At 34.0% G+C, this 144,179-nt stretch overlaps 4 protein-coding genes and 1 non-coding gene across 5 annotated transcripts in view; all 5 read left to right on the top strand.

Annotated features, from left to right (window-relative positions):
- The first annotated feature begins 51,040 nt into the window (after window positions 1-51,040).
- Window positions 51,041-59,500, top strand: LCR5 (low-molecular-weight cysteine-rich 5). The gene is made up of 2 exons (XM_016341071.3): window positions 51,041-51,162; window positions 59,047-59,500. The coding sequence occupies exons 1-2, from the start codon at window positions 51,111-51,113 to the stop codon at window positions 59,388-59,390; spliced, it is 396 nt and encodes a 131-aa protein (XP_016196557.1). The 5' UTR covers window positions 51,041-51,110; the 3' UTR covers window positions 59,391-59,500.
- Window positions 59,501-76,296: 16,796 nt separating this feature from the next.
- On the top strand, window positions 76,297-77,019 carry LOC148566995 (uncharacterized). The gene has a single exon (XM_088484506.1). It carries the CDS (start codon window positions 76,297-76,299, stop codon window positions 77,017-77,019), a length of 723 nt encoding a protein of 240 aa, XP_088340632.1.
- A 579-nt stretch (window positions 77,020-77,598) lies between these two features.
- On the top strand, window positions 77,599-78,645 carry LOC148566994 (uncharacterized). The gene is made up of 2 exons (XM_088484505.1): window positions 77,599-78,061; window positions 78,530-78,645. Exons 1-2 carry the CDS (start codon window positions 77,599-77,601, stop codon window positions 78,643-78,645), a joined length of 579 nt encoding a protein of 192 aa, XP_088340631.1.
- Window positions 78,646-92,070: 13,425 nt separating this feature from the next.
- Window positions 92,071-92,178, top strand: LOC148566993 (small nucleolar RNA R71). The gene has a single exon (XR_015883094.1). It is a non-coding gene; the product is annotated as a small nucleolar RNA R71 (small nucleolar RNA).
- Window positions 92,179-131,413: 39,235 nt separating this feature from the next.
- Window positions 131,414-144,179, top strand: part of LOC107639195 (villin-4) — a 12,822-nt gene continuing 56 nt past the window's right edge. The window contains exons 1-24 of the mRNA XM_088483093.1: window positions 131,414-131,950; window positions 133,546-133,657; window positions 133,828-133,927; window positions 134,777-134,845; window positions 135,777-136,013; window positions 136,135-136,312; window positions 136,392-136,524; window positions 137,306-137,468; window positions 137,568-137,715; window positions 137,846-137,946; window positions 138,573-138,728; window positions 139,267-139,335; window positions 139,435-139,503; window positions 139,612-139,749; window positions 139,884-140,012; window positions 140,400-140,547; window positions 140,666-140,676; window positions 141,084-141,224; window positions 141,473-141,598; window positions 141,684-141,749; window positions 142,769-143,102; window positions 143,221-143,435; window positions 143,547-143,710; window positions 143,823-144,179. The exon at window positions 143,823-144,179 is cut by the window's right edge and continues 56 nt beyond it. Of these exons, the coding sequence (XP_088339219.1) occupies window positions 133,602-133,657; window positions 133,828-133,927; window positions 134,777-134,845; window positions 135,777-136,013; window positions 136,135-136,312; window positions 136,392-136,524; window positions 137,306-137,468; window positions 137,568-137,715; window positions 137,846-137,946; window positions 138,573-138,728; window positions 139,267-139,335; window positions 139,435-139,503; window positions 139,612-139,749; window positions 139,884-140,012; window positions 140,400-140,547; window positions 140,666-140,676; window positions 141,084-141,224; window positions 141,473-141,598; window positions 141,684-141,749; window positions 142,769-143,102; window positions 143,221-143,435; window positions 143,547-143,660 (2,901 nt within the window). The 5' untranslated portion in view covers window positions 131,414-131,950; window positions 133,546-133,601 and the 3' untranslated portion in view covers window positions 143,661-143,710; window positions 143,823-144,179. The remainder of the gene's footprint in view (window positions 131,951-133,545; window positions 133,658-133,827; window positions 133,928-134,776; window positions 134,846-135,776; window positions 136,014-136,134; window positions 136,313-136,391; window positions 136,525-137,305; window positions 137,469-137,567; window positions 137,716-137,845; window positions 137,947-138,572; window positions 138,729-139,266; window positions 139,336-139,434; window positions 139,504-139,611; window positions 139,750-139,883; window positions 140,013-140,399; window positions 140,548-140,665; window positions 140,677-141,083; window positions 141,225-141,472; window positions 141,599-141,683; window positions 141,750-142,768; window positions 143,103-143,220; window positions 143,436-143,546; window positions 143,711-143,822) is intronic.

Below are 144,179 nucleotides of genomic sequence, written 5' to 3'. Positions count from 1 at the left end.
TTATAAAATATGATTAGCCTTCAAAATATCTAATATACAAATTAAAACACTAAAATAGTACTTTAAATAATAATATATAATTTAAAATTCTATTCTTTTAGGTTTTATATTTTTAAAAAATTAAATAATTTTTCTCTTAATACTACCATCAAACTTTTTCTCTTTCCATATATATTACTAAATAATTATTTAAAAATTTACTTCCCAAAACAATTAGAAGCCGACTCTTATTGATATTCATAGTTAAAAAAGTTCTTTCAATTAATATAGTTGTTACGCAAAAATTAAAGCTAATTTAAAAAGAAGATAAATAATATTCTATTGAGTTGATTTTTAAAAAAGAACACTAATTTTGTTTAAATCTGAGAATTGATCATTCTAACGAATATCTAATATAAAATTTTTAAATTGACAATTAAGTACCAAAAGTTGAGTAAAAAATTATTATGGGGTCAAATTTAATAATCTAATGAGGGCAAATAAATATTATTATCATATACTACTCAAAAAAAATTCTAAATTGTAGAGGGGGCGCTTGCCCCCGCACCAATATACTTGGAACCGTCCTTGGTTCTCATGGATAGTAAAGTAAGTTGATTATTTTTCATGATTCTTTTCAGTGATATTAGGTCCATTTTATAAATGTTTTTTGTTCATATATTTTAATATTTTTAATAACAGATAACATAGAGTTTAATAAAATATAATTCATATATTTTTTTTTTTATGTATATGTATATAATTTTTTATGTATATGTATATATATTAAGAAAAACTACCGTAATATATATATATATATATATATATATATATATATATATATATATATATATATTTAACAAAATTAATATATAAGGTTATGGAAAGTCTCATCCAAATTTGATAAGAACAAGACGACTTACATAGAAATGGTTCTCATGGATGATAAGGTAAGTTGATTATTTTCCATTATTCTTTCAGGTGATGCTAAGTCCAATTTATAAATATTTTTTGTTCGTATTTTAAGTTTATTTGATAAGTAAATCCTTGCACGCGAACAAAGACAGTGCGATTTTATAGATTTATAAGTGCTAATAGTCTTTATATTTAATTTGTTTTATAGTGTGATAATAACTAATATATTTATTAGTGGATTTAACTATTACTATATTATTTATGATCACATATTCAGTATATATGTCTGATTTATTAAAAAAAGTAGATTATTAAAACTGACTAATAACTATTTTAGAGTTAATCCAATTAATACTAAATTAAAAAAAATACATACTATGTTACTTTTTTATTAATCAAATTATTATAATTCAAATTAATTTTAAAAAAATAATTTAAAATTATAATTTCAATCTTATCACGTAGATGGCACATGTAATTATACTTGTTTTTTAATAAAATCGAATCGATCCGTTCATTTTGTACACATGTTGATTAGGCAAGAAAAGCTAGTAATACAGAATAATTAGTCAAGAGTAGTGATAGAGAGTATACTCCCTTTCTTTCATATATAAATATAATAAGTTAGACTATGTAAGTTTACTCAATTCATTGCAATCAATATAATTCACTACCAATGTATTGACTATGTTAAATTTGATAGACTATTTGACTACTTAATTATTTATTCGGTTAAAATTTGTACAGTACTACAGTAGTACCAATAGTTTTCTTTTCCTATTTCAATTATATTGTCAAAAGTTATTAACATTTGTTTCTGAATTTTTTAGAAAAGCTTTCGGTAATTATCATTCTTTCCTTCTCAAATTCATTATTACTTTCAGTTGTATGTATTTCTTAACTTAAATACTAAATTTTAATTAATAAATAACGATTTGAAAAAGAAAAGAAAAGAAAAAAGTACTCTTTATTAATTTCAACATATTTTCTTTGTCTGAAGTTATAATCTCTACTAAATTCTTTTTAGATAAATAATTACAAAGTATAAATTAATTAATAAATTATTAAAATTTAAAAATAATAATTAATTTGATATAAAAATAAATTAAAAAAATATACTAGTTATTTGGTTTGACCTGGTCGGTCAAATCGAAACTCATTCACTCAATATTTAAACTAATTAAGTAATTAATCTGACTAAACTTGATTAAATCAGATAAAAATTGAACAGATCAACTTAGTCAAATCCGATCAAATTAGACTAAATTATTATCGGGTATAAATGATGTTTTTATTAAATATATTACATAAAGAAAATGTAATAATATGATTATGATTATGATTTTTATTTTTATTTTTATAAATATTTAAAAATTTAAGAGAAAAGGAGAAATAGGTCCTTGACTTTTTGTCCCGTAGACATTTTCGTCCTTAACCATTGAAAAATACTTTTAAGTCCCTGACCTTCATAAAATTTGGACGGATCAGTCCCTGACAAAGGCATTTGGATGGATCAGTCCTTGACGGAGGCATTTGGACGGAGGGACTGATCCGTCCAAATTTTGTGAAGGTCAGGGACTTAAAAGTATTTTTTAATGGTCAGAGACAAAAATGTTCGCAGGACAAAAGATTAGGGACCTATTTGTCCTTTTCTCAAAAATTTAATTTTAATTCATTGTCATTATAATAAAATGATTTTACATGTATATCTAATTATCTAATGTCAAATAAAAAAATTATCTTTTATATTGACCACATACTTAATAATTAATTTTAAAAAATAGATAAATTAAACAAAATTTAATTTAATATTTAAAGAATATAATAAATATAAGCTAATTAATGAATTATTAAAAACTAAAAATAATAATAATTAATTTAATACAAAATAAAACCAAAAAACTAATTATCAAAATACAACAATTATATAATTATTTATTTATAATCGGATCAGCTAATTCAATCTGTATGAGTGTATATGTAACCTACTAGTTGAATTAGAAATCCAGCAATCCAATATTTTAACAAATTTGAAATTTGATTACGAGTTGAATTGTGATTACTAGCTATTTATGTATAATAATTCATTAATATATAATTAATGCTATAAATTCTATTTCTCTTTCATATATAAATGTAAAAGAGTCAAATATATATAAAATATTTAATAACAAAAAATAATTATAATTTATCTTATTTAATATTTATTAATTATTATTAGAATTAGGATCCGTTTGATAAGTTTTAAAAACAATTTTTTTTAGACTTTTGACTTGTGAAAAATCACATGTTGTTTAGTACAATTTTTAAAATATGTTTTTAACTTTTCAAAAAAGTTTTTTGAGAATTTTTGAAAAAGTCAGTCAAAAAATAATTTCTTTCTTTTTTAAAAGTTATTTTTTCACTCCTATTTATTAAAATACATTAAAACAAGTATTTTTATGATAAAAATCCAAAAATAAAATAATTTATTTATTATATGTTACTTTTAATATAAAATAAATTTTATAAAAAAATTATAATAAAAAATATGTTAAAAGTATAATAAAAAATTTTAAATTTTTAATATATTTAATACGTTAAAAATGTAAAAACAATAAATTGTCAAACTTTTTTTTTATGATGTTTTTAAAACATACTCTTATAGTATAGGATAACAAAATTCTTGAAATATTTTGACACAAAATTTAATAAATAATTTTTTTAATGTGGGAGCAAATATAATTTTTCATAAGAATATATATATATATAACGTTAGTGCGGCACTTTCCCTATAAATTAATAAGTAGATCCGTTCCTTATTTGAAGGATATAATAAATATAACCTAATTGATGAATAAAATCTAAAAATAATAATTAATTTAATACAAAATAAAATTAAAAAATACTAATTATGAAATAAAAAAAATTTTAAAAGTATAATAAAAAAATTTTAAATTTTTAATATATTTAATACGTTAAAAATGTAAAAACAATAAATTTTGTCAAACTTTTTTTTATGATGTTTTTAAAAGATACTCTTATAGTATAGGATAACAAAATTCTTGAAATATTTTGACACAAAATTTAATAAATAATTTTTTTAATGTGGGAGTAAATATAATTTTTCATAAGAATATATATATATATATATATATATTTTTTTTTTTTTTTATAATGTTAGTGCGGCACTTGCCCTATAAATTAATAAGTAGATCCGTTCCTTATTTGAAGGATATAATAAATATAACCTAATTAATGAATAAAATCTAAAAATAATAATTAATTTAATACAAAATAAAATTAAAAAATACAAATTATGAAATAAAAAATAAAAATTTTATATAATTATCTCAGTTAATTCAATTTACAACCCACCATATTAGTCAGTAATCTAGTAATCCATTAGTTTGACAAATTTAATTATTGATTAGATTTTAATAATTATATTTGTTAAAAGATCTTTAATAAAATATTTTTAGAATATTACTTTTGATACTTTCAAGAAGTGAATTAATTTAGCATGGAAATCTATATTGGAATTGATTTTTGAAATAAAACTAACATCACTTTAGAGAGACGATATCACCTTGATAGAGCACTAATAAAATTTTATCACTCATATAATTATATTAATAAAATAATTAAATAATATAAAATTTTAATAAACTAAGACTAAACATTAAAAGAACAAATTTTACTTTTAATTTTAAATTATTATTTATAATATATAATCTCTCAAATATTTTTATAAAATCTAAAATAAAATTAAAATTAAAACTAACATTAAAAATACTCTTAATTTTGTATAATAAATCATTCAACGTATAATTAGTGCTGTAAATTATCTTTCTCTTTCATATATAAATGTGAAAGGGTCAATATAGAATTAATTAGAATAATATTTTTTTAAGAACATTAAAATGCATTTATAACTATTAAATTGATTTAAATAACTTAGATTAAATTATACTACTTTTTAAATTCAAATTATGTGACCATTTTTTAAGTAATTTGTTGTGCTAATCACCCGTAAATTCTATATTCTAATTCCTTATTACCAATTCATCATGATGTGATTTGAATTTAAAAAACGGTTTAATTCTAATCAATTAAATCAATTCAATAAATATAAATACGTTCTCGTGAACTCAAATAAAAAACCTATCCTCTTGGGATATATATATATATATATGATAAAATATATTTTTTATTCATAAATTTAGTAAAAACTTTAAAAATATTTTTAAATTTTATTTTATTTTATTTTTGTTCTAGAAATTTTTGATTTACATCAAATATATTTCTAATAGTTAAATTTTCAAAAATTTATGATCAATCCATAATAATGCAAGACAATTATGTCTGATTTTACTTGTGTTAAAAGTTATTTTTATAAAATTATTATTACATTGGTTCAAAAGTTTTTGAAAAACAATTATTCTCCGCATACAAGTAATTTTTTTATATAAGTCTTTACAAATCTTTTAACCCAAATTCACCTCACGCGCCAACTAATGTAACCAATTTTTCAATCAACACGCAAATTTATAACTGCCTTTTTCGAACATATTTTCCTTTCCTTTTTTGAATTTGTTCACTTTTTTCGATCTTCTATCTATGCATTTTTCTTTCTTTGTTCAATCAACACACGAATATATAACTGTCTTTTTCTGAATCAGATTTTTATTATTTTTTATAATGAGCTTCGGTGTATGCTAACTTTTAATATGGTGTATTGCAGACTATTTTTGGTGTTTTTGCAGTTTCTGTGTGATGTTGATGAGCAGCTTATTCCAAAAATTGGGATGACTTTTAACACGCTTGAAGATGCTTGTAGATTTTTCTACAAGAATTCGGACGGAGTACAAACAAGATGGGAAATGAAATTAAGAACCAATTGATTACATGTAGCGTTGAGGGGAAATGGAAATCAAAAATATCTCCAACCGAGAAGATGTAACAGCCTACCACACAGAGCTTTACTCTTAAGCCGTAAAACAGAGGTGGCGTAGTATTACAACCTCTAAAAATAATATATATTGAAAAGAATGCAGTATACAAGGAGCCTTGAAAAACGGGTAAAGAAAAAACACGAAATAAAAAGCGCAACGCTCTGGAACAAGATTACTTGCGTGCGAAGAAAACTAAAGTTCATAAGCATAATTAAACAGAATGTAGGAATAGAGAGTCAAGAGTACAAAATAACAAGCTCCTAACTCAGCCTGCGAAACTAAGGCTGATCGGAGAATATTTACATACAAAATATACAACCCTTAGCCCAAAATACATGTTTAAAACCCTAGTTCTCCATAAAACTCTAGGGGGCACAACAGTAAAGTATATATATACATGAGGAGAGTCTATACATATATAGCAAAAGACCAAAAGTAAAATTCCAAAATAAATCCACTTTGCTGCAGAAACTCCAGACGCTTAGCGAGGTGCCTCTCGACCTGCATCTAAAAAATAACAATATCGCATGGAATGAGAACCGAGGGTTCTCAGCATGGTAATGATGTCATGCACATAAGATATAAGGTCCCGAAAAGTCAGAGGCAATCCTAGAACGCCGACACTCAAATAATAAATCTTAAAGGGCTAAAAAAAATAGCAACCATAAACGGGTGGTCTTCTAAGGATTTCTAAGCCTAACTAAAACTTAACTTGAACACTAAATCTTTCCACCTTTCCTCCGTACCTTCATCTTCGGTGAATTTGCACAGACAGACAAGCAGACAGGCAAACACATGTAGAAATACAAGTAATACAGATAGCGAGTATAACAATTTACATATTATAATCAATTAGACATTCCCAATTAATGCACAAGCAAGCAATGCAAACAATATTCACATGATGTATGCCTGTCCTATGGTTGATGAGTCTCATCTGTCGGTTATCAAGTCAACCCAACAAGTTTGGTTGTTGAACCCTGGACTGTCTCCCGCTGCGCATCCTATGAGTCTATGCATAACTTTTTCTCTTCTCATTCATATATATATAACTTTACTCAATGGGGGTTAACCTTCCCGAGAATTTATAAGTGGCCGGTCACTCTTACGACGTAGGGTCAACAGAGTATCGAGTCTCAACTTGAAACACGTGGTGGCAAGCCACGGTACCTTACCCAAGAAAATTCCTATTTTAGATAATAGAGTGCATAAACCAATAACATTCATAATCATTTTGTAATCATTGCATAATAATATTATTAAAGCTATGGCACCATATACACTCCAAGTATTCACATTTCCATATATAATTCATCAATTTTTCAACCTTGCTTCACCTCCAATTTACCACCATTTCTTAACTCCATCTTGTTACTAGGCTTATTCATAAAATCTACGGTTAAAGAATGAAAATAGAGGTTTAGAAGTTTAAAATTTGGTTTTAAAACACAAAACTTAAGTTTTGCCATGCTTGCATATGCAAGCACCTTGCTCGCGTACGCGAGATGCCCAACCCGAAAGAGTTGGTCGCGTCGCGTGCAGGAGGTCGCATACGTAACCCTCAAAATTCCGTGCTCGCGTATGCAAACACCCTGCCCATGTACGCAAGATGCCAAACCCAAAGAGTTTGGTCGCGTCGCGTGCAGTGGTCCCGTATGCAAGCTATGCAGAACAGCTAAAATGCTTAATGCTACAGAATTTTCAGGTTGCCCTCCGAACTTCCAACGCGCATAACTTTTTCGTTTTAAAATGTTTTTCATTCATTCTTCAAATGGAGTAAACTTCATAGATCCAATTTTCATATGTAATAAATTTGAAACAATTTATGAGTTTGGAAGCCAAATTATGGCTTGTCGAAGTTCGGCCAAAAATCAGTTTTACACAAAAACTTCAAAACTCAATTTTCATTAGAAACCAAACTCAAATCCAAAATTCTATACCTATATTCATCTCTGCAACATATCATAGCACACCAACATAGCACTAAATTCCTCACATCATACCACATTCAATCATACTTCAATATTACATAATTTCAAACCTAAATTTCTCATTTTACATCAACAAGATTATCATCTGCCTACTCAATATATATTCATATCATCATGTCATTCACCACCAACTCATCACTTAAGATCCTATTATCATCATAAACAACAATCATCCAACAAATATTCAATTCATATCATAATCATCATCAAGGGTGCTAAGCATTAAACATTTTCATGCATTCCAACCTATCCTATGGTCATCTAGCCTAAGTTTTCACATGACATTATATATTAAATACGAGAAACTTAAACCATACCTTGGCTGATTTTTACGTATAACCCGAGATACCACCAAGGCACCAAATACAGCCCCAAAGGTCCAAAATCTCCAAAGCAATGACACTCAAACTCCACCAAGCCTCCAATGTATTCAATCAAGCTCCAATTTATATATACACAAACCTAATTCACATATATCACATATTCAATTTGTAAGGTTTTGAGAGTCCTCACCTTATATGTGTCTTAATTGAACAAGGACCCACAAATGTTTCAAGCTAATTTGAGCCTAAACATCAAGACATCGAATTTTAATAACCAAACCCTAAAATTTTAAAAATCAAAGGAATGAGAGGCTGAGTTGAGAATCAAGATTTCTTACCAAAATTGGTTATCAAAATTTGTAGAGCTCGTCGCGTTGGACGCGTGGCCACAAACGGTGCGGCGATCGGAGCTCGGAGTGAGAAGTTATGGAGGATTGAATCAAGGCCTAGGGTTGGAACCCTTCTCTTTTCTCCCCTTGTGTTTGCTTCAGCATTCTTGGCTGAATAGGGAAGAAGATGATTCTCCCCTTTAAGTTATTGGGCCAATGGGTTGGGACTTGGGCCCATTTTGGGCCTAGTTCAATCGGTTCGATCCAATTTTGTGCCAATTTTTTTTTAAAATTAGTGTCAAAATTCTTATTTTAATTAGCTTTATCACATTTTACTATAAATTTTTTATTTCTAATTTTTTTACTAAAAATTTAATTTATTGGTTAATTATTTGCTAATTTTATAGGGTTTACATCCTACCCACCTAATAAAGAATTTTGCCCTCAAAATTCAGATTTAGTTACCTAAAAAGAGGTGTTGATGAACTACTATTTTATGACTTATTTTGGATCGAATCGAGTGAAATTTAACAACTTTACTATTTAACTACTATTGCTAATGATTTATTCCAGCTGCGTATGAAAACTAGAAGTCACTTCTAAAATTAAAGTCAAAGTGTAAAAAGAATTACAGACTAAGATAGAATTTTCTGTTTTTCTATTCAGATATTGTTCCTATTCAGACATACAAAGGACATTTGTTTTCATAAAAATAAATCTAGTTAAGCTATAATATAATTAAATTAATATTTATAATTTCAACGGCAAAGACCAAGACATAATTTTATTTTACCTATTCACATCTTGTTCCTATTCAGACATACAAAGGGCATTTGTCTTCATAAAAATAAATCTAGATAAGCTATAATATAATCAAATAAATATTTATAATTTTAAGAAAAAAGACCAAGACAGAATTTTATTTTATTTGATCTTATTTCAGTGACAGATTTATCACTTGATAGAATATAAAAAACTACTAAAAAAAATACAACCTGCACCAATAATGGGCATAGCACATTCAAACTAATCGTAACTTGACTCCTCTCATCCTTGTCTCTATTTACAATGCAAAGTCAACCAACAGATAATTTTACAGCAGTCAATTTAAAGAGAAATGATGTCATAAAATATTTTTAAAGAAACCAAAAATTTACCTTTCAAAGTATTGTCTATGTCCTCAGCCTCAGTTAGATTAATATAATCCTTGTCCTGCTCCTATATATTATCTCCTTCATTCTCATCCAATTGCTCTTCACCATCAGGTTCATTGTTAAGTTTAAGAAATGTATCAATCAGCATTGAAGTAAATTGATATGTTTTTCTCTTCTTAGTTGGCATTTCTTACAAGCTGCCATACTCTTTAATTAACATCATCTATAATTATGGTCTCTTTTCTCTTGAAATATTGACTTATTCTAGAATCTACTTCTCTAATATTCTTGTGAGTCATAGCAATAGATTTAGAAGGAAGTTCTTTTTGACACTCGTTACCACGTAACCAAAACTCATTACCACGTAACCAAAATACTTCAAATTATATAAATAACTAATTACAATAAAAATATACAAGAATATTAATTAATTTAAACTCAAAGTATGTATAAAATCAATTTAATCATTCTTAATAGATTATTTTCTAAAAATAAGAAACTCGAATTAGATAATAAATTATTCATAATAGAAGTTACTAAGTTAAATTATACAATTCTTTCTTACTTTTCAATTATCGAAATTATAATTTTAATTATACAAAAATTTAATTGTAATAAAAATTATATAAAAATTCTAATTAATGTAAACTCCAATTATTATAAAAATTATATAATTTTTAATTATTTTTAAATTTAAAGTATCATAAAATTTTATTTAACTACTTTTAGTGAAATAATTTTCTTAAAATAAAATTATCAACAAATATAATAAATCATAGATAAATCATTATTTAATTTTCTAAAAACTTGGGTTGTTACAAGTTTGGCATTGTTCGATGATGGCTCTAATGATGAGTGGTGTGGGTTATGGAGCGCTAGGGCTAGTAGAGGGAGGAAAAATTGACAACTCTCTATGTTTTGTTTTGAAGAGAGGTTGTTGAAAATTTTTTTGAAGTGTTAAAAAAATATTATCTTAAATTTTAGAGCGGGAATGAAACCAAAAATATATAATTGTTATAAATTTATTTTAAATTTATTTCTTCTATAAATAATATTTGTAATATATTTATAACAATAATTTTGAGTGTTTTACAAATTTAATATTTATAGAGAAAATTATTTAAATTTGTATAATTATTTAAATAATATTAAAAAATTATTGTTTGATAAAAAATTATTGTAATGGTTATAAACCGGTTCTTTAAAATAGTCAAAGATAACGGTTTTATTTTGTTGCTATAACGTAATGAAAAATTGAACTTCAACAGCAACACTGTAAAAACTGTTGTCTAAGACCATATAATAGAACGGTTTTAAAGTGTAGCATTTTGACAACGATTTTTATACGTTTCTTTTGTACAATTATTTAAACAACAATAAAAAATCATTGCTTAAAACTAAATTATGGTAACAAAGAAAACGGTTTTAGTTTGTTGCTATAAAATAATGAAAAATTAAATTCAACAGTAACACTATAAAAAATTGTTGTCTAAAATTATTTAAGAGAACAATTTTAAAGTGTTGCTAAAGCCTATGTTTATTGTAGTGAGTTAAAAAATTTAGAAAAAGTTTAGAATTTTTTTAATTTATTAAAAGTTACAATTACAGTATAAATGTTGTTTTTTATAACTATATCTTTAAAATTGTAATGCTAATTTTATTTTGTTCGAATTTGGATTTTATATATATTAGTTTCTTACTTGCTTTACTTCATTCTCTTAATACATATTTTAATTCATTACCATAAATCAAAACTATTGCATCTAGGAAACCTTAATTAAATTCTCATACATTGAACACTTGCATTTGCATCGACTGCGTAAGTTTTTTAATTTTAATATTTTAATTATTTGACATCCATATTAATCATAACACTAATTTTTAAAGGATGTGTTTACTAATGAAGTGTTTTCTAAATCAAAGGTAAGAAAGGTTATCTATTATTCAATAATGCATTTCGAATTATATTCTTTTGGCTCGAGACTTATTTAATAGAATTTTAACTAATAATATTATTATTTTCAATTAAAAAAATATAAATTGATAATGTTAGAAGTTTCAATAAAAAAATATTACATTTGTAAAAATCAAAGAATTGTTCCAGTTAAATGATAAGTCACTAAAAAAATAGTGTAAAATATCATATCTTCCAAAAAATTTGGTATCGAGCTTAGAAAATAGACTTATAACAAAAGAGTTGAATTTTAATGTTAATTCTCTTGCGAATGAACTAAGTGGGTACTACAAAAGGGTAGGGCTAGCTATCGGATGCGCTATGTGCTAAGACTACTTATTGCACTATCCCTCATTATTGATTTACCAAACTGCCATCTTATCTTGCATCCAAAAAAAGTGACAGCCTGCCTGATATGCCATGTTGATATTGCCAGAAGAGAAGAAGGCCTATCTTAGATATGCCTATTTGAACTATGCCTAGATATCGAGGGGGAGGTAGCCTATAGACTCAAGACATACTACTATGACTATTCCATGATTTTGCTATTAGTTGGAATAAGTGTACTCAACCGTGCTAACCTTTGCCTTGTGGCTCGATCAAGGCGCTATTGCATTATCTGAAAAAGCGACTATCCCGTGCCATCTGTAGCTCTTGCCCTGTTTATTATGAGAATAAAGAAGTCCCCTACTCACGTACTTCACGCACTATCCTCGATCCCATTATGTATTGCTGTTAGCTCATACCATGTGTCTTTGAACTGCTATTGCTCTGTGTCCAGATTTACTATGTTATGGCTAACTGAACTAGGACCATTGGAAAGAGAGAAGATATTGCCTGTCCAGAAGTAGTTTATATCATGTCATGCTACGAATGAAAGAGGTCCTTACCCTCAGTTCACCTTACCAGGCTTGATTTGTGAAAGTCAGCTCCGACTTTTAGCACTGGTTACGAGAACAGTAAGAGTTCATTCTATCCCACTTGGCTCAATAGCCAGAGAAAAAATAGCAGCTTATAATGATTCCATTTCAAATGCTATTATTCCTCCATTAGTAGATAGGCAAAGAAAGCAGTTCCTATCCTCACTTATTAGTCTTATTCTCCATTTTTTTAATGTGGTTGTTCGGCATCTCTGAATTTTCTTTTTGTGGGGCCTTAAACAGGATAGGAAAGGACAAACCAATTCACTTATAAATGATAGTATAGGCAAACCCCCATATCAAAATGCTCCTTCAGTAAGAGAAGGGATTGTGGCAAATATTAAATCTTGAGCCCTCGGCCTTGGAGGAGCATACAGAAAAGCTTATTATTACAACTTTACAAGAGAGAAAGGCACTCTCAGAGATGGGCAAGAAGTCTCCAAAGTGCACAAGGCTCTTGAAATGGATTTTTAGATCGAAACGATAGCTGATGAGTTAACATTAATTAAAAAAAATGGCCATAAGAACGACCATAATAAAGAGGCTAAAAATTCCATTTTCAATGAGATCCGAGACTATGAAACAAAGATGGAGATGGAAGATAAGCATGAAAGAAATTCTGCCAAAAGGGGAAAGTTCAATGAATCACAATGAATATCAAAATTATTCTTCAAGGATAGGAATCAGAGACCCTCTAGGGAAATCACTGGGGGCAAGTTCCGTATATTACACCAAGAATTAATTGACAAGGCCTACTTTACAAACAAAGGGAAGGTCGTTTCTCGAGAACCTAAAAGTTAACTGATGAGCAAAAATTTGTTTATGATTAAATAATGGGTGTTGTTAATGGTAATATGGGTGGATTTTTTTTCTTATACAGTCAAGGTGGTTGTGAAAAAATATTCTTATGATCAACTATATCATGCTCAATTCAGTCTAAAGGAGGTATAGTCTTAAATGTTGCTTCAAGTGGGATTGTTGCTCTTTTGTTGTCTAATGGAAGAACTACACATTCAAAGTTTAAAATTTCTCTGAATATAAATGAAGATTCTTTGTGCGACATTAAATAGGAAACTCCTCTTGCAAAGTTAATAACCAAAGCCAAATTAATCATGTGGAATGAAGCTCCAATGATAAGTAAGTATTTGGTCGATAACTCGGGATTCCAGACGGGTCGGGGTTGATTCCTGCGTGTTGATGGGGGTAGGCTTGGATCTGGGTCTGGCGTGAGTGGTGTGCGAGCGAACGACCTCCCAAACTCTTCGTGAAATATTGGGGGGGGGGGGGGAGTCACCTGCAATGACACTCTGACGCCTAATTCAGGAAGTATGCAGGTAGCAGTGAGTAAAGGTGTAATGACGTACCCCGGGGGAGGGGTAGGACCCTCCCCATATATACCCTGTCAGAGGTGGGCCCTTCAATGACAGACCCACCTTCCTCGAAGTTTCCCCTCTCCAGTTGTCGCCAGGTGAGCTGGCTAAAAAGAGGAGAGATATCCTGGCCAGTGTCCGGGCGTGTGGTGCCCCACAGACCGGCCGCCTGGGTCCGATGATCTCGTATGCTGGGCTAGGTCGGCCACGAGGCCAGCCGGGCTGGGCCGTAACAGTATTGTTACGAAACTTTAGACAAATGCCTCAGAGACATCTTGAGGTTCTCATATTCATATAATGTTTATTTGTTATTTAGAGGTAAAGTTGTTATCCTAGGAGAGAATTTTAGACAAATTTTACCCGTGATTCCAAAAGGCTCAAGGCAGGATATAATTCAGTCTTCTATTAATTTTTCATATTTATGGCATAACTGTAGGGTTCTAAAACTTACAAAAAATATGACATTATTACTAGGTAGAAATAACAACATACAAGAACTCAGAGATTTTACAGAGTGACTATCCAAAATTGGAGATGGTTTGGCTGGTGATACAACAGATGGTGAATAGATTGTTTAGATACCACCTGGTATTTTGGTAAAGAACTCTGATAAAGCTTTAGATCACCTCATTGATTTTGTGTATCCAGATATGCTATCCAATTTATCCACTGAAAATTATTTTAAGGATAGAGCAATTTTTGCACCAACTCTGAATTGTGTCACTAATATCAACAACAAGATGATTGCAAGACTACCTGAAGAAAAAAGAGTTTACTTAAGTTCTAACTCTGTGTGTGTTGAGGAGAGAAATATGGAATTTAAGTTAGATGCCTTCTTACTAGAGATTCTAAATAGAATAAATTGTTTAGGTTTACCACCACATAAATTGATTGTGAATGAGAGCGCCCTTGTCATGTTGCTGCAGAATATAGATCAAACTAATAGTTTGTACAAAGGAACAAGAATACAAGTCAGAAGAATGGAAAACTATGTGATAGAATGTAAGACTTTAACTGGTAACAAAGCTGGAAGTATTATTCTTATCCCAATACTAAATCTAATTCCAAATAATGAAATATTACCGGTCAGATTTTAAAAAAGACAGTTTTCAATTATTATTTCATTTGCAATGACAATAAACAAGTCTCAGGAACAAACTCTATCAAAAGTTAGAATATGCCTTTCAAGACCAGTTTTTACCTATGGTCAACTGTATGTTGTATTTTCAAGAGTAAAGAATAAAAATAGTTTGCGAGTGCTGCTGCAAGATTACGGACACTTGAAAGATAACTGGACAATGAATGTGGTATGTAGAGGGGTTTTTGAGAATTTATAATGAAAAGGTAATTTTTTAATCTCTTAGTTAAATTTATTAAAATTTATTAATGTAAAGAAAAAATTGACAAATCCTAGATACTAATTGATAATACATTCTTATTCCATATTTTGCTACAAGAAAAACATTGAGTACCATCAGATTTATTGTCAGAATTAGCATCGACCAGCACTGTCCGCTTTACCATCAAATTTCCCAACAGACAGGAGAAGAAATTCATCGCAATAAAAGGTTACTGTCGGAACGGATTTTCCGTTATTGGCGTGAAAAGGAAAGTGACGCGTGCCAATGTTACCATCGAATTTAGTGACGGGATGTTCCGATGGTTTCAAGGTTCAATGAAACGCATCGTTTAGGTCATTTACCGTTGGTAAATCTGACGGTAAAATTGGGGGCTGAATTCAAACGCGAAACCCTTCCTCCTCACTTGTGTCACGTCGTTCTCTCTCTACGCTCTCTCTCTCTTGTCTGTTCTCACCACCGCCAGGCAGTGGTCACCGTGGTCACCGCCGGGGCTTGCTGTCAACGTCACAACCACACCTGGAGCACCCGCTGTCGCTGCCACTCCACGTGCTCATCGAATCTGTTGTTGCTGCTATCCCATTGTTGATTCTGCCGCGGTTGCTATTCATGTTGCCGACACTGGTCGCGGCCTCTGTCACCACGAAATTAAAGAAAGACTACAACCACTATTATCGAATTAGTTTATTGGTATGGTTATTATATTCTTCATATTATTTTGTGAGTTCAACATTTTATTAGGGTTGTTGTTAATTTAGTGGTTAAATTTATTTAATGAAGTTCGTTATTAGGAGTTGTTGTGCTAATTTAATGTAAGTAGAAATCAAATTTGTGATGCCTCTTGTTATTTGGTTGAATTAAGAATTTGGTTTTAATTAATTGGAATAATGTGTTATATGTATTCTTTCAAAGTAGTTTTCGAATTAGTTTCAGCTTGTGAATTTAAGAAGGAATCCTTTTTATTAGGACGATGATATTTTCTCTGAGCTCAATTGGAGTTTTCTTCTTTTATTATTTGTGCAGTAATATTCCAGATTGGTTTTCTATCTATGGATATAATGAATTATTTAAATTTTATGTTAGACTTACTTTTCCTATGATAGAGTTTTAGGAGGAAAGTAGAAGAAGGTCGCGTAGTGGTGTCTTCTCGCAACCCTTATTTGCTAAAAAATTATGGAGATAGAAGGGGCTACGTAGTAGAACGGTTAGGAGTTAATGTTTTATTGAATGCATGTTATTGATTTATGCCTGCATTTGTTCCTATATGAAAATTGTTGTATTGTTTTAATGGATGTCACTAAATTAAGGAGAAGTTATGCTGAATTATCGTTTAAATTGTTTAAAACGTGTTTGGTTTATCAGAAAATGATAATTGTATTCAGTGGGAGATTCTAATTATAGGGGACACTCTGCTAAAATTTCTAAAAAGTTTAATAATTTATGTTGTTCGTAAGATGTGTGTTTCAATATAATTCCAAATCATCATCTATGGATGTATGAGAAGGATAACGATGGCCGAGGGTTTAAAACCCGAATTCTTTGAGGGGGTCGATATGTTTGTCGCACATGTCTTCAGCATGGAACTGTTTATGTCTGAAGAGGTATCTAGGTATCTGTGTCAAAAGTATTAGCTGAATAAGTGGTTAGAACCTGCGAAAATAATGCTTCACCTCTACCGTATTGGGTTCAAGGATAGGTATTGGATATAGATGAAACACGGAGAAGTGGATGAGCAGGAAATTAACCAGTCTGTCTCTAATTTGAATAGGTCTGGTTGTCAATCAACAAGGGTTTGGGTGGTGTGAGATGTAAACAGGGATGAAATGACTTGGGAAAATAATCAAGATAGATACAATGAGATGGTTTGTGATGCAACAAGTGTTCACGGATTGGAAGAGACTAAAGAAGAGCCTAACCCAGAAGCAAAAAGATTTTATCATCTGTTAGAATCTATTGTGATACCTTTGTACGAGGGGTGCGTTCATTCGGAGTTGTCTGCGTGTGTTAGAATTGATGAGTATTAAGTCAGAGTCAAATCATACCCAAGAGTCATTTGATAAGACTGCTATCCTTTACAACGAACTACTACCTGTAGGGTCAAATGGCATCCTCCAAAATCATTACGGAGTAAAGAAGCTAGTTTCGAAATTGGGTCTAAATGTAGTGAAAATTGATTGTTGTTTAAATAGTTGTATGGTGTACTACAAGATGGATACAAACCTTAATGAATGCAGATTCTATAGATTACCAAGGTTCCAAGTCAAGAGAAAACAAATTGGTAAATATCAGTTAAAGAGAATTCCAGTGAAACGGATGCACTATTTGTCCTTAATCTCTAAGTTGAAAAGATTGTATGTGTCGATGAGTTCGGTCCCTCAATGATGGAGTCATGATGCATCTGTCACACAGACAAGCTTGGAAGCATTCTGATCCGGTCATCCTACATTTGCGAGCGAACCCAGGAATGTTAGACTAACTCTATGCTCTGGTGGGTTCGCACTGAATTCCAATTTCGGTAACGCGTACTCTTATTGGCCCGTAGTCATGACACCTTATAACCTAAGTCCCGAAATATGCATGAAAGACCCATACATGTTCCTAACTTGCATCATACCTGGTCCCAACAATCCAAAGACTAAAATAGATGTCTTCTTGCAGTCCTTGGTGGACGAGTTATAGGAGTTATGGATCCATGGTGTACAAATGTTTGATATTTTGATGAAGACAAACTTCCAACTGTGGGCGGCATTGATATGGACCATCAATGACTTTCCTGCATACAGCATGTTGTCAGGTTGGTTCACTCAGGATAAAATGACATTTTCCAATTGTATGGAGGATACAAAGGCATTTTGGTTTTCGAATGGTAGTAAGAATTCATGGTTTGATTGCCATCAAAGATTTTTTGACATGAATCATCCTTTTCAATGCAATAAGGACTCCTTAAAAAAGAATAAAACTAAACACGTAGAGGCACCTGTGAGATTGAGTGGTAGGCAAGTTTGGCAGCAGGTTAGAAGAATCCCACGGATCATTGATAAGGGGGTAGGTCTGAGACCCCCAAAATATGGTAGCGGACATAATTGGACTAAATAGAGTATATTTTGGGAGTTGTCTTATTGGAAAGATAATTTGGTTTGACATGGTCTTGATGTGATGCACATTGAAAAAAATGTATCTGATAACATCATGCACACAGTAATGAACAATGAGCGAACAAAGGACAACGATAAGGCTAAGTTAGACTTAATGGACATTTGCAGGCGGCCGTATCCGAACTTAAAAGGACTTGATAACAGGTGATGGACTAAACCAAAAGCGGTGTTCACTCGCAATGTTGGCTCTAACGAAGGAGTAGAGGCAAAATATTTGTAAATGGATTAGAGGATTGAAGTTTTCTGATGGTTATACCTTTAACTTGGACAGGTGTACAAACGTGTCACAGGATAGACTTGATAGTTTAAAGAGTAATGATTATCACGTCTTGATGGAGTCGTTGCTTCTGGTCACATTCAAAGAACTTCCAACCAACATCTGAAAATACCTAACAGAAATAAGTGAGTTTTTCAGGAAGTTATGTGCAACCAAACTTAGTATTAATGACCTCATAGTCATTGACAAAAACATTCTCATCATACTTTGTAAGCTAGAGAGGATATTCTCTCTATCCTTCTTTGATGTTATGGAACACTTAATAGTCCGCCTATCGTACGAGGCAATACTATGTGGTCCGATCTAATTTAGGTGGATGTACCCATTTAAGAGGATGATTGGATCATTCAAGCATACTGTAAAGAACAGATTTTGGATTGAAGGCAGCATCTTCGAAGCATTCCTAGCTAAGAAAACTTTTGCATTTTACTCATTCTATTTTCAATCTCATGTTGAGTCACGTAGAACAAGAGTTATAAGGAACGATGTGAGGGGAGAATCCTTGTCACATGGAACAACATACCCAATCTTTTTGCCGAAAGGAGCTGCAATGGATGGGGGCAGTGACTAATGGTTAGAGAAGAAGAAAATTGACGCCGCACATCTGCATGTGTTGCTTAACTGTGACCAAATTTTACCTACCTCATATGAGTTCTTAATCTAATTAAAACTTTGTTATTCTATTCTATCATATAGGTTATTCCAAGAGGCAAATCTTGAGACCTTATCAAACAATTTTTTACGTTGGTTCAGAAAATATGTCAGCGCGTAGCTAACTAACACAACAGATTCAAAATTAGTTGCATTTAGTTGGGGCCCAATAAATAAGGCAACTAACTACCCAATGTACATTGTTAATGGATATCGATTCCATACCTTACCATGGTCGATTAGAAAGAAAACAAATATCACGGGAGTTTGGGTTTGTGGAGATTCAAGCGGGAGTCATTCTGATTAGTTTGGTGTGTTGCACAATATAATTGAATTACAGTATTTCTGTCCCACTATGTACAAGGTATGCATGTTTAAATGTGAATTGTATAATCCAAGTTCGTGACAAGGAACACATAAGCACAAGGAGTACGATATCACTGAAGTTAATGTAACCAGGAATTATAGGAACTACAATCCTTTTATTCTACCGTAAAATGCACAATAGGTATACCATTTGTCTTATCTAGGTTCATGCAAGTCTAGTTGGGTGGTGGTGATTAAGACTAAGTCAAGAGACCACATCGAGTCTGATGATAGGATAGAGGGTCAGGAACCTTACCAGATTGAGGATCCAACTCCTTTGAGAACAGTGGTTGATACCGGTGAGCCAATCACTCTTAGGTCTCCTGTTATGAATGATAACATCATTGACCTTGGACTAGATGTCGATGCACTTCCACCAGAGGACGATGATTTTCAAGAAGAAGACGGGGTCGATGGTGACAAAGAAGAAGAAGACAAGTTTGATGATAATCAGAAAATTACTTCGGAAGAGGAGGATGGTGAACCAGAAGAAAAAGAGGAAGAAGATGATGAATCTAATTTGGGGTAATATAAACATAGTTCTGTGATATGTATTTCTTTAAGATACTGTTGTAATATAGTTAAAATTATTTCAGATATTTCACTTACTATCTGTCCGTATTTGTAATTTATATTTTCTTATTGGAGATTCAGGTTTAAAAGACTATTTTAATTGTTAATTATCAGGGTACATTAAAGATTGATGGCAAAAGATAACTAAAAAAATAAAAAAGATGCTTCTATCGGAATTACCGTCAAAATATTTCAACGGTAACAGCCAAGTCAAATTTTTAAGAAATTTTTTTATAAACCTTTCTGTCGGTATTACCGTTGGCATATTCCGCCGATAATATGGCGAGGAGCCGGATGTCTTGGCACCAATATTACCGTAAAAAAAAATTCTGACGGTAACGCTTAGCATATTCCATTTTTATGCCAACTAAATTTCGTCACTAATTTCGACGGTAATTATCGTCAAACAAAAAAAATCCAACAGTACACACTTACCTACGAGGTTTATACCATCTGATTTTTACTGACGGTAACTTGATTACCGTCAGGTTTTTTTTCATTTTTTCACCGGTAAATCCGGCAGCACTCGGCGTTTTTCTTGTAGTATTTATTGTTTGAGAATATTAAAATTATCATAAAAATCTATATTATTTTATTTTCTTGATTAACTATTCTAAAATTAAGTTAATTACAGAATTTTGTATACTAATATTGAGATATTGTTGTTTCAAGTATATATTTTGCAGACATCAAAGGAGATGTTGAGTTTTTTTTAGTAATTTTAAATTATTTGCTGTTTATTAAAAAATTTTGTACTTTATAAATCTCCAATAATTTATTCTTATTTATTTTGAGCTGACTTTGATACGTTCTTATTTTACAGTAAAATAACATACAAATATTTGTTGGTGGGTTTAAGTGTTACTCGCCTATTTCATTTAACTTGGAGTATATATGTCTAGCTTATTGAACAAAGTAAATCAGCAAAAATGATTAATAATTACATTTGAGTTAATACACTTAACGCCATATTAAGAAAAAATGAACAACGTACATCATGTTACCTTTTTATTAATATTAATCATTCAGATTAATTTTAATAAAACAACTTCAAATTATAATTTCAATCTTATCACATGCATGATACGGGTTATTATACTTGTATAAACTAATTAATGAGTTTTTAAAATCTAAAAATAATAGTTACTTTAATATAAGATAAAGGGTTTGTTTGGATAAATTTAAAAAAAAAAGGATATTTTTGAGTTATCTGTTTTTAAAAAATCTTTTAAAAAAAGCAATTTTATATTTGGATATCTTATACAAAAATATCTTTTTATTTATCAATTATATTTGAGTACAATAATATAAAAATATTTTTTATTTATTTATTACATAAAAAAATATCTTTTTTTATTTATTTTTAAAAAAATATAAATTGTAGTTTTTTTTTTTAAATATTTTTTATTTTTTTAATATTTTTACTTTTACAATTATAAATTTTTTAAACACGTTAAAAAATAAAAAAGAACTCTTTTCATTAAAAAATATATTTTTTATCAACTTAGTGATAATCAAATAAATACAAAACTAAAAAACATACAAACTATAAAAATAAAAAAATAATATTTTATATAATTATTTAATTATAACCGAATCAATTTAACATATAACTCATTGATTGAATCAGTAACCTAATAATTTAATAAATTGACTGGATTCTAATAAGATATTATACTTTCTAGTTATATATAATAATTAATTTAGTATGCAATTAATACTATAAATTCTCTTTCTCTTTCATATATAAATGTAAAAGAGACAGCTAAATATATATTATGTTCCAATGGAATATTTATACAATGTGTACAATGGAAGTTTAGAGAGTATTAGAGATATAATCATTAATGTTACCTTTTTCCATCAGTTGAAGCTTTTGGGATGAGTGGTATCATGCATGGTATTAGAGCGCTAGATCCGAAAGGTCAAGAGTTTGAGTCTTGGTGAACCCCAAAATTAGTTTAAATTTTTGGGAAGATGTTTATTATCGCTAGTACTCGGATGGTTATTCTAGATAGTATGGGAGATGTTCATTTTATAACTCAATAGCCCATTGTACATATTGTACAAATAGTCCATTGTATAATGAATTCTAAAATTGACCTAATAAAATAAAAAAAAAACACTCTATTCTCAAATTATTCTTTAAATCTTAACATTGGGATAATCATCCGCATACCTAATGAATTGAACATCACACATTATTAACTGTGCATGAATAAACCGAATCAAAAGGAATAACCATCTAATTAAAATTAATGAACATAATCATTTGCATACCTATTAAATTGAACATCCGACATATCTATTATTCACATTGTTTAGTATTTTTATTGTTTACCTATACTTTTCTTATATATTATATATAAATGTAAAAGGAATTACACACTTGCATGAACCCACATTTTCATAAAGAGTGATCCTGAATTTGTGTGGAAGCATGGTGAACCACTTCTCCCAATACACCGTTCTCCTTCTCTTCACTACATCAAGTAAGTTAACTCTGATCCTTCTTATGCATGGTAGCACAACTCATATTTGCAGTATTCGGCCCACCTCGTGGGTAACTATCCGATTCAGTTTGGAGTGAATTTTTATCAAGATGATTTTTGAGTGAGATGGGTTAAATTTTAGTTTATTCACTTTAGGATGTGTGTATATAATTTGTTATAATGTCGCAACTTTTTTATTATTATGTTAAATTTGTTCCGTGACTAGATATTACTTTTTTCTTTTTTTCTTTTTTTAATATTGTTTGATATTACATGACCCTTGTTTTTAATTTGATATATGTTTAGATAGTGTTCATAATTTTATGAAGTTTAAAATTTTATTTTATCTGCTAGATTTTAAAAGTTACAAGAGTGGATAGAAATTATAGGAACGAGTTAGGGTGTAAATTTTTATTAGAGCGAGTTCTATATAAGATAAAGTAAGGTGAGTCGTGGTTGAGATTGTCAACCCTAATCCTTTTCGTTTTTTTTTTTTTTTTTTTGGTATAATCGTATGTATTACTGTATTCTTTTATAGAAGACAATTCTATTTGAACTTTAGAAATTTATAGATGGCATTATACTGAATTTGAATTTGAATTTGACTTAAAATTAGTAGTAAAAAAATATTTATTATTTTAACTAATTATGTGTTAGTGTTTGTACTTTATTATTGTTAAATAGATTAATTTATTTTTTAATTTTTATATAATTAAAAAATGATTTTTTTAAAATCATTTGAGTTTATTGTGAAAACTTATTTTGGACTTATTTTATTTTTTATTAATTAATTAATTAATTTATTTGAGTGATAATTTTTTAAAACGGTCAAACATTCAATATAAATTTAACATGAGCTAGTATCTATGACAGTAAAAATAGAAACATAATTTAAAAATGTTTGTGTTTGGCTGAAAGAAAATAATTAACAACATATGTAATATAATTTATATAATTAATTTCATTATCTACAAGATTGAGTTATACTTTTAAGGATTATTGAATAATTTAATTATTCAATTTAAGATTAAAAATAGCAAAAGGGTACTACATGGACAAGTTAAGAATTAACAGAAATAGTAAAAGCTTCACTAAAACAAACATATTTTTTTGTCTCTAGAGAGATGTAAGAGTTCATCCCATTAACTTAGTTTTTTCTCGTATATATTTGTTGTGATGTATATGTTCACTAACCACAATATATATCTAGCTAGCTATACCAATGAATATGAACAAGCATCTAATACTAAAGTTCCAAATTTTGAAGCATATGAATAATAATCTTGTCACATATATATAGTTGCTCTTGTGATGGTCACGGTGGCAAGTAGTGAAGCGTGCAAGAAGGATGATGGTGTTGGGGATAATTATTGCTCATCGTTGCAGCAATTGAATAGATGTGAAGAAAAGATTTATTATATGGGAGGAAAAAGCTGTAATCAAGAATGGTGTTTCCATGATTGTAAGCTAAAGCACGTTGGTAAGGAAGCTATGGGAATATGCCGTGTTAGCTTCTTAAGGCGTCCAAGTCCATACCCTATGACAGTTCTACGATTCTGCAGTTGCGTCTACAACTGTTAATGTAATATGAACTACTATCTAATGTATGAGTTTGATCCTTAGTTATAAAAGCTGCACCGATAATCAATCCCGTGAGTGTATTGGATTAATGGGTTATTAATTCAACTGTTTAATAGTTGATTAAACCGTTTCATCCGTGATAATTGAATAATAATATAAAATTTTATTTTTTTATTCATAATAAATAATTTTATTTTATTTTTATATTTATTTGACTGTTATTTTTAAATTTAAGTAATTTATTAATCAATATATACTCATATTTTGTAATTTTTTATTAAAAAATAATAATAATAAATATCATATAACTATAAATAAAGAAAATATTTTATAATTAAAAAAAGTATTTTTGTTTTTTAATAATCATATATAATTAAAAAAATAATTAATTTACAAAAGAATTTGTATAAAAGAAAAACTAAAATTAAATAAATATGATATCAATTCCTGATTTAAGGGTATATATATAATCATTAGCATCCAAAATAGTAAAGAATCCATTGGCCCCAGATAATGTGTATATATGCGGGTGTAGGTTCCAACTGTGAAAACGAGTTAGTCCAGTCCATTTAGGTCTGATCCATTAAATTTATGGGTTAAATAGGATAGATCGTTTAAGTTCGTTTTATTTGTGGGCCATAATTTTTCAATTTAGACCGTTTATGGTCAGCCCGATTGATTAAACGGGTTAATCCGTTTATTCTTTTATTTTATTTTTTAAAAAATATTTTGACAAAAAATATTACTTTTAGATAAAAAACCTATAAAAAATATTTTTATTTGATGGGTCAGATTTTCAGATCGGATCAAAAGAAATATCGACTAAAAGTACTACTTTTTTTTTAAAAAATGTAAAAAAAATAAACGAGCTAGCCCGTTTAACTCGTCATTTTTTTCGGGTTAATCGGGCTTAGCCCGTTTAGTCCAAAATTTAAACGGGCTTAATTTTAGAGGTAAAGCCCGCTCATTTAAATGGGTAAACGAGCTGACCCGATGGATTTGACCCATTTTGACGGCCCTATTCGAACCTTCCAAGTGTTATTCAGGGACGGCAAAAACTCCCGGCGCAGCGGGTATCCGCAGGGATTTACCTACCGGGGGCAGATATGGGGGTGTTTTTTAACCCGCGGGGATGGGGAGCGGGGACCCGTTTATTATATAGGGCGGGGATAGAGTACCCGCCCCGTGGGGATCCGTTTAATCCCATTTATGTGAAAATACTAAAATGCCCTTGTTATATATATAAAAGATATGAGAGTAGTTGGAGCAAATCCTAGCCGTCACTCATGTTACGCTCCTCTCTTCTGTCCTCTCCTCTCCTCTCTTCAACTCTATCACTCTCAAACCATTTCCTCTCACGGATTCATCACTACCGACTGCCGAACGCCAATCGCCGACCGCCACCTCCTACCCCTCAGTCCCTTACCGACAACGTTAAGATCCTCTCCTCTCAGTCTCGACGTCACAACTACAGTGAGTCATCGCTCGAAGCGTCCGAGCCTCTGCGCCGCTTCTCAGTCTTTGTCGTCTTCACTGTTGGAGTTTCCGAGCCTCTACGCCGCTTCTCAATCTTCGCCGTCTTTGTTGCCGGAGCGTCCAAGCCTCTGCGCCGCTTCTCAGCCGTCGCCGATCTTCACCGATCTCCAAGCCTCTGCTCTTTCTTCCAGTAAGTAGCATCTGTGAATTCTGAATTTTTTTTACTTTGATTTGAAGCATTTGTGATTCTGATTTTAATTTGAAGCATCATAAATTTTTAGTTTGTGATTCTGATATTGATTTTTAGTTTATGGTTCAAACCATAAGAAATTTTACTTTTCTTTTTTTTTTTTTTACTTTGATTTGAGTTAGGTTAATTATAATTTATATTTTTTATTCTGATTCTGATTTTTATGATTTATGTGATGCTTTGTTAATTCTGTTATTTATGTAATTTTATTTATTTATGTTATAATTTCTTATTTTGATTCTGATTTATATAATTTATGTGATTGTGTTATAATTTTTTTGAGTTAGGTTAATTACGATTTATATTTTTTATTCTAATTCTAATTTACATTACTTATGTTTGTGATTTCTGTAATTTATGTTTGTAGGAATCAAGTCAATTGGAATCTACCATCATTACCATCACAACTATTACAGGATGAAGAAGGCTAGAAAATTATTGAGAATTCTATTTCTATGATGTGATGAATTATGTTTGATTGTTTATGAATTATGGATATGATATTATGTTTAGTTGTTTTTTAACGTAATTTGGGATTATCTTGGTTTTTTTTAATTTTCTCTATTTTTTCATTTTATTTTTATTATTTTTTACAAAAATTCATGGATATCCGCGGAGACTCTGGTCTCTCGCGGATACGGAGTCCCCGTTACCTGTAACGGAGACGGGGCAGGGACGGGGACAGATTTTGGAGGCGGGGAATGGGGCGGGGAGCATATCTCCGCCCCCATGGGGACCCTTTGCCATCCCTAATGTTATTCTGCTATTAATTTTAAACTCTCCTACAGTAGACCCGTGCGGTTCTTGCAAGGGATTCAAAGAAAACCGACCGATTTCAAACGGATTTTACCATCGTTGACGAATTTGATTATAAGTTTGATCTTAATGTTAAATCAAACCGGTTAGACTTCACCAATTTTTCATTCCTATTTTGATAACTATGGTTTGATCACTTTTAAATTTAGCTAAACAAATTGAAGTTTGATCCAAGGTTGCGAAAACTAAACCGATAAAATGATTGGTTTAATAGTTTAAAGATTTAACCAAGATTCAATCGGTTTAATTACATATAAAATAAAAATATTGAAAATTTAATACATAATTTAAATACCTCAATCATTCCAACATAAACAACATATTTTCTCAAATTCAGCAACCTAGAATCAACAAAGTACCATCAATAAACTAAAATCCAGCAACCAGAATCAACAAAGTAGAAAAATTAGCATAAACAACTTGGAATAAAAATCATAGCATAACTTAAAATTAGAAAAATTCTAGCATAAATAATAAATAATGTAGTAAAGCATTGCCTATAGCACCATCAACGACTGAATAAGAAAAATCAAAATCATAGCATAACTTAGAATAAAAAAAATTCTAGCATAAACAATAAACAATGTAGTGAAGCACTACCCATAGCACCATTAACAACTAAATTAGAAAAATCAGCAACCAGCAACTCATAAATCAAAATAAACAAAATTAATAAAATAACCGAAACAAGGTGACAATGCGGCTAATACTCCGTAGCCTGGCAGAGAGAGACATCGCCTTGAGAGAGAGACAGAGAGAAAGGACGTTGAGCTCCGACCCTCGGACAAAGAGAGAAAACTCGAAAAGAGAGACAGACACCAACAAATCGAGCAGAGATGACGACGGTGCAGTCCTTCGCGGTGCGATGCCAACAGCTCAGACTTGACGTCGAGAAAAAGTAACGGTAACAGATGTTGATCTCAAAGAGAGATCCGAAGAGACAATGACTGACTAATGGCGACGAGAAGAGTAACGATCCGAAGAGACGACGACCGACTGATGGCGATAAGGAGAAGAACGATGAGAACAGTGCGACGGTGGGATGTGGAGGGGTGGGTGGGTATCTGTTGGGTTGGGTTTATATATATATATATATATATAAACCGACAATCCTAAAAAAACCCGGCCAATTTCAATGGTTCACCAATTAACTGTCAGTTCGACCGGTTCTTAGTCCGATTTTTTACAGAATAGTTTTATACTTCAACAGAACCGACCAAATGATTGGTTTTCAGTTAATCTGGTCAAACTGACCGATTCAGTTCAGCTTTCAGAATATTAGTTTGATCACTTTTATTATATTAGATTTTGCCAATCATTTGCTAATTGAGATTATAAATTCGTTATCCATAAAAATAAATCATAAAAAATAATTAATAATTAATCTATTAGATAATAAGATAAATAAAAATAGATAAATTCTAATGAATTAACTTACTAGGTTTGTTCGAAATTTATTGTTTAAAGAACAATATAGTTGTCACAAACGGTATATTGTGAAATTCCACTTTGAGAATTGTGTTCTCAGTTTTTCAGGTGTAAAAATAAATAAAAAAGATGTTAGTCATTATTGGACTAGTTTAAAGAAAGGTCACATACTTAAAAAAAAAATAAAAACTATTTTTAGGAGTATGATTTTTTATTGTTATGAAAGTATTTTTTGTTTAATTTTGTCCTTTTTTTCTAAATTATAATATATACTTTTTATTTATTCAAACAAAATTACTGTTCACTTCAGTTTCATCGTTGTTGATGTACTTATTAATTTCTTTATTAAAAATATGAAGTGCAAACTTAGCTTTTTTATGCATGTGAAACTAAATGGCCAAGAAAATCCAGTTTGGAAGAAAGATAACAAATGACGAAGAAGTTGTGATATTTTAAAAAACAAAAGAGAATTGTCGTGTTTTAAGAATAAAATAAAAGATATTGTCAAATTGTATACAATAATCTTTTTATGTAAAACAGTACAGATTCTAAATAAAAAAAAAGTTGAATAAAATTAACTTCAACATATGTTATGTTTAATATATTAATAAATTAATTAATTATGTTTTGTTGTAAAATATAACACTAAAAATAATAAAGTAGAAAAAAGAAAAATAGATAAATAAATTAAGATAATTTTGTTATAAATCTTTTTAATGGTATATTATATAGAACTCATAAAACAACTATCTATAATCAATTGGAGATATATGAACTAAATTAAATCAAAGATCAAATCAAATATTCATAACCAATTTATAATGCATCATTCTATTTATCATGATATGTGGTGCGTGGAATTACACTTCGCACAACTGAACCAGCAAGTAATATCTGAGTGAGTCAGGGTCCCACGAGGATTGTAATTTGAAGCAAGCTATGGTTATCTTGTAGATCTTAATCAGGCGGATAGAAAAATTATTTGTTTGTTTAAAGTGCATAAAAGTAAAATAAACAAAATGTTACTCAGTTGATGGTAAAACCAATGATAAGAAGATGGTTAAGGCTTGGAGATGCTTTGTTCTTCAAGATCAATTCGGTTTCACTGTCTATGCCAACTGTGAATGATTTCTTTTATGGTAGGCTGTATGTGATCAACGCTTTTCTTAAGAGGTCGCCAATGCTCCTCCAGATCTGAATCCCAGAGTTAGTGCGGATCCATTCTGATTGAGGGTGAAGCTCCTGCAGTCCATTCCCCTTAGTGATCCTACTCAAAACGCCACAGATAAGGTCAAATCTTCCGAATCAGAGAATGCTGCGCCTTTGGTTCTAACCTCTACCACAAAGACTCTAATCTCCCCATACCTCGGAAGAACTGGTGTCTCGAGAAGTCCCCAACAAAGTCGTGGATTAGCCGTCTAAGAGATGTATAATCAAACTAGTGGTTCATCATTGTCCAATGAAATACTCACTCTGAACCCATGTAGAATGAGATAACCTTGTGCCGGTTCAACACATTCATAATGATGAAGAATGAAGATACATCTTAGAATAGAGAATCAAACACGAATTGAGATAGAACAATAATACTTTATTAATCCATAAAACTCAACAGAGCTCCTCCCCTCAACCTAAGAGGTTTAAAAACTCATACTAATAGAAAATACAATGTAAACGTGTAAAAAATTCTAGAGGTGAAAGAAGATCCTAAACATGGGTGATCTTCTCCTATATATAGTAACCTAATGACTAAGGATTACAGAAATATGATAGGCTTAGGCTTGTAGTGCAAAAATCCACTTCTGGGGCCCATTTGGTGAGTGTTTGGGCTGAGCTTGAGTGGTCTCCACATGCTAGGATGCTCCTTGGGCGTTAAATGCTAGCTGGGGACACCTTTATGGGCGTTGGATGCTGGCCATTGCTCTCTCGGCGTAGAAGGCTGGCGTTGAACGCCAGTTTTAGGCCTTTAATTCTGAAGCAAAGTATGAAATATTATATATTTCTGGAAAGCCCTGGATGTTAGATTTTCATAGCCATTGAGAACACTCTATTTGGACTTCTATAGCTCCAGAAAAGCTTTTTTGAATGCAAGAAGGTCAGATCCTGACAGCATCTGCAGCACTTTCTCTGTCTCTGAATCAAACTTTTGCTCCAGCTCCTAAATTTCAGCCAGAAAATACCTGAAATTGCATAAAAATACACAAACTCAAAGTAAAATCCAAAAATGTGAATTTTGAACTAAAACCTATGAAAACTTAAACAAAACATACTAAAAACTATATGAAAATGATGCCAAAAAGCGTATAAAATATCCGCTCATCAGAACACCAAAATTAAACGGTTTCTTGTCCCCAAGCAACTAAAAATAATGTAGGATAAAATAGAAGAGTTAAGATACAATAAATCTCAGAGTTTTCAATGAAGTTCAATTTCAATTAGATGAGCGGGACTTAGTAGCTTTTTGCTTCTGAATAGTTTTGGCATCTCACTATCCATTGAAACTCAGAAGTGTTGGTCTCTTTAGGAACTTAGAATCCAGATGATATTATTGAATCTCCTAGTTCAGTTCTTTTTTATTCTTGAACACAGCTTTTAGAGTCTTGGCCGTGGCCCTAAGCACTTTGTTTTCCAGCATTACCACCGGATACATAAATGCCACAGACACTTAACTGGGTGAACCCTTTCGGATTGTGACTCAACTTTGCTAGAATCCCCAGAAAGAGGTGTCCAGAGTTCTTAAGCACACTTTTTTGCTTTGGATCACGACTTTAACTACTCAATCTCAAGCTTTTTACTTGACACCTTCACACCATAAGCATATAGTTAGGGACATTTTCATTTGAAGTGCTTAGGCCGAGATTTTACTCCTTTTAGGCCTCCTAACCATTGATGCTCAAAACCTTAGATCCTTTTACCCTTGCCTTTTGGTTTAAAGGGTTATTGGCTTTTTGCTCTTGCCTTTTGGTTTAAAGAGCTATTGGCTTTTTCTGCTTTTTATTTCTTTTGCATTTTTTTTCGCATGCAATTGTTTTTTTCTTTTTATTGCATCTTGCTTTTTGCTGCTTTTTCTTGCTTCAAAAATCAATTTTTGAATTTTTCAGATTACCAATAATACTTCACTTTTATCCTCATTCTTTCAAGATCCAACATTCTTAATTCCAACTTCAAATATACACTATTCATTCATACATTCAGAAAACAAAAGCAATGCCACCGCATCAAGATAATCGAACTATTCTTAAGATAAACTCAAAATTTATGCAACTTAATCTCTTTTCAAATAAAATTTTCTTTTAAGTAAGGTTAGAGATATATGGAACATTTTATAACTTTAAGACATAGATAGAAATGATCATGCAACAAGAATAAGAGAACAGACAATAAAGCATAACATAAAACAAAAAAAATAACATAAGGGAAGGGGATTAAGAGAACGAATCCACCTTTAGTGATAGCGGCTACTACTCCTCCTTGAGGATCCAATGAGTGCTTGATCTCTTCAATGTCACACCCTTGTCTCTGTTGTTCTTCCCTCATATCCTTTTGATCTTCTCTTACTTCATTGAGGATGGTGGAGTGCTCTTGATACTCTTTGCTCCATATTAGTGTTCAATTCTCCAAGAGAATTATGCAATTGGTCCCAATAGCCTTGAGGAGGAAATTGCATCCCTTGAGGTATCCCAGGAATTTCTTGCTGAGGCGGTTGCACAAGCTCATGTGCATGCTCTCTAGTTTGCTCCATCCTTGTTTTAGTGATAGGCTTGTCCTCCTCTATTGGAGTGTCACCTTCTATGTCAATTCCAACTGAATTGCATAGGTGACAGATAAGATGAGGGAAAGCTAACCTTGCTTGGGTGGAGGGCTTGCCCGCCACTTTTTACAACTCTTGAGGTATCACCTCATGTACTTTCACCTCCTCTCCGAGCATGATGCAATGGATCATGATGGCTCGGTCTATGGTCACTTAGGACCGGTTGCTAGTAGGGATGATAGAGCGTTGGATGAATTCCAACCATCTTCTAGCTATGGGCTTAAGGTCAGGCCTTCTTAGTTGGATAGGCTTGCCTTGAGAATTCCTTTTCCACTGTGTTCCTTCCACACTTCTAGCTTTTGATCAAAATTGACTCTTCTAGTGTAAGGATGTGGGTCTCCTTGCATCAAAGGCAAGTTAAATGCCAACCTCATACTTTCTGGGCTAAAGTCTAAGATTCTTTCTCCGACCATGGTGCTCCAATTCTTAGGATGAGAGTTCACACTAATGTCATGATTTTTCGTGACCTATGCATTGGCATAAAACTCTTGCACCATTAAGATACCAACCTCTTGAATAGGATTGGTTAGGACTTCCCAACCTCTTCTCCGGATCTCTCTTCAGATTTTCGGATACTGATTCTTCTTAAGCCTAAAAGGGACCCCAGAGATCACCTTCTTCTCTGCCACTACTTCATAGAAGTGGTCATGGTGGGATTTGGTGATGAATCTCTCCATCTCCCAAGATTTAGAGGTGGCGGCTACGGCCTTTCCTTTCCTCTTTCTAGAGAGTTCTCCAACCTTGGGTGCCATAAGTGGTAATGGAAAGTAAAAAGCAACGCTTTTTCCTCACCAAACTTAAAAGCTTTGCTCGTCCTCGAGCAAAAATAAATAAAAGAGAATAATGGAGTAGAATAAGAAGAAAATAGATGGAGATGGGGGGAGAGAAGGAATTCGGCCAAGGGGGCTTTGATGTGTATGAAAGGTGTGTGCATGAAGGGTTAGAATGAGGGGTATTTATAGGAGTGGGCTAGGGTTGTGTTCGGTCATGGGTGGGATAAATGGGAGGGAAATTTGATTTTGAAGTGGGGGGTTGGTGGTAGTTATGATGGTTTTGGAGAAGTGATATGGATATAATTGGGCTAGGGTTTATAGGGAAGAGTGTATGGGGAAGTGTAAAAAAGAAGAGGGAAGAAGTGGGGTAGGTAAAGATGCTGTGGGACCCACTGGTCCTGAGAGGCTAGGGAACTCAGATTCCCTGCCCTTCTTCATGGGCATTGAACGCCCAACACTATGCTCTTGGCTGGAGTTGAACGCCAGCTATGCTGCCAACTGGGGCGTTGAACGCCCTGGCTCTGCCTCTGGCTAGCGTTCAACGCCAGCTAGACATTCCATCATGGGTGTTCTGTTTTTATTGCTGAACCTTTTTGTCTCTATTCTGACTGCTGCACATGATCATGAACCTAAAGAAATAACTAAAAAAACAAATTTAAGGAATTAAAAGAAATAGAAATAACTAAATAGGGTTGGGTTGCCTCCCAACAAGCGCTTCTTTAACGTCACTAGCTTGACGGTTAGCTCCTTACAGAGAGTGATATAGGCTCAAAATTTTGCCCCTTACAGTGAATTTTCTTCCTGTCTTCTCATGAATGAGCTCCACATGCTCTAGAGACAGGACACGACTCACCGTATGTGGTATGACTGGTCTCTTGGTGAAGACAACTCTCATGTCCCTCCAGCTTTTAGGTATTTTCTTCTTAGTACCTTTGATCTCAGTGCTTGTTAATGGCTGCCCAACACCAAACTTAGAATTGATGTTTGGGGGCTTAGTAAAGCTCTGCACTAAAAGAGATGGTTGGAACACTAAGTGTTTCATATTTATCTCTCTTTTTTCAGAGGGAGAGTTGGGATGAGGCATCTTGAGCAAGATGTGATCCTCCCCTAGTTGTAAAATCAGTTCTCCCTTATCTACATCAATGATAGCATTGACAGTGGCTAGGAAAGGTCTTCCATGGATGATGGATTCATCCTCATCTTCCCCAGTATCTAAGATTATGAAATTTGTAGGGATGTAAAGGTCTTCAACCTTCACCAAGACATCCTCTACTAAGCCATATGCTTTCTTCATTGATTTGTCTGCCATCTCTAGTGAGATGTTTGTAGTTTATACCTCAAAGATTCTCAGCTTCTCTATTACGAAGAGTGGCATGATGAGGTTTATATATGACCCTAGGTCATACAGAGCCTTCTCAAATCTCATGGTGCTTATGGTGCAAGGAATTAGGAAGCGTTCGAGATCCGGAAGCTTTTGAAGTAGCTTCTACTGTACCAAAGTATTGAGTTCTTTGGTAAGCACTGGAGGTTCTTCCTCCAAAGGTTTTATGCCAAACAGCTTGGCATTTAGCTTCATAAGAGCACCTAGGTACCGAGCAACTTGCTCTTCCCTAGTGTCCTCATCCTCATCAGAGGATGAGTATTCATCAGAACTCATGCACTGCATGAGTGCATGCAAGGGAACCTCTATGGTCTCTATATGAGCCTCGGCTTCCTTTAATTCTTGGATATGAACTTCCTTGGTGGGTGCTGAGCACTCAGTAGGTATGCCATTACTGGTGTTCAACTCCTGCTGTCCTACCAATTTGGGCGTTGAACGCCCTATGGAAACAGCTTCACTGGCGTTCAACGCCATCTTCTCTGCCAATTTGGGCGTTGAACGCCCAGGAGGGACCTCCTTCCTGGCGTTCAACACCAGCTCTTGTGCCAGGCCTCATTGGGCGTTCAATGCCATCTGAGTTTCTCCAGGTTCGGCCTCATCCTCAGTGGTGATGGCCTTGCACTCTTCTCTTGGGTTTACTTCAGTGTTACACTAGGAAGAGTGTCAGGAGGAGTTTCAGAGATTCTCTTGCTCAGTTGACCAACTTGTACCTCCAAATTTCTAATGGAGGACCTTGTTTTAGTTATAAAACTATGAATTGTCTTAGAGAAGTTGGAGACTATAGTTAGTAAGTCAGAAAGGCTCTGCTTAGGAGTCTCCATATTCTCTTTAGAATATGGGAATGATGGCCTGTTGTTGAACCTATTCTGGGTTCTTCTACCTTGATTATTATTGAAGCCTTGCTGATGCTTCTGTTGATCCTTCCATGAAAGGTTAAGATGGTTCCTCCATGAGGGATTATAAGTGTTTCCATAGGATTCTCCCACGTAATTCACCTCTTCCATGGTGGGTTGGTCAAGATCATAAGCTTCTACTTCAGAGGAAGCTTCTTGAGTGCTGCCAACTGCAGCTTGCATTGCAGTCAAATGCTGAGAGATCATATTGACCTGCTGGGTCAAGATCTTGTTCTAAGCCAATATGGCATTCAGAGTGTCAACTTCAAGAACTCTTTTCTTCTGAGGGGCCCTATTATTCACAGGATTTCTCTCAGAAGTGTACATGAATTGGTTGTTTGCAACCATCTCAATGAGTTTTCTTGCTTTTGCAGGCGTTTTCTTCAAGTGGAGTGATCCATCTGCAGAGCTGTCCAATGATATCTTGGATATCTCAGACAAACCATTATAGAAGATGCCTAGGATAGACCATTCTGAGAGCATGTCAGAAGGACGTCTCCTAATCAGTTGCTTGTATCTTTCCCAAGCTTCATAGAGGGATTCACCTTCTTTTTGTCTGAAGGTTTAAACTTCCACTCTAATTTTGCTCATCTTCTGAGGAGGAAAGAATTTGGCCAAGAAAGCATTGACCAACTTCTCCCAAGAGTCTAAGCTCTCTTTAGGTTGAGAATCCAATCATATTTTAGCTCTGTCTCTTACAGCAAAGGGAAAGAACATAAGTCTGTAGACCTCAGGATCTACTCTATTGGTCTTAACAGTGTCACAGATTTGCAAGAATTTCCACAGGAATTGGTGTGGATCTTCCAGTGGAAGTCCATGGAACTTGCAATTTTGTTGCAGAAGAGAGACTAATTGAGGCTTAAGCTCAAAGTTGTTAGCTCTAATGGAAGGTATGGAGATACTTCTTCAATAAAAGTCAGAAGTTGGTATGGTGTAGTCACCAAGAACCTTTCTTGCATCTCCTCCATTATTAGCATTATTTGCCATGTCTTCAGCTTCTTTTTTGAAATTTTCTAAGAGATTTCTTCCAAAGTGTTGCACTTTAGCTTATTGTGAACGCCTCCTTAGAGTTTTCTCAGGTTCAGGATCAAGTTTAAAGAGAGGGCTCTTTACCTCTATTATTAGTCATAAATAAGAAAGAAGAAGAATGAGAGCTCTATGTTCAAGAACAGAGGACTCCCTGTGAGATGTAAAGAAGAAAGAAGAATGATGATAGAAAGAAGAGAGGAAGAATTCGGCTATGAGGAGAGAAGAATTTAGAAGTAAAAAGAGAAAATATTTTTGTTTTTATTTTATTTATTAATTAAATTCGAAAATTAAAGCTAATTGACTAAAAAGGTTTGAAAATTAATTAATGAATTTTTAAAAGGTTTAATTACTCTGTTGGTCCCTATAGTTTCACCAAATTTTTAATTAGGTCCCTATACTTTTTTTCCTTTCAATTGGGTCCCTACACTGCTTTTAATTTTGTAATTACGTCCTTTTCATGTTAAAAATGTTAAAATTAACATAATATTTTTACCAAAATATATGCGGTTAAAGATTTAATTAAATTTTTAATTATAAATACCTTCAATTTGCTAAGAAATATTCAGTTAATTCTAATATTTTTTACACTAGGAAGGACTTAATTACAAAATTAAAGAAATATAGGGACCAAATTGAAAGAAAAAAAAGTATAGGGACCTAATTAAAAATTTGGTAAAACTATAAGGACCAATAGAGTAATTAAACCTTTTTAAAAGGATGATAGAGAAAGAGAGAAGATATTTTCGAAAATTAGAAGAGAGAAGAATTAGTTAGGAAGTTTTGAAAAAGAAGAAAGAGAAAACAAGTAACTAATTAAGAAAGATTTGAAAACAAGATAAGATAGAAGATTAGAAAAGATTTGAATTTAAAATTCGAAATCAGAAAAGATAAGATAAGATTTTGAAAAGATTTGAAAAAGATTTGAAAGAGATAAGATTTGAAATTTGATTTTTGATAAAGAATTGATTATGAATTTTGAAATTTTAAATTTTAAATTTTGAATTTTGATATTGAATTTTAAAATTTGAATTTTGAAATAAGATAAGATAAGATTTTTTAATTTTAAAGAAAGATAGAAAGATAAGATAGTAATTTGAAAAAGATATGATTTTTGAAAAGATTTGATTTTGAAAAGATTTGAATTTGAAATTTAAAACTAAAATAAGATAAGATAATGATCTTGAAATTAAAATTTGAAAAAGTTGTTGTAATTTTCGAAAATTAAAGGAAAAAGATAGAAAATATATTTTTTTTAATTTAATGAAGAAAGAGAAAAACAACAAAAAGACACCAAACTTAAAATTTTTAGATCTAAGACACCTAGAATTCGAAAATTGCAAAGAAAAACACAAAGAGATACCAAACTTAAAAATTTTAAGATCAAAACAAAAAGAAAAACAAAAACACTTTGAAGATCAAGAAGAACACCAAGAACAAAACTCAGAATTAAAAGAAAATAAGAACATGCAAAGGACACCAAACTTAGAAATTTTGAAAACCAAAGATACCAATTTCAAAAATTTTAAAAGAAAAAACACAAGAAGACACCAAACTTAAAAATTGATACGAGATTCAAGCAAAAGACACTATTTTTTGAAATTTTTTGAAAAAAAACCTCAGGAAATTCGAAAAAGACTCAAACAAGAACAAGAACAAGGACTCAAACTAAAGATCAAGATTAATAAAGAAAAGAAAAGGTTTTGAAAAATTTTTGATTTTTTTATTTTTGATTTTCGAAAAAAAGAAATTAAAAGACTCAAGCAACATTAAGAACAATACCTAATCTAAGCAACAAAATAATCTGTTAGTTTGCTCAAACTCGAAAATTCCCGGCAACGACACCAAAAACTTGGTGCGTGGAATTACACTTTGCACAATTGAACCAGCAAGTGCACTGGTGGTCCAAGTAATACCTGAGTAAGTCAGGGTCGATCCCACAAGGATTGTAATTTGAAGCAAGATATGGTTATCTTGTAGATCTTAGTCAGGAGGATAGAAAAGTTATTTGTTTGTTTAAAGCGCATAAAAGTAAAATAAAGAAAACGTTACTCAGTTGATAGTAAAAGCAATGATAAGAAGATGGTTAAGGTTTGGAGATGCTTTGTTCTTCTGGAACAATTCGGTTTCATTGTCTACGCCAACTGTGAATGATTTCTTCTATGGCAGGCTATATGTGATCAACACCTTTCTTGAGAGGTCGCCAATGCTCCTCCAGATTTGAATCCCAGGGTTAGTGCGGATCCAGTCTGATTGAGGGTGAAGCTCCTGCAGTCCATTTCCCTTAGTGATCCTACTCAAAACGCCACAGACAAGGTCAAATCTTTCGGATTAGAGAATGCTGTGCCTTTGGTTCTAGCCTCTACCATAAAGTCTCTAATCTCTCCATACCTCGGCTGAACTGGTGTCTCGAGAAGTCCCCAACGAAGTCGTGAATTAGCCGTCTAAGAAATGTATAATCAAGCTAGTGGTTCATTATTGTCCGATGAAAGACTCACTCTGAACCCATATAGAATGAGATAACCTTGTGCCATTTCAATGCATTCATAATGATGAAGAACGAAGGTACATCTTAGGATAGAGAATCAAACACGAATTGAGATAGAACAGTAATACTTTATTAACCCATAAAACTCAGCAGAGCTCCTCCCCTCAACCTAAGAGGTTTAGAAACTCATACTGATAGAAAATACAATATCAACATGTAAAAAATGCTAGAGGTGGAAGAAGATCCTAAACATGGGTGATCTTCTCCTATATATAGTAATCTAATGACTAAGGATTACAGAAATATGATAGGCTTAGGCTTGTAGTGCAAAAATCTACTTCTGGGGTCCACTTGGTGAGTGTTTGGGCTGAGATTGAGTGGTCTCCACATGCTAGGATGCTTCTTGGGAATTGAACGCTGGCTGGGGACACATTTATGGGCGATGGACGCTGACCACTGCTTGCTGGGCGTTGGACGCCTGGACTGAGGTAGAAGGCTGGCGTTGAACGCCAGTTTCAGACCTTTAATTATGAAGTAAAGTATGGATGATTATATATTTCTGAAAATCCCTGGATGTTAGCTTTCCATAGCCATTGAAAATGCTCCATTTGGACTTCTGTAGCTCCAGAAAAGCTTTTTCGAATGCAAGGAGGTCAGATCCTGACAGCATCTGCAGCACTTTCTCTGTCTCTGAATCAGACTTTTACTCCAACTCCTCAATTTCAGCCAGAAAATACCTAAAATTGCATAAAAACACACAAACTCAAAGTAGAATCCAAAAATATGAATTTTGCACTAAAACCTATGAAAACTTAATAAATCTTAAACAAAACATACTAAAAACTATATGAAAATGATGCCAAAAAGCGTATAAAATATCCACTCATCAATATGTATAGCCATAATTATCTTAATAAGAAAAAAAGAGTGCAACACCACTTAAGATGTGGCCATAATTAAAGTTTGCTATTGTTATGAAATAAAGGTACTTTAAGCTCTTTTTGTTTTGAGTGAAAATTAATTTTGGCCTCTCTTAGTTGTATTTTGAAAATATCTTAATTCTTAAATAAGTGATTAGTAAATAGTAGAATATAATTTTTTTAAGATATATTTTGTAAAAATATTTTTATTATGGTCATCTCCAACTCTTTTTTTGTCTCTCTTTTAAACACTCCCTTTGTTCTTAAATCTGCTACCTATTACCTTTGTCACCATCTTGTTACCTACTAACTATGTGCCATCTATATTTTTTTTTTCTATACACCATTATATTGTTGCTACCACCGTCATCACCTCCACATTAAATCTTTTCCTTAATTCTTTCCTTCACAATACATCTTTCTCCCTCTTTCCTTCGCCTGTGTTCGCCGACTCTTTCTCTACTTCTTCCTTGTCCATCATCATTGTTGGCATCGCACATCCATTCCTTCTCTCTTTCTCTTTCTTTTTCAATCTACATTTTTCTTTCAAAAAGTTAAAGTACCAAAAATAGTTATTGTCGTCATCTGTTTAAACGGCATTTTCTCACATGAACAAGAATCTCGCGTGCACGAGGTCAACCCACATGTCTTGATTGATGAAGCATGTGTATCCACGTTTTGGACTCTTCAAGGACCTCCAACAACTATATCTTATGAATTTATCTCTTATTTTTAAATTTTTTATTTTTTTTAATTTTAGTTAGTTTATAATTTGTTGTTTTGTTACTCTCGTTTCTTAAAATTTATAGTTACTTTCTCTAATTTGCTATTTTTAGTTTATGAACCCTCGTTGAATTTTTTATTTTTTTAATGAATTTGATGTTTATGTTTTATTATTACTTATTGGAGATGTTATATATATTATTGTTTTCTTGAATTATGTAGTTATAGATTTTACTAATTCTTGCCATTTATAAAATTTTATATTTATGCACTCTAGATGTTTAACAAAATATTTGAACTAGTTATAGAGTATATTTTTACTCTTGGCTTGAATTGGAAACTTGGATCAACTTGACTTATTAATGTCCAAGTTGATGATAATTTAGAGATGTTAATAATCTTTTATAAATTTCAATTAGTAAGTTACTTAGAACTTGTGGATTAGGATTAATTAAGCCTAATTGACTTTTATCAATTTATAGATTTTTTAAGTTTGCTCGTTGTAATTATCATGTTGTGGTTAGTGACAAAGATAGTGATCCTTAACCCTCAACCCTTGTCAAGATCTTTTAGCATTTAAATTTACTTTCTTCTCCTCTAATTAATTGATTTGATTACTGTTAATTTAATCTCTTTGCCATTTAATCTTTAATTGTGCTTTTAACTTGCTATTTATATTCCCGTTAATTGTGATCAAACCCCCCAATTTTTTCATAGTCAATAATAATGCACTCGATTGTGATTCCAAGGGAGAACGATTCGGGATTAAACTCCCAGTTATTGATTTGAACTGTGATCTTTTCTAACTAAACTTTAACAGTGTTGAATTCCAGTTTAGAAATATATCTATGACGAATTTGAGCTTTAAAACTTGTGAATTTCTAAACCGGTACTTAGCACTCGTTAAGTTTTTTGTGCCATTGTTGCGGAATTGCAATGTGTGCTTGTTATTGGCTATTGTTAATAAGTAAATAGTGTGAATAGCTTGATTTTTGCTTGTAAGATCTTGTCATTGCTACTAGTTAGGAGTTTATCGTTTCTTATAAATTCTCAATCTTGTGGATTTGAGTTGTATAGTTATGGAAATATTGTAGAACATGGCAATTTTAATGACGGTTTACACCAAAGAATGAATTATCAATTGATAGAGGAGGCTTACATTCAAGAACAATCTTCATGGTATAAATAACCTCCTCTATCCTACTATGATCACAATCCATCCTATGGTGCATACCAACCCAATAACTATGGTGGTCTATAAAATTCTGATAAAAGTTGAACAATTAATTAATAAATTAATTAACAATCTTCGTAAATATTACAATTAGTAAGATACTAGCTTCTTAATCTAATTAAAACTTTATTATCCTATTCTATCATATAGGTTATTCCATGAGGCAAATCTTGATACCTCATTGAATAATTTTTCACGTTGGTTCAAAGAATATGTCGGCGTGCAGCTAACTGACACAACAGATTCGGAATTAGTTGTACTCAGTTAGGGCCCAATGAATAAGGCAAAGCTACCCCTGTTAATGGATATCGATTCCATACCTTACCCGTTTGGATTCGTGGGGATTCAGCCAGGAGTCATTCTGATTGGTTTGGTGTATTGGACAATATAATTGAATTACAGTATTTTTGTCGCACTATGTACAAGGTGTGCGTGTTTAAATGTGAATGGTATGATCTAAATTCGCAACAAAGAACACGTAAGTATAAGGACTATGATATTACTAGAGTTAATATAACTAGAAAATATAGGCACTACAATCCTTTTAATCTACCGTAAAATACACGACAGGTATACTATTTTCCTTATCCAGGTTCATGCAAGTCTAGTTGGGTGATTGTGGTTAAGACTAAGTCAAGAGGCCACATTGAGTCTGATGATAGGACAGAGGGTCAGAAACTTTACCAGATTGAGGACCCAATTTCTTCGAGAATGGTAGTTTATACCGATGAGCCAATCACCCTTAAGTCTACTATTATGGATGATGACATCATTGACCTTGCAAGAGGCCGACGCACTTCCACCAAAGGACAACGATCTTTAAGAAAAAGACGTGATCGATGGCGACGAAGAAGAGGAAGACAAGTTCGATGATAATCAGAAAACTACTTCGGAAGAGGAGGATAGTGAACCAGAAGAAGAAGAGAAAAAAGATGATGAATCTGATTAGGGTTAATGTAAACATAGTTCTGTGATATGTATTTCTTTAAGATACTGTGCACATTTGTAATATATATTTCAGTGAATGTAAACATAGTTCTGTGAATGTAATATAATTAAAATTGTTTCAGATATTTTAGTTACCATCAGTCTGTATTTGTAATTTATATTTTTCTTACTAGGGATTCAGGTTTAAAGGACTATTTTAATTGTTAATTATCAGGGTACATTAGAGATTGATGGCAAAAGATAACTAAAATAAATTTTAAAAAAAGATGCTTTTGTCGAAATTACCGCGGAATATTCCGACAGTAACAGCCAAATCAAATTTTTAAGAAAATTTTTTTATAAACTTTTCCGTTGGCATTACCGTCGTCATATTCCGCCGGTAAATATGGTGGGAACCAGATGTTTTAATGCCAATATTACCGTCGAAAAAATTTCGATGGTAACGCCTAGCATATTCCTTTTTATGCCAATTAAATTCGGTCACTCATTCTAATGGTAATTATCGTCGGACAAAAAAATTCGACGCCACACAGTTACCAGTGAGGTTTATACCGTCTGATTTTCACCGACGGTAAATCTGACAGTAACTTGATTACCATTGGATTTTTTCCATTTTTTCGTCAGTAAATCTAACGGTACTCGACGATTTTCTTGTAGTGTTTATAGTTTGAAGGTATTAAAATTATCATAAAAATCTATAGTATTTTATTCTCTTGATTAGCTATTCTAAAATTACGTTAATCATAGAATTTTATATACTAATATTGAGATATTGTTGTTTCAAGTACATATTTTGCAGACGTCAAAGGCGGTGTTGAGTTATTTTTTAGTAATTTTAAATTATTTACTGTTTATTAGAAAAATTTGTGATTTATAAATCTCCAATAATTTATTGTTGTTCATTTTGAGTTGACTTTAATATGTTCTTATTTTACAGTAAAACAACATACAAACATCTGTTGGTGGGTATAAGAGTTACTCGCCTATTTAATTTGACATTGAGTATATATGTCTAACTTATTGAACAAAGTAAATCAACAAAAATGATTAATAACTTTGTTCGAGTTAATATGTAACGACCCAATTCCCAGTATGTCATGATCATACTGAAAACCGAGTGTCACCAACTTGCTTACCCAAAACTTTAACTATTTACTATTAAGCCTGTAATCGTATTAGCGCACTATCAAATTTTTGGGAAAACTTTTACTTTATGAAAAGATTTGCGAGGGCAGCTAATTAAACATACACAAGCCACAATAAGAAATTAAGTAAAACATACACAAGGCCAATACTATATATAAATATAACTGATATCATAGATCATATATACATATAAAGATATTGTCATATATATCATAAGTTAGCATACAACCCTTCACATCTTGCTACTATATACAAAATCAACATTTCAGGCCCTGGTCCATGTAGGAAGTCCCTAAGCTGGCCCCCAAAACTAGCCTAGTCAACTATATACACCCTACTCTCTCAGCGAATCTAATCAAAAGTGAGAGACTAACACAAAAGCTAGGCTAACACACAAAAATAACTACCAAAAGGCAACATCCTCAGCTCCCAAGCATCAACTATCATCGTTAGAGGAAATCACAATCACGTCTGAACACTCCTCAGGATCCTTGAGGAGCGGATAATTTCTACCCTTTTTGGCATTGTTTTTACATAGTTTTTAGTATGTTTTAGTTACTTTTTATTATATTTTTATTAATTTTTATGCAAAAATCACATTTCTAGAGTTTACTATGAGTTTGTGTGTTTTTCTGTGATTTCAGGTATTTTCTGGTTGAAATTGAGGGACCTGAGCAAAAATCTTATTCAGAGGCTGAGAAAGGACTGCAGATGCTGTTGGATTCTGACCCTCCTGCACTCGAAGTGGATTTTCTGGAGCTACAGAATCCCAATTGATGTGCTCTCAATTGCGTTGGAAAGTAGACATCTTGGGATTTCCAGCAATATATAATAGTCTATACTTTGCCTGAGATTTGATGGCCCAAACTGGCGTCTAAATGCCCACTAGAGACCCTTTTCTAGCATAAAACGCCAGAACTAGGACCAGAACTGGAGTTAAACGCCCAAACTGGCATCCAAGCTGGCGTTTAGCTCTAGAAATGGCCTATGAATGTGTAAAGCTCAATGCTCGGCCCAAGCACATACCAAGTGGGCTCCGGAAGTGGATTTCTGCACTATCTGCACTTAGTTACTTATTTTCTGTAAACCCTAGTAACTAGTTTAATATAAATAGCACTTTTTACTATTGTATTCGAGGGAACTTATGCCATATTTCAAGTTTGGAGGCTGTTCATTCGGCCATGCCTAGACCTTTCTTTCTTATGTATTTTCTACAGTGGAGTTTCTACACCTCATAAATTAAGGTGAGGAGCTCTGCTGTTCCTCATGAATTAATGCAAGTACTATTGTTTTTATTTCAATTCAAGCTTACTTCTTCTCCAAGATATAATCTCGTACTTAATTCAGTTAAGTCAGAATGAAGGGGTGACCCGTAACAATCACCCACTATCTTTGTTACTCGCTTAGCCAAGATTCGCGTGCCTGACAACCACAAGCGGTCTACATGATGTTCAACGTAGTCATTGGATGACAGTCGGAGTATATTCTCTTGGGTCTCTAATACACGGACCGAGTCCGTGAGATTAGAATCTTCGTGGTATAGGCTAGAACCAATTAACAGCATTCTTGAGATCTGGAAAGTCTAAACCTTGACTGTGGTATTCCGAGTAGGATCTGGGAAGGGATGACTGTGCCGAGCTTCAAACTTGCGAATGTTGGGCACAGTGACAGTGTACAAAAAGATAGAGAGATCCTATTCTGACGCTAGTGAGAACCGACAGATGATTAGCCGTGCGGTAGCTGTACCTGGTATTTTTCATCCGAGACGAGAAATCCGACAATTGATTAGCCGTGCAGAGATCGTACCTGGTATTTTTCATCCGAGAGGATCATACAGCTTGCCATGGAAGGGAGCACGCATGATTGGAGGAAGACAATAGGAAAGCAGAGGTTCAGAAGCAACAAAGCATCTCCAAACGCTTATCTGAAATTCCCACCAATGAATTACATAAGTATCTTTATTTTATTTTATGTTTTATTTATCTTTTAATTATCAAAACTTCATAACCATTTGAATCCACCTGACTAAGATTTACAAGATGACCATAGCTTGCTTCAAGCTGACAATTTCCGTGGGATCGACCCTTACTCACGTAAGGTATTACTTGGACGACCCAGTGCACTTGCTGGTTAGTTGGGCGGAGTTGTGAAAAGTGTGATCACAATTTTGTGCACCAATCCTCATCCTCATCATCAGAAATCTCAATAGTCTCAGGAGAGGCCCTGACACTCGTACTACTGGTCAAACCAACATTCGTCGGTCCACTAATGGAGGTGGTGAGCAGCTCCTCAAATGACGGCTCAGATGAAGATACTGTGATCTACTCTACAGGGATATCCTCTTCCGGTATAGGCTCTTGTATATGCTCCTCCATAGGCTCAAGCTTAAGGTCAACCTGATCCACAGGCTGATCGGGATGCTGATGAAGTACAGGCCCGTCATGAAACGGGTGAAACGGAGCATCCGGGTGAAGCAAGTACAACGGAAACTCATAAGGTATATCAGGGTTAAAGTGCAGAGTGTTAATCGGATGACGGAAGGGGTGGTCACGCAAAATGTACATTTTGGGTCCTAATCTCTGTATCTACTACATAAAACCTATGCTGTACAATATCCTCATATATATAGGGAGTGTCCATCTCATAAAATAGAACTCCGGTCTCCATCTGAAGGGGAGGAAGGAAAAGGATAAGAACCGGAGGGTTCTTAATAGGGTCAGAATAGTTAGTCAAATCAGGATTATCATAGTTCAATTAATTCATAACGAAAGATACAAGTGCCACAAAGAAATATCTAATCATCACAATTTAGAATAACATTAAGGAATGCATAAACACAAGTAGACAATCACAAATAATTTCACTGTATCATGTAAAATGTAAATTTGCAACAAGGATTATTCATATCTAGTCCTATCGCAGACCATGAGCTCATGTGTCGGTTTCTACCCACTCTCGACATTACCCAGGCACGAGTCCCAAGTATGACTTTCCAGATACATACAGTGTGTATATAAGTCTTACGGCCAGGCCAAATACAGTGTAACTTTTAAATATATTGTAATATGCTTACATCTGGAAAATAGTTCTCAGTGTATGGGCGTCCACACTATACATTCGGCACTAAAGCCCAAACAAGGTCGCATCCGCTCTCCTGTGATAGACAGTCTTTTAAAACTTTTTCTTTATCTTTGTCCTCTGCTCTCCTGTGGCAGAGATCCCTTTAGTTAATACATCCTTTTATTTTCTGTGCTCTGCTCTCCTGTGGTAGATATTTCTTTAATTATCTTTCTTTCTTTTACTTTTTGTTCTTCTTCTTTTCTTTCTTATCATTCCACAATATAAATTATCTTTGATAAATAATAATTATAATAATAATTTATTTTAATATAAATGAATAATTTTAAATAAGAATTTAAAATAATATTTATATTCTTCTTTTAAAATTTAGTTATAAAATGTTATTTTTAAACTTTTTATTAAATCACTTTCTAAATCACAAATTTTTTAATATTCTATTTTTAACTTTAATATTTTATAAAATTATATTTGAACCCTCACTTATTTTTATATTTATAAAAATAATCCTGAACTCTTATAAAATATCTACTTTACCCCTAAACTTTACTTATTATCCAAAATACCTGAAAATTTATACAATAATAAATTTAACTTGATCTTTTTATAAACTTACATTTTTCACTAAAAACATAAAAAATCTTGGCTGTTCTTTCTACCCTAAAAAAAGGAAACTCTCCCTTTGTTATTCATAAAAAAAACCACTTGATATATAATTCCGTTTTTTAGTTTTTCGATTACTAATTTTTCGTAACTTTTATATAATCACTTAGTCATTGAGTCTCATCAAATTCTACTCGATAATAGATAATAAACAATAAAATAACCCAAATTTCATCATCAAAAATACAGTTCCACTGTTTTAAGGCTGGCCGAAACACACCCTTACCAAAACACCAAGATTCGATAAAAGTTCAACATTAAAATCAAGCAAATTCAATCAAATTCTAACAATTAGTTCAAGCATCAACTTCACTTGTCAAATATAACTTAATTGGCAAGATTTACTATAACCCTACTTTCGTATGAAATTAAAATACTCGAAGCTTTGGAGAAGTTTTTTGATCGGGCTGCCAAAAAGAAAAATGTCATAAATCGTCTGTGCCTCCTAGAATTCTAATTGACTAAACTCAAAGGAAAAAAGAGTTACGTCTCTGTCAATTTTTTCCGAATAAAAATAATACGTAAAAGAGAAAAATACGAACATTTTTATCGGATTAAATTTTTTATTAGAATTATAGATTATAAGAAATCGAAGCCAAAAATTCGTGGGAAGTTACGGTTCTCTCAAGAAGCACTCTCGGTCTTTTTTTTTTTTTTTTTTTGTAATTTCAGTTCAGTTATGAGATGAAGAAAGAAGATTAGAGGATGATTGATTAATTGAACAAGGGATATGTGTCTAAGGGGGGTTTATGTGTTACGTTTGCTTTCTTTCTTTTCCTTTTTTTTTTTTTTTTCTTTCTTAATCCGTTTGGTCACAATGAATAGAACTAATCAAAGAATAATAGCATTAGATGATGACTCATGATTAAGTGCCTTTGGTTAATAAAGGAAGGAGACATGTGTTATGGTTTTATATATGTATATAAGCCATGTGAATGAAAACCTAGGTGGATGAATCATGAATCAAAGTGAATGGCTTCTGTTTGTATTTTTCTTTCTTCTATTATCTTAATGGCTTCGGCCAAGTGAATACAACTAAGGTAATGATAATGATTAATGGTGATTTAGTGGCTAGGTGTTAAATTCTGAAACGGTTAAGTGACCCGATCAAGTTATAAATATTTTAAACGAATAATTTTATAAATTAAATATATTAAACCACAAGTAATAATATATATAAGATTAAATATATATGAGTTATTAATATAAATAATATTAATAATTTAAGAATAAAAAATATTTGATGAAATATTAACAATTTTAAACTCATCATAAAATACCAATAATTATTTATATTGGCAAAACTCAGACTTAATAATAATAATAATAATAATAATAATAATAATAATAATAATAATATCTAGGCTCCATTATAACTAGAGTAAGTAAAATAAATAAATAATGTATTAATAAAATTATATTACTATTTATTTTATTTCAGGATTCGAAGTCGTCTCGTCAAAATAAAACTAATCGCTTTAAAATATTATTTTTAAAAAAGTTCGGGTTAGTGAAAAAATTAGAGTTGTTACACAATACACTTAATACCATTTTTAAAAAAATTGAACAATGCATATCATGTTACTTTTTTATTAATTAAATTATTACAATTTAGATTAACTTTAATAAAATAATTTAAACTTATAATTTTAATCTTATCACATGTATGGCACGGGTTATTACACTTATATAAACTATTTAATGAGTTTTAAAAATCTAAAAATAATAGTTCTTTAATATAAGATAAAGAATTTGTTTGGGTGAGTTTTTAAGAAAATATATTTTTTGAATTATCTATTTTTAAAAGATCTTTTAGAAAAGTAAAAGTAATTTTATGTTTGGATATCTCATACAAAAATATCTTTTTATTTATGAATTATGTTTGGATACAATAATAAAATAAAAGCATTTTTTATTTATTTATTACATAAAAATTATTTTTTAATTTTTTAAAAAAAATGTAAATTATAGTTTTTTTAAAAAAATATTTTTTTATTTTTTTAGTGCTTTTACTTTTACTGCTATAAATTTTTCAAACACATTAAAAAATAAAAAAAAAACTTTTTTTATTAAAAAATATCTTTTCTGTCAATTTAATAGTACCCAAACAAATACAAAATTAAAAAACATACTAATTATAAAAATAAAAAATAAAATTTTATATAATCATTTAATTATGATCGAACCAATTTAATAAATAACTCATCAATTGAATCACTAACTTAATAATTTAATAGACTCACTGTTTTGATTATGGATTTGATTTTAATAATATATATGGTGACGTCTGTGCTGGATGAATATGTTTGGTGGCTAAGACGGCTAAATGACGTGTTTGGAGGATAAGTTGACAAGTGGAAGGAGATATGTAACTAACAGTGAGAACAAGATCCGTTAAAATCCTCCAAAAATATAACTTTTTTGTCTAAAATCAACAGTGACATAGGAAAAGATGGTAAATTTATTATGTCAGAGTAGGTGAAGAAGCTAAACAATACTTTCCTCAATTTATATAATTTGCATAATTTTACATGTTTAAACTTTTAATATTAAATATTCTAATTTCATAACAAATTTGACACCAAATGAGATAAAAATAAAAATAATAAAAAATAACTACAAATAAAAAATTCTATCTTAAAAAATAATTAAATACATGACTATAAATACTTCTAAAGTATAAGTTAAAAGTGTTATAATAGTAAAATAAAAATTGACAAAAATATGATTTATTAGTATATTTTATTCTTGAATATACTCTTAAATGTAGGTAAATATTAATTTTGTTATTTATTTACAAAATATTTTATTCGTACATAGCTATAACTTAAATAAATTAAAAGATAAATAGTACTTATAATGTATTACACAAATAATAAAAATATTAAAATAGTTTATAATTCTAAAATAAATATCATTGTAAAATAAATGAAACTATTTTTATTTTATAATATTTAAAATTTATAATTATATAATATATAATATTAATAATATAAATATTTTGTTTTATAGTAATAATATTTGAGTAAAATACTCTACATAAATTAAGGCACCAATTCATAATCACTGACATAAAATTAAGACAAAATAATGTTTATTTACATAATTTTCTAATTTCTTAATATAAATTACGTTTTTTTAAGTTAAAAAAAATATAATATATAGATAGATTTTTTTTCCATAACAAATATGATTTTATTTATTATTTGTTACGATTTATATTAACTTCAAAATATTACAAATGGTTGAATATAATTATTTATTACATAATTTTAATTATTTAATACCATTTTTTTCTATTATTGGCCAGCCTTTTTTTCAGTTGTCCCTAATTTTTTTTCAATCCCTTCCAATAGCCCACCTCACAAAAATTCCTCTTCTGAAGAACAATTTTCATATTTGCCATTGCAATTAATGTTTGTCATTTATCACACTCCTCATTTAATACACTTTTCTATGAATTACCATACATACCATATGTTGTAAGGTCAACACATAGTTATTTTTTGCCATCCAAAATTATACCACCAAAAAACTCACCTATATATATATATTTTCTAGTTATGTATAATAATTCATTTAATATGCAATTAATGCTATAAATTCTCTTTCTCTTTGATATATAAATGTAAAAGAGACAGCAAAATATATACTATGTATAAATGTAAAAAGGAATTAAACAAATGCATGAACCCACATTTTCATAAAGAGTGATCCTGAATTTGTGTGGAAGCATGGTGAACCACTTCTCCCAATACACCGTTCTCCTTCTCTTCACTACATCAAGTAAGTTAACTCTGATCCTTCTTATGCATGGTAGCACAACTCATATTTGCAGTATTCGACCCACCTCTTACCTAGCAGAGGTGGGTAACTATCCGATTCAGTTTTGAGTGAATTTTTATCAAGATGATTTTTGAGTGGGATGGATTAGATTTTAGTTGTATTCACTTCATGATGTGTGTATATAATTTGTTATAATGTCGCAACTTTTTTATTATTATGTTAAATCTGTTTAGTGACTAGATATTACATTTTTCTTTTTTATTTAAATATTGTTTGATATTGCATGACCCTTGTTTTTAATTTGATTTATGTTTAGATAGTGTTCATAATTTTATGAAGTTTAAAATTTTATTTTATCTGCTGGATTTTAAAAGTTACAAAAGTGAATAGAAATTGTAGGAGCGAGTTAGGGTGTAAATTTTTATTATGTCCAATAAATAGTAATGGAGCGAGATCTATATAAGATAAAGTAGGGTGAGTCGTGGTTGAGATTGTCAACCCTAATCCTTTCCTTCTCCAAGCTTTCAATATAACCGTATGTGTCTTTTTTTTTTTTTTTTTTTGGTATAATCGTGTGTATTCACCACAAAACAAATAAGAGGTTTAGCGCACACAAAAAAATCGTGACTAAATTCTAAGATAATGTTAACAATCATACATTGGGCACAAAATAATATTTGTGATTATTCGAAAGGTTATATTTTTAATTTGTTACAATTTTGAAATTATTAGTCATATTTTTAAATATCGTGAAGACCTTTAAAAAGTCACAATTTGTGTATTATTGTCCGTGCGTAATGACGTGGCTAAATAAGAATAATTAAATCGAAAAGTATAATTTTACTATACTTTATTCGTAACTAATTTATGCAAGTTGGATTTTTCAACCACAATTATTTTCATGGCTAACGTCGGCTTATTTAATCACACTATTTTCGTGACTAACTCGCACTGTTTTTTACATATAATCCGTGACTAATTTGTACTAATTTACTACCTATTTTCCGTAGCTAACTTGTTTTTTTATAATTTGTAGCCTTTGTTTTAGTTTGACCGTGACTAATTAAATAATCTTATTAAATTAAAATTATATTTATATATATAACATTAATAACAAAAATTAAATTTTTTAAATATTTAATATTTAAATTTTTTTAATAATAATAATAATAATAATAATAACAATAATAATAATAATAAGTCTAAACTTGTATACAATAAAAAATAAAAAAAGTCTAACATTTTTTAGAGTAAATATATTTAAAATTTTAACTATTACTTATTAAATACACCAATTAAATGTCTAGCATATCACTGGATAGACTAGGTACTTTATCACCATATTTTAATAACAAAAAGTTGAATTTTGTTTCTTCATATCCATAACTTTTTCTCTAAAGTTTCAACCTGCTTCTCTAAATTTATCACATGTTGTTGAGATATGTTGTTGGAGATTTCACCGGTTGCAAACTCAAAAATATGTTTAAACTTGTCAAAATCTACCAAACATACAGCACTAATAAAATTATGCACACGCCTACATTTTCAGTACCAAAGACCTTTCCAATTTACAGCGTTGCTCTATGGGCTATTACACCCAAAAATTGTACCAATAAGTTCACACCATTATCTCGACCTTGTCCATGACCTTCAAGTAGTTCCATCATGACTATTTTATCTTTTTCAAATATCAAACTTAAATTGCCGTCATTTTGCGAGTTGTGATTTCTTTCCGTAGAAGTGTCTATGACCTAATACAAAATTGAATAAAAGAAGCAAACCAAATATTAAAACTCAAAAAATTACCTAAAAAAAATTAAAATTGCATATAACTTTGACATTCACAACTAAAGGGTTATTATGATCTTTTCTGGTAGGTGCAGTTGGTTGTTCTATTATCACTCTATCATGCTCATTCGTCATGTCTATATCCAAAGATCCAGCATCATCTTGGTTGAGACTTATTTCATCCAAACCTTCTACAAATTCTTCATTATTGTTGATATTCTATGGTTATCATAATTCTACTAAAAGGGCCACTCTTGAGTTATTACATTTTTACTTTACGAGAAAATCTGCTAAAAAAATTAACAAATAACACCAACATGAAAAGAAAAGTTGATATTTTGAGTTTGGAGAACGATGTATCATATGATAAGGCTCATTACTGTAGTTAAAAAAGTACTTTCAGATGCTGCAGAACGTAGGAGTCAAAAGACAATATGAATAGAAGTCATGGGAAGTTATGTTGGACTTTTTCCATGATTTAACTTTCCGCCAAAAGCACTTTAAAATTTCAAATCTTGAAATTCAGTTTGGTCATTGTTGTTTAGTTAGTCTCTTAATCTTTTTTTTAATCTTAACAATATTTTTCTTTATTCTACTGTTTATTATCCACTAAATATACTTTAAATTATTTTATTTTTAACACAATAGTTATTTTTTTTAATGGTCAAATATGATTAAAATTTAAAATTTAAAATTTGAGCTTATATTATTTTTATCTTTCATTTTTGTTATAATAACAATAACAGTCCAACTACACAATCAAATATTTTTGTATCCAAGTCCAACCAAGTAGGCTCAAACTCAACAAAAACTATTTTCATTACACCAGCGTGTACACACATTTCGTCTTTATCTTCGTCTTCGTCTTCATCTTCATTTTCGTGTTCTTCCTTCTTCTTTTTCACTATCCTCCTTCTTCGTCTTCGCATTCCTTCTCCTTCTTCTTTATGCTCTTCCTTCTTCTTCTTCGTCTTCCTCCTTCTTCTTTTTCGCATTTCTTCTTCTTCGCATGTTTTTTCTCAATCGTCATTATTTTATTATTGATGTTGTTGCTACGTTTTTTCTTTTTCTACTTTTAATTGAGGTTCATTTGGATCCAAAAATGAACTGAATTTGGTTTAGATTTAGTGAATACTCAACAGTAGTATCAAGTGAACCTAACTCAATTCACAAATGAATCAAATTCGGTTCAGATTTGAACAAAAAGTGATAAATATTCAATAAGCAAGAAAAGCACATTTCAATTCATTTTTACATGCAAAGAAACTCAATTAAACTAAGAGATGAACCACATTTCTTAAGGAATAATAGATTTGGTGAATACTTAAAAGTAGTATCAAGTGAACCGAAATCAATTCACAAATGAATTAAATTCGGTTCAGATTTGAACAAAAAATAATAAACATTCAATCAGCAAGAAAAGTACATTTCAATTCATTTCTACATACAAATGAACTCAATTAAATTAAGAGAGGAACCAAATTTCTTAAGGAATAACAGATTTGGTTAATACTTAAACGTAGTATCAAGTGAACCTAACTCAATTCACAAATGATTTGAATTCGATTCAGATTTGAACAAACAATTAAAAAATTACTTACATAATAAAAAATTTGGTCAATACTTAATAGCAGCATCAAGTGAACCTCAATTAACACACAAATGATCAGAAATAAACTAAGAAATAAACCAAAATTATTTAATGATGGCATAAGAGAAAATCAGAACTAATAAAGATGTTGGCAAAATATTGGCATTATTGGTGATGACGATAATGAAAAAGGAAAAGAAAAAGAAGGAGGAGGAGGAGGAGCGAAGAAGAACCTGCGTATGCAAATTTGGAAGAAGGAGAAGGAGAAGGAAAAGGAGTCGTGTGATTTGAGAAGTTATTATAACAACTTAATAAGACTTGGTTATATATTTTGGTTGGATGTAGAGCTTTATTCTAACACTAAATAACTGAAAAACCACTCTAATAAATATACGACCCTCATAATTTTTCACGTCATGCGGTTCATAATTTAAACAATTTATTATCATTTAATTATTTACCTATTATGCACGAAACAATATAGTAAGATTTATACATTAAGTCAATTTTGTAAATATTTTTATCTAAAAAATTTAATGTTTATAAATTTTAATTATTAAATCAGTTACTAAAATTTTATTTCGTTAGACAAATTAATTATCACATAAAATTGTTATAAAAAATTTTACTAATCAAAATTCTGTTTCTTAATAAAATTATGAACTTTTATATAAATGAGTAATTACTCATAAATAAATTAGTATTAATGTTTTTATAACTAAAAATAATTGTAAAATAATTAATTAATGGTATATACTAATTAAATAATAGTATAAATAAAAAATTTAATTTATAATTTTACAAAATAACTTTTAAAAAGATAATTATGTATATAATACGAGTATAGTACTCACAAAGATATATAGTGAATACTAAACTGTATAATAAAGATTAATTATTTTTTAATTTATCTTCATTTCTTTTAAATTTAATAAATGATAAAATAATTTATTTTTAGTTAAAAAATTTACTAAAAACTTTTTTTACTTAAAAATTACTGAATTTTGTTATTATTTATCCAAATTATATTATTTTAGCTAAATAAATTTTATCTTTATAACTAACTCAGAAATTAGAATTATCTTTATCTTTATAATTTTTTGTTTTAACTAAATTCATTTTTTATATTTCTGGATTTAATTTCATAAATTTACGTTAATATCAGAATATTTAAAAAATAATATTATAAATTAATAAATTTATTTAAGATAGGATGATTATAGTATGTCAACGTAAGACTAGAGAGTACGCAAAAAAAAAAAGAATTAAAAGAATATAAATTTCGAATTCAAAAACTAAAAAAAATATTTTTTGTAGTAAAATGTTAAATTTTAGTCATTATAATAATGTTTTATGATAAATATAAGACACATTTATTTATTTTTATCAGAATTTAATATTAATAGTTAAAATTTGATGGCTAAAACTCATTTTTATAGTAGGATACTTAGATTGAATCCAAACCCTTAACACGGATCTCGAAAGTGTGTTTGAGGTGAATTTAGATGCAATTACCTAGCCTAGCTAACATAGTTGACCCAGAAAAAAAGGATAAGCCACATGTGTCTCTCTCTACTTTGCATGGAATACCCATTTTATTGAAGGATAAGTTGAACACCAATGCAGGGTCTTATGCATTGTTGGGGTCTGTGGTGCCTAGAGATGTTGGTGTAGTCACCACCAGGTTAAGGAAAGCTAGGGCTATCATATTAGGAAAGGCCACTCTTAGTGAGTGGTGAAATTTTAGGATCCAACTTTTCGAAAGTTATTTAGTTATCTTAAAAAAATGAGTTAATTTATATTATTAATTATTTTTAAATTAAAATAGTAAAACTCATAAATAATAAATAATAAATATTATAAATTTAAAGTTAAATAAAGCATCGTTTAAAAGTATAATTTTTTCATCCTCACTTGAAAATTTTGAATTCGAGTCACATTCTTAATTTTAGAAAAAAGAAATAAAACATCATTTTACTATTTTACTAACATTGTTACTTTAGACGAATTTTTTTTATCAAATTTCAGGTTCAATAATGCACCCAATGATTGGTGTGCCAGAGGTCCAAATTTCTCTCTCCTACATTTTTTGTAACACAATTTTTTTAGGAATACAATAACTTATTAATATAGTACACAAATTTTTTAAGTATAACATATAAAATTTTGCACCTAACAAACTTATTAATATAGCATACAAATTTTAGCACCATAAGTTGATCATAAAATATTTGAGAGGTAAAATTAAAACTTATTAAAAACGTTAATGACAAAATTAAAACAAATTAAATATTAGAGATATTTTTAAAATTTGTATGGATAAAATGTATATTTTATTCTATATAAATATGTGATGGTTGACACTAAAAAATATATATAATGATTGTATTTTTGACAAGAATAATACTTATGATTATAAATAAACGAGAATTCGACGTTTTTAATAAATGGACATAATATAAAGACTAATAAAATTATATATTCATAAAATTGTCAAATTATGCTATTAAAAATATACAATAAAGACAGTAAATATTTAGAAAATTGTTACCCTAAAAAGGGAATAAAACAAAAAAAGAAAAATTTAAATAGATAACTCTAATCACTCCAAATACAAAGAGAATAAAATAAAAAAAAAAGAAAAATTTAAACAGATAATTCTAATCACTCCAAATATTTAAGAGTATTATTAATTTAAGCATCAAAATATTTTAGAGATTTTTCTCTCAGCCTGATTTAGATATCGCTCAAATTAGAATCTCCGTTCTCTTGATCTCTCAAGTTCGAAATCTCAATCAAAAGTACAAACAGATTGATTAGGTAAATATATATAATGAGGAGTGTTAGGGGTAGCAACTTTTATGATTTGTAGTCATTAAATAGCCATCAATGATGATTTTAATGATGTGAAATTGATCAATGACTCACTTTTCTTTGCTGGTTATATACTGCCAAAACTTAATAAAATTGATGGCCTAGACTTTTCCCTAATGGTTGATTAGATAATTGATTAATGGATATATATCCTTGTATCAATAACACAAATTCAATTCACATCCTTATTGTGCAATACAAGCTCATCATTTCTTAATAAATGTTGCATCAACCCTCAATAATCATTGATCTGTAATTCCTAATTCAAATGATTTTGTTGTTCTAAATTTAGCATTTTTATTAACTCCTCGAAATATACCGTTACTTTAAACTTTAAACCCAATATTCTTTTCTATAAATGGTGCAACGTGCACCCATTTTTTAGTCAACTTTAGTGTTTGTATGAATTCGTGAAAGCAAACATGGTCAATAACCACTTCTCAGTTTATGCCACTCTCCTGTTGCTCACTGCATCATGTAAGTTCATTATCGTCTTCCTCGTTAAGTTTATGGATCTATTATTTACATACAGAGGTTTTTTGTCACATAATTTTGCAATTTAATATTAGTTCTATATGTGCCATATAATCCACAATGTTCTCCTTTCATTTTTGAGTTCATGATTAGCATACACAATTCCCATCAATTGCAATTTCCCAAATATTATTATATGAACTTAAAATGTGCCATTATTCATCCAAAGACACATATCTCATATGCGCTAAAAATTAATTTTAAAATATTAAAGAAATAGCTTTAATTTTGATGGCTCAAACATAGTTATCAAATAATCAACCCGTTAATTAAGACATGGTAGAACTGTTACTTTTAAATTTTAGTTGAATTCATATATAAATTAGACTTAAAACTAATTTTAATATATAATAAAGTATCACAACAGTTGGCTGTGAAGTTTATGGCTAAGACTTATAACCGTGGAAATGACAAGTTTAAATTCCAGATTTTTGGTTCAACAAAATGTCTCACTAATATTGTGTAGAACTAAAAACAAATAATAAGACAAATATGTTTCTGAATAATTTATTGATAGATTTATAGGTCCTGTGTAAGGGTAAAATAAAATATCATGTAAATCTTTAAAAAAAAAATTAGAATTTAAAATTTAAAATTTTTAAAAAATATAAATTATGTGTAATTCCAGCATTTGACTTATAGATGTATTCTTATTAGTGGAATAGAATAAAAGACTCACAAGAGTAAAATTTATCCAATATTATCATTTTTCAAGGATATATATTGTCACAAATTTTCAAAGATTTATTGGTGTTTTTTTTAGAGACTTATCACTTATAATAAGTCTATCACAAAATTTTCTAAAGTACTTGGTTTTTTTTTTTTTGAAAAAAATCTATAAATCTAATACAAACTTTTTGAAAAACTAATTATCCTTTTGCACATTTAAAAAAAAAAATTACCCACACGATTTTACAATATTAACACATGGTTGTTCAATTTGAATAACAAATATATTTATTTACAAATATAATAGCTGATTTAGTCGGTTTTGGTTTTAGTGTGTGCGTAGTATTTTTTGAAAAACAAAAATTGATAATGAGATAACGATTTGAATTTAAATCCTAACAAAAAAAATGTAACATGCATGTATGCAGGCATTCTTGTGGTTATGGTGGATGGTGACCGATGCAAGGATGATCTTCTTGGGGATTGCACAAGCGACTGCAACCAAAAGTGCGTGGCGGCACATCCCGGCGGCGAGGGAATATGTGGGCCTAGCCTAGGCTTTAGGAACCGCTGCTGGTGTTACTACGAGTGCCCGCCATTGAAGAAATGCCAAGATTCGTTTTTCATAGACAGAGGGTGTGCGGATAACACCAAGTGTGACCTTGCCTGTGCTGCAAAGTACCCTGGAAAGGGTGCTGAGGGAACTTGCGGTTTCCGTGCTACGTTGAAAAGATGGTCTTGCGATTGCACTTACTTTTGTAATCCTAATTAATTATGCTATCAACAGTAATCATTTGCCTTCAAACTAGTGATAAAAATAAAGAGCGCGTTATTATTTTGGAGATAACATATTTGATATATATATATATATATGATGATTTATGTTGAGTTTGATAATATTTTCTTTTTTTTTTTTTTTCTGCCAAAGCTAAAGTATGTCAATGAGAAAAGAAGAGAGTCATACACAAAACTCTAGGTGTATACTCATCAATTGAGATTTTTAACAACATTTGACTAGTAAATATTATTATAAAAATTTATATACATAAAATATATAGTTTATATTTATAATTATTAAATTTTATACACATAAATTAATATAATAACTTATATTAGTATTTATTAGAATTTGTCTACATGTATAAATTAATAAAACTTATTTATTAAAAATAATTTAATATTTATACTGATCATTGGCCAAAATTACAAAAAACTATTGGCCCCAAATTTTTCTATTTTAAGATAGTTAACTATTATGTGTTATGCGATAAACCAATAATTCAATTAGAAAGCTAATTATTTTCTGTTAATATTAGGCAATTATTTTCTGTTAATAATAAATTGGACAGGAGAGAGACATCTAACATCCGCCTCACATCGTTTTGAGTTATTTACATTTGCTGACATATATAATTATGATCGGTCTATATATACATTTTAAAATTCTAAATTAATAGAATATTTCTCGCAAAATATCTCGGATCAAAGATATAGTTAAGTTTTTAATTATGAATATTTTTAATTTGTAAAAAATATTTAGTTAATTCTAATATTTTTTACATTAAAAATGATCTAATTATAAAATTAAAAATAATATAAAAATTTAATTAAAAATATATAAAAATTTGATAAAATTATAAGATCAATAAAATAATCAAATCTTTCTTTAATCCATTGAATTACAAGTAAATCAAAGATGATAAAAATTATGTGCACACATGTGAATAAATTGAATCAAAGAGTTTTAAGCAGTCTCAAAAGTCCTTTTTTAGTAGAATCTCAAAAGTCCAAAAATCTAAAATCATTTACAAAAATGACTCCAAAATCCACAAAAGCTAAAGGCTCATAAAGAAGTTTGTTTGGAAAAAGGCCCAAACTCCAGAATAAAATAGAGAAAAGTTAAGAAAACTTTGGTCACACTTCTTTTTTTTTCCATAATTAAAAAAAAGAGCTTTTTCCTCCTTATTTTCATGTTAAAATTTTATTTATCCTAAATCTAAGAAAATTTTTTCAAAAAAAAAAAAAGATAATATATACTTATATATAAAAAGAATTGGAATACTTTAGCTATTTTTTTCTTTTTTATATTTATCTTTTATATTTAATCATTGAATTATAATATTATATTTATTTATTGTGTTATATAAAAAATAATAAATAAAATACAACTTGAAAAAGACGTACTCTCTCCCAGCGTTAATTTTATTAAAAGCACCTTTTGGCATGCACCGAATTCGTTCCGCTGATACCCTTGTTATAGATTTTGAGTCCTTTTGTAGTTTTTCTACCTCACCAAAATAAGAAATGGTAAATGATCCTTTCATACTGTCATGTACTATTCAAGTGGGTACTTAGGTATAATTTTGGGACAAATATAATTTTATTAAAGTTTTACAATTTTACAATCAAAATAAAAATTAAATAATTATCTTTATCTAATGTATAAATTTATCACGAAATTACGTATCTCATAAGTTTAAAATAATAAGTAGAAATATGAATAGTCATATATTTTAGTAAAAGAAATACTAGATGATGCTCTAGCATTTTTCTTTTAGTAATTTTATACATTCTATCACATAAACCTTTTTTTAGTTTGTGTCAAATTTTATATAGACATTTTTTTTAATTTGTCTTGTGCTAATTTTTTCTTTATATATTAATATATTACTTATACAAGAGTCTTTTTTTTTTTTTTTTTACTTAAAACATGAATTACGCATAATTTTTTTTTTTCATAAACTAACGTTGTCATTAAATTAACTTAAGAGATAAAAATACATAAATGAACCATTATATGGCGTACAAACTCCAAATATCAACTTAAAAGGGTAGAAAGAAGAGGACAACATTTCATGTCTTGTGTGCTAAGAGGAAAATGATAAAGAACAGACCTGTAGAAGTTAATGTCCATGTGACTTGCATTACTACACATTTACACTTGATTAATAATTGCGCATACTTTTGTATTTATGTGTATATAAGGTGGACGGTTGTTAAACTTAAATGATTGCATTCACTCAATAAACTTGATGATGCAATACGAATTAATAGAATTGGCTCAAACTGGTTTTGATGATCAATCCAAAGTTATATTTGTACTTCATTAAGCAGCAGTTATTTAAACTGGTAATTGGAGAGGATAAAAAAAAGAATTTATTTTATTTAATATTTATTAATTATTACAACAATTAATAAATATTAAATAAGATAAGTTTTAATTATTTTTTACTAATATTTTTTTATTATCAAATATTTTCATTATTTAAACTATTTTAAGTAGTTCTTTCTTCTTCATTTTAAGTGCTAAAGCAAAGAATCCAGAATTTGATAGATAAATATGGAAAAAACAATAAAAATTAGTCAATAATCAATTAACATAAATTTTAGATATATAATTTTAAGATGATTTCTAGTTAACTCTCTCAAAAATAAAAAATTAATTATTCTCTATAACATGTTTAATTGTTATTGAAAGAATTGAATTAAATTATCATAGTTAACACTAACAATTTTTTTAATTTGAGTTTAAAAAATTAAATAAATTAATTATAATAAATTCTCAATAGTATTAAACGCTAGCACTTTTAAAATTTTTAATCATCAATTAGTCATGATTAATATTTTTATATATTAATTTAAAAAAAGTTCAATATATCTAACATTGTGTGATTATACATTTTTTGTAATGGGCTAGATTTTGATCAAAGTGTTAACTTATTAACTTTTTAGATTTTTTGATAAACTATTTATGCAAAATTATAAGAGTTTTCAAACAAGTTCTATTTTGCAATTTTTTTTTTCTACATCACCAAACTCCTAAATCTATTTTCAAAAAAATAAAAATAAAAAAAGAATTGTACTGTCGTCGCCTTCTCTGAGCCAGCACTATCATATTCATATCAATAAGCAGCATATAAATGTATCCATGCAACAAAAAATTTCATTCCTCGTCACCGTACTTAACATAGCACATGGTAAGAGAACAAAATTTTAGGATTTCAAATACGATGACAACAAATTATGCAACTAATGATGATATATCAAATCAGAAGGAAATTGTACTAGTAGGAAATTAAATATTTTGGTTCATACATCGAATTTATTTTTTTTGTATTTTTTTATTTTTCACTATATTCTTATGCCTGAAAATCAGAACTCCATTTAAGGATTTATCACTGATTAATTAGTTATTACATATCCAAAGTAAAATTCAAACTCTTAATACTTAATTAAGTGAAATAGTGAGCTAACCACTAAATTAATCTAACTTGATTATCAAATCTCTATTATATATTTCTACAAAGGTTTTTTTTTCTTTTATCATTCTTCTACAATAATTGATTTATATATCCAAATTAAGACTAAACATAGTCATTAGTTTCCACATTTCATAAGATTAATGCACCGTGATTTAATTTTATTTAATTTTTATTTATTTCTTTTTATCCTTTTTTCTAACTTTTTGTTTTTCTGAAACAGATTCAGGAATCGAGTGATTTAGGAGAATAGAAAAAAATTGTAACATGAGACTTCAACTTTTGTAATTGGAATAAATGATTTTACTATAATTAACTTAATTGATTTTTTAAATTAAACTAAAAAGTTATTTACTATTAATCATGATAACTCAATTCAATTTCTCCAATAACAATTAAACATGTTATAGAGAAGTCACAAAAAAAAAAACATTTTATAGAGAGAAATTAATCTTTTATTTATGAAAAAATTTGATAAAAATTAGCTAATTAATTATATCATACTGTTTATGCTATATCGAATTCAATTTATGTCATATCAAAAATAATTTAGGGTTTATTATGCAGTTTAAAAATTGAAAGTATGAGTAACAATTGAAAAGCAAGCACTTGGTTTTGCCTGTGGTTAAGTGGTGGACCTGCCTTGCCTACAGGGTTAGAACTAATTAGAAGGATATGCCTCCCCAAAAGACATATATAAGAAACCTGTTAAGAATACAAAGTAGCGAGATGCATGAATTTGATGATTAAAGACCTACCCCAAATAATGACTACCATTATTATCAATCTTAATTATCCGTGTATCATGTCAAACAAACAAATCTTATTTGGTCAAATTATTGCTTCAATTATTCTCAGACACTATCAACATACAATATTTTTCTTTTATTATCTACTATATTTTTTATTCGATAAATTAAAAATTAATCTATTACGAATTTAAGTTCAATTTAAAAATTTATGGGAAAATTATTCTAAAGGACCGTTAAAAAGATTTAATTATTAAAAAAGACCTTTAATACTAAAATTATTAAAAAGGACTAAATCTTTTTATAATATTTAAAAGGTTTAATTACTCTGTTGGTTCCTATAGTTTCGCAAAATTTTCAATTAGGTCCCTATACTTTTTTTCCTTTTAATTGGGTCCCTGCACAAAATTTTTTTTTTCAATTAGATCCCTATCGTAACAAAACCGTTTGATTTAACGGAATATTCCATTCCTAAATTGAATATTCTCTCAATTTTTTTAAATTCATAAATTATGTCTCCCTTTTTATTTTGAGAAAGACAAAACTAACCATTTACTCTTCCTCCACCTTTCCGTCTCCCTCTTCTACTCCATCCTCTCTCTCTCTCACCTTCATTCTCACCATTTTCATTCTATCAGAAAAGAAACCAGAACAACCAGCTCCTTCTCTATCCTTCCCTCTTCTTCTTCTTTCTCTTATGTGTCTTTCTCATTATAGGGATGATCTACCGTTCCCTCTTCTTCTTTGTCTTCTGTGTCTTTCTCATTATAGGGACGATCGTGGCCGACTGGATTTTACAGCCATAGTCGGAAACAGAAGCTCTGAAATGTCGCCATTATTTGGATTTTAGACATAGATTCGCATTTCTGCAGAGCCTAGGAACTGAAATCGGGAAGCTTTCTCCGTCTCATGCGACAGGGGAACCAGATTTAGGTGAGAAACTAAACAAAGTTAATCAGAGCTGAATCTGGGTGCGTTTGATTCTCCTCATTGCAACCTTGCAGCGGTGAATCCAATTTTGATGTTCATTTCTATCTGCTGGCTATATCTTCTCTAATTCATCTCTTTTTCTCTCCTTCCTTACCTTTTCTTCTTCTGCAAAAAATCGAAAACTCGCTTGTTTATTTTCTTCGGTTGCGGTAGTTTAAGAAGGAATTGATTGTTCCTCAAGTGTAAGTTTACGGTGAGAGACATTGATTTTCATTCCTCTTTTCTGTATTTACAACTTCTTCTTCCACCTCCTTGTTCGATTTTTTCACATTGTCTTGGTTTCAGAATTGGGGAAAAACAATTCGAACTTGGAGGCTCCGATTTTCAATGTAAAATTGGATTACCAAAAATATTTCAATAACATCTGCACCTCCCTCATTTTTTTGCCATCGTCCATCTTTCGATACTGACTCAGTGAAGAACTAATATCAAGTATTTAAGAATTAGCAGTGATTGCTCTTTACTTGTGGTATTTGTTATATTTTCTTATCTTTTGTATAGTCAGTTAATTGATCAATATAGTTAATGATATTCTAGATATGATGATATTTCAACTTTTCTTCTTCATCTTTGTGTCCCATTTTAATCTCTTTATTTTTTAGGAAGAATTGATTGACTGAGATTGGGAATAAGGAGAAGCTGAATGTTTTAAGGGTGTTCTATTCGTATTGTGTTGTTTTTTTTTTCAGTTTTTTTAGTTTTTTTCAGTTCCTGTCTCTCAAGCTGTAAATTCTTAAGTTGTGTGAATTTGTAGTTCAGTTTCAGTTTTGCTTAATTGTTTGCAACTTCTGTTTATTTCTCAAATTATATTCTAAATTTATATTCTAAATTTTGTTGATGGCTATGATCCATGGATTCTTCAAAATTAAGGATGTATTGTATTGCACTTGTATCTTTCAAAGAGTATTTGAGCCAAGAAAATTGGAGTTCTTGGGTTTGACCGATAGTGAGCAGAATGCCATGAATGGGGGTAAGTTTTCTTCTCTCTTTTACCTAATTATGAAAATCAAAGCTTTGTAGCTCTAATTGCATGTAACATAGCTGCTTAGAAGGACTAATAGTTGGATTAATTTCTGCTTTATAAATTTAGTTTCTTGACGTTTTTTGTGCTTGGAAGAATGTGTTTATACACGAGAAGTGGCAACTGAAGTCTAAGGATTTTGCATTCTTAGGTGGTAAGGTCCTAAATCTTTAGATAACCATTGAACAAAATTGTGGCTAGCCATTGATTTGAAGTCCTATCTTTAGTCTTATGCTTCTGTTTGGGAGATTGATAAACTTAGAAAGGTATTGATTTCAAGCTTTGATCTGTCTCTGACATAATCTGTAGTTGTGAACGTGCAAATTACCTTAAAAATTTAATACTAGAGTATGTTTGGTTGGAAGATAAAAATGGGTTGGAAATTTCCAGGATGATCTGAAGAACTATAATTACTCTGATCCTAAATGTGGCATGAATACACTGTTTTCAATTAAGATTTAAATGTTTCTTGTTTAGTTCAAAAATCTGTTCTCTGTCTTTGTTTCAGAATGCTTTGGTGTTGGTTTGTGATTGTAGGTGGTCCAAAAGCAGCATGTGCTGGTTGTGCTGGCTTTGCGGCATTCTCAGTCGTTATAGAGAAGTTCTTAGACAGGCATGAGTAGCTACCTATTGAATTGAAGTCACCCAATTTTGTATTCATTAGGCATAGCATGGATTTTCATAGTGATAATCTTTTGTCCATTTGCTAAAGGGCGCACACAAAATTGTAGTATTTTATTTTACATCGATTATTTCTTATTTGTATACAATATCAATTGGTGGATGTATTCCTCCAATTCTAAACTAGATGTAAGTATGCTCTTAAGTATTAATGTAAAGTTTATTATGCTGTCATTACTTTTGTGTGCATTCTTCTTTTGGTAGCTCCAATTCCAATTCCATTATTTTTTTTAGGTTCTTAAGATAAGGTATTTTGAAAGTAAAAAAAAAAAGTACTTTTGGTGCAATTTGTATATAAATAAGTAAAAGAATGATAGTGACAAAATAAAAGGGATTATAGGAATATTTTTCATGTCTTAGAATCATTGAATAGGGATTATAGGAATATGTTTCATTGAATATTTATAGTTTTACCGAATTTTCAATTAAGTCCTTATATTTTTTTCTTTTCAATTAGGTCCCTAAGGGTATAAAAGTAATTTCACAATTCACTAACATTTTTTTGACGTTTAACGTTAATAGGGACTAAATTGAAAAAAAAATTAACGTATAGGGACCCAATTAAAAGGAAAAAAAGTATAGGGACCTAATTGAAAATTTCGTGAAATTATAGGGACCAACAGAGTAATTAAACCTATTTAAAAAAACGAATCAAATTTTTTTATCAAAAGATAAATATATCTTTAATTATTTTTTATTTATTTTTTATAATCTTTATGTTGATAAATTTTATTTTTCTTAAAATTTTAGTAATTTTTATTAATTAATTATTTATTTTTATTTATTTTTTTATTTTTATGATCTTTACCTAACGAAAAAAAAAAGACAAAAGATCATAAAAGTAATAAATAAATAATAAAAATTACCAAAATTTTAGAAGAATAAAAATTTTTAATATAAAAATTATAAAAAATAAATAAAAAATAGTTAAGAATTAATATTTTAATAATTAAATATTCCTAACAATTTTTTAGAGTAATTTTTTTAAATTAATTAACTAATTAATCCCAAGTAAATATTCATAAATATCTATATAACATTGTAAATCAAATAGCATATATTAAAGATTGTATAAAATAAATAAAAAAATAGTTAAAATTATATTTATTTTCTTATAAAAAGATTTAGTTCTTCTTCTTAAATATTATAAAAAGATTTGGTCCTTCTTAATAATTTTGGCATTAAAGGTCCTTTTTAATAATTAAGTCTTCCTAATGGTCTTTTAGAGTAATTTTTCCAAAATTTATTATTGATCAATAAATTACTGTATATAAAGCACGATTTAAATTTCTATATTTATTTAAATAGATGATTAAACTAACTATTCGACCAATCTAAATTGATTATATACAATATTTTTATTTATCATTTATTGATAAGTTTCGGCATACTCAATATATGAGTAAAAATTTACTCTCTTATACTAATTGTGATTGAACTTGACATTAATATATAAATGAAAAGAATTTTTTTTTTAAGAAAATAACTCTGAAAATAATGAATTAAAGATTATTTTAGTAGTGGTTGACTCAAACTCAAAACATATTCAGTGTGATGCAATCATGCAACAATATTAAATAATCTTTCAATTTATATATTATTACTTATCTTCTTCTACGAGTGGAGATTTTTTTAAGTAAATAAAAAAATATTTTATTTATTAAAGTAAATAATTTTAAAAATAATTATAAAAATATCTAGTATGTCTTATCTCATTTATAATGTAAATGAGATATGTGTAAACTTATTTCATTTACAGTATAAACAAGATATGTGATAAATTATAACGTTTACAGTGTAAACGAGATACAAGAAGACAAATTTTCATCAACTATAAAAGGATGTGCGATTCTAAGTATTCTCCATATACATTTCATATTCTCTTCTCCTGTCTTTCTTTCAAAAAATAGGCAAAAATGTCCAGTAGTAACGGATATGTGGTTGTCTGTGTGTATGCCAATTATCGTATGAGAAACAGTGACAATGGGTGATATTTGAGTGTGATAATCTGTTACTGTTGCGTACTCTGCGAGTAAGTTTGTTGTCGGAGTTGAAGAGTCTGATATTGAGTAACTTTGGTGGTTTAGGGAGAAAAGAGATCGGAAGGGCGGGGTATAAGTTGCTAGTACCGTTGAAAAACGCAGCTTTTCGGTTTCATCTGTTTCGACTCTATGGCGACAAGCATGTACGCCTCATGTTTGACATCTATTGGAGAATCATAGTAGAATAATTCATGGGGCAATGAATCTGTCCACTCAACCTTTGTGCAAGATGACCCACCTCTCGCACCATCACCGATTCATGTTGTTAGGCCAGTGGAAGACATGGACATGGATGATGAAGACTCCGACGAGGAGTATGTTGCGAATAGCAACGATAGTGGTTCTTATGAAGATGATGAGGAGGAAGAATTTGTACCAAAAACGCCGGCCGAGGCAGCGGTCGCTATGTTTTGCCTTTTTCCCACCTAATTTTGGTGCTATCAGATGTACTAAATCACTATCATGCATTGGATCTGGACGCGATGCATGAAAAATTTTCGTTTTCCAACACCTGGAAAGACAGTTATTACAACCTAAACGGTGGTGCGGAGTTTCATGTCGGCCACGTATTCAAAAGTAGAGATGCAATAAATGCAAGGTGTGAAGAACTACAACATTCGTAAAAGTATTGAGTACCGAGTTATCGAATTGGACCGATTAAAATACCATGTGCATTGTCGCCAATCTACAACAAAATGTTCCTGGATTCTCCGTGTCACCAAGAATCTCAGATATTAGTGAGGTCAAGTTTAATTGTGGCGTTTTTATTCATTTATGATTGTTATATTTGGTGTAGTTTCCAACCATGACTGTTTTATTTCATGAGGGATGTCCGAAGGATTGGTGGAGCACATACGTGTTTAGCACCCACCATGTCGCAAGACCATCGACAGTTGAACAGTACCCTCATCTACAATGTCATCCTGTCATTGATATAGTGCAACCCATCCGTTAGTATCACGGTTCTACAGGGTGCAGTTCGACAAAGCTATCACTTCAAACTCTCGTATAGAAAGGCTTAGATGGCGAAACAAAAGGTAATTGCACAGATATAGAGAAACTGAAAGGAGTCATACAATAAAGTGCCGAAAGTGCTACAAGCACTACAGAAAATTGTTGTTCCATAACAATATGTGAACTCAGGAGCCTTACTTTACTATGATAAACACCTTATGATCCGTGACTGTAGCATATTCAACAAAATATTTTGGTTCTTCCCATCTTATGTTAAGACTTTCAAATATTGCAAACCATTTGTTTGTGTTGATAGAAAATATTTTTGTACACTTCTAATCTAATTACTCTACCTGATCATGATTTTCTTATACGTGGTCTTTGTATTTTTATTTATTTTTTATTTTTAATAACTGTTTTTAGGATTTTATAAAAAAATTAAAATAATAAAAGTTTATTTTTGTTTTTTATTTTTCTTTTTATTACAAATTTTTTATACTAAAAATAACAAATAATAAAAACACAAACTAAACACATTTGTATTTTTTTTTCTTTAACCCTACTCAAAGATCCTAAGTGGAACACGAATCTTGTATTTTTATTCCTTTGTCTTCACTCATTATTAATTCTACTAAATTTTAAATAATATTTTATTTTAATCAATTAGAGAATTAACTATGTCTCAACACTAATTGATTTTTTAAATTATTCTTTTATTTATTCTTGAGGAGTGTTAGAGGGCCAGCAACTTTTGTGATTTGTAGCCATCAAATAGTTATTAATAATTATTTTAATGGTGTGAGATTGGTGTGAGATTTCATCCAATGGCTCACCTTTCTTTACTGATTACATACTGGCCAGAATTTAAAAAAGTTGCTGGCCCTAGACTTTTCCTTTATTTTTATCACTTTTTTTCCTCTCAATACTATTTACTTTATTTTTTATTGTCGATCACTCATCGCCGATCTAAAATTCTAAATTTTTTAAAAGTGTTGATCAAAAAATATTTTCGACAAAAGTGGATCGATTCGGAATGGGTCAGGTATGGTTTCTCGAGAAGAAATACGCATGAACTTGAAGTTGGAAGTAATGGGCACTGATTTGGATTTTAATTGTGTTTGTTAATCGAGTAGGCCTGATCGAATAAGGAGATTCGATTAGAAAGATTAAGTAAGGTCTTCGATGAGCTGATCGAATAGTCATAGAAGTAGGAGAGTTAGTGGCTTTTATTACACGAGAAAATTATGGAGAATATCTACAATTATGCGGCGGGAACGGTTACCAAGAGAGATTGCACTTCAAATTTGAAATTTCATATTTAATTGTAATTAATTTTCAGTTATGTAAGATTAGCCTATAAATACTAAGAAGTGTTAGTGAATAAGGATTGGAACTTTTACTCAGAAAAACACTCAAGCACACTCACATCCCAGGAAATTCCTGAGTTTGCAATCGAGTAACTTTTCTGTAGGGTTCTTTCCATCTCTTTATTCTTTCAATTTACACTTCTGTAAATTTAACATTTCAAGTAAATTTATTTTTCAAATGTTCTTTATCTTCATTGTTCAATTTATCCTTCTGCACTTTAAATTTTTTATGTTAAAATCCTTTGATCCAACTAAAGGCAGTTTAGTATTTTTCTTTTAACTTCACTGTAATCTTTTCCAATTTCAGTACATTATCTTTTTGAAAACCTTATTTATTTGTTTCTTTTATTGCTTTACGAATTTTTCATTCACCTTTATCCTATTATTCGTCTAATCGAAGACACTTTGATGCACTTTTAGAAAACTGGTACTCGTATAGATGAGTAGGTTTTGCTCCCAGACCATTAGATATCAAACCAACATCGATTTGCTAAAAATCGACAAAACAAATTGGCACGCCCGGTGGGACCATTTTTAAATCGAAGTGTGTCAGATAAATATTCTTCCCAGTAATTTTTAGTGTATGTGATTACGAAGTAGAAAGATCATTCACATGGCTGATGAATTATCAAATGTGAATGGTGGTTCGTCCACCAATGATAGCATACCAGTGTCCATGCAACAAGCCGACGTATCTTCACGTTCGGAGGGTGCAATTGAAACTGAAAGTATAGTCGTTACGACTATTCAAACTGGAAATGTTGGACGTAATATTCGTCCACATGGTCCTGTGCCACCATATCAACCTCCATTAACCACCAGTTGGCCTCCTTATGGTCTTCCTCCTGGTTATACCCCACCGATGGATGGTTTTGTGCCGCCTGTCCGCTTTGGAAATGTAAATGGAGTGAATAATGTTCAAAATCCACAACAACATTCCGAGTATTCTCGTGATTTTAATGTGGGCTCCACTTCGAATGCTGTGAATTTGATGGCGGCATATCGACAACAAGTGGAGGAAAGTCATCATGACCTGGTCAATTTATTGACTCAGCAAATGACTACAATTTTAAATCCATGATGGTTGATCATGAATCAAGATTCGAGCGTCTTGCTAGACAAGTCGAGAGGATTGCTCGAATTGTTGATTATGATGAAGGTGAGAGGCATAACGCCAGGGGAAATAACGAAGGGATGGAAAATATTTTTCAAAATGAAAATAATATTCCAAATCGAGAAAATCCTCATGTGATTCTCCGAGGTCAAAATGCTGATGACTTTTTAGCCAGATTGCGTGGTGGCGAACGCTATCAAGTCACTAGAATTGTAGAAGAGATTTTAAATCGGGTTGGATTGAATGTTGGTTTTATGAACCAACTGCATTTTGTGTCTGCTTTTTCCCAAGTGGTCCAAATGGCAGAAGTGCCAAGAGGGGTAAAAAATCCAAAGATAACCACAAAATTTGCTGGTGAAGTTAGAGAATCAACTACTGAACATGTTGCTCGTTATTTTGTTGAGATCGGAAATTTAGCTAATGATAAAAATTTGAAAATGAAATTTTTTCCTTCGTCATTGACGAAGAATGCATTCACTTGGTTCTCGAATCTTAGACCAAATTCGATTACATGGAATCAGTTAGAGACTGCTTTTCATGCTCAGTTTTATCGAGGTGAAATGAACGTAGCAGTTACCGATCTAGTAGCTTTGAAACGTGAAGATGGTGAGACCATTGATGATTATTTAATACGTTTCAAAAATGCCAGAAGTAGATGCTATGTGTCATTACTTGAAAATAAGATAGTGAAAATAGCAACTATGGGGTTACGATTTTATATGCGCAGAAAACTGCTTAACATGCATATTCTCGATTTGGCCCATCTGGCTAAAAATGTTCGACAGACCGAACTTATGAAAAAAGAAAAAGAAAAATATAGGAGTGAACAAAGATCAAAGAGTAAACCTTTTACTCGAAAAGAAAAAGTTGCTTATGTAACAATGGAGTCTTCCAAAGAGGAACTCAATTTCGAAACAGAAATCGATTTGGCCGAACTTAAGAAAGGCCCTCCATATGTTTGTTCTTTGTTGAAGAAATTGTCAAGTAGTGAAAAGTCGAATGAATCAAAACTAAAAAGTGGAAAGAAATATAGCTTTGATATTTCGAAATCTGATCAGATGTTTTATGTGTTGCTTAAAGATAAACAATTAATTTTACCTGAGGGTAGAACTTTGCTTTCTGTGAACGATTTAAAAGGAAAGCCTTACTGTAAGTTTCATCAAGCAACAAGTCATTCGACTAATAGTTGTGTCCGTTTTAGGGACTTAATTCAAGAAGCAATAATGGAGGGGCGATTGAAATTCGATGATGGCAAGAAAGAGATGAAGGTTGATGTAGATCCCTTCGAAGTTGATGCCAGTTATGTTGAACCTTGCTTTAGAGTAAACATGGTAGGCATGTCCTACGATTTTAATTTGGCTCTTGATGATTTTGAGTCACAAGTCAGATCAGTATACCCTAGTACATGGGATGGTTTGCTAGACTTCTTGGTTCAGCAAAAGATCAAAGACCGGGACGTATCTCTGTGTTCGTGGTGCAATGCTGTTTTCGATGCTGAAGCAGCAGCAATATTTGAAAAAGAAAGGATGAAGAAGGAGTTGGCTCATAGGGAAGAGCAAGAGCGCCAGAGGCAGCCAATCAGGCGTATGGAGGGCTTTAGTTCGAAGACTCCTCAAGAGAATGTATCTACACCTTTAAGCCATTCTCAGGCTATAGGTGTTCAGTGGATCAGGAATTGCCAGGAGTTCCAGAGACGTGATCATTTGCATCGACGTAATCCACAGTGGGGACATCGAGCGCCTTCCCGGAATCAATATTCCTAATATCGAGGTCGTGTCAGGGGTTATCCACGAGGAAGAGGAGGAAGGAGAGGTTTCAATCAGAATAAGAAACCTTCGATTGAGACAAGCAAGGAATTAAGCAAGGGGGCAACGCCTTCTGTGCATTCTAGAATCGCTTTCCCTTCTGATGGAGAAACTTACCCTAAAGAAATTCTATCACCTGCGAAGATGGAAAAAGGCAAGGCAGTAGCCCAATCTTCTGGAATTGATAAAAACAAAGATGTTGATGTGGATGAGGAATATTTCGATGAGGGCGATGATGACATGGTTGGGACAATATCGATCATTCCCACTAAATATTTGGGAGAGTATGAAGGAGATCCAGATGCAGATTATGATTCGGAGGATAAGGAAGCTTTTTCCTTCATCCAGATAGAGGATGAGCCAGGTTACTTCTTACGGCCTACTGAGAGGCAGATGTCTCACCTTCTCCCACTTTAGATAACAACTACTTTAAGTGGGATAAAGGTGAATAAGGTTTTGATTGATGGTGGCACTGCAATCAGTTTGTTGCCAGAAAGGATGTTAATTAAAGTAGGGAAGCATCCTGATCATTTAGTCCCTACAAACATTGTTGTGACAGATTTCAGTGGGACTTCAACTCCAGCCAGGGGGTTGGTAACTCTGACTGTAAGGGTTGGCTCATCTGAGCATAATACTGTCTTTGTGGTGGTTCCTTCGAGAGCGAGTTATAACGCTTTGTTGGGATGAGATTGGATACATGGTGTAGGAATTGTACCTTCTATAGTGCATCAAAGTGTGCTTTTATGGACTAATGAGGGTAAACCTGAAACCGTCAAGGCATATTCGAATTTATACGTCGAATAAATGCATGTCGATTTCAGGGTTTATAATCGTAAGTTAAGGCCCTTAGATGTTGATCGATCACTGAGTCCTTATAATTGTGAAGGGTGCTACTTGTCCTCGGAAGGTCTTTTAGTGAAGTTGCGCTATCCAGAGGTGGATTGTGAACCAACTGGTTGGGATTGCCTCTCTTGAAGACTTGGAAAGGACTGCTCCATGCACCAGGTTGAGGGAGTTTCCAACTACCTGGTAACATTACAAAATTATTTAAATAATTCGCAGTTATTAAAAAATAAAGATGATTCTTCTGATGAAATTAAATCAGATAGGGTTAGTAAGTTTGTTAATTGTAATGTGTTCGATTCGACGTTCCCAGTCGAATTTAGTTATAATTTCCTTATGTCTTGTAATGAAACTAATGATGCGAGCCGGACTGCCAATTTAATAGCAGAGGCCCATTGTGTAGAAAATAAAAGTGATGATGATTTAATCAAAGATCTGATTTCTTCTATTTCTGATGATTCTATTGATTTCACTTTTGATTGCATCTATGATTTGGAACCTTTGGGATTTGAAAAATATTCAACCAAAGAGGATGATTATTATAAAGGGTTTGAATCTCAAGATCCCTTAGAAGAAATTAATCTAGGGACTTTTGATGATGTTCGAATTACATATATTTATAAAGATCTTGTTGATCCTTTTCGAACTGAACTCTTTAATCTTTTATATGAATTTAAAGATTATTTTGCTTGGGATTATCATGAGATGCCTGGTCTCGATCGTTCATTGGTAGAACATCGATTAGCATTGAAACCTAATGCTCGACCTGTAAAACAGACTCCAAGGCGTTTTGCTCCTGAAATCAATATTAAAATTAAAGAAGAAATAGAACGCTTAATCAAAGCAAAATTTATTCGAACTGCACGTTATGTGGAGTGGGTATCAAACATTGTCCCTATTATGAAGAAGAATGGGAAGTTGAGAGTCTGCATCGATTTTTGAGATTTTAATAATGCTACTCCAAAAGATGAATATTTTATGTCTATCACAGATATGTTAATAGATTCTGCGGCGGGGAATGGAATTCTTAGTTTCATGGAAGGATATTTTGGATATAATCAGATTTTTATTGCAGAAGATGACGTGGCTAAAACTGCTTTCCGTTGTCCTGGGGCATTAGGTACATATGAATGGGTGGTTATGCCTTTCAGTTTAAAGAATGTTGGAGCAACATATCAGCGCGCAATGAATGTCATTTTTCATGAATTCATTGGGAAGTTTATGGAGGTATATATCGATGACGTAATGGTCAAATCGATTTCCGTGAATCAACATATTGACCACTTAAGAAAGACATTCCTTACTATGAGGAAGAAAGGTTTAAAAATGAATCATTTGAAATGTACTTTTGGAGTATCGACTGGAAATTTCTTGGGATTTGTTGCTCATAAAAAAGGGATAGCTATTGATAAAAATAAAGCAGATGCAATATTAGCATTGTCTGCATCCAAATCGAAGAAGGAATGCAATCGTATTTGGGAAAAGTGAATTATCTTCGGAGATTCATCTCGAATCTTTCAGATCGAATTAGGGTATTTGCACCTTTAATGAAATTAAAAAATGGTTCAAAATTCAAATGGACCACAGAACATCAATTGGCGTTCGATTCGATTAAGGCATATTTGTCAAAAGCCCCGATTATGGCGAATGTTCGTCCATATGAGCCTTTAAAATTATATATTGCAGCATCTGAAAATACTATTGGATGTATGTTAGCCCAGAATGATGAAAACGGGCATGAGCGAGCAGTTTATTACCTTAGTTGAGTATTAACTGACATCGAAGCAAGGTATTCCCCAATCGAGAAATTGTGTTTGTCTTTATATTATGCATGTATAAAATTAAAGTGTTATATGGTGGCTAAGTCAGTGAAAGTTATAGCACAAACTGACATAATTAAGTATATGTTAAGTTTCCCTATGTTAAGGGGACGTTTGGGGAAGTGGATGCTGACATTGACGGAATTCGATTTACATTATGTTCCAGCCAAGGCTGTGAAAGGACAGGTCATTGTAGATTTTCTTGTAGATAATTCGAAAGATCTGAATGACCAAGGGGCAAACATAATCGAAGTAGAAAGCAATTATTGGAAATTGTATTTTGATGGATCCAAGCATAAAGATGGTGCAGGAGTTGGGATTCTCATTATCTCACCAGAGGGTATTCCATCAGAATTCTTGTTTGAATTAAAGTATCCTTGTTCGAATAATGTGGCCGAATATGAGGCTCTAATTTTGGGTCTTGAAATTTTAATCAGCAAAGGAGCTTTAGAGGTTCAAATTTTAGGGGATTCACAGTTAGTCTTAAAGCAGCTATCGAAAGAATTTAACTGTAATAATGAAACGTTACAAAAATATTTAGTAACTACTTGGGAATTATTAACATCTTTTCAAAAGATTTCCTTGGTGCATATCCCTAGAATTCATAACGAAATTGCTAATGAGTTAGCCCAAATTTCTTCGAGGTATCGGGTTGGTCCAGAGATTCTTAGGAAATTATCTGGTATCCATCAAATTTTAGTACCAGCGAATGAAAGAGAGGTTTTATGTATGGATGAATGGGAGGATTCTGCTTAGAGAAAGCCTATTGCTCTTTATTTAAAGGATCCCAATGTTGCAGTTGATAGAAAGATAAAATTATAAGCCATGAATTTTGTCTTATTGGATGATGAACTGTATAAAAAAGGGATTGATGGGAGTTTGTTAAGATGCTTAAGTCGAGATGATCAGAACATTGCCTTGGGTGAAGTCCATAATGGAATATGTGGTGCCCATCAGGCAGGGAAAAAGATGAGATGGGTATTATATCGAAATCATGTATATTGGCCGTCCATGATAAAAGATTGTATTGATTATGCGAAGGCATGTCTGGAATGCCAAAAACATGGTTCGATTCAACAAGTTCCAGCATCTGAATTACATTTGATAATAAAGCCATGACCATTTAGAGGTTGGGCTTTGGATTTAATTGGATTAATTCATCCTCCTTCGTCCAAGCAACATAAGTTTATCTTAGTAGCGATTGATTATTTTACAAAATGGATTGAGGCGATTCCCTTTATCGAAGTAGGTCAAAGTGAGATAATAGATTTTATTGAGGAACATATTATTCATCGATTTGGAATTCCTCAAACGTTAAGTACTGATCAAGGAACAATGTTTACTGGTCAGCGGGTGAAAAGTTTTGCAGCTTCAAGGAATATCAATATGATTACTTCGACTCCCTATTATGCACATGCTAATGGGCAGGTAGAAGCAGCAAATAAAATTTTGATAAGTTTGATTAAAAAGCATATTGGAAATAGGCCTCGAACATGGCATGAAACTTTGAGCCAAGTGTTATGGGCTTATCGAAATTCACCAAGGGGTTCGACATGTACTTCACCATTTAAGCTAGTGTATGGTCATGATGCAATACTACCATTAGAAATTAATTTGAATACTTTGAGAGTATCGAGACAAAATGATTTACCAGTTGATGATTATTGGAATGCAATATTCGATGAGTTGAATGAATTAGACTCAGAACGAATTTTGGCACTTGATAATATGATTCGACAAAAAGAAAGTATTGCTCGAAGTTATAATCATCGAATCAAGGAAAAGTCTTTTAATACAGGTGAATTAGTTTTGAAAATTATTTTGCCAATGGAAAAGAAATTGAGATTTCTTGGTAAGTGGTCCCATACTTGGGAGGCCCATTCCAAATAATTAGAATGTATTTTGGAAATGCTTATCATATTAAAGATATTGAGTCAGGAAGAATAATTAATTCGGTTAATGGAAAATACTTGAAGCAATACTACTGTTGGCAAAAGTAGAAATGCAACATACATATGTCTAGAAAAGATGAAAGTTGCTACAAAAGATGAAATGAGAAATAAAAAAAAGGGAATTCAAGGTGCCACTAGTTTTGCCAAATCGGAGCGTAGCTTTCCCCTTTTGTTCTCTAGAATCAAAAGCATTTCAATTTGTTTGAACTTATCGGCTTGGATTTCTCGAGTTGATTTTCATATTCTCCCCATTTGGTATCAATTGAGATAAGTTCCTGAATAAGGTGATGTTGATCTTGTTGGGCTATTGCTAGGGGTGTGGCTATGGCAGCTCGACTTTGGCGTATGGTGGCAAGCTGTTCTTGAATCTGAATTAATTCTGACTCGAGTCTTGTTTTTTCTTGATCATGAAAAGCTTGAACAGAAATAGCATGGGAGATTCTTACATCAAATTCCTCACGAGAAGCTTAGATTGGTTGAGCAGTTGCGAGGCAATTTTCTATATTGGATTTGGCTGTAGCTTCTTCATTCTCAATTTCTTGGAGTTGAAATTGAGATGAAACACTCTCATTGAGAAGTTGTTTGAATTCTTGAATTGAGGTAGAATGTGGTCTATTAGTTGGGAGTTCAAAAGAAGAATTCAAAAGGTCAGCCAGGAGTTTGTTAAGAATTGGATCATTAACCCATGTTGTAGGTGGATGATCCAAGAGCTTTATGAGTGATCGAAGTTGTTCCCGAGTATCAGGATCTAATTCAATTGAAGGCCTTGATGTAGCAGGTCTTAAGATCGCTGGTACAGGCACTAAAATTTTATTTTCTTGGATAACTTTATTTAAGATAGAAATCAAGTTATCCAAGGAAGCACTTGTAGTGGTGGTAGAAGCACTTGCTATTTCAAGCCTTGGCCCAAAAGGAGTTTGAAGATTAGCTTGGAGTGAAAGACTAGGTTGTAATTCTGGAGGAGTTTCTAACATCTTGGACCGAGAAGAATCTGAATTGGTGGTATCAGCAGCTTTCGAAGCTGAATTAGAGTCCAGAATCACCTGGTTCTCTTCAGAAAATGCAGCTTGATTATTCGGTGAAATTGATTCAAGTCTATGGGTTTCTTCTGGAGAGTGCTGCAAGATATTTGCTGTCAGATCAATCACCTGTGTTATGTGAGGAAGAGGTGGATGAGCAGCAGGAATTGATTGTAGGGACCCTGTGAATTGAATCGAATCATGTGATGTGGAGTGCTCTGGGTCATTTTGTTGTCAGGGAATTGGTTGATCAAGAGCTCCAGTGGAAGAAGCTGATTGGGCAACATTAATGGACTAGTACAAAAGGTACACAGTTATGAGTTTAAAATTTATTTTTAAACTAAGTAAGATGTGTGTAATGATGATTGTGTTACCTGAGGAATTCTGGATCTTAGTATTAACTGAGAACCGGGATCAGAATCGGCTGCATCTTCTGATTGAGAGGAAGCAGCAAGAGAATCCTTATTGGTTGGTTCACTCTCATCAGCGCTTTCGCTTGATGATTGCAGCACTAACTGTTAAAAGCCCAGGATCAATTATGTTTAAAAAAAGTGTACAATTCGAAGGATATTTCGAGTTTGAAAAATAGAGTTATGAATAGAAGAATTACTCTTCGAGAGGTTCTGGTAGGAGTTCTTCTGCTCTTATGTGGTGGTGGTCGAGTAGCATCATTCTTTCTTTTGTGAGTTCTTTTTGGTGAACTCTCAGTGATAGCCATTCGAACAGCAGTTTGCTGAATTTCTTCTACGGTATGGGCGTACCTTGAATAATAAGCAGCCCACCATTCGAAACAAGATTTGGTGATAAATGAACTACGTTCATAAATCAAGAAGTTGAAGCGGTCTCTTTGTTTTTGATTTTTTGAGAGATAAGTGTTGAAATCTTCTTGGGATGTCAAAGTAATGTGACAGAATGGATCACTGTGTCGAGGTTGTGGAGTTGGGATAGCTTGAGAAAATTTTAGTTGTCTTGCAGTCAAATGAGGAGCATACAGGGTTATCTTGCACCTTTCTTTCCTATACTGTGGTAACCCTATTGGTATCACTTGAACAACCAATAAGTTTGCCCAAGTTCGATTTGCAAGTTCATTTTTCTCGTTAGTATTGGGAAAGAGCAAACGATCAAACCAGGCATGGCTGCAATTATGGCGCAAAAAAGGAGTAAAATTAAGTTGATCATTATCAAAATCTTTGTAGGAATGAAAAAGAGAGAAAACTGCCCAGAATCTGTCTTCATCTGATTGGGTGTTTGGAAAATTGGGTTTGTAATTAGACAAACGAAAACCCTCGATGTGTTGTTTATCGGTGTTTTCACCTTCAGGTTTTGTTGTAAAATTTTCAAAAATGGCGTTAAGCCATAATTGAAGTAGTCAGAGTGGGCCTCCTGTGTTGATTATATTATTATCTCAAAGGTCACAGACAAACAGACCAAGCTCTTCGAAAATGTGTCACAGAAGAAGCTTAGCCAAGTTGAGAGCTTTTCCTTCATGTAGGAGAGCAGCCAAGGGAAGGAAGAGCTTTGACATTTGTACGCTTCGGGAACAGAACAAAACTGCATTCAGCCAGTAAAATAAGAAGGCTACATGTTCACTGTCCGTGATTTCTGTACCATCTTCACCCATGTTATGGGCAATGAACTCACTATAGGAAGTGCTAAAGGTAACATTGTACTGATGTTGAGATTGTATGTCAGGGGTACTATCTGGAGAACTTATTGGGAGACCTGTGATGGCAGCCACATCGAGGAGGGACATTCCGATCATTCCGCAAGGAAGGTGGAAGTTGTTGGTAGTCCTATTCCAGAAATAAGTTACTGCTCCGATCATCCAAGGATGTGTAGTGAGTGAAAAATGAGACAGCCTTAGTAGTTCTTGTATTCCAAGGGCTCCCCAGGTAGCGCCCTTTGAGGGTTCAAGGCGTTGGTACCAAGTTGTGAAATCGAACCCTCGAGGATTGATTTTTTGATTATTTTGGAAGGATTTTTGGTTGATGAAGTGAGAGATGTTAAAAGCTTGGTTTATCAATAAATCTTCCCCTTCAGCATTTGGGAAGAAAGAAAGTTTTTTGTTCTCTCTTTCAAGGGTTTCAATCGGTCCAAGAAAGCAATGTGTATCTGCACCGATTGTGAAAGGGATTAGGATTCTGGTGTCATTGACTTGCAAATAAGGATCATCAATGATTTCATCATTGACTTGGTTAAGAATGCGAAGAGCTGGTGAAGTGGTGCACGAAATTGTGATTCACACTTTTCACAACTCTGCACAACTAACCAGCAAGTGCACTGGGTCGTCCAAGTAATACCTTACGTGAGTAAGGGTCGAATCCCACGGAGATTGTTGGCTTGAAGCAATCTATGGTTATCTTGTAATTCTTAGTCAGGATATCAATTATAATTATCAGTTTGGATTGCGAAAAATAAAAGAGCATGAATTAAATACTTGTTATGCAGTAATGGAGAATATGTTGGAGTTTTGGAGATGCTTTGTCTTCTGAATCTCTGCTTTCTCCCTGTCTTCTTCTTCACGCACGCAAGGTTCCTCCTACGGCAAGCTGTGTGTTAGTGGATTACCGTTGTCAATGGCTATCATCTGTCCTCTCAGTGAAAATGGTCCAGGTGCGCTGTCACCGCACGGCTATTCATCTGTCGGTTCTCACTCATGTTGGAATAGGATCCATTGATCCTTTTGCGTCTGTCACTACGCCCAACCCTTGTGAGTTTGAAGCTCATCACAGTCATTCAATCCCTAAATCCTACTCGGAATACCACAGAAAAGGTTTAGACTTTCCAGATTCTCAAGAATGCTGCCAATGGATTCTAGCTTATACCATAAAGATTATGATTAAGGAATCCAAGAGATACTCATTCAATCGAAGGTAGAACGGAGGTGGTTGTCAGTCACGCGTTCATAGGTTGATAATGGTGATGAGTGTCACGGATCATCACATCCATCATATTGAAGTGCAAATGAACATCTTAGATAGAAACAAGCGTGTTTGAATAGAAAACAGAAATAATTGCATGAATTCATCGAGACACAGCAGAGCTCCTCACCCCCAACAATGGAGTTTAGAGACTCATGCCGTCAAAGAGTACAAAGTTCAGATCTAAAAATATCATGAGGTACAAAATAAATCTCTAAAAGTTGTTTAAATACTAAACTAGTAACCTAGGTTTACAGGAATTGAGTAAACTATGATAGATAGTGCAGAAATCCACTTCCGGGGCCCACTTGGTGTATGCTGGGGCTGAGACTTGAGCTTCACACGTGCCTAGGCTGTTTCTGGAGTTAAACGCCATGTTGTAACCTGTTTCTGGCGTTTAACGCCAGAATAGGGCAGAGAACTGGCATTGAACGCTAGTTTGCGTCGTCTAAACTCGGGAAAAGTATGGACTATTAATTGCTGGAAAGCCCTGGATGTCTACTTTCCAACACAATTGAGAGCGCGTCATTTGGACTCCTGTAGCTCCAGAAAATCCACTTTGAGTGCAGGGAGGTCAGAATCCAACAGCATCTGCAGTTCTTTTTCAGCCTCTGAATCAGATTTTTGCTCAGGTCCCTCAATTTCAGCCAAAAAATACCTGAAATCATAGAAAAACACACAAACTCATAGTAAAGTCCAGAAATGTGATTTTTATTTAAAAACTAATAAAAATATACTAAAAACTAATCAAATCATACTAAAAACTTTGTAAAAACAATGCCAAAAAGCGTATAAATTATCCGCTCATCACAACACCAAACTTAAATTTTTACTTGTCCCCAAGCAACTGAAAATCAAATAGGATAAAAAGAAGAGAATATACTATAAATTCCAAAATATCAATGAAACTTAGCTCCAATCAGATGAGCGGGACTAGTAGCTTTTTGCCTCTTAAATAGTTTTGGCATCTCACTTTATCCATTGAAGTTCAGAATGATTGGCATCTATAGGAACTTAGAATTTAGATAGTGTTATTGATTCTCCTAGTTTAGTATGTTGATTCTTGAATACAACTACTTTATGAGTCTTGGCCGTAGCCCTAAGCACTTTGTTTTCCAGTATTACCACCGGATACATAAATGCCACAGACACATAACTGGGTGAACCTTTTCAGATTGTGACTCAGCTTTGCTAGAGTCCCCAATTAGAGGTGTCCAAGGTTCTTAAGCACACTCCGTTTTTGTTTTGGACCTCGACTTTAACCACTTAGTCTCAAGTTTTCACCTGACACCTTCACGCCACAAGCACATGGTTAGGGACAGCTTGGTTTAGCCGCTTAGGCCAGGATTTTATTCCTTTAGGCCCTCCTATCCACTGATGCTCAAAGCCTTGGATCCTTTTTATTACCCTTGCCTTTTGGTTTTAAGGGTTATTGGCTTTTTGCTCTTGCCTTTTGGTTTAAAGAGCTTTTGGCTTTTTCTGCTTGCTTTTTCTTTTTCTTTCTTCTTTTTTTTCGCCATTTTTCTTTTCTCTTCTCTTTTTTTTCGCAAGATTTTGTATTCACTGCTTTTTCTTGCTTCAAGAATCAATTTTATGGTTTTTCATATTATCAATAACATTTCTCCTTTTTCATCATTCTTTCAAGAGCCAACATATTTAACATTTATAAACAACAAATTCAAAAGACATATGCACTGTTCAAGCATTCATTCAGAAAACAAAAAGTATTGTCACCACATCAAAATAATTAAACTAATTTCAAGGATGAATTCAAAATCATGTACTTCTTGTTCTTTTGTGATTAAAAATATTTTTCATTTAAGAACGGTGATGGATTCATAGGACATTCATAGCTTTAAGGCATAGACACTAGACACTAATGATCATGTAAGAAAGACACAAACATAAATAAACATAAATCACAGAGAGCAAAAACAGAAAGAATAAAAGATAAGAAGATTAAGGAACGGGTCCACCTTAGTAAGGGTGGCGTCTTCTTCCTCTTGAAGAACCAATGGTGCTCTTGAGCTACTCTATATCTCTTCCTTGCCTTTGTTGCTCCTCCCTCATAGCTCTTTGTTCTTCCTTAATCTCATGGAAGGTGCCATATGGTTATGGCAAATTAAAAAGCGGGGCTTTTTCCACACCAAACTTAAAATGTTTGCTCGTCCTCGAGCAAAAGAAGAAAGAAATGAGGAGATGGAGATGTGTGGTGGGTTCGGCCAAGGGAGGGTGATAGTGTGTATGAGGGGTTTATGATGGATGGGTGTGAGTGGTGAAGAGAGTATGGAGAAGAGTGTTATGGAAAGGTGTGAAAAGGAGAGAAGAAAAGGTGGGGTAGGTAGGGATCCTGTGGGGTCCACAGATCTTGAGGGGTCAAGGACTTAGCATCCCTGCTCCATTGAGGCGTGCAAAACGCCCTTAGAGTGCAATCCTGACATTTAACGCCAGACTGCTGCTTGTTTCTGGCGTTAAACGCCAGCTTTTCTCCCTTTCTTGGCATTAAACACCAACTTGGTGCTTGTTTCTGGCGTTTAACGCTAGCTTGATGCTTCTTTCTGGCGTTAAACGCCAATCTAATACTTCTTACTGGCGTTTAAATGCCAGTAAGCTCTTCCTCCAGGGTGAGCTGTTTTTAATGCTATTTTTGATTTTGCTTTGATTTCTGTGACTCCACATGATCATCATCCTAAAGAAAACATAAAATAAAAAAGGAAAACGGAAAATTAACATAGATAAGTAAAAACTGGGTTGCCTCCCAATAAGTGCTTCTTTATTGTCTTTAGCTGGACCTTGCTGAGCTTTTAATCTAGCCTCAGCCTTGAGCACTCTTGCTTAATATTGCCTTCAAGATAATGCTTGATTCTCTGTCCATTAACAATGAACTTCTTATCAGAATCAATGTCTTGAAGCTCCACATAGCCATATGGTGACACACTTGTAATCACATATGGTCCCCTCCACCGGGATTTCAGTTTTCCAGGAAATAGCCTGAGCCTAGAGTTAAACAACAGAACTTTCTGTCCTGGTTCAAAGACTCTAGATGACAGCTTTCTGTCATGCCACCTTTTTGCTTTTTCTTTGTAAAGCTTGGCATTTTTGAAAGCAGTGAGTCTGAATTCCTCTAGCTCATTCAGCTGGAGCAATCTTTTTTCTCCAGCTAATTTGGCATCAAAGTTTAGGAATCTGGTTACCCAGTAGGCCTTATGCTCCAGTTCCACGGGTAGATGACAGGCCTTACTATACATAAGCTAGTATGGAGAGATCCCTATAGGAGTCTTGAATGCTGTTCTGTAAGCCCACAGAGCATCATCCAAGCTTCTCGCCCAATCCTTTCTACGGGTACTTACAGTTCGTTCCAGTATTCTTTTTATTTCTCTATTAGAGACTTCAGCATGCCCATTTGTCTGTGGATGATACGAAGTTGCCACCTTGTGACTAATTCCATACCGGACCATATCAGAGTAAAGCTGTTTGTTGCAGAAGTGAGTGCCCCCATCACTAATTAGTGCTTGGTGCACGAAATTGTGATCATCAATGGCGCCAACAACTTGGTACGCACAATTGTAATCTCAACTCTTTATCACAACTCCGCACAACTAACCAGCAAGTGCACTGGGTCGTCCAAGTAATAAACCTTACACGAGTAAGGGTCGATCCCACGGAGACTGTCGGCTTGAAGCAAGCTATGGTCATCTTGTAAATCTCAGTCAGGCGGATTCAAATGGTCATGGAGGATTGATAATTAAAAGATGAATAAAACATAAAATAAAAATAGAGATACTTATATAATTCATTGGTGAGAATTTCAGATAAACATATGAAGATGCTTTGTTCCCCCTAAACTTCTGCTTTCCTATTGCCTTCATCCAATCATTCATACTCCTTTCCATGGCAAGCTTTATGTTGGGCATCACCGTTGTCAATGGCTACTTCCCGTCTTCTCAGTGAAAATGTTCTACGCACGCTGTCACCGCACGGCTAATCATCTGTCAGTTCTCGATCATGTTGGAATAGGATCCATTGATCCTTTTGCGTCTGTCACACGCCCAACACTCGCGAGTTTGAAGCTCGTCACAGTCATCCCTTCCCAGATCCTACTCAGAATACCACAGACAAGGTTTAGACATTCCGGATCTCAAGAATGGCTGCCAATAATTCTAGCCTATACCACGAAGGTTCTAATCTTAGATTAGAAACCCAAGAGATACACATTCAAGCTTGTTTGCATGTAGAACGGAAGTGATTGTCAGGCACGCGTTCATAGGTGAGAATGGTGATGAGTGTCACATAATCATCACATTCATCATGTTCTTGAGTGCGAATGAATATCTTAGAGAAGAAGTAGGCGTGAATTGAATAGAAAAACAATAGTACTTTGCATTAATTCATGAAGAACAGCAGAGCTCCACACCTTAATCTATGGTGTGTAGAAACTCCACCGTTGAAAATACAAAAGTGATAATGGTGGTCATTGGCTTCGGCCCCAGAGAGGGAACCTCAAGAACCAAGATGAAAATACAATAGTAAAAGGTCCTATTTATAGAGAACTAGTAGCCTAGGGTTTATAGAAATAAGTAATTAATGTAGAAATCTTCTTCCGGGCCCACTTAGTATGTGCTTGGGCTGAGCATTAAAGCTTTCACATGTAGAGACTTTTCTTGGAGTTAAACGCCAGCTTTTGTGCCAGTTTGGGCGTTTAACTCCAGCTTTTGTGCCAGTTCTGGCATTTTAACGCCAGAATTCTTAAGCTGACTTGGAACGCCGATTTGGGCCATCAAATCTTGGGCAAAGTATGGACTATTATATATTGCTGGAAAGCCCAGGATGTCTACTTTCCAACGCAATTGAGAGCGCGCAAATTGGGCTTTTTTAGCTCCAGAAAATCCACTTCGAATGCAGGGAGGTCATAATCCAACAGCATCTGCAGTCCTTTTTCAGCCTCTGAATCAGATTTTTGCTCAGGTCCCTCAATTTCAGCCAGAAAATACCTGAAATCACAGAAAAATACACAAACTCATAGTAAAGTCCAGAAATGTAATTTTTAAATAAAAACTAATAAAAACATAATAAAAACTAACTAAAACATACTAAAAACATACTAAAAACAATGCCAAAAAGCGTATAAATTATCCGCTCATCACAATACCAAACTTAAATTGTTGCTTGTCCCCAAGCAACTGAAAATCATATAGGATAAAAAGAATAGAATGTACAATGAATTCCAAAAACATCTATGAAGATCAGTATTAATTAGATGAGCGGGGCTTTTAGCTTTTTGCTTCTGAACAGTTTTGGCATCTCACTTTATCCCTTGAAGTTCAGAATGATTGGCATCTATAGGAACTCAGAATCCAGATAGTGTTATTGATTCTCCTAGTTAAGTACATTGATTCTTGAACACAGCTACTTTATGAGTCTTAGCCGTGACCTTAAGCATTTTGTTTTCCAGTATTACCACCGGATACATAAATGCCACAGACACATGACTGGGTGAACCTTTTCAGTTTGTGACTCAGCTTTGCTAAAGTCCCCAGTGAGAGGTGTCCAGGGTTCTTAAGCACACTCTTTTTGCTTTGGACCACGACTTTAACCGCTCAGTCTCAAGTTTTCACTTGACACTTTCACGCCACAAGCACATGGTTAGGGACAGCTTGGTTTAGCTGCTTAGGCCAGGATTTTATTCCTGTGGGCCCTCCAATCCACTGATGCTCAAAGCCTTGGATCCTTTTTATTTTATCCTTGCCTTTTGGTTTAAAGGGTTATTGGGTTTTTCTGCTTGCTTTTTCTTTTTCTCTTTTTTTTCGCATATATCCTTTTTTTTGCAAGCTTTTCACTGCTTTTTCTTGCTTCAAGAATCAATTTTATGATTTTTCAGATTATCAAATAATATTTCTCCTTTTCCATCATTCTTTCAAGAGCCAACAATTTTAACATTCATGAATCAACAATATCAAAAATATGCACTATTCAAGCATTCATTCAGAAAGACAAAAGTATTGCCACCACATCAAAATAATTAAATTGTTTTAAAATTCGAAATTCATGCACTTCTTTTTCTTTTTTAATTAAAAACATTTTTCATTTAAGAAAGGTGATGGATTCATTTTCATAGCTTTAAGGCATAGACACTTAGACACTAATGATCATGTAATAAAGACACAAATATAAATAAACATAAAGCATAATTTTCGAAAAACAGAAAATAAAGAACAAGGAGATTAAAGAACGGGTCCACCTTAGTGATGGCGGCTTGTTCTTCCTCTTGAAGATCTAATGGAGTGCTTGAGCTCCTCAATGTCTCTCCCTTGCCTTTGGTGCTCCTCTCTCATGGTTCTTTGGTCTTCTCTAATTTCATGGAGGAGGATGGAATGCTCTTGGTGCTCCACCCTTAGTTGCCCCATGTTGGAACTTAATTCTCCTAGGGAGGTGTTGATTTGCTCCTAATAGTTTTGTGGAGAAAAATGCATCCCTTGAGGCATCTCAGGGATTTCATGATGAGGAATTTCCTCATGCTCATGGTGAGGTTCTCTTATTTGCTCCATCCTTTTCTTAGTGATGGGCTTATCCTCATCAATGAGGATGTCTTCCTCTATGTCAATTCCAGCTGAATAGCAGAGGTGACAAATAAGGTGAGGGAAGGCTAACCTTGCCAAGGTAGAGGGCTTGTCCGCCACCTTGTAGAGTTCTTGGGAGATAACCTCATGAACTTCTACTTCCTCTCTAGTCATGATGCTATGGATCATGATAGCCCGGTCTATAGTAACTTCAGACCGGTTGCTAGTGAGAATGATTGAGCGTTGGATGAACTCCAACCATCCCCTAGCCACGGGCTTGAGGTCATGCCTTCTTAGTTGAACCGGCTTTCCTCTTAAATCTCTCTTCCATTGAGCACCCTCTTCACAGATGTCTATGAGGACTTGGTCCAACCTTTGATCAAAGTTGACTCTTCTAGTGTAGGGGTGTGCATCTCCTTGTATTATGGGCAAGTTGAATGCCAACCTTACATTCTCCGGACTAAAATCTAAGCATTTCCCCCTAACCATTGTAAGCCAATTCTTTGGGTCCGGGTTCACACTTTGATCATGGTTCTTGGTGATCCATGCATTGGCATAGGACTCTTGAACCATTAAGATTTCGACTTGTTGAATAGGGTTGGTGAGAACTTCCCAACCTCTTCTTCGAATCTCATGTCGGATCTCCGGATATTCACCCTTTTTGAGTTTGAAAGGGACCTCGGGGATCACCTTCTTCTTGGCCACAACTTCATAGAAGTGGTCTTGGTGCACCCTTGAGATGAATCTCTCCATCTCCCATGACTCGGAGGTGGAAGCTTTTGCCTTCCCTTTCCTCTTTCTAGAGGTTTCTCTGGCCTTAGGTGCCATAAATGGTTATGAAAAAACAAAAAGTAACGCTTTTACCACACTAAACTTAGAAGGTTTGCTCATCCTCGAGCAAAAGAAGAGAGTAGAAGAAGAAGAAATAGAGGAGATGGAAGGGGCTTAGTGTTTCGGCCAAGGGAGAGAAGTAGTGTATATGTTGTGTGAAAATGAAGGAGTGAAGATGGGTTTATATAGTAGTGGAGAGGGGGGTATGGTTTGGCCATTATGGGTGGGTTTGGGTAGGAAAGTGGTTTGAATTTGAATGGTGAGGCAGGTGGGGTTTTATGAAGGATGGATGTGAGTGGTGAAGAGAATGGTGGGATTTGATAGGTGAGGAGTTTTTGGGGAAGAGGTATTGAGGTGATTGGTGAAATGGGTGAAGAAGAGAGAGAGAGGTGGGGTAGGTGGGGATCCTGTGGGGTCCACAGATCCTGAAGTGTCAAGGATATCTCATCCTTGCACCAAGTGGCGTGCAAAAATGCCCCTTGCTGCCAATCCTGGCGTTAAATGCCAGGCTGCTGCCCATTTCTGACGTTTAACGCCAGCTTCTTGCCCATTCCTGGCATTAAACGCCAGTCTGGTGCCCATTTCTGGCGTTAAATGCCCAGAATGGTGCCAGACTGGGCGTTTAACGCCCATTCTGCTATCCTTACTGGCGTTTAAATGCCAGTAAGTTTCTCCTCCAGGGTGTTCTATTTTTAATACTGTTTTTCCTTCTGTTTTTGCTTTTTCAATTATTTTTGTGACTTCACATGATCATCAACCTACAGAAAACATAAAATAACAATGGAGAATAAATAAAATTGGGTTGCCTCCCAACAAGCGCTTCTTTAATGTCAGTAGCTTGACAGTGGGCTCTCATGGAGCCTCACAGATACTCAGAGCATGATGATGGCCTCTCAACACCAAACTTAGAGTTTGGTTGTGGCCTCCCAACACCAAACTTAGAGTTTGAATGTGGGGATTTTGTTTGACTCTGTATTGAGAAAAGTTTTTCATGCTTCCTCTCTATGGTTACAGAGGGAGATCCTTGAGCCTTAAACACAAGGGAGTCCTCATTCACTTGAAGGACTAATTCTCCTCTGTCTACATCAATCACAGCTTTTGCTGTGGCTAGGAAGGGTCTACCAAGGATGATGGATTCATCCATACACTTCCCAGTGTCTAGGATTATGAAATCAGCAGGGATGTAGTGGTCTTCAACCTTTACCAAGACATCCTCTACAAGTCCATAAGCTTGTTTCCTTGAATTGTCTGCCATCTCTAGTGAGATTCTTGCAGCTTGTTCCTCAATGATCCCTAGCTTCTCCATTATACAGAGAGGCATGAGGTTTATACTTGACCCTAGGTCACACAAAGCCTTCTCAAAGGTCATGATGCCTATGGTACAAGGTATTGAGAACTTCCCTGGATCCTGTCTCTTCAGAGGTAATTTTTGCCTAGTCAAGTCATCCAGTCCTTTAGTGAGCAATGGAGGTTCATTTTCCCAAGTCTCATTACCAAATAACTTAGCGTTTAGCTTCATGATTGCTCCAAGGTACTTAGCAACTTGCTCTTCAGTAACATCTTCATCCTCTTCAGAGGAAGAGTACTCATCAGAGCTCATGAATGGCAGGAATAAATTCAATGGAATCTCTATGGTCTCTGTGTGAGCCTCAGATTCCCATGGTTCCTCATGAGGGAACTCCTTGGAGGCCAGTGGACGTCCAATGAGGTCTTCCTCAATGGAGATCACTGCCTCTTCCTCCTCTCCAAGTTTGGCCGTATGGGTCATGTTGATGGTCTTGCACTCTCCTTTTGGATTCTCTTCTGTATTGCTTGGAAGAGTACTAGGAGGGAGTTCAGTAACTTTCTTACTCAGCTGACCTACTTGTGCCTCCAAATTTCTAATGGAGGACCTTGTTTCAGTCATGAAACTTTGAGTGGTTTTAATTAGATCAGAGACTACAGTTGCTAAGTCAGAATGGCTCTACTTAGAATTCTCTGTCTGTTGCTGAGAATATGATGGAAAAGGCTTGCTATTGCTAAACCTGTTTCTTCCACCATTATTGTTATTGAAGCCTTGTTGAGGCCTCTGTTGGTCCTTCCATGAGAGATTTGGATGATTTCTCCATGAAGGATTGTAAGTGTTTCCATAGGAATCTCCCATGTAATTCACCTCTTCCATTGCTGGGTTCTCAGGATCATAAGCTTCTTCTTCAAATGAAGCTTCTTTGGTACTACCTATTGCTGCTTGCATTCTAGACAGACTCTGAGAAATCATATTGACTTGTTGAGTCAATATTTTCTTCTGAGCCAGTATGGCATTCAGAGTATCAATCTCAAGAACTCCTTTCTTCTGATTTGTCCCATTATTCACAGGATTCCTTTCAGAGGTGTAGATGAATTGGTTATTTGCAACCATTTCAATGAGTTTCTGAGCTTCTGCAGGCATCTTCTTCAGATGAAGAGATCCTCCAGCAGAGCTGTCCAATGACATTTTGGACAGTTCAGACAGACCATCATAGAAGATACATATGATGCTCCATTCTGAAAGCATGTCAGAAGGACACCTTCTGATTAAGTGCTTGTATCTTTCCCATGCTTCATAGAAGGATTCACCTTCCTTCTGTCTGAAGGTTTGGACTTCCACTCTAAGTTTGCTCAATTTTCGAGGTGGAAAGAACTTTGTCAAGAAGGCATTAACTAGCTTTTCCAAGAGTTCAGGCTTTCTTTAGGTTGTGAATCCAACCATGTTCTAGCTCTGTCTCTTACAGCAAAGGGAAAAAGTATAAGCTTGTAGACCTTGGGATCAACCCCATTAGTCTTGACAGTGTCACAGATTTGCAAGAATTCAGCTAAGAACTGATGAGGATCTTCCAATGGAAGTCCATGAAACTTGCAATTATGTTGCATTAGAGAAACTAATTGAGGTTTAAGCTCAAAATTATTTGCTCCAATGGCAGGGATAGAGATGCTTCTCCCATAGAAGTCAGGAGTAGGTGCAGTAAAGTCACCAAGCACCTTCCTTGCATTGTTGGTGTTTTCGGCTGCCATGGCTTCTTCTTGTTTGAAAAGCTCTGTTAGGTCCTCTACAGAGAGTTGTACTTTAGCTTCTCTCAGCTTTCTCTTCAAGGTCCTTTCGGGTTCAGGATCAGCCTCAACCAGAATGTCTTTGTCCTTACTCCTGCTCATATGAAAGAGAGAAGAAGAAAGTATGGAATCCTCTATGTCACAGTATAGAGATTCCTTGAGGTGTCAGAGGAAAAGAAAAATAGAAGGAGGAGGTAGAAAGAGAAGAATTCGAACTTATCAAGAGGGATAGAGTTCGAATTGTTGATAGTGAAGGAGTGTTAGTCCTTAAATAGAAGGATGTGAGAAGAGGGGAAGAATTTTCGAAATTAAAGTAAAAGATTTTGAAATAATTAAAAGAAATTTTGAAAATTTGGTAAAGGTTTTTCGAAAATTAAGATTGGGAAAGAAATTAAGTGATTTTTGAAAAAGATTTTGAAATTAGAAATCAAAAAGATATGATTGAAACTTAATTTTGAAAAAGATGTGATTGAAAAGATATGATTGAGAAGATATGATTGAAAATCAATATAAAAACAGAAAGTTTTAAAATTAAAGTTGATTACTTGACTAACAAGAAATTAGAAGATATGATTCTAGAGTTAAAACTTTTGATCCTTTCTTAATAGGCAAGTAACAACTAGAAAATTTTGAATTAAATTATTAATTGTAGCAAGAATTTTCGAAAATAGTAATAAATAAAAAAATTGAAAAGAAATTGATTTTGAAAAGATATGATTGAAAATATATGATTTGGAAAAGATTTAATTTTGAAGAATTATGAAAACTTGAAAAAACATTTGAATTAAAAACAAAATCTTCCCTCTTATGTCATCCTGGCGTTAAACACCCAGAATGGCATCCATTCTGGCGTTTAACGCCCAAAATGCTACCTTTTTGGGCGTTTAACGCCCAACCAGGTATCCTGGCTGGCGTTTAAACGCTAGTTTTCCTTCTTCACTGGGTGTTTTGAACGTCCAGCTTTTTCTGTTTAATTCCTCTACTGAATATTCTGAATCTTCAATTCTCTGTATTATTGACTTGAAAAGACACAATTTTGAAAATATTTTTGAATTTTTAATGATGAGAAACAATAAAAAATGCAACTAAGATCAAATAAACAATGCATGCAAGACACCAAACTTAGAAGTTTGTATACTAAGGACTATAACAATTTGAAAATACATGTAAGAAACAACAAAATACACAAAACAAGAGAATTTAAAGATCAGAACTAGGAAATCATCAAGAACAACTTGAAGATCAATGAAGAACATAATGCATATATTTGAAAAATGCAAGAAGAATAGAAACATGCAATTGACACTAAACTTTAAAATTAGACACTAGACTCAAACAAGAGACATAAAATATTTTTTATTTTTATGGTTTTATAAATTTTTTTGTGATTTTTTGAAAATTGAGTGGAAAAGAAAATAAAGGGGTTCAAAATTTTTAATAAGAGTTCCAGGAATCATTGCAATGCTAGTCTAAGACTCCGGTCCAGGAATTAGACATGGCTTACTAGCCAGCCAAGCTTTCAATGAAAGCTCCGGTCCAAAACACTAGACATGGCCAATGGCCAGCCAAGCTTTAGCAGATCATTGCTAACAACAGCAAAATTGATAGAAATCAACAAGCTCTTGTGATGATAAGTTGAAACCTCGGTCCAATAAGATTAGACATGGCTTCACAGCCAGCCAGACTTCAACAGATCATCATGAAACTCTAGAATTCATTCTTAAAAACTCTGAAGAACAAAATAGAAAAAAAATTTCTTTTTTTTTGTATTAAAAAAATTTTCGAAAATAAAAATTAAAATTACCTAATCTAAGCAACAAGATAAACCGTCAGTTGTCCAAACTGGTGCCAAAAACTTGGTGCACAAAATTGTGATCATCAATGGCGCCAACAACTTGGTACGCACAATTGTAATCTCAACTCTTTATCACAACTCCGCACAACTAACCAGCAAGTGCACTGGGTCGTCCAAGTAATAAACCTTACGCGAGTAAGGGGTCGATCCCACGGAGACTGTCGGCTTGAAGCAAGCTATGGTCATCTTGTAAATCTCAGTCAGGCGAATTCAAATGGTTATGGAGGATTGATAATTAAAAGATGAATAAAACATAAAATAAAGATAGAGATACTTATGTAATTCATTGGTGAGAATTTCAAATAGGCGTATGAAGATGCTTTGTTCCCCCTAAACTTCTGCTTTCCTATTGCCTTCATCCAATCATTCATACTTCTTTCCATGGCAAGCTTTATGTTGGGCATCACCGTTGTCAATGGCTACTTCCCGTCCTCTCAGTGAAAATGTTCTACGCACGCTGTCACCGCACGGCTAATCATCTGTCGGTTCTCGATCATGTTGGAATAGGATGCATTGATCCTTTTGTGTCTGTCACACGTCCAACACTCGCGAGTTTGAAGCTCTTCACAGTCATCCCTTTCCAGATCCTACTCAGAATACCACAGATAAGGTTTAGACATTCTGGATCTCAGGAATGGCCGCCAATAATTCTAGCCTATACCACGAAGGTTCTAATCTTAGATTAGAAACCCAAGAGATACACATTCAAGCTTGTTTGCATTTAGAACGGAAGTGGTTGTCAGGCATGCGTTCATAGGTGAGAATGGTGATGAGTGTCACATAATCATCACATTCATCATGTTCTTGAGTGCGAATGAATATCTTAGAGAAGAAGTAGGCGTGAATTGAATAGAAAAACAGTAGTACTTTGCATTAATTCATGAAGAACAGCAGAGCTCCACACCTTAATCTATAGTGTGTAAAAACTCCACCGTTGAAAATACAAAAGTGATAATGGTGGTCATTGACTTCGGCCCCAGAGAGGGAACCTCAAGAACCAAGATAAAAATACAATAGTAAAAGGTCCTATTTATAGAGAACTAGTAGCCTAGGGTTTACAGAAATAAGTAATTAATGCAGAAATCTTCTTCCGGGCCCACTTGGTGTGTGCTTGGGCTGAGCATTAAAGCTTTCACATGTAGAGACTTTAATTGGACTTAAACGCCAGCTTTTGTTCCAGTTTGGGCGTTTAACTCCAGCTTTTGTGCCAGTTCTGGCGTTTTGACGCCAGAATTCTTAAGCTGAATTGGAACGCCGGTTTGGGCCATCAAATCTTGGGCAAAGTAAAAACTATTATATATTGCTGGAAAGCCCAGGATGTCTACTTTCCAAAGCAATTGAGAGCGCGCCAATTGGGCTTCTGTTGCTCCAGAAAATTCACTTCGAGTGCAGGGAGGTCAGAATCCAACAGCATCTGCAGTCCTTTTTCAGCCTCTGAATCAGATTTTTGCTCAGGTCCCTCAATTTCAGCCAGAAAATACCTGAAATCACAAAAAAATACACAAACTCATAGTAAAGTCCAGAAATATGATTTTTAAATAAAAACTAATAAAAACTAACTAAAACATACTAAAAATATACTAAAAATAATGCCAAAAAGCATATAAATTATCCGCTCATAAATGCTCTAGAGACACCAAACCTGCTGAAGATATGTTTCTGGAGGAACTTCAGCACTGTCTTAGTATCATTAGTGGGTGTGGCAATGGCCTCTACCCATTTGGATACATAGTCGACTGCCACCAGAATATAAGTGTTTGAGTATGATGGTGGGAAAGGCCCCATAAAGTCAATACCCCATACGTCAAACAACTCATCTCTAAGATTCCTTGCTGAGGCATGGCATAACTGTGAGGCAGATTACCAGTTCTCTGGCACCTGTCACAGTTACGCACAAACTCTCGGGAGGCTTTATAGAGAGTGGGCCAGTAGAAGCCACATTGGAGGACTTTTGTGGCTGTTTGCTCACCTCCGAAATGTCCTCCATATTGTGATCCATGACAATGCCATAGGATCTTCTATGCTTCTTCTCTAGGCACACACCTACGGATTATTCCGTCTGCACATCTCTTAAAGAGATATGGTTCATCCCACAGGTAGTACTTTGCATCAGTAATTAATTTTTTCTTTTGTTGCTTGCTGTACTCCTTGGGTATGAATCTTGCAGCTTTATAGTTTGCAATGTCTGCAAACCATGGTGTTTGCTGGATGGCAAATAGTTGCTCATCCGGAAAGGTTTCAGAGATCTCAATAGAGGGGAAGGACATCCCTTCTACTAGCTCTATCCGGGACAGATGATCAGCCACTTGGTTCTCTGTCCCTTTTCTGTCTCTTATTTCTATATCAAACTCTTGCAGAAGCAACACCCATCTTATGAGCTTGGGTTTTGAATCCTGCTTTGTGAGTAGATATTTAAGAGCAACATGGTCAGTATACACAATGACTTTTGATCCTAATAAGTATGATCTAAACTTGTCAATGGCATAAACCACTGCAAGCAATTCTTTTTCTGTGGTTGTGTAATTTTTCTGGGCATCATTTAAAACACGACTAGCATAATAAATGACATGCAAAAGCTTGTTATGCCTCTGTCCCAGTACTGCACCAATGGCATGGTCACTGGCATCACACATTAGTTCAAATGGTAATGTCCAATCTGGTGCAGAAATAACTGGTGCTGTGACCAGCTTAGCTTTCAGAGTTTCAAACGCCTGCAGACACTCTGTGTCAAACACAAATGGCGTGTCAGCAGCTAGCAGATTGCTCAGAGGTTTTGTAATTTTTGAAAAATCCTTTATAAACCTCCTATAAAATCCTGCATGCCCTAGAAAGCTTCTGATTGCCTTAACATTGGCAGGTGGTGGTAATTTTTCAATTACCTCTACCTTAGCTTGATCCACCTCTATTCCCTTGTTCGAAATATTGTGCCCAAGGACAATCCCTTCAGTCACCATAAAGTGACATTTTTCCCAGTTTAAAACCAGGTTAGTCTCTTGGCATCTTTTCAGAACCAGTGTCAGGTGATCAAGACAGGAGCTGAATGAGTCTCCATATACTGAGAAGTCATCCATGAAGACTTCCAGATATTTTTCCACCATATCAGAGAAAATAGAGAGCATGCATTTCTGAAAGGTTTCAGGCGCATTACACAGCCCAAATGGCATCCTTCTGTAGGTAAATACTCCAGATGGACATGTGAATGTTGTTTTCTCTTGATCCTGGGGATCTACTGTAATTTGGTTGTAGCCTGAATAGCCATCCAAAAAGCAGTAATAATCATGACCTACTAGTCTTTCTAGCATCTAGTCTATGAATGGTAAAGGAAAATGATCCTTTCTGGTGGCTGTATTGAGCCTTCTGTAGTCAATACACATGCGCCACCCTGTAACTGTTCTTGTAGGAACCAGTTCATTTTTTTCATTATGAACCACTGTCATGCCTCCCTTTTTGGGGACAACTTGGACAGGGCTCACCCAAAGGCTATCAGAAATAGGATAAATAATCACAGCCTCTAGTAACTTGGTGACCTCTTTCTGCACCACTTCCTTCATGGCTGGATTTAGCCGCCTCTGTGGTTGAACCACTGGCTTAGCATCGTCCTCCAATAGGATCTTGTGCATGCATCTTGCTGGGCTGATGCCCTTAAGGTCACTTATGAACCACCCAAGAGCTGTCTTGTGTGTTCTTAGCACTTGAAGTAGCGCTTCCTCTTTCAGGGGATTTAAAGCAGAGCTTATGATCACCGGAAAAGTGTCACCTTCTCCCAGAAATGCATATTTCAGGGATGGTGGTAATGGTTTGAGCTCGGGTTTAGGAGGTTTTTCCTCTTCCTGAGGAAGTTTCAGAGGCTCTTTCAATTCCTCTGAATCCTCCAGATCAGGTTGAACATCTTTAAAGATGTCTTCCACCTATGATTCGAGACTCTCAGCCATGTTGATCTCCTCTACCAAAGAGTCAATAAGATCAACTTTCATGCAGTCTTTTGGTGTGTCTGGATGCTGCATGGCTTTGACAGCATTTAACTTAAACTCATCCTCATTGACTCTTAGGGTTACTTCCCCCTTTTGGACATCAATGAGAGTTCGTCCAGTTGCTAGGAAAGGTCTTCCTAGAATGAGAGTGGGACTCTTGTGCTCCTCCATTTCCAGCACTACAAAGTCAGTGGGAAAGGCGAATGGCCCAACCCTGACAATCATGTCTTCAATCATGCCTGATGGGTATTTAATGGAGCCATCAGCAAGTTGGAGACATATCCTGGTTGGTTTGACTTCTTCAGTTAAACCAAGCTTTCTGATAGTGGATGCAGGTATTAGGTTGATGCTTGCCCCAAGATCACATAAAGCTATCTTGGTGCAATCACCCTCTAATATGCATGGTATCATAAAGCTCCCGGGATCTTTAAGACTTTCTGGGAAGCTTTTCAGAATGACTGCACTGCATTCCTCAGTGAGGAGAACTCTTTCAGTTTCTCTCCAATCCTTCTTATGACTCAAGATCTCTTTCATGAACTTGGCATAAGAGGGTATTTGCTCAAGTACCTCTGCAAACGGAATCTTTATTTCAAGAGTCCTGAGATAGTCTGCAAAGCGAGCAAATTGCTTATCCTGCTCTTCTTGGCAGAGTTTTTGAGGATAAGGCATCTTGGCTTTGTATTCCTCAACCTTGGTTGCTACAGGTTTATTTCCTACAGAGGTGGTTGGAGAAGCCTTCTTAGAGGGGTTGCTATCAGCACTTGTGTGTGTCTGATCCCTCACTGGTATTTGAATGCCAGAACTGAGCTTCCATTGGGCGTTTGACACCAGCTCCTTGCCTGTTTCTGGCGTTTGAACGCCAGAACTGCGCGTAGGTTGGGCGTTTAACGCCAACTTTGCATCCTTTTCTGGCGTTTGAACGCCAGAGTTGTTCCTCTCTGGGCTCTTACTGTCCTCAGAGGGATTTTGGATAATATTTTGCTCATCCTCTATCAGTTGTTCTTTTCTTGGCTTTCTGCTGCTCTGAAGTGAGGTATTTAATGTTTTTCCACTTCTTAATTGAACTGCCTGGCACTCTTCTGTTATCTACTTTGATAACTGCTGTTTTGTCTGATTCAATTGTGCTTCCATATTTTTATTAGCATTTTTAGTGTCTTGTAGCATCTCTTTGAATTCTGCCAGCTGTTTTGTTAGAAAACACAACTGTTGATTGAGTTCAGCAACTTGTTCTGGAGGACCAAGTTCAGTAAACACTGCCTTGGCTTCTTCTTTTATAGAGGACCCACTACTTATGCACAGATGCTGATTTATGGCAACTATATCAATAAGCTCTTGAGCCTCTTCAATAGTTTTTCTCATGTGTATAGATCCACCAGCTGAGTGGACTAGAGATATCTGAGCTCTTTCTGTAAGCCCATAGTAGAAGATGTCTAATTGCACCCACTCTGAAAATATTTCAGAGGGGCATTTCCTTAGCATCCGTCTGTACCTCTCCCAGGCATTATAAAGGGATTCATCATCCTCTTGTTTAAAGCCTTGGATGTCCAGCCTTAGCTGTGTCATCCTTTTTGGAGGAAAATATTGATTCAGAAATTTGTCTGATAACTGTTTCCATGTTCTTATGCTTGTTGTGGGTTGGTTATTTAACCACCTTTTAGCTTGATCTTTTACAGCAAACAGAAACAGTAACAGCCTGTATACATCCTGATCTACCTCCTTGTCATATACTGTGTCAGCAATTTACAAGAATTGTGCCAGAAACTCAGTAGGTTCTTCCTGTAGAAGACCGGAATACTGGCAATTTTGCTACACCATGACAATGAGCTAAGGATTTAGCTCAAAACTGCTTGCCTTGATAGGAGGTATACAGATACTACTCCCGTATGCAGCAGTAATGGGGTTAGCATATGACCCCAGAGTCCTTCTGGACTGTTCATTTCCACTTTTGTCCATGATGGAGAAAAGGAGATGATGTGGATTGTAAAAAAAATTTTTTTTTTTTGGAAATCGAAATTAAAATAAAATAAAATGAGTCAAAATTTGAATATAAGTTCAAAAATTAAAAGGAAATTGAAAACTAAAATAATTAATTAATTCAAAAGATTTGAAAAATAAAGGGTAAGGATTTTCGAAAAATGAAGAGAGAGAAATTGGTTAGGAAGTTTTGAAAAAGATATGTCTTAAAATTAAAGATACTTGTAAGAAAATAAAATAAAATAAAGAAAAGATATGAAAAAGATTTGATTTTAAGATTTGAGATTAGAAAAGATAAGATAAGCTAGGTAAGAGAAGATAAGGAATTTAAATTAAAAAGTTTTGAAAATTAAATTTTAAATTTGAAAATTAAATTTTGAAATTTGAAATTTGAAATTTTAAATTTGAAATTTGAAATTTTGAATTTTGAATTTTGGAAGTTGAAATTTGAAATTTGAAATAAGATAAGATAAGTTTTTAAAAAAGATATGATTTTTTTTAAAAAGATTTGAATTTTGAAATTTTAAAACTTAAGATAAGAAAATATAAAAATTTTAAAATAAAATCTGAATTTTTAAAAAGAAAATTCAAAAAATCAATTAAAATAAAGGGAAAAGATATTTTTGAATTCAATAAGGAAAGAGAAAAACAACAAACTGACACCAAACTTAGAATTTTTAGATCAAAATAAAGAAAACGAGTAAGAAAACTTTGAATGTTAAGATGAATACCAAGAACACTTTGAAGATCAAGATGAACACCAAGAACAATTTTTGGAAATTTTTAAGAAAATAAAAACACAAAGAACACCAAACTTAAAATTTTTAGAAAACCAAAAATAAATTTTCGAAAATTAAAGAAAAATAACAAGAGAACACCAAACTTAAAAGTTTAACACAAGATTTAGTCAAAGAAAAATTATTTTTGAAAAAATTTTAAAAGGAAGATACCCAATTACTAAGAACATAAGCACAACGCTCTAGCCAACTGAGGTATAAATTTAAAGTGCTTTTTTTTTTAAAAAAAAAGGTATTTAATGTATATAAATTTTTTTTTTTTGCTGATGATTTGAAAACGCACAAGAAAAATAAGAAAATACACAGAACAGGAAAAACTAAATATCAAACAAGAAAAATAGCAAGAACAACTTGAAGATTAAGAAAGAACAATGAACACAAATTCGAAAATTTAAAAGAAAATAAAAACATGCAATTGACACCAAACTTAAAATATGAAACTAAACTCAAATAGAAAAACTCAATTATTAGTTTATAAAAATTTTCGAAAAATTTAAAAGAGAAAATAAGGATTTAAAAAAAAATTTCAACCAAAAACAATAATAGAAGACGCAATTTTTGTGACTCTAAACTAAAAAGATAATTTTTTCCTAATCTAAGCAACAAAATAAACCGTCAGTTGTCCAAACTTGAACAATCCCGGCAACGGCGCCAAAAACTTGGTGTACGAAATTGTGATTCACACTTTTCACAACTCCGCACAACTAACCAGCAAGTGCACTGGGTCGTCCAAGTAATACCTTACGTGAGTAAGGGTCGAATCCCACGGAGATTGTTGGCTTGAAGCAATCTATGGTTATCTTGTAATTCTTAGTCAGGATATCAATTATAATTATCAGTTTGGATTGCGAAAAATAAAAGAGCATGAATTAAATACTTGTTATGCAGTAATGGAGAATATGTTGGAGTTTTAGAGATGCTTTGTCTTCTGAATCTCTGCTTTCCCCCTGTCTTCTTCTTCACGCACGCAAGGTTCCTCCTATGGCAAGCTGTGTGTTGGTGGATTACCATTGTCAATGGCTACCATCCGTCCTCTCAGTGAAAATGGTCCAGGTGCGCTGTCACCGCACGGCTATTCATCTGTCGGTTCTCACTCATGCTGGAATAGGATCCATTGATCCTTTTGCGTCTGTCACTACGCCCAACCCTTGTGAGTTTGAAGCTCATCACAGTCATTCAATCCCTGAATCCTACTCGGAATACCACAGACAAGGTTTAGACTTTCCGGATTCTCAAGAATGCTGCCAATGGATTCTAGTTTATACCACAAAGATTCAGATTAAGGAATCCAAGAGATACTCATTCAATCGAAGGTAGAACGGAGGTGGTTGTCAGAGAATGGTGATGAGTGTCATGGATCATAACATCCATCATATTGAAGTGCGAATGAACATCTTAGATAGAAACAAGCGTGTTTGAATAGAAAACAGAAATAATTGCATTAATTCATCGGGACACAGCAGAGCTCCTCACCCCCAACAATGGAGTTTAGAGACATATGCCATCAAAGAGTACAAAGTTCAGATCTAAAAATGTCATGAGGTACAAAATAAATCTCTAAAAGTTGTTTAAATACTAAACTAGTAACCTAGGTTTACAGGAATTGAGTAAACTATGATAGATAGTGCAGAAATCCACTTTCGGGGCCTACTTGGTGTGTGCTAGGGCTGTGACTTGAGCTTCACATGTGCCTAGGCTATTTCTGGAGTTAAACGCCAGGTTGTAACCTGTTTTGGGCATTTAACTCCAACTTGTAACCTGTTTCTGGCGTTTAACGCCAGAATAGGGCAAAGAACTGGCGTTGAACGCCAGTTTGCGTCATCTAAACTCGGGAAAAGTATGGACTATTATATATTGCTGGAAAGCTCTGGATGTCTACTTTCCAACGCAATTGAGAGCGCATCATTTGGACTCCTGTAGCTGCATAAAATCCACTTTGAGTGCAGGGAGGTCAGAATCCAACAGCATCTGCAGTCCTTTTTCAGCCTCTGAATCAGATTTTTGCTCAAGTCCCTCAATTTCAGCCAGAAAATACCTGAAATCACAGAAAAATACACAAACTCATAGTAAAGTCCAGAAATATGATTTTTATTTAAAAACTAATAAAAATATACTAAAAACTAATCAAATCATACTAAAAACTTTGTAAAAACAATGCCAAAAAGCGTATAAATTATCCGCTCATCATGGAGATGGCGGTGCTATTACATGACCTTTACCCTTATCTTGAGTAGTGGCATGAGAAGAGGAACCAGCCATTATCAAAGAAAAAAAAAGGGATTGAAGGTTGAGGATTTTTTGTGAAGAAGCTCTTGATGTAGAGAAGATTCAGAGAATGATGAGGTTCGAGAGATTTGTACAAAGGAGAAAGTGATAAATTTAAAGTATCACTGTAGCTGTTACTGTGGAAGGAATGTGAATAAGGGTAACTTCGCGAAGAAGGTGAAGTGGTGGAAATAGAAATCGCAAGTTTCGGGAGACGTGTTGAGTGGATCAGTAGTAATGGGGAGTTTAAATGACAATTATTACTGATTTGAAAACTAACGACTTTTTGGATTAAGTGTTTTATTTTTCAATAATGTTATTGAAGGCAACCACATTAATCCAAAGGGGCAATTTGTTGATCGGAAAAATATTTTCGACAAGAGTGGATCGATTCGGAATGGGTCAGGTATGGTTTCTCAAGAAGAAATACGCATGAACTTGAAGTTGGAAGTAATGGGCACTGATTTGGATTTCGATTGTGTTTGTTAATCGAGTAGGCCTGATCGAATAAGGAGATTCGATTAGAAAGATTAAGTAAGGTCTTCGATGAGCTGATCAAATAGTCATAGCAGTGGGAGAGTTAGTGGCTTTTATTACACGAGAAAATTATGGGGAATATCTACAATCATGCGACGGAAACGGTTACCAAGAGAGATTGCACTTCAAATTTGAAATTACGTATTTAATTGTAATTAATTGTCAGTTATGTAAGATTAGCCTATAAATACTAAGAAGTGTTAGTGAATAAGGGTTGAAACTTTTACTCAGAAAAATACTCAAGCACACTCACATCCTAGGGAATTCCTGAGTTTGCAATCGAGTAACTTTTCTGTAAGGTTCTTTCCATCTCTTTATTCTTTCAATTTACACTTCTGTAAATTTAACATTTCAAGTAAATTTATTTTCCAAATGTTCTTTATCTACATTGTTCAATTTATCCTTCTGCACTTTAAACTTTTTATGTTAAAATCCTTTAATCCAACTAAAGGCAGTTTAGTATTTTTCTTTTAACTTCACTGTAATCTTTTCCAATTTCAGTACATTGTCTTTTTGAAAACCTTTTTTATTTGTTTCTTTTATTGCTTTACGAATTTTTCATTCACCTTTATCCTATTATTCGTTTAATCGAAGACACTTTGATGCACTTTTAGAAAATTGGTACTCGCATAGAACAATAGATTTCACTCTCAAACCACTAAATATCGAACCACCATCGATTTGCTAAAAATCGACAAAATAAAAAGATGAATGTTAAAAAATCAATCTGACAATTAAAAAATTGACTAATTAAAAATGATTTTCCATATTCATTAATTCTTTTTATATATAAAAATCGAAAATAAGATCATCTTTTTTCAAAAAGTTACATCTCCCTTGTTTAACTTGAATCAAATAAACAATCCTGGTCAAATTTGTACATAAAGATACCTTTAAAGGTCTCTTCTAATAAATGGTAACGAGTATTGTCAATGCATAAAACTCCAACCAGAATTTAAATTTATATATAACACTTTAGCAAACGAAGAGCACGACGAAAATGTACCCAAAAAATAATATTAATGAAGATGACGAAATATATAATATACGTGCAACTTTAAGCGAAGCACGTTGGTATGAGCAAATGCTATATATTGAGAAAATGATTAAATTCGACTATGAAAGATTATCCATTCTCTTTTAAATTGATTTTCAAAAATTTTTTAATTAAATTTATTTTTTATTTTAAATTATTTACATTAATTTTTTTAGAATAAAGTATTAAATTAGTTTTCGCGTAATCCTATTTTGGTCCTTAAAATTTAAAATATCATATTTAAATCTAAAAAAAAAATATTTAGTTTCAATGTAGTCCCACCGTAGGCTAATTTTTTTTGTTATGGAAGTAAAAGTGGTGATATACTTTAACATGGTAATTTTTGGTGTTTTTCAAAACTGTGGAAGTACACAAATCCCTGGGACCGATTTGTGTACCAACACAAATCCCTGGCACCGATTTGTGTACCTCTCACAAATCCCTGGCACCGATTTGTGTACCTCTCACAAATCGGTCGGTCCGATTTCTGCTTCTCTAGTTAAACGATCCCACATTTAAGTATAACACCCCAACAATCCACATTTAAGAAAAACACCACTACCACTCCAATATTAAAAATAAAAAATTCTCCCACCGTAAGGTCAAAGTTAAATAATTAATTAAATGTCTTTCATGACAGCTGTACAAGAACAAGGTCAATAATTTGGAGAACAAGTACAAGCTCTAAAGGTACAAAATCAACCGTGAATGCATCAATATATTTATTTATCATTCTCCTTAATTCTATGGAAAATATTTCATGTAAATTGTAAGAAAAATAATAAATAAATGTATTGATAGATCCACGGTTGATTTTGTGCTTCTGGAGCTTGAAACCTTGTTTTTGTACTACTGTTATATAGGATATTCCGTTAATTATTTAACTTTGACCTTACGGTGGGACTACATTGAAGCTAAATGAAATTTTTTGAGATTTAAATAGGACACTTTAAACCTTAAGAACCAAAACAGGATTACACCCAAACGTAAGGGACCAATTTAGTACTTTACCCAATCTTTTTATTAGTTTCATTATTCATAATGTTAAAATTTACTGGTATATTATATGTTAAGTGACACTACAGTATATAATTGACTGCTAACATGCTTTAATTTAAGATTAATTTGATCTAATTTCATAAATTTATCATGTAAATAACCAATTAAATTGTCAAGTGTGTGTTATAGTCAATATAGTATCACTTAACATGTCACATCAATAAATTTAATGATGTTGGCAATAAAAGGACTAATGTGATTAAATTAAAAATTTTAAAAGATATATTTAATTAAAAATATTTCGCGAACTAATTTAAAGAACGAGTTATCTTTTAGAAATAAATTTGACCATTTATTCCCATTATATTGGTCAAGTTATTGTACTAAACTTCTTTTAAAAAAAATAAAAATAAAAATATAATTATCCTAGGTATGTATTTGATGACTCATATTATATGTTCCAGACCCGACTTTCGAGTCTTCCTATGAAGCAACCATTGAACCCGATTACCCGGACCTGGGTTACCATCATGGCCCAAGTAAGCCCAATAACCACAAACTAGCCCAGAAACTTCTAATTCATAACCGACATTCAAATTCAAACACTTCTGTTATCTTATCTTATCTTAACCAACAAGATGGGATAAGATAATTAGTGTAAACTATATAAAGAGGCCAAAGACTCTCTCAAGTATGTTACATAATCTTAATCCACACTCATAACTCTTAGATCCATTCTGACTTAGGCGTCGAAGTGTCATTGCAGGTACTATCTCCTGCCGCTCCAAGATTTTGACCCATCGTCATCGAAACTGACCGATTCTTACCCCCTCACAACCTGTGCAAGTGACTTCTTGTATATTGGCGCCATCTGTGGGGATCAGCCTGGCCTCAGTGGCAAGACAGAAGATTTCGACGAGCGATTCTCAAGCCATCACCATGAACCCAACCAATAACCACCCAACCCATGAAAAAGCTACTGGCATAGGGCGCACCTGCCAACTCCTAACCAACAACACACGCGAGACGACAACCGCCAACCTGAGAAGCCTAAAGCAGCCGACGACCTAGGAGAAAAAGCAATCCAGATAATTCAGAAACTCTATGAAAGGGTACAGACCTTGGAAGGTCAGGTCACTCCCAAAGAGCGATACCGACCGGAACACACAAGCCACGCAACCTCCAGAACCGGATCACGACGAGAGATCAAGAACGGAAGGATGCCCGATCGGCTTCATAGCAAGCGCCGAGACTACAACGCTTCTTGAGAGCCGGAGCACCGACGAGACAACGACAAACAGAAGGCACCGAGGAGATCCCAAATGGACAAGAAATGAACACGCGATAATATGAGCCACCCCATTCACCGAAAGAATCGTAAAGGCCAAACTACCAAAAGGTTTTGACAAACCCACTGATATGATGTATGACGGCACCAAAGATCCCAAGGAACACTTAACGGCTTTCGACGCAAAGATGAACCTGAAAGGAGCCGCTGACGATTGGATTTTTTACGGTTTAGAATTTCACTAATGAAATCTCGTTGTAAAGTATAGTTTCTAAACCAATCACTAATCCTTTCATACAAAAAGTTGTTTGTCACTAGTACAAACCCCTAAAATTTATAAACCGAAGTATTTAAACCTCGGGTCGTTCTCCCTAGGACGTACAATGAAGTGTCTTGTTATCGGTTATGGGTTATTTTGGGGTTTTGGATAAGAAGCATGAAAAGTAAATGGCAATGAAAATAAACTAACAACTATAGAAGGCTCTTGGCAAGGTATGAAAATTAGAAGTCCTATCCTAGTTATCCTTTTCAATTGTGATGAGATTTGTTCATTGCTACCACTTAGTTAACCCTTACTAATTAAAGGAAAGTCAAGTGGGTGAATCAATTTGATTTCTCAAGTCCTAATCAACTCCTAAAGGAATGACTAGCTTTGGAGGCTTTCAAATCAATTAGCAATCTCTCCAATTATCAATCAACAAAGGAATTAGATGACTCAAGTGTCACTAATTACTCTACCTAGGCCAAGAGGAACAAAATCTACACTAAAATCCAACCAAGCATTTCATCAAACACTTGGAAGGCACAAAAGAAAAGTATAGTAAATCAACAACAAGAATGAAGTCTAATCAACAATTATTGAAAGGAATTAACAACAACAATCAAGGAAATCACAATTATCATGAATTACCTCAAGTTGCATTATTGAAAGAAAACCAAGGAACAACAATATATCCAAAACAAAATGAAGAATTACAATTATTAAAGCACATAACTAGAAAGAGGAAGAGGAGAAGATTAAGAATTGGTAAATGAAAAGTGAATCAAAGCATGAGTTAAACCTAGATCTAAGAAGAGAGATTAACCTAAACCTAATCCTAATCCTAGAGAGAAGGGAGAGCTTCTCTCTCTAGAAACTAACTAAAAAACTAAACTAATGGTAACTAACATCTCAAGTGATCAATGATCCTAAGTGATGAATGATTTATGCCTCCTCCTTGATCCTTCATCCTTTTATTCCTTTCCCTTAGCAATTTGGCGCCAAAAATGGGTTCAGAAAACCTCTCAAAATCGCCAGGCACGTGTTGCATTAATGAGGTCATGTGCCATCATCGGCGCGTGCGCGCATGGTACGCGTGCGCGTCCCTGGTCGGTTCTGCAATGTGCGCGCGAGCGCCTTGTGCGCGTGCGCGTGCATGGCTGACTTTGCTTCTTTGACTTTTTTTTATGCTTCTCTCCACTTGTATGCTTCCTTCCTTGCTTCCTTCCTTGCTTCCTTTGATCCATGCCTAGTTTCAACCTGAGGTAACTAGCAAACACATCAAGGCATCGTATGGAATCAAACAGAAACTGGAATTCACCAAGACAAGGCTTAAAAAGCATGTTTTTACACTTAAGCACAATCATGGAAGAGATAACAAAACCATGCTAATTCTTAGGCTAAATGTGACAAAGGTTATCAAAATGTTCTAAATTCAAGGCAAAACAAACCGTCAAATTGGGGTTTGTCAACCTCCCCACACTTAAGCCTTAGCATGTCCTCATGCTAAAATAAGAAGGAACTAAGGGGTATGGCATTTATTGAATGCAACTAAACTATATGAGTCCTATCTAAATGCAACTATCTAAGGCAATTGGAAATGCTTAGTTCAAACAAATCAATTCCCAAGAGAGCATGTGTAAGTACAAGAGCTAAGTAATAAGGACCAAGTCCAAACCACAATTGTATTGAATTATTAAAAGGAGTTCAAACTTGCAAGAATATAGATAATATAGGTGAAATGCATGTAATTGAACTTTTGAACCCTCACCGGATGTGTATCCGCTCTATTCACTCAAGTGTTTAAGGGTTAATCCACTCAATTCTCTTCTAATCATGTTTTCCAAGATTTGATTTTCTTCTAACAATCAACATTTATTCAATGCGTGCATACATTCATCATGAGGTCTTTCATTTAGGTTGTAATGGGGTTAGGGTCAAGGTAGGATCATTTATGGTCAAGTGGGCTAGGATTTGAGTCTTTGATTAGCATAGACTTTCCCACCTAACCTAATTAATGACCTATACAAATGCGAGCTATTCTAACTACCCATTCTTCACTTTTTCTTACATACTTCATGCGTTCTCTTTTCATTTCACACACTTATGCATTGATTCCTTTTTATTGACTTCACTTTGGGGCATTTTGTCCCCTTTATTGCTTTTCTTTTTTTTTTTTTTTTTTTTTACATACATTTTTTTCTTTTCATTTCATCATTCATTTTTTTTCTTATATATATTTTTTTCTTTTTCTTCTTTCAAACTAAATACAAGAACATTAATGCATAAGGTCTCTATGTTTGATTAATACATGAGTATGTGCCCAATTCCTAAACATACAAGTGTATTGCCCCTTTTTATCCCGTCCAATGTTTCCAAGCCTCACCAACTTGAATAATACACACTCTCACTAGCCTAAGCTAATCAAAGATCCAAATAAGGACTTTCATTGGTTTTCCGCCTTGGGCTTGTAATGAGCTAAAATAAGGATGAGTTGGTTAAGCATAGGCTCAAAATTGGCTAACAATGGAGAGTAAAAGGTTGGCTATTTGGGTAAGTGGCAAATGAAATAATGGCCTCAATCATATAAATGCACAAACACAAGAAATAAACGGATATATAGAATCAAGCAAATTAAGGATCACAATCATGGAAAGAGAACAATTTCACACAAGAATGGAAAATAAGTGGTTATAAAATGTAACCACATCAATAAGCTCAAGTCTCACAAGCTTGTGTTCTCAATTCAATACATGCTTCAAAAGGTATGAATTTCAAGCAAGTTTCAAAAATTTTCTTTCAATCAATTGGGTTAATGCCCTATATTTAAACTTTCTTGAAAAACCTCAATGTTTGACTAAGCATTGTTGTGATTGAAAAATTCAAAAAGTTTTCTTAGTTTACCCTTTTCTTTTTTTCACTCAAAACCAAATTCTTATGCAAAAAGGGTGACTAAGTTTCGCTCAAAACATGATTTCTAATCACAACCACAAACTAAAAGGAGAATATACAAAAGGAGATATGCGAAAATGTATAAAGAAAAATCAAACTAAAATATGGAATCTATCATCCAAAATATCTAAAAGTATCCAAAAGCATCAAAATATCTAAAATCCAAAATAAGCAATAAAAGTATCCAAAGCAAACTAGAAATGCATCAAAATATATACAAAAATGTGCAAAATGAGATAACTAGGCCGAAAAAGAGTTCACCGGTTTCCAAATAATGCTACCGGTGCCCTCCCCACACTTAAAATCAAGCATCGTCCTCGATGCTAAACCGGAGGATCAGTGGGAGGTGCAACGATAGGCTCTGGCTCTGTCTGTGGCTGTGGGACCGGCTGAGGAACAGGCTGAGGAACAGGCTCCTCCTGAGTCTGAGGTGGTGCCTCCATATGTGCCGGCTCTGTAGTGTCCGGGGCATCCTGCTGAGCTGGTGCCTCCGCGTCCTCCTCCTGATGATCCTGCTCATCGGAGGCCGGAGAATCGGGAAGCGGAGGTAGCTCGGCGCCCAGAGAGATAAGGGCCTGGTCCATCCGATCCAAACGGCGTCTGACATGGCGTCGCTCTCGCTCTAGGAACCGGAAGAGACGCTGGACCAGGAGATAAGTAGGCTCAGGTGCTGCCGGAGGGTCTGTAGATGGTGGAGGAGCTACGGCTGTAGAAGATGATGGGCCAGCTGCAGGGGCTGGTGGTGAAGGTGTCCCTATGGCAGCCCGAGCCCGAGAGCGGCGGCTAGCAGGTGGCCGCTCGTGCACCCAAACACCCCAGGGGATAGTAACCTCCCTGTCGTTTGCATCAGCGGGTGGTGGTCGCACATCATCATCTGACCATGGGACATCAGCTAAGGCCGCCATACTCGTGACCAATGTAGGAAATGGAAGCAGGCCACGAATACGCGCCCGCCACATGCACTGTCGGATAAGTCTAGGGAAGGAGACATCCTTCCCCTCCATAACACACCCTATCAGCAAAAGCATCTCCATGGGGACCTCAGAAAAGTGGGTGGTAGGCAGGACGTAGTGGGCGAAGATCATCTGCCAAGTCTTGGCCTCCCTGGTCAAATGAGTGAATAACATCCCCTTCGGCTTGGTGTTGCCCGCATCCATAACCCATGAAGCCTCCGGTATCCCAATCACGCGCCGAAGCGCCTCATAATCAAATGTCATGGTATGGATGGCTATCTCAGCCTGATGGTGGGCACACTGGTCAAGCGGAATGTGACGGCAATGTAATGCCTCCCCAATGGCGGCCTCGGTGAGCAGAATCTCTCTACCCCGCACCTGAACCGAATCCAAGGTCGGACAGAAGAAGTTGCAGTAGAATTCCTTCACCCAAGAGATATTGATGTCACCCAAGTCCCGGTCAACAAAATCAATACCTAACTCAAGGATCCGGCCATTAATGCGCCGTCTCACATCATTAGGGAGGAGCAACTTCTTCTCAATATTCAGCTTCGTGGTCCGATATCTAGAGAACCGAAACTCACAGTAGAGATTGGGGAATTTGCCCGGGTTGGTAGAAGGTAACAGCTGATTCTCCTTATCCTCGTCCTGTAATGGATTCCTAGCATAGTTCTTGTAGATGGAAGGAGTGGAGGGGGTAGAGTGTTTTCTCTTTTTAGAGGTGGTGGCTACAGCTTTGCCTTTATCCGACATCCTGAAAAGAATATGATAGAATATATGAAACATTTAGCATGTAACAAAGAAGACATGTTCAGGATATCATTATCAAAGAGCAATCATGATGTTGCACTGAATATGTAAAATTGAACAAGTAAGCATAAGTGACCGAACCAAAACCATAAGGTAACACCTCATATGCAAAAGGCACTAATATCATCATAGTCATGAAAGAATTGTTAAAGAGGGTTAAAAGTGAGGGTAAGTAAAATGGTGAAAGAAATTAGTGAGTTAGGAAAAGTGGATTAGTGATATGATGATATATAGGCTCAATTGAACTAGAGATTGTGGTTCATGTTCACAATGATTGTGCAAATCCGGGAAGTCAAAAGGAAACGGAAAGTCGCCCAAAACTGAAATAAAGATCAAAATGAAACTAATTCCTTGAAAAATCGGGCAGCATTCCGGCTTAGAATTGGACGTTCCCGGATAACAGAATAGCACAAACAGTAAGAAGGCAGCATCAATGAAGCACAGCAACAGTGGTATAGCAATCAGGCAACAAGAAGTGCATAAAAAGCAAGCAAAAACCAGCATACAGCATTCAAACAGATAAACAGCAAGTAAGCACATACGGAGCACTTATCAGGCCTAGAATCCTCTATCCAGCCCTAGCTACCTAACCGCAATTATTTCTAACTAAACCTAACATGCAAAATTGGAATTTAGCTAATTAACAGGCAACTCTAGGAACTAACATAATTGAATCAAAGAAAAAGGGAAAATAGAAACAGAGATGGCAGAAATGGAGCAGGAACCTGGGAGCCGGGAAAACTGAAAATGGAAATGGGGACCACGATAGAGCCGGGGCAACGGAGACAGACTGGCACCGCCGTGAACGGTGGCGCGGTGGCGCGGTGGCGCGGTGGTTTAGCCGGAGGGAGAAGAGCCGAAAGGGAGGAGGGGGGTGATGGCGAGAGGGAAGGAGGATATGAGGGTGTGTAGGGAGAACAGAGAGGGGGGAGCGAGCCGCCGGCAGTGAGGACGGGGTGGCGGCGGAGGGGTTAGTCACGGCGCGGTTGAGAGGAGGGAGAGGGAGAGAAGAGTGAGAGAGCGAGAATGGGTGGGGGTGAGGGGGAAGAGAAGGTGAGGTTGAGCAGGGCGAGTCGCCGGCGATGACGATGGCGCGGCGGCGGAGGCGGCGCTGCTGCTGCGAGCACAGATGGGGCGAGGAGAAGAACTGGAACGTTGGAGGGGGTGGGTTTGCGCGACTGCGCAGTGTGCTTCGCGAGGTACGGTTATCCCGATTTTTGAATTGGCGCGTGCGCGCACCTTGCGCGTCCGCGCCCATTAAGAAAAATGGGGTCTTACGTGTGCGCGTACAACGCGCTTAGGCGAGGGTGAGCGAAAGAGGAAAGGATGCGTGCGCGTACCGTGCGCGCACGCGTGCATGGAGTTGGGCCAGGGGCTTAGAGTTGGCCCAACCCAGGCCTAACTCTCTGGAGAATGGCCTGGAAGTCGCGCCACGAGATTTGCGCGCACGCGGCAAGTGCGCGTCCGCGTGCATTTGACAGTTTATTGTAGGACGCGCAAGCGCGATGCGTGCGCTCGCGTCTTTTCAGCTTCTGGCATATATGCGCGCACGCCGCCTGTGCGCGTCCGTGCGAGGTGAGTTGAGATGGGGGCTTAAAGTTGGCCCAAATTTAGCGCAACTCTCTGGATATTGGCCCAGAAGTTGCATCAGCGAATCGACGCGGACGCGGCAAGTGCGCGTACGCATGTAGTTCCCCATAGCTGTATGTGCGCGTACGCACGTAGTGCGCGTCAGCGTGGAATGAGTTGGGCCGGAGGCACAACGCTGGCCCAGGAGAGGCCCAACTCTCTGGAATGTGGCTTATGGTGCATGCGCGTCAGGACGCGTACGCGCACGTTGCGCGCGCGCGTCCATGCCCATTTCTTCATCTCTATCTCTCTCTTTTTTTTTTTTTTGAAAGAAAAACTTGCTGGGTGCTCCCCTTAGTGTTCACAACTCTTATTCACTCAACCATCACACAATTCACAAAAATGCAATTTTTGATATTATTCATCTACTACTAAATACAACATGCATGTGACTAAGCTAACAATTAAATTGTACAAACAAATTTGTATGGAACATCTACCTACAATGGTAACTCAAATCACTTATTAGGCAAATTTAAAAGGGAATGGAAAGAGTTTACCATGGTGGGGTGTCTCCCACCTAGCACTTTTAGTTTAAGTCCTTAAGTTGGACATTTTGAGGGGCTCATTGTCATGGTGGCTTATGTTTGTACTCATCCCTGAATCTCCAAGGATCTTTGCTTCTCAATTGGTTGACAGAATTTCCAACCATATTCACCAAACTTGGGCAAAGTTCTACCCAAGATATGAGTCCCCATAGTTGATCTTCGTATAGCGAACCGGGATCCCATATCTTGTCTTCACACCCATCCGTTAGTTGAGGTTCATGGTTTTGTCGGATGAGCGGTTGACATAAAGGTGATTGGCACATAGAATTCTCTTTACTCCACCAATGCTTTCTCCTAGGTCCATATAAAGTGATTCTTGTCCCAACATCATCCCTATACCTTGAAGCTTTGACCTCAATGAGCCTAATTCCTAACTTGCAACCACTACACAACTCATTCTTGCTTTTAATTCCACAAAGAGCTCTAAGTTGTCCATCCGTTTCAATCAAACCATATTCAAGCGAGAAAGTAAAGCTTATGGATAAGAATGTTACCCACTTGAATGTTGTGTTGGATGGTGACTTGGGAAGAGGGTCTTCCCCACACTTAGACAATGCAAGGTCTACTTCCTTCTGCTCTTCTTTGTGTATTTCCACCTCTTCACAATTCTTCTCACTTTCAGCCGCATCCTCTTTGTTACGTGGCTTGGTGTTATCTTCAAGAACTTCATCTTGTTTAATGAGAGGCGATTCAATTTTGGATAGAAATTCATTGATGAACGAGGTCATCTCTTGATCAACCTCTTCATATTCTTCAATTTCAATATACACCATGCCAACGTTCTCCTCTTGGTAGCTCTCTTTCTCATTGCTCACCAAGGGTATGGGAGGTTGTGCACACTCTTTTATACTTTCAACTCCATGTCCAATGGGAGAGGATTCCATTGTAGAGAGAAATTCATCCATGATTGAATCCATCTCTTGATAAGCCTCTTCCAAGTCTCCGACGATGATATGCCTTGGAGGTTGCGCACCCTCTTCAACATCAATATCAAGCTTCTTGGAAGAGTGCTCCATGATGCTACATTCCCTTGGACTTTCAACATCTCCTAAATCTTCAACCACTTCCTCCTTTTCGTCAATGATTATAGGTTCTTCTAGTTGCTCCAATACAAAATTTGACTCCTCCTTCTCCACCGAAATTTCCAATTTCTCCTTCACACTTTGCTCTTCTTTTGACTTTTCACATGTGGTCACGGAAGTACCTTGAGTATTCAAGCATTGGTGGGCTAAAGTGTGCACCACCTTGGTCAAATTGGTCACAAACTCAAGTGTATCCCGCTTCATGGCTTCTTGTCCTTGGAGTAACAAAGTGAGAGGATCGTCTATTGGGGCTTGGGGTGAATAGGAAGGTTCATTAATTTGGAGAGAGGGTTCATAGTAGGAAGGTGGTTCTTCTTGGTAAGGGTATGGAAATGATGAGTATTGAGGTGGTTCTTGGGAGTAGTCTTGACATGGTTGTGGTGATTCTAGAGGTTCTTGCTCATTATGGCCATAAAAATATGGTAAGGATGATTGGTTATATGATGGATATGGATCATAGGGTGGTGCTTGGTGATGAAAGGCTTGTGAGAATGGTTGAGGTTCATGTTGAGGATGAGATTCATAGGCATATGGTGGTGGTGCTTGGAAGTCACAAGGTGATTCACCATAGCCATTGAATTGACATGCATTAGGATGAGGGTTATACCTATAAGTGTCCGGAGGTTGATGCCAATAGGAGTGATCAATTCCTTGAGGCTCCTCCCATCTTGGAGTGTTCCATCCTTGGTACATGTTGCCATTAAAGTCCACATTTCCTACAACACAATTAGAGCCAAACTCAAAGCCAAAGTGATGAGAATTCATAATGAGAGAACAAAATAAAACTAACAAAAATTAAGAAACAACAAAAGATAAACCTATTCACAATATTCACATATGTACAATAACCAATAACACAACACCATTGCACATCCCCGGCAACGGCGCCATTTTGACGATTTGGATTTTTGACGGTTTAGAATTTCACTAATGAAATCTCGTTGTAAAGTATAGTTTCTAAACCAATCACTAATCCTTTCATACAAAAAGTTGTTTGTCACTAGTACAAACCCCTAAAATTTATAAACCGAAGTATTTAAACCTCGGGTCGTTCTCCCTAGGACGTACAATGAAGTGTCTTGTTATCGGTTATGGGTTATTTTGGGGTTTTGGATAAGAAGCATGAAAAGTAAATGGCAATGAAAATAAACTAACAACTATAGAAGGCTCTTGGCAAGGTATGAAAATTAGAAGTCCTATCCTAGTTATCCTTTTCAATTGTGATGAGATTTGTTCATTGCTACCACTTAGTTAACCCTTACTAATTAAAGGAAAGTCAAGTGGGTGAATCAATTTGATTTCTCAAGTCCTAATCAACTCCTAAAGGAATGACTAGCTTTGGAGGCTTTCAAATCAATTAGCAATCTCTCCAATTATCAATCAACAAAGGAATTAGATGACTCAAGTGTCACTAATTACTCTACCTAGGCCAAGAGGAACAAAATCTACACTAAAATCCAACCAAGCATTTCATCAAACACTTGGAAGGCACAAAAGAAAAGTATAGTAAATCAACAACAAGAATGAAGTCTAATCAACAATTATTGAAAGGAATTAACAACAACAATCAAGGAAATCACAATTATCATGAATTACCTCAAGTTGCATTATTGAAAGAAAACCAAGGAACAACAATATATCCAAAACAAAATGAAGAATTACAATTATTAAAGCACATAACTAGAAAGAGGAAGAGGAGAAGATTAAGAATTGGTAAATGAAAAGTGAATCAAAGCATGAGTTAAACCTAGATCTAAGAAGAGAGATTAACCTAAACCTAATCCTAATCCTAGAGAGAAGGGAGAGCTTCTCTCTCTAGAAACTAACTAAAAAACTAAACTAATGGTAACTAACATCTCAAGTGATCAATGATCCTAAGTGATGAATGATTTATGCCTCCTCCTTGATCCTTCATCCTTTTATTCCTTTCCCTTAGCAATTTGGCGCCAAAAATGGGTTCAGAAAACCTCTCAAAATCGCCAGGCACGTGTTGCATTAATGAGGTCATGTGCCATCATCGGCGCGTGCGCGCATGGTACGCGTGCGCGTCCCTGGTCGGTTCTGCAATGTGCGCGCGAGCGCCTTGTGCGCGTGCGCGTGCATGGCTGACTTTGCTTCTTTGACTTTTTTTTTATGCTTCTCTCCACTTGTATGCTTCCTTCCTTGCTTCCTTTGATCCATGCCTAGTTTCAACCTGAGGTTACTAGCAAACACATCAAGGCATCGTATGGAATCAAACAGAAACTGGAATTCACCAAGACAAGGCTTAAAAAGCATGTTTTTACACTTAAGCACAATCATGGAAGAGATAACAAAACCATGCTAATTCTTAGGCTAAATGTGACAAAGGTTATCAAAATGTTCTAAATTCAAGGCAAAACAAACCGTCAAATTGGGGTTTGTCAGCCGCCGATGCGGTTCAGTGTAGAGCCTTCCCGGTGACCCTAGTTGGCCCGGCAATCAAGTGGTTCAACACTATCCCGAATGGATTAATTGCCAGTTTCGACAACATCTCCAGAAAATTCATGGCACAATTTATTACCAGGATCGCAAAGACAAAACACCTTATCAGCTTGCTGGGGTCACCCAATGACAAGACGAACCCACGAGAAAGTACCTCGACAGGTTCAACGATGAGTACCTAACAGTCGACGAGCTCACAGATTCTGTGGCCAGCCTTTGCCTGACCAACGGACTCATGAATAAAGAATTTTGGAAGCACCTAACAACCAAACCGGTATGGACAATGCATAAAAACCAAAAAATGGTGAGGGAGTACATCAATGACGAAGAGGTAAGTCAAGTCGTGGCCGCCAATAAACGGCACCACGACAACACGGCACCACGATGCAACCCCCTACCCAGAGAAATTCCAAAAGAGCACTTCAAGCCTACCCCCACCAACCAACCACCTAAGGTGGAAAATTTCACAAACTACACACCCCTGTCATCCCCAATCATGAAAATCTACTACCAGATAGCGGAGCGAGGCATCCTCCCCAAGACACGACAACTAAAGAAACAGACAGGCGACAACAAGAGTCTATACTGCGATTACCACCGAGGATACGGACATAAGACCCAAGATTACTTTGATCTAAAGAACGCTCTCAAATAAGCCTTCCGAAATGGCAAACTCTCCAAGTTCGCCAAAATCATTCGAGAACCTAGAAAAGTTGAAAGAGAAAGATCGCCAAAATGTGAAGGACGCAACCCCAGGACGATACGACAGGCACCCCAAGAAAGTCCAAAGACCGACCCCACTATAATAGTAAACATAATCACGGGAAAAGATGCACTGAAAAGTCAAAATTAGCACTGAAAAAGGATATCAAAGTCCTAGCCGTAAAAAACCAGGCACCAGCCTCTTCCTTTCTAGCAGCAATCACATTCTCCCTGGATGACTGTCAACACGGTACCTTAGCAAAAAATGCCCCTTTCGTCATCTCGGCAAGGGTCTGAACTGAACTGGTGAAAAGAATATTGGTCGACATTGGAGCTGATTCCAACATCCTTTTCAGAGGAGCCTTCGATAAGCTAGGTCTCCGAAACGAAAATATACAAAGCCATCGCAACGGGGTAACTGGACTCCGAGACAACTTTCTCAAACCAGACGGTTCCATAATGTTACCACTATCCATCGGGATCCGAAGCCAGAGGAAAATCATACTCTCTGAATTCGTGGTCCTCAAAGATTCTACCGCCTACAACACCACCCTAGGGAGAAAGATAATTAACGACCTATCCACCATCATATTCACCAAAATCCTCATCATGAAATTCCAAACCGACAATGGCACCATGCATGATGACCGGGAAGTCGCGGTAGAGTGTGACTACACCAGCCTAGCCCTTCGGAAATGATCCCGACACGCGGCAAGGATCTTTCTTGCCGACCTCGACGCACGACAAGATAATCAGCCACGACTGGAACCAGAGGAAGACATTGAAAAAGTTATAGATAGCACATATCAAGGAGAAATTCACATTCATCAATAAAAACTTACCCTTCAGCCTGAAAGGTGAACTAGTGGAGCTCCTAAGGCAAAACAGAGACTTATTCGCCTACACCCCGGCCGACATGCCAGGGATTAACCCAGAATTAATGTCTCACCGGCTGGCCGTAGACCCCAAGGCGAAGCCAGTAACACAAAGAAGAAGAAAGATGTCCGCAGACCAAGCATCCGAGGTCAAAAAGCAAGTCAAGAGCCTACTCGAAGCAGGCTTCATCTGAGAGCTCCCCTATACGACCTGGCTGGCCAACATCGTTCTAGTAAAAAAAGCAAATGGCAAGTAGCGAATGTGCGTCGACTACAGAGACTTGAACAAAGCCTTTCCAAAAGATGCTTTCCTCCTTTCAAACATCGATGGACTAGTAGACGTCACCTCAGGACACCAATACCTAAGCATCATGGACGTAAACTCCGGATACAATCAGATACTGATGCACTGATCGAACAAGGAGAAAATGGCTTTCGTGACCCCCGAGGGCACGTACTGCTATATAGTTATGCCCTTTTGGATTAAAGAATGCCGAGGCCACATATTAACAGCTAGTCACTAAGATTTTTGAAGATCTCTCGGGAATCAAACTAGAGGTCTTCATTGATGATATGCTAACCAAAATACAAGTCGGTGAGGAACTCATTGACGACCTAAAACTTGTATTGGGTACGCTAAGGAAACACCAAATGCGCTTCAGTCAAACTAAGTGCACCTTCGGAATGGAGGCAGCGAAGTTCCTAGGCTTCATGATTACACAACGGGGAGTCAAGGCAAACCCAGACAAGTGTAAGGCTATCCTCGAGATGAGCAGCCCTGCAAATATCAAAGACATCCAAAGGTTAACGGGACGACTTGCCGCCCTTTCTCGCTTCCTCGGAGCCTCAGCTCAAAAATCCATCCTTTTCTTCAGACTCATTAAAAAGGCCATTGGCTTCAAGTAGGAACCCGAATGCAAAAAGGCCTTCCAGCATTTCAAAAAGATGTTAGTGGAGCTCGCATACTTTCAAAATCAAGAACGGGAGAAACGTTTTATCTCTACCTATCCATAATGGATGAAGCGCTAGTTGCAGCACTCATCCGAGAAGACAAGCAAAGGACACAGAGCCTCATATACTTCATAAGTAAAGTCCTCTAAAATGATGGACAACGATACTTTAAACTCGAGAAACTCACATTCGCACTACCCACGGCATCCCGACGCCTTCGACAATACTTCCAAGGCCACCCCATCACGGTCCGGATGGACCAGGCGGTGAGGCAAGTATTACAAAAACCAAACCTCGTAGGATGGATGCTTGCTTGGTCGGTTGAGCTATCGCAGTACGTGATCAGATTTAAACCCAGGAACGCGATAAAGGCCTGGGCTATGGCAAACTTCATAGCTGAAATGACCCCGGGGGTGAACCCGCCAAAATGTGGAGGCTCCATGTTGACGGCTCGTCAAACACCAACTCAGGGGGAGCAGGAATAATATTGGAGAATGAGCATGGGGTCGCGATCGAACAATCCATTCTATATGTTTCCGATCTTAAACAACCAAACCGAATACGAAGCCTTTTTAGTCGGGCTAACATTGGCCAAAGAAATTGGCACAAAAATGCAAGAAGTTTGCAGTGACTCCCAGATAGTCAACTCCCAAATAAATAGAGACTACCAAACACGGGACCTCCTGTTACAGTAATATTTTTATCTAAAGTCAAGGATCTAACCTCCAAGTTCGACGGAGTGACTATACGGCACATTCCTAGAGAACGAAACGCAAGGGCCGACTTGCTTTCGAAACTCGGAAGTACCAGGATGGTTCCAAGGAACCAATCACTCATCCAGGAAGTCCTCAAAACATCATCGGTCGTGGCCACAAAACCTCCTGTCACCCTTCACCATGTCAAACTAGCACTCCTGGACCTTTTCGATCCTCCAATACCTCACCGATGGCAGCTTACTCGTGGACCCAAAAGAAGCAAAGTGAGTACAGTGAGAAGGCCCCAAATACACCACCATAGCCAGGAAACTATACAATCGAGGACTATCATAGCCCCTCCTCAAGTGTATAGAGCCCGGTGACACGAACTACAAACTTCATGAAATTCAGGAAGGGTGCTGTGGCCATCACGTTGGGAGGAAGACCCTGGCTCAAAAGGTCATTTGGCCCGGATACTTCTGGCCCACCATCATTAGAGATTCCCTCCAACTAGTCAAAATCTGCCTGAAATGCCAAACCTACACTGACCTCCACCAAGCGGGCTCACACCAGCTCAGCATAATAACGGCAGACCGACCATTCGAAACTTGGGCAATTGACCTCGTAGTAAGATCTTGCCTACCCACATCGGGAGGTTTTAACGAGGCCTAAACTTTAAATAAAATTCATTTTTACATTTTCCTTTCAAAAGCATTGTCCTAACCGACGGCACGAACAAAACACGGCTACCCCTGAGGACTGATCACCCCCGAGGCCAAAACATGGATATCCATGAAGTTAAATAAGTATTTGAAATGGCCCACCAAGAGGCCAACTATTTATATGCACAAAAACGGCCCACCAAGAGACCACAAAAGCATTCATGAAAACCAAGAAAAACGGCTTAAGCGGCTTTAAAATAAAAAAGCAAAACAGTAGTGCCCGAACAAATGGCTTACAAACCAAAAAAGTAAACGTTATGCCAAAAGCGGCTTACAAACTTAGAAAAAAATTACAAATAATCATTCCAGGTCCACGATTTGGCCATCCTTAACGGTCTGAAACGCTCCCATTACGGCCACGTCCACACACGGGGCAAGGACCAGAGCTTGGGCCCTCATGGTCTCCTCAGCAGCCGAAATCGCACCCTTGATATCCTCCAGCAACGCCCCCTTCTCCTTCGTCAGCTTCGCCACCTCGTCTCTTAAAGCGTTCACCTCGGCAAGTAGAACAACAACCTTAGACACGGCATCCGAGGCCCGCTTGCATTCACCCGACAGCTGAGTGAGAAGCGAAGTCTCCACCTCGAAAAGACAGAGAATTTCGGCGCTGGCATCCTCGGCATCTTTTGCGGCCTTCAAACGAGCAGCTTCTCCTTTAGCTTCCCAGGTTCCGCTTAGGACTGGCGCAGCTTTCCATCCAAGAGCTACACCTGGGCCAACATCGGCTCCACCTTACGAATGATAACAGCGGACTGAAGGAGGTCCTGGTACACTGACTTCGCCTGGCCGGTAACATCACAATCATGGAAAAACTCCTCTGCACGGGAAGGAGGTAATGATTAATGAAGGCAGGAGCGTCAAAACTCCGGTCCATCACAGACGGCATCGGCCCCACCTTCTCCATGTTTTCCCCGCTACTCCCTTCCACCACTTTCCTCCGCTTCCTATTTGCCTTGGGAGACAAAACCACGACAACCTCCTCCTTGGCCCCGGCGGCAATCAGCCCAAAAATCAACCACAAAACATCATCAATGTCTTTGTTCTCGGGAGACAGCCCCTCGTAAGTGACACACGTCAAGTACAATGCACCGGTCCCGAAGTTCCAATATGTCGCAAACCGATGTTCACCCTCCAGGATCAACCAAAAGGGATGGCTCTCCCGAGTAGGACAAACTTTAAAGTACTCTCCTTTAAACCTGTGAAAAGAATCTTTAAATAACCCAAAATTTACCGGTTTGGCTGAGCCCGGAACGACACGTAACTCGTTTTATGTTTTTCCTCCTTGGTCGAAAGGGTACATAAAAAGAACAAAAACACCTCCACCCGAGCAGGAAGCTCCAGGTAATCACAAATCAACGCAAAAGCCCAGATGGCCACCCAACTGTTAGGATGCTGCTAAGACGGCACCACCGAACACCGATTAAGCAGCGCTTGCATAAAATCTGAGAAAGGGAGCTGCAATCCCAATCGCATGAACATGGATTCGTAGACCCACATCCAATCAGCAACTCGGGAGGAGTCAAGGTTTATATAGCAGACATTATCATCCATCCCAGGAAGCACGAGCTCATGCTGACGCTCCGCCTCTCCATCCCTACAAATAGCCCCTTAATCACGGAGCCTCTGGAGATATGCCTTTATCACTCGCGATGGTGTCCCCCACGCTTCGGATGTCACCTAATAATACACGTTTGGAACGCTGCCGGCCGGAACAACGGGAGCCCTAGGACCCTTACTTCATCACAAGACCACGTGGCACGTGCCCCCTAATTCTCTACCACTTGCACTTGAAGAAAGAACCCAAAATAGAAAAATGCAGAAACAGAGAGCAATCGAAAATAAAACACAGAAAAAACAAGTACGCAAGCAAGCCAAGAAGGAGGGAACAGAGCGAAATACTAAACTGATCATCTGAAGTAAGCAAAGAAGGAAACACAGCATAAAAGGTAAAAGCATGGATGAAACCAGCCAAAAATACATACAACAGGAATGAAGTACGCAATAAGAAAAAATGGGAGAAGCAGAAGGAGTTATGAAGCAAAAAGGTACGGTTACAAGCAAAACCCCCAATGTTTCAAATGAAATACAAAAGCTTGGAGGGAAAAATTGGAAAATCCAAAAAACTTTCCCTGGTATTAAATGGCTTTATGACGCCTAGGAAACCGTAACTAATGAACTCCCCTTCAGAAAAAACCAACAAACAGGCGGTAGGGCATACAGGCACTCCACAATTCCCTAATTTCAACCGAAAAATCCGTACGACACCCATCACAACGAGCTCATGGCCACACCAAAATGCCCATAGTGATGAGACTGGTCACTCTCATTCTCTCACTTCGGGGCAGCTGTTCCGAACCCGACCTCCAGATCTTCCCGCGGAACAACCACCAAATATTTGTAAGTGACATATTATATATGATGAGGAAATATTACTATTTTGACGCAATAAATATTTGTATTTATATTTATAATTATTTAATTTGCATATATGAAATACATAATCTATAATTATATTTATTCGAATTTATATACCTAAATTAATATTATTTGTATTTTTATTTATTAAAATTTATATATATAAATTAATAATACTTATTTTTTAAAGATAATTACTTATGTTAGTCAAATAGTGATCAAAATTAAAAAAAAAATGCTGGCCTCATTTTATTGGAAGACATCATTGTCGAAAAGAATGAAGAATAAGCATTGAAGACAATGGCTGCGATGACTGCGCTTGGCGGTGGGCCGGTGCCTTCCATCTTACTTTACAGGTAAGCGATGCAAAAGTATTCTCTGTCTCCCTTCATATTCATTATTAAATAAGTAAATATAATAATCAAATTAATTTTTCAATTTTTATAAGATAATTAAAGTGATAATTTTATAAAAAAAAATTGATTAAATTAGTTGTTTTGTTTTAATTTTTAAACTGTGAGTTGACTAGCGAATAATATTAATAAAAAGTTAACATAAAATGTTAATTATTATATGACATATTTTTTGTGCTACACAACTTAGTTAATATTAGATTTAATTATTCTGTCGGTCTCTATAATTTTATCGAATTTTTAACTAGGTCTTTATATTTTTTTTTAAGATCTTTATACCATATCAGATTTTGTAATTAAGTTCTTACCGTGATAAAAACGTTAAAATTAATAGAATATTCTATTAAACTATATAGAATATTCAGTCAAGTGTTAGGAATATTCATTTTGCTTAACAGAATATTCTGTTAATTCCACTATTTTTATCACGATAAATACTTAATTATGAAATTTGATATAGAGAGACTTAATCAAAAATAAAAAATATAAAAACTTAATTAAAAATTTAATAAAATTATAGAAATTGATAAAATAATTAAACCTTAATATTATGACACGTAATGATTAATTAATAGAATATTCTATTAAACTATATAGAATATTCAATCAAGTGTTAGGAATATTCATTTTGCTTAACAGAATATTCTGTTAATTCCAGTATTTTTATCACGATAAATACTTAATTATGAAATTTGATATAGAGAGACTTAATCAAAAATAAAAAATATAAAAACTTAATTAAAAATTTAATAAAATTATAGAAATTGATAAAATAATTAAACCTTAATATTATGATACGTAATGATTAATGTTTTATGTTGGTCTTTTATAATATGATTACATTTTTATAATGGTTACTGAAATTCATCTTGTGTACTAATTTATTATTATTTAAGATTTTAATTGTATTATTATTGTGTTTGAGATTGAGTCTCAGATATTAATAAATTATAGCAATTCTTCAAAAAAAAAAAAATTACAATGACTCAGCAAATGAGTAATAAGTTAGTAACTTGGTACTTCTTTGTCATGCTGGACAACAATAAAATAACGTTGATTGTTTTTGTTGTCTAATAAAAGAATAAACGACGTTGTTTTGATAGTTGTGAATCGAATATATAAACTGTTTACACACATTTTAATTAAATTTTCTGTTTTAATTGAGCCTCAAAAATAAATAATATGGTTTTACTCCTATAGTCCTATTTAGCATGATAAAGGACTAAAAGAAGTACTAACTCATCACTCTATTTGTTTAGTGACAGTTATAAAGCAGTTGAGTGACTACTATAAGTATAATCACACCCTGAAACTTAATTTCAAAAATTACAATAGTGCAATTAGGTCTTTAGTCTGCGATTAGTTCTAAAAATATAATAAAACAAGATATTAAAAAAAATATAAGATATAGAAATATAAAAATTTGTATTTTTATATTTTATTTGGTGATAAATTAAAATAAATTATAAAAATTTAATTTATTTTTACTTTTTATAAAAAATAAAAAATATAATAATAAAAATATAATGATTAAAAATTAATAAAAATAATAAAAAATAAGTTGTATTTTTTATTAATATTTTATATTTTTTCTGTATTTGACAAAAAAAATACAAAATATATATTAATTTAGTGTCAAATATAATGTTTCTCTATTCATATTTTATTTGATAAATATATTTTTTATATTTATGTCTCAATATCCTATATTTAATTATAAATAAATACAGTTTTAGAGAATAAATTGATGCACGTCATCAATTTTAATGATCATTATAAAAATTTAGTCTTTATAATATTGTTGACAGATTAACTTAATAAAAATACTAACTTGATCCAACATTTAAAATTGAATAATTAATTTTATCAGATTAGAAACTGTGAGAACAATTTGATTGTTATTTTAATGATAATATATTCAATGTATTTGATCTCGTTATATAGTTTACACTTACCCTATCTTTTTTTTTTTCCTTTTTTCCTTTAAAGAAAAAAATTGAAAAAAATAAAAGGAAAGATGGCTATTTGGTGAATGTAAATATAGGTTGTTCTGCTTAAATTTCTTAGAGTGGAATGCACTTGAACTTTTGTTAGGCCTTTATTAATTTATTTATTCATATACAAAATTGAGTCTTTGATTATAAGGAATATCCTTTGATACGGTCAATAGATCGACATTGACTACATATTCTGCAAGTTTTGTTTATAGCTAGGTTTAATTCTTCGATTTTTTCTTTTTTCATGTAAAATGCTTTTGAAATTTGTTTTTCTAATCATTCTTTGATGAATAATAAGGAAAAGACCATGTATGTTTTTAGAAAAATGTGGTTGTCTAAGACATGGTATTATTATTATTATTATTATTATTATTATTATTATTATTATTAAAAAAAGAACTTGTCTAAAAAAAAAACTAACGAATTATAATTTAAATGTTATAGTCTTCCCATTCTCATCTAGAAATTTTGAATTCGAGTCTTACTTTTAATTTTAGATTAGAAAGAAAGTGTTAAAATAAGAAGTGATTAATTTGTTTCATATTTTATTTTATCAATGAGCATATTTTGATAGAAAATTAAAATAATATTAAATATTTTAAAATTTTACTTATCTTTATTAGTTATGAAAATAAGAACATACTAAATTAATTAGAAGGTCAAGCGCACTTTTTAGTTTTTACTGCTAATTTATAAAAAAAAACTCAATTTTATACTTAATGTTTATAAAAAAGTTTTACCATAACCAAAATGTTTTTCCTTATCCATCCAAATTTTGTAGGACAAAATTTTCATAGGACCACTGTCTTAAATGCAAAGAGAGTTCATATTTTCAGTGTGCTTTTCCTATAAAACGTCGCTGTAGAGTCGTCGTTTCTTATATGATATGCTGTTCAAATGTTACTTATTATGGCACAGAAATTATTATTGGCTGTGATTGGAGGATACTATTTAATATGCATTTTAAAACAATTATTGAAAAGCTGTGAGTGTCCAAAATATATATTAAAATAAAATATCTAAAGTAAAAATAAAATATTTTAAATATTAAAAACGAAATTAAGATTTATTCAAATATATATTAAGAACTATATTAATATTTTATCAAGTATATATCGATATACTCTCATCCATCTTCAAATAAACATGAGATATAAATTAAATGAAATTTGAACTATATCGAATAATAATTAAGAACATATGAATATATTACATCCCAGACTATTAATGAAGAAATAAAATAATGTTTCTCTTAAATTTGGAAAAGAGGGGGCAGGCCAGGAAAGGTGAGGGGGATGGGGGGTTTAGATATTTTTTTTTTCTTTCTTTATTTTCTTACTACCTATTATTATTATTTTTCTTTTTTTGAATAAGTTAGTAGTAGGAGGCAAACCTACCCACATTAGGCATTATGCCAATTTACATTACTAATAATAGCAATATAGCATTAGGCGGTGACCGACCTATGTCCCTGTTTCTCCCACCTTTTGCATTGTTACAAAAATAATGCATACCATATTGAGTTTTCAAACATGCACTAAAATGTTAAAATTAGCGTAAATATTTAAATTAGTTTTTAATAAATTTTAAATCAGAAGCCTTTTAAAATTTTTTTATTGTTTTAAAAATTTCCATCTATTATTTTTCTTTGGCAAATTTCTCTCTCTATTAAAAAATAAAATATCTAATTTAAAATTTCTTAAAAATAATTTAAGTATTTATTCTTAAAATTATTATTAATATATATTAAAAATTTAAATTTTTTATAAAAATTATTTTTTATTAATAATTTTAATATATATCTGGGAATATATATTAGATAAACCATGATATGTTAACTTGCTTTATTATATTGCCAACAATCAAGTCCTTCTGAATCCAATTTTATTAGATATACATTCACATACATATTGAGACTGTCTATAGCATTTATAGTAAGTATAAAAAAAAGGAAAAAGGAAAAAAGAAAAACAAAGAAAAGGCACCCACAAGCACATAACATTTATTTTTGCTATGTATGTTATGTACATTATATATATAAATAATGTTATATATCTAACTCATTTTATAAATTAAGTTTAACTATATTAAATAATAAAACTTAAAATAATATTAGTTATAATTGATTTTTATTATATTAAACTAACTTAATTAGATTTAGTTAATAAAAAGACTTAGATATGTACCATCTTATTATTCTTTTTTTGTGAAAGAATTTTGGTATTTGGACAATATATTTCTTCGGGCACGTTACACATCCATGTAATCATGTAACCAAGTTAGCTCAAGTTTAAATAGAGTCACGTACATTAATGATGAGTAAAAATACGCGTTCGAAAACCCTTCGTTACTTCACGTTCATTATGAAAAAACGATACTTCTTCCTCAACACAAAACCGCTCATTCTCTTCGAATCTCTCTCAAAATCACTCAAACTTCAGTCACGTTCTATGCGAAAACCACTACTGGAGAAGAATCGCGAGAAGATTTGGCAAGGAACAACCAGAAACGAACGAAAACAGCAACAGAGATTTGCCTTCCTTCTTCTCATCATTCTCCTCCTTCTTTTTCGCCTTCTTCTACACGTGTTTTCTCCTTATCTTCATTCTTTTGTTGTTATTACTGCTATATTTTTTTTTTCTTTTCCTCTTTCTCTCCCTGGTGAAGAAGCAGTAGAAGGTGAAGAAGAAGAGTTTTAAATTGTGTAGAACAGAAATGAACCAAAATGGCCAACTCCACTTAACCGAATATCATTCATGTGCTGAATAAAACGTCATAAACATTTAATCACAAAAAAAATATTTGTACATGCACAAGGACTCAATTGAACACACTAACAATCAAGTAAATCAAAATGAGCAACTCCACTGAAACGAGCAACATTCATGTGCTGAATAAAACGTCATAAACATTCAATCATCAAGAATAGCATTTTCCATGCAAAAGAAGTCAACTGAACACATAACAATAAGGTGAATCGAAATGACCAACACCACTGAACCAAACACTAATCATGTGCTGAATAAAACGTGATAAACATTCAATCAGTAAGAAAAATATTTCTGCATGCACAAGGACTCAACTGAATACATTAACAATAAAGTGAATCAAAATGAGCAACTCCACTTAACCGTTGGTGTTGTTAGTGATGATTATAACGAAAGAAGAAGGAGAGGAAGAAGAAGAAGAAGAAGCAGAAGAAGAACCTATGTGCGCGAATTTGAAAGAAGAAGGAGGAGGACGAATAGGAGGAGAAATACTATTCTTGTTGATTGAAAGTTGATCACCATTTATTCACCACATAAACATTGTTCGGTTCGGTGGCTTTTGTGATTTTGATTTACCAAATGAATATTTTTCGGTTCGGTGGTCTTCTTTTGCTTTATTCAGTGTTTAAGATTATTATAATAGCATGCAGTAATCATTTCTTAGCTGTCTCAATGTAATAACCTCATTCAATTGATTTGAAGTTGAATCATTCATTATTTTCATTCAGAAGTGTAGATCGAAAAAGAAAGCGAAGAAGAAGAAGAACGACGGAGCTTATTACGTTGAATTCAATACAGATCAATAATGAAAAATGCGAGCAGAGAAGAAAAATGCGAACAAAAGAGAACGACGAATTTTATTAGGTTGAAGAAGAAGAAGAAGAAGAAGAGAACAAAGTTTACTTTATATGAAATGTGTATAACAAATACGTAAGGAAGTTGGAGATGCGCATCTGATTAAAGTTACTTAGATAGTTTGGATGAAAAAATTACATAGATGTAAAATTTTTCTCAAATTTTCTTATCTTCATCATCATAGAAAGCACACGTCTATGTGCCAATAGTAAACACACTATCCTAATCAATAAATTTGGGTAATTATAGTAGTTTCTCGCAATGATGTTATTTGTGCAAAAATAAATAAATAAATAAATAAAGAACTAATATAGCCTCAAAAATTTATATATGTGTTGATAAAAAGTGGTATTTGACGATTTTATTTATATATTAAAATTAAATATATAAATTATTTATATCAAATTTAAAATAAAATAATATTAAATTCGTTTAAAATTTTGTTAAAATTAAAATAAAATATTTAAAATATTAAAAATTAAAAATTTTGTGTCAAATTTAATAGTAAAATAATATTAAATTTATTTAAAAATTTTTTAAAATTAAAATAAAATATTTAAAAATTTTTAAAATTAAAATAAAATATTTAAAATATTAGAGACTAAATTAAAATTAAAATTAAAAAATTTGAAAAAAAATATTTTACTCGGTAACAATTAATTGCAACCACATTAACAATGGCATACGTTGTACTCCTGTTAATAGGAATTTTATGCAACTGCACTTACCACAAATTCACAGTCAAATTACCACTCAGTAACTTCTAGAAAACTATAATTGGCCCACCTTACGCAAGCAATCCAACTTGCATGTGTTGACGACTCATGAGGAAGCAAAATAATATATAAAAAATAAAAATATAAATATAAATACAACAAAAAGGAATTCCATCCCAAAAAATATATTTATTCGGATATATTTATTCATGAGAAGGAAAAGACGGAAAAAAAAAAAAATGAAAGAAGAGTTTTATTTACAGTTCATGTATGTGCTGTTGTGTGGGGTGCCCGTTAGTGATAAGCACGCCTGGCATTTCATCATTCCCTCCCTTTCTCTCTCTCCTTTTCTCACACTTTCTCTCACCTCACCTCACAACTTCACTTCACTCTCGTTTTCTTATTCCATTTTTTTTGGTTCTCTCTCTATACAAATTCATTCTTCCTGGTTCACCTTTATTTTCTTCCCCTTCCTCCTTCTTCTTTAGACAGCCCCCACTTTACCTTTTCCTCTCTTATTTTCTTTCTCTCTTCACTTTTCCGCCTTTTTTTTTTCTTTCTGTTTTCCTTCCTCCCAATTTCTGCTCCCAGAAACAAGAAAATTTGCAGTTTCTCTCACTCTGATTGGATCTACTGCTACCTACTCATTCCGATTTCAATTCCTTTATTGTTGTGAATTTCGATTCCGCTATTTTTGCAGCTCGAGGTTGCTTTTTTGTTCTTCGTTTCTCGGATTTTTTTTTGGTAAAAAAATTTGTTTTGCTGATTCCGATACAGACGGAAATTGATTGCTGCCGTCGTTGCTTCTTTCCAGGTATGAAGACCTTCAATCCTTGTTTTTTATTGATCTTATTTTGTTTATTTTAATTTTTATTTATAGTTGCGTCGACTTTTATTGACTAGGATTGGATTTTGATCCGTTTCTCCGATTGGTCTGTTGTGTGTTTGAATTTCGATTGACTTGAGCTGAACAGTGCAATTTTTTTCGGCTTTTGATGCTGAAATTCGAGTAATTTTTTGTGGAAAGCGATGTGTCTGTTGTTGAAGTTCGGAAGCATTGGAGAATGCAGCTAGTGTTTTTGGTGTTTGTTGCATGTTGAGTTTCCAAGATCGAGTGTTGTGGCTTTTTGTTGTGTCTGTATTTGTAGTGTACTTGCGTACGTGTCACTTGCTTAGATTCATGTATATATCTGCAATATATGTTCATTTGATTGCTTATGTATGCATTGGGCTGTGTAATCCCGGCGGAGAGTTATGGTGATTTGTGCTTGTTTTCACTTGTCTATGCGAAGTTTCACAAGTGTGAAGCGGGCGCAATTTGTTTTCACCTATGTAGCTAGTTTACTCTTGGATCAGTCAATGATATGATTTTAAATGTTTTTGAAACTTGCATTCTTTTTTTATTTTTGTCTTATTTGATGTTATTAGGCATATTTCCTAGACTAGTAGAATTGCTACCTATTGGGTTCCCCCAAGTTGGCAACTCAATTCCAATTATATTAGTGAAATTCTGCTAAGTGCATTGTAAGGCAATTATTGCATGCTCTTCCGTGGAAGTGTGTGTGATTGTGGCATTTTCTTTATTTACTAGCATCACACAGCTTAAACTTAGTGCAAATGTTGGATACCATAATACTTAGCTATAGTAGATACCCAAAGGGGAGAAGCTGACAAGAGAAGAGATTCAAATATGTAATTTTGGTTTTGGTTTAAGCCACCCAACTTCAATGGCAAGGCATATATGCTTTAGAGAAAATGCAACTCATTCTGTGTATTTGATGCTTGTGAGCTACAAGTGATCTGTAGTTGCTAAGCCTGCTTAAGAATGTCTTCCTTTTCTCCATTGGAATTAATCTGTCTTAATTCTTACATATGGAACATCAATATAGGCAACAAAGTCTTTATTGCACTTCTAATTCCCAATGCTGCGTGATAAAAGATATCTTCGAAGGTGAAGAGGTTATATGAGTGTTGGTGAAGGATATTTTGGCGTTTATTTTTAGCATGTGACTATTAACATTGGCTGGGATGTATCTGAAGATTCTTATTAAATTGAAGATCTGAACAAAACCAGAAAAAAATTAAGTCAATACTGAACTTAACTGATTCTCAGGAAACATGAGCTCATGTAATTGCATTATAATAGCTGCCCTACTCTGGCTAGGCTTGTGGTTTATGATTTTTTCTTGCTTATCCCTGGCAAATTTAGCAAAGAGCTGTCAATATGCTAACCTTCTATAATATCCAGTTAAATTTCTCTATGCTGACATAGTCATTTCTGACCCAAATTTCCTAGTCCGAACACTTAGTGGAAGCATTTATATTTCTCTGTTTCTCTTGCTGTTATGTCGTCTTCAGCAAATTTACACTTTGATCTCACTTCTCTATTTAACCATTATTTCATTCCAGGGAATTTGTGTTATATTTAAGCTAGGTTTTGGAGGAGCAAAGGGTAGAACAACAATATGGCCGTTTCAATGAGAGATGTGGATCCAGCTTTCCAGGGGGCTGGACAAAAGGCGTATCCTGCATCTAGTTAGCTTATTGTGTTGTTAACAATATATCACACTTTCTTTTTTAGAAAACCTGTTGAAGGTTGCTACTTCGTTTGGTCTTGTTCTATTCACAAATTAGTTTCATGCTTTGGTGTCTTTCTATTGCTTCTGCATTATTGTCCTTAACCATATACAGTGGACTCGAAGTATGGCGTATTGAGAATTTTAATCCAGTTCCTGTCCCCAAGTCCTCTTTTGGGAAGTTTTTCACTGGGGACTCCTATGTGATCTTAAAGGTAAGCAATATCTGTTAATGATTCTTTATTCATACAGTGCTACCCTGATGTTGCTATCTGTTGTAGCGGGAAGCTTTTTCTAATTTTCGTTTTTCAAAAGTTTTTTCCTCTTCGTGTATTATTGTACTACATAGAGATGGAGATTGTAATTTAAAATGCCCCAGCATGACAAAAAATTATAGTATTGGTGTGTTATGTGTGCATGCACACTTAACTTCAGAAAATGTTCCTCTTATGGAACCTCTGTACATTTTTATTTTGATAGAATTCGTCCTCAGATTAAATGAAAGCAGTGTTATCGCAAAACGTGCTATAATGTCTTAATCATAAATAGCATTAGTTTAGCTGAATGGCTTCATTGGCTTCTTTTCCATGAGCTTCTTTTTTTTTTTTCAAATAGAAAGATGATTCAATGTTGTTATGTTCAAATCTTGGTCTGTTCTTAATGACCTTATTTTCGTAAAGAAAAAGTCTGGGGGGCTAGTACTTTTATTAAAATTTGGCCAGCACTTAACCAGCAAAAGAAAAGTGAGTAACTCCATACCATTAGATGTAATCTCACACCATTAAAAACACTAATGATGGCTATTGATGGCTACAAATCACAAAACTTGCTGGCCCCTTAGCACTTCTTTTTGGTAAATTTGCATTATTCTTGTTTTCCTTTTTATTTTTGGCTGTAATTGTTTATGTTGTAACTTGTTTCTCATCATCATCATCTTTTTTCTTCCCTTTCTTTCTTACTTTCCATTTCTTTTTCTTTTTCCTGTTTGAGTTGCTTGTTTACACTCCAAATATACGAAGCTCTTTAAATTATGTCAAGATATTCTTATTTTCCTTTTCGTGCAGACAACTTCGTCAAAAAGTGGTGCTCTCCGGCATGATATCCATTACTGGCTTGGTAAAGACACCAGTCAGGTATGTTTGTGTGTGCTTGTGTATTTTTTTCCCCTTCCTTTTAACATGGTTTTTCACCATTTTAACATTAGTTGAAAGTGCTGCTACCACCAAATCAGTGGCGGACCTTGAACGAAATTATTATTATTATTATTTTTTTTTTGGGGGGGGGGGGTGGGCAAAAATTTTTAAAATTAAATTATATAATATTTATATTAACTAATTTTAAGTTTGTTACTAGTATTACAAGAAATAAATAAAAAAAGTTATAATTATAAAAAAATTAGAATATTATAAGCCGTGAAATATGTAAAAAAAAAAATTATAGTTAGAACTTAGAACAATAAATATTAAAAGTTATAATATTTATTGAATATATTTTTTTAGAAAAAATTCAATTAAAAAACTAATAAAATATAAAGTAAATACTAAATTCAATATATAAAAGGTTATCCAATTTATTAAAGACTTGCAAATTCTCTATTAGTTTATACAAATACAATTAAACTAATATTTATTTAATTTTTTTTATATTTTGTCTAATGTAAAAAAAATTTAAAGACCAATAAAATCTAAAATAGCACTAACTTACATAAAAAAAAACTAAATAAATAAGTTTGTAGTTGTATGAAAATAGTGGGTAATAATGAGATTGTGTTAGTATCAAATATGAGTTTGTTAAGTTATCAAGCCCATTTCAACAATTGCCCATTATTAGTCCAACATGCATGTTAAGTTTAAAATAAAAATATGTTGAATGAATGGTAAATATGAGAGTTGAACACGGGTCATTGTGTTTGTGGCTATAAGAATATAATGCTAACCAATTGAACTAATTTCACTTTTTGTCTACATACAAGTCATGTTCTTATAAAATATTTGGGGGAGCCATGGCCCCTCCATTGTCCTAGAGAAGCTCCGCCAACCAAATGATTATAACATTTTATAACAGGATGAAGCTGGTGCTGCAGCCATCAAGACAGTTGAGCTAGATGCAGCTCTTGGAGGACGAGCTGTTCAATATCGTGAAGTACAGGGCCATGAAACTGAAAAGTTCCTGTCTTATTTCAAACCATGTATTATACCGCTAGAAGGTGGAGTTGCTTCTGGTTTCAAACATCCTGAGGCAGAGAAACACAAGACACGATTGTTTGTATGCAGAGGGAAACATGTTGTACATGTCAAAGAGGCAAGTTTGTCATTATTTCTTTGCCATTGAGGATTGAGTCTTGTTTACCATTATTGAACACAGTAGACACCTGCATAAACTTTTTTGCTACTTGTTAAGTATGCATTTGTTCTGGTTATAGGTTCCATTTGCTCGATCTTCACTCAACCATGATGATATTTTTGTTCTTGATACGGAGTCAAAAATCTTCCAATTTAATGGTTCCAATTCATCTATTCAAGAAAGGGCTAAAGCTTTGGAAGTTGTACAGTATATTAAGGATACCTACCATGAGGGAAAATGTGAGGTAGCTGCTATTGGTAAGTGAACAAATATGTTTTAACTTGTAAAAGTGATTACTGTGCATCTTGAATTGAACATGCTTAAACATCCATGCAGAGGATGGAAAATTGATGGCTGATCCTGAAACTGGAGAATTCTGGGGTTTCTTTGGGGGATTTGCTCCTCTTCCTCGCAAAACTGTTGGCGAAGATGAAAAGCCTGCTGATTCTCGCCCACCAAAGCTGCTTTGGTAATATTATAGTTTTTGTTTCTGTGTTTGTCTGTTTTTGCACTGCGAGTATATTTCATGAAATTCATTAATGTTCTAAACTCGCTTTCTTATCTTCCTCTTTTGCCTATTGTCTTGTGGGGGAAATTGCTCCTAACACCATTTAACATAGTGTCGTGTTGGATTTAGATGTTTGGGCATCCCCCAACTTCACACTTCTGAGTTCAAAGCACTTTATGTCAAGCAAACTGTTAAAAATTAGTGGAAGTGAATGAGATACCATTAGAATATGTCTTAAACTCCTTTAATGCGATAATAAAGTATAAGGAAATAAAAAGTTCAATTGAAAAGCTGGGTCAGCTAAGAGGAAAAACCTTGTTAGCTTTTGTTAAATATGGATTATTCAATGTTAAAACATGTTTTGATGGGGTCACATGTAAGTCACATTACATTGCCACTAATGTTTTGCTTGATGAAAGTTTTTTTTTTACTTATTATTTTTTTTTATTTTTATGTTAATAGTGTAAAGTTTCGAGATTATTTACTTCTTTTTAACCTTTTAATCTGCACATGGCCCAAGTTAGGAGGGTGAAAACTATGATTCACCTAGGTTTTTTACCCTCCTTCATAAGTAAAAGTTACAGTGCTTATCAATGAAGTACTGTTACATATTAATGATTATTTTGGCCTAAAATCATATTAATGAACAACACTCAGAACTTGAAAGTAGCATGGATGACACATTGATAAAAATAATGTTTCATGCTAAATTGTTGAATTCTATAATGCTCTGGTTTTGCAGTGTTGAAAAAGGACAGGCAGAACTTGTTGAAACTGATTCTTTGAAAAGAGAATTACTGGATACGAATAAATGCTATATTCTGGACTGTGGATTGGAGGTGTTTGTCTGGATGGGAAGAAACACCTCCCTTGATGAAAGGAAAAGTGCAAGTGGAGTAGCAGATGTAACACCTCATCTTCTTTTCTTAATCTTAATCAGTATAGTACGTTAACAGTTTGTTATACTTCTAATCATTGTTGTCTTGCTATTGACCAACAAACAGGATTTAGTCAGTGGCACTGATAAATTGAAACCTCAAATAATTCGTATAATTGAAGGATTTGAAACAGTAATGTTCAGATCCAAGTTTGATTCTTGGCCTCAGATCACTGATGTAACCGTTTCTGAAGATGGACGTGGCAAGGTAGCAGGTAAGCGGTAATTTTTATGGGTGTATTGTGATCTGAACAAATTTTCCTAGCAATGATTTTTGTTATCAGCATTACTGATCACTTTGTAATTTTATTGTCCATCTTCCCCCTTGTTTGTGACTTTATTTAGCACTTCTAAAACGTCAAGGAGTGAATGTCCAGGGTCTCTTGAAAGCTGATACAGTAAAGGAAGAACCTCAACCTTACATTGATTGCACAGGACATTTGCAGGTACTCTAGCAGTTTTTATGAATTATCCATTAATACAGATATTCCTTGACATAACTTCTATTGATGTCACTTCTATGAGTCTTTTTGTTTTTCTTCTAATAAGAGAATCTTCTGCTACTGTAATCTTAAGGGTCTTAGATCCTACTGTTGACAATAATGGGAAGCTGAATGTAATAGTGTTGTAGTACATAAGTGTGTTATACATAAATGTTATGTTGTATCATATTCAATGGCTGCTTAATATCTTGTACAAGAAATGAACTTACAAGTAGGGACATCTCATATAGAATGTTCAGCACTACCTTTCCTACATAAATGGTTTTCATTTTAATTATCATGAATATCATTTTCACTTGAATTTCAAGATTTAATTGATTCTTTTTTAATTTAAATTGGAGTTAAAGTAACAACTTCAGATATCGGGGTGAAATTTGTTTCCAACTTTCGATTTATATGCATGGTTGCGATTGATATATTAGCTGTTCTTGTATTGCTTTGCTGATATTTGATAATGGGTATCGCTTGAGAATTCAAATGTGTGCTCTATTTTGTACTTTCCCTGTATTAGTGGATTGGTTTACTCTTTTGGCTCTGCATTTAACATTGGATTTACCCTTAATACACAGGTTTGGCGTGTGAATGGTCAGGAAAAGATCCTTCTTCAAGCCTCTGATCAGTCAAAATTTTATAGTGGGGATTGCTACATCTTTCAGTATACATACCCTGGAGAAGATAAAGAAGATTGTCTTATAGGGACATGGATTGGAAAGAATAGTGTTGAGGTGAAAGATTTGGTGTTTAATTCTTCTTCTACTCCCACTTATGTGTTTGTTTAATATGAAAACATAAACAAATAATCTGGCCTCAATATTCATTTGGAGCTGAACAATGTATATGTGATTAGATTAAGGAGAGTGTTGCTTTTATTCTTTTGAGAAAATTTTAAATAGTTCCGATAGTTTTTATATATTTTTCAAGCAGGGAGGGTTTAGGGACTCTTTGAACTTTAGAAACTGTGGTGGCACCTACTTCTTAAACTACAGGGAAATGTCAGAGATGTAAATTACTTAAACTTAGGGAAGTTAATCCTGGAAAGGGACCTATTTAAAAATTCCATTGGTATAGGGACTTGCAAATTAATTGAACATGTTTTAGCCTATGGTGGCCCTATTTATTATGAAGCACTGGGGGCTGTTTTGGGAGACAATGCTAAAAACGAATGCGTGACTGAATTTGTTTCAGTTTTGAGTTGTTTTTGTTTGGAGGAGTATTGTGAATCTATTGGCTGCACTATTTACAAGTTCTTTTGGTTGAAAATAGGAAGATAGAGCTTCAGCAAATTCCTTGGCTAGCAAAATGGTTGAGTCAATGAAGTTCCTGGCATCCCAGGTAATTTTTCTTGAAATCGTATTTTTCCGCTTTGTTGATATTTTATTTCTGCTCATTTCTTGCCTCAGTATTGATATGTTGCATTGTAATTGATTGCAGGCACGTATATATGAAGGCAATGAACCCATTCAATTTCATACTATACTACAAACATTAATTGTTTTGAAGGTTTGTGGGATACTAACATTGTTGGGATAAGCACTTGTAATATATTATAAGTAGACTAATGTTTTTTTCTTTTTAAGCTCTTACTGAATTTTTATTCTCAAATATTAGGGTGGACTTAGTGATGGATACAAGACTCACGTTGCAGAAAAAGAAATTCAAGATGAGACATATAAAGAGGATGGTGTTGCACTATTCCGCATCCAGGGCTCTGGACCAGACAACATGCAAGCTATACAAGTTGACTCAGTATGTCATATTGTCTAATTTCTCTTTGTAATGAACTATTGACCGTATTTCTATTCGCATGTATTGTGCAACACCCCTACTTCTAGATGTACAAACTCTATGTGATCCTATTTTGAAACTGTTCTGTCATCTAGGTTGCATCCTCCTTGAATTCCTCTTATTGTTACATACTTCATAATGGGCCTGCTGTCTTTACATGGTCTGGAAGTGCTACAACTGCAACAGACCAGGAACTTGTTGAGAGGATGCTGGATTTGATAAAGGTTTGATACTTGTGTATTTAATACTTGTTGCACTATTTTTTCAAGAAACTGTTCAATTTCAGGTAAGGTAGGGTGGGATATGCATAGTTGATGCTTTTGATCCAAACATTTATTTGTGTTAGATATGGAAGTATAAGCCTTTGCACAATTGTTTAAGCATACTTGAGTAGAAGTTGAACCTAACTACAAGTAGGATGAACCTATGCACTGTTGATGCTTTAAGCTCAAAGGGTTTGGATGCAGATTTTGTTACATCGACCGAATTACTTATTATAATTTATACTTATAAATGTTTCAAGAGCCTACTATTTAATATTTCTGTTTACTTGTTTACTGAAGTTTCTCAGTATTATGGTTCTCATTTCATTTGATGGCAACTTCCTGCAGCCAAATTTACAATCCAAACCACAAAGGGAAGGTACAGAATCTGAACAATTTTGGGAATTGTTAGGAGGAAAATCAGAATATCCCAGCCAAAAGATCACTAGGGAGGCTGAAAGTGATCCTCACTTGTTTTCTTGCAACTTCTCAAAAGGTAATGCTTATTTCCAAGCATGCTAGAAAGATTTATCTTATACTCTCCCTCCGTCGCAGACAGACAGCTGACTTATTTGGAATGGTTTTCCTTTTCTGCTTGTCTGAACAATGTGCAGGAAATTTGAAGGTGAGCACAACTGCGGAACTTATTATCTTTAATCACCTTGCATGATTTTGTAATTGAAGGAGATCGAAGTATGAAGAGATAATAAAGTAGTCTTTTTTAAAAAATAAAAAAATAAAAAACCTGTTTATAACGTGTTTTATTTCTTTCTATATAAAGAAATCTTAGTTTGTTAGAGAGCATGATTAATCACTGCAAGGTTGTTCTTGCCATTGCAGTTTCCTTTAAGGATTTTGGGTGAAAATGCTGAAATTGTTGTCATTTTGTCACATCACTTTTTTTATACCTGAATTTGTATAAATAGATAACATTCATGAAATCTTAAGGGTTAATTTGCTCCTGCTTTTGTGCAATGCTGTTAATCGGATTTATTTCTGTGGCAGTGCATTAATCTGAAGCTTTATTTTCAGGTGACAGAGGTGTACAACTTTTCCCAGGATGATTTGATGACAGAAGACATTTTCATTTTGGATTGTCACTCGGAAATCTTTGTCTGGGTTGGCCAGCAGGTTGATCCGAAGAGTAGAATGCAGGCTCTGACAATTGGTGAGGTATAACTAGTCCTGCTGTTTCTAGATGCCAAACTATAATAGTTTTAGGTAGTGGCTAGTATTTTGTGGACTTCATTATCTCCTTTAAGCTATCTTAATATTGATATAAATCCTTTGATATCCCCTATATTAGTAGAAACCTCTTAAATTTCAACTTATGTATTTTCGTTGTCTTTTAACATTTGATATCTGTTCTTGTTTCTAAATACAGTTGTGGATTTGCTAACTCATCCTTTTAAATTGAACAGAAATTTCTTGAGCACGACTTTCTCCTGGAGAAGTTATCTCATGTGGCTCCAGTATATGTTATCAATGAAGGGAGTGAGCCACCGTTCTTCACTCGCTTCTTTAAATGGGATTCTGGAAAATCTGCAGTAAGTTTCTCAATGCAATTACCTAATATGACTTAAAACGGTTTTTAAATTCTGACTATTGTCCTTTCCTTTTCTTACCTTGTAGATGCTGGGAAATTCATTTCAGAGGAAGCTTACAATAGTGAAAAATGGAGGTGCTCCACCTCTGGATGTAAGGCATATCCTTTTCTTGTCTTCTATATGCAATCAAACTTGGTTGAGTCAAATTTTCATTGGTTCTTTGTCCTTAGCAGTTTAAAGAATGTGACACTGCTGCTGCAAGCGATTTTTCTTATGCATTTTTCTTCTTTTTTATTTTTTATTTTCTGTAAATTAATATAGGTAAATATTGCATAGAGATTTTAAGTAACGATTGATAATTACGGCAACTAATTTAGGCTGTATAAAGTTTTAAATGCATCTTATATAAATAAATCTATTACTGAAGCATAGCAACTGAAAAGCCAAAAGAGAAAATAAATGACATAATGGAAACAAATTTCTTTTGCTATTGTCTCCTCTTGTATTGTAGCTTCAAGAAACTTGTAAACTGCTTTCCAAATACTATAATTAATTTAGGTCAGCTGAAAAATAAAATTTATTGGCAGAATAGTCTCCATATTTTTTGTTTTGGGTGGGGACGGTTTGGTTTTCTTTTTCTCTCTTTTTTTTTTCTTTTGGGCAGGGGGGTTGTCTTGTTTTGGAGTGACTTTTGTAATTGCCATTTGGCTACAACCTAAGAACATTATTACTATTGAATGCAAATAGACAGTCTGATTGACTGTGTGCCGCAAGTGCCCAGGTAAGGTGGAGGAAAATTGACTTATTGGAGTATCAAGCCTTCCCCATAAGATCATGACCATTTTGCCCAACTTTAGGACCTTCTGCCGGTGCCTATTTTGCTGCAAGTTCTTTGGTTAAAAGTAGTAGTATATTATTATCGAATTCATTGATGTGTTCCTGCTGCTTATAAATAATAGGGGGTTAATATGGACATTTGCGGTGTTAGATCTAATTATATTATGTGGATATAGGCCATACATGTTTGGACTTCAACTGACTAGTTCAGATCATTCTAATTCACTTAATTCTCACCATACTACCCTGGAAGGATAATACACTTGTCTTCATAAATCCTGTTTGCATACTCGGTTATTGTGTCTGGTTGCTTAATGTTTCACACATTACCAGAAACCCAAGCGGAGAACACCTGCATCTTATGGGGGAAGGTCTAGTAGTGTGCCTGATAAAACTCAGCGTTCTTCCCGCAGCATGTCTGTTAGTCCTGATCGAGTTCGTGTGAGGGGCAGGTCTCCAGCTTTTAATGCACTTGCAGCTAATTTTGAGAACCCTAATGCCAGGAATCTCTCAACTCCACCGCCAGTAGTTCGAAAACTGTATCCGAAATCTGTCACGCCAGATTCTGCAAAAGCAGCACCAAAATCTGCTGCCATAGCTGCTCTTAGCTCTAGTTTTGAACAACCACCTTCAGCACGAGAAAGTATGATACCTAGGTCAGTTAAAGGTAAGCAATTGAATAAATGATTGGGCATCCCTTCTCTTCTCTGAGTTCTATACTTCTGCATTGTGTATTGAAATTTGCTTTAATCCAATATGCTTTCTGTTCTCTGGGTTATGTGTAGTGAGCCTTTCTACCAACAAATCAAATCCCGAGGCAAATGACAAGGACAAGGAGAAAGAGAATTCTGTGACCAATAAAGTGGAATCCCTATCCATAAAAGAAGATGCTAAAGAGGATGAAGCTGAAGATGAAGAAGGCCTCTTGATATACCCATATGAACGCCTCAAGATAACATCTACGGATCCTGTAACAGACATTGATGTAACTAAACGTGAGGTACGATGGGCAATCTAAATATGGCCTCATTTTTGTTTGTCCTCCTCTCTTTTGGAATTGCAGCATATATTTTATTTTGGTTCTAATTTCTTTTGATCTTGATGTACATAGACTTACCTATCATCTGCGGAGTTCAAAGAGAAATTTGGGATGACAAAGGATGCATTTTACAAGTTGCCCAAATGGAAACAGAACAAACTTAAAATGGCTGTTCAGTTATTCTGATTCACAAGTTCATTTTGCCTTCTGTCAACTGTCTATGGGTCTGGTTGCAGGTAGATTGAACTTCGGTTATTATGTTTCCATCTTGTTACGGCCACAAATTTCATGTATAAACTTCTTTCGGTGTCTAGTTTTACAGCTCAGTTGGGCTTTTCTCTTTTGCAGTGAGGAACAGAACGTGGAAGTGAAAGGGACAGCATCAGTGTTTTTTTAGCTTAGCTGCTTCTGCTCCCAAGAAACTTTTCATGAAGAGAAACTAGAGATTTTTCACCTCTATTTTTCCTTGCATCGGTTTGAATGTTTAGGGTTATTTCTTGTTGAGTTAGTTGTTTGGTATTAATTTTATAGGTCAAAGGTTGTTTGTGAGCTTGCCTTTATTTATTTATTATTTTTTCTCTTTGAGGGTTTCATTTTAGTTTCCATCTTATTTTTTAATTTATATTGTTTTGGCAAAGCAATTGGGTTTGCAAATGCGGTCTACCTAGGTTGTATTGATATTGAGGATTAAGTGTGTACAGCAGA

This window comes from Arachis ipaensis, chromosome B4, assembly GCF_059453495.1.
Source record: "Arachis ipaensis isolate K30076 ecotype BB chromosome B4, ASM5945349v1, whole genome shotgun sequence".
NCBI classification, from domain to species: domain Eukaryota; kingdom Viridiplantae; phylum Streptophyta; class Magnoliopsida; order Fabales; family Fabaceae; genus Arachis; species Arachis ipaensis.
Note: the sequence above shows the minus strand (reverse complement) of the source record. Positions and strands in the feature narration are given on the sequence as shown.

What these genes read in the sequence shown, in the direction of transcription:
- LOC148566994 (XM_088484505.1), top strand. Translation starts at nt 77,599, where the DNA reads ATGTTTACTGGTCAGCGGGTGAAAAGTTTTGCAGCTTCAAGGAATATC. An exon ending in GGAAAAGTCTTTTAATACAG is followed by an intron (nt 78,062 to 78,529) that starts GTGAATTAGTTT and finishes GGCTATTGCTAG; the next exon opens with GGGTGTGGCTATGGCAGCTC.
- LOC148566995 (XM_088484506.1), top strand. Translation starts at nt 76,297, where the DNA reads ATGGTGGCTAAGTCAGTGAAAGTTATAGCACAAACTGACATAATTAAG.
- LCR5 (XM_016341071.3), top strand. Translation starts at nt 51,111, where the DNA reads ATGGTGAACCACTTCTCCCAATACACCGTTCTCCTTCTCTTCACTACA. An exon ending in CCTTCTCTTCACTACATCAA is followed by an intron (nt 51,163 to 59,046) that starts GTAAGTTAACTC and finishes GCATGTATGCAG; the next exon opens with GCATTCTTGTGGTTATGGTG.